The sequence below is a fragment of the Myotis daubentonii genome, chromosome 2 (assembly GCF_963259705.1).
Source record: "Myotis daubentonii chromosome 2, mMyoDau2.1, whole genome shotgun sequence".
NCBI lineage: Eukaryota > Metazoa > Chordata > Mammalia > Chiroptera > Vespertilionidae > Myotis > Myotis daubentonii.
In genome coordinates, this window is record NC_081841.1 from 107351502 (window position 1) to 107457736 (window position 106235).

At 41.5% G+C, this 106235-nt stretch overlaps 1 protein-coding gene and 4 pseudogenes across 11 annotated transcripts; 3 read left to right on the plus strand and 2 right to left on the minus strand.

The window, feature by feature from the left end:
• The first annotated feature begins 14533 nt into the window (after positions 1-14533).
• LOC132226279 (methylmalonic aciduria and homocystinuria type D homolog, mitochondrial-like) lies at positions 14534-16525 on the plus strand (annotated as a pseudogene).
• Positions 16526-27700: 11175 nt separating this feature from the next.
• On the plus strand, positions 27701-92812 carry ZMYM5 (zinc finger MYM-type containing 5). Of its 11 annotated transcripts, none has more exons than XM_059684139.1 (9): positions 27707-27974; positions 28813-28885; positions 28973-29078; positions 33835-34333; positions 34574-34667; positions 63899-64184; positions 64925-65090; positions 66514-66726; positions 91394-92812. In XM_059684139.1, the coding sequence occupies exons 4-9, from the start codon at positions 33926-33928 to the stop codon at positions 92147-92149; spliced, it is 1923 nt and encodes a 640-aa protein (XP_059540122.1). In that variant the 5' UTR covers positions 27707-27974; positions 28813-28885; positions 28973-29078; positions 33835-33925; the 3' UTR covers positions 92150-92812. The 11 variants fall into 11 exon arrangements, with proteins under 11 accessions (XP_059540125.1, XP_059540122.1, XP_059540120.1 ...); XM_059684140.1 differs by having other exon boundaries at positions 27904-27922; XM_059684141.1 differs by lacking the exon at positions 27707-27974 and adding an exon at positions 27999-28186.
• On the minus strand, positions 41914-43762 carry LOC132226280 (peptidyl-prolyl cis-trans isomerase D-like; annotated as a pseudogene).
• LOC132225859 (large ribosomal subunit protein uL22-like) lies at positions 48465-49564 on the minus strand (annotated as a pseudogene).
• On the plus strand, positions 78839-80327 carry LOC132226281 (5-formyltetrahydrofolate cyclo-ligase-like; annotated as a pseudogene).
• Positions 92813-106235: the final 13423 nt, after the last annotated feature.

Here is a 106235-nt window from a genome sequence, read left to right on the forward strand (position 1 = left end):
AGCTCATTCTATGAAGCCAGCATCACCCTAATACCAAAACCAGATAGGGACAACACAATGAATGAGAATTATAGGCCAATATCCCTCATGAATATAGATGCTAAAATACTCAACAAAATTCTACACTTGATCTTAGCCAAAAGGCCGAGAAGCGATCAACAAAATTCTAGCAAATCGCATACAGCAGTACATCAGAAAGATCATACACCATGAACAAGTAGGATGCATCCGAGGGATTCAAGGATGGTACAATATTCACAAATCAATAAATGTGATTCATCACATAAACAAATTGAGAGATAAAAACCACATGGTCATATCAATTGATGCAGAAAAAGCTTTCGACAAAATTCAACACACTTTCTTGATAAAAACTCTCAGCAAGGTAGGAATAGAAGGATCATACCTCAACATAATAAAAGCCATATATGACAAACTCACAGCCAACATCATAATCAATGGGCAAAAACTAAAACCATTTCCCCTGAGAACAGGAACAAGACAGAGATGCCCCCTCTCACCACTCCTGTTCAACATAGTACTGGAAGCACTAGCCATTGCAATCAGACAAGAAGAAGAAATAAAAGGCATCCAAATTGGAAAAGAAGAAGTAAAACTGTCCTTATTTGCAGATGACATGATACTGTACATAGAAAACCCTAAAGACTCCATCAAAAAAATTATTAGAGTTAATAAATGAATTCGGCAATGTAGCAGGATACAAAATTAATGCCAAGAAATCTAAGGCATTTCTTTACACCAATAGTGAACTTACAGAAAGGGAGACTAAAAAAGTAATCCCATTTACCATTGCACCAAAAAAATTAAGATACCTAGGAATAAACTTAACTAAGGAGGTAAAAGACTTATATGCGAAAAACTACAGGACACTGAAAAAAGAGATAGAGGAAGACATAAACAGATGGAAGAACATACCGTGTTCATGGATTGGTAGAATCAACATCATCAAAATGTCCATACTACCCAAAGCAATCTATAGATTCAATGCAATCCCCATTAAATTACCAACGGCATATTTCACAGATCTAGAATGAACGTTCCAAAAATTCATCTGGAATAAAAAAAAAGACCTCGAATAGCTGCTGGGATCCTGAGAAAGAAGAACAAAGTAGGTGGGATCTCAATACCAGATATCAAACTGTATTACAAAGCCACTGTTTTTAAAATAGCTTGGTACTGGCACAAGAACAGACATATAGATCAATGGAATAGAATAGAGAACCCAGAAATTGACCCAAAGCACTATGCCCAATTAATATTCGACAAAGGAGGCAAGAGCATACAATGGAGTCAAGACAGTCTCTTCAATAAATGGTGTGGGGAAAATTGGACAGATACATGCAAAAAGATGAAACTAGACCACCAATTCACACCATACACAAAAATAAACTCAAAATGTATAAAAGACTTAAACGTAAGACGGGAAACCATAAAAATACTAGAGGAATCCATAGGCAGCGAAATCGCAAACATATGTCGAAGGAATTTCTTCTCTGATAATCCTCCTAGGGCAATGGAAACTAAAGAGAAAATAAATAAATGGGACTACATTAAAATAAAAAGCTTTCGCGCAGAAAGGAAACCATCAGCAAAACAACAAGGAGACCCACAGCATGGGAGAACATATTTGCCAATGATATCACCAATAAGGGTTTAATCTCCAACATTTACAAGGAACTCATGAAACTTAATAGGAAGATAAACAATCCAATCAAAACATGGGCAATGGACCTAGATAGATACTTTTCGAAAGAGGACAGAGGGCCGAAAGACATATGAAAATATGCTCAAAGTCACTCATTATATGAGAGATTCAAATCAAAATGACAATTCAGTATCACCTCACACCTGTCAGAATGGCTATCATCAACAAATCAAAAAACAACAAGTGTTGAAGAGGATGTGGAGAAAAAGGAGCCCTTCTGCACTGCTGGTGGGAATGCAGACTATTGCAGCCACTGTGGAGAACAGTATGGAGCATCCTCAGAAAACTAAAAATGGAACTCCCATTTAACCCAGTGATCCCACTTCTAGGAATATATCCCAAGAAACCAGAAACACCAGTCAGAAAGGATATATGCACCCCTATGTTCATAGCAGCACAATTCACCATAGCTAAGATTTGGAAACAGCCTAAGTACCCATCAGCAGATGAGTGGATTAAAAAACTATGGTAAGGAGAACCAAGATGGCGGCATAGGTTAACGCCGGAGTTTGCTGCTTTGAACAACTACTTCAAAAGTGAAACTAGAACACGGAACGGACATCGCCCAGAACCACAGGAACGCTGGCTGAGTGGAAGTCCTACAACTAGGAGGAAAGAGAAACGCATACGGACACTCAGAGGAGGCGCAGTGCTGAAGTCAAATTCTGAGGTGCGGAGCACGCGGAGCGGGCTGGCGGCGGAGGGCACTGTTGTTTTCAATCGGGAGGGAGTCGCAGACTCTGAGCTCCAGATCCGGGCGAGTCTTTAGGGACCCAGACTCAAATGGGAGAAGTGGGACTGTCTGGCTTCGGTCAGAGCGAGTGCAGCTTTCTCTCCGAGCTTTGCAGCGGGTGCTGGGACTCAGAGAGGCAGAGCCCCTCGGGACAGGACTGAGAGCCGCCATAACTGCTCTCTCTGGCCCACCCTGTTGATCCTGTGCGACCCGCCCTGCCCACGCCCTGCACAGAGGCATTTGCCGGATAGCCTCAGGCAAAGGCTAGATTAGCACCTCCCTAGAGGACAGAAGTTCTCTCACTGCTGACACAGTTGATTCTCATTGCCACTTGGCCTGGAGGTCAAACCCTCCCTGGAATTAGCTACAACAATCAAGATTTATCTATAAGACTGATAACAAAGACCACTAGGGGGTGCACCAAGGAAGCATAACAAAATGCGGAGACAAAGAAACAGGACAAAATTGTCAATGGAAGAAATAGAGTTCAGAACCACACTTTTAAGGTCTCTCAAGAACTGTTTAGAAGCTGCCGATAAACTTAATGAGATCTACACGAAAACTAATAAGACCCTCGATCTTATATTGGGGAACCAACTAGAAATTAAGCACACACGGACTGAAATAACGAATATCATACAGACGCCCGACAGCAGACCAGAGGAGCGCAAGAATCAAGTCAATGATTTGAAATGCGAGGAAGCAAAAAACATCCAACCGGAAAAGCAAAATGAAAAAAGAATCCAAAAATGCGAGGATAGTGTAAGGAGCCTCTGGGACAGCTTCAAGCGTACCAACATCAGAATTATAGGGGTGCCAGAAGATGAGAGAGACCAAGATATTGAAAACCTATTTGAAGAAATAATGACAGAAAACTTCCCCCACCTGGTGAAAGAAATGGACTTACAGGTCCAAGAAGCGCAGAGAACCCCAAACAAAAGGAATCCAAAGAGGACCACACCAAGACACATCATCATTAAAATGCCAAGAGCAAAAGAGAGAATCTTAAAAACAGCAAGAGAAAGAAACTCAGTTACCTACAAGGGAATACCCATACGACTGTCAGCTGATTTCTCAACAGAAACTTTGCAGGCCAGAAGGGAGTGGCAAGAAATATTCAAAGTGATGAATACCAAGAACCTACAACCAAGATTACTTTATCCAGCAAAGCTATCATTCAGAATTGAAGGTCAGATAAAGAGCTTCACAGATAAGGAAAAGCTAAAGGAGTTCATCACCACCAAACCAGGATTATATGAAATGCTGAAAGGTATCCTTTAAGAAGAGGAAGAGGAAGAAAAAGGTAAAGATACAAATTATGAACAACAAATATGCATCTATCAACAAGTGAATCTAAGAATCAAGTGAATAAATAATCTGATGAACAGAATGAACTGTTGATTATAATAGAATCAGGGACATAGAAAGGGAATGGACTGACTATTCTTGGGGGGGAAAGGGGTGTGGGAGATGTGGGAAGAGACTGGACAAAAATCGTGCACCTATGGATGAGGACAGTGGGTGGGGAGTGAGGGCGGAGGGTGGGGCGGGAACTGGGAGGAGGGGAGTTATGGGGGGAAAAAAAAGGGAACAAATGTAATAATCTGAACAATAAAGATTTAATTTAAAAAAAAAAACTATGGTACATCTACACAATGGAATACTACGCTGCGGTAAAAAAGAAGGAACTCTTGCCTTTTGCAACAGCATGGATGGAACTGGAGAGCATTATGCTAAGTGAAATAAGGCTGTCAGAGAAAGATAAATACTACATGATCTCACTCATTTGTGGAATATAGAGAACAACATAGACTGATGAACAGGGACAGATCCAAAGACAGAGAAACAGCAATCAGACTATTAATCCCCAGAGGGAAAGAGGGAAAGTAGGGGAGGGTGGGGGTAAGGGGAAGAGATCAACCAAAGGACTTGTATGCATGCATATAAACCAAACCAATGGACATGGCCAACAGGGGAATGAGAGCATGAGTGGGGAGGGGGGGGTTAATTGGGGAGAATGTGGACACATTTGTAATTCCTTAACTAATAAAGAATTTAAAGATTTTAAAAAAAAAGGTAAAAAAAAAGAATAAAATATTTAAAGGTGAAATGTCAAAAAAATTATTATAGTCTCAGGATTGTGATGTATTTTCCATTTTCTACTATTTTTCAACAATTTAATAATTTTTGAAAATGTAACTTTTTAATCCATTAATATATACTGTATACTTTTAAAAAAATAGTTTCATGAAGAGAGAGAAGATAGTGGCTGAATAGGCAGATCTTTCTTGCACCTCCTCCCAGGGCCAGACTGGAAATAAAACTAAATTGGGGAACATTCATCCCGAATTACTGACTGAGCTCCAGCTGAGGAGGAGACATATCAAGGAAGGACAGCAAACATCTGGAGACTGGTAGGAAGGGTGAGGTTGAGAGGGGGCCGACCCAGCTTTCATGGGTGTAAAGCTGAGAGTGAGGAGGGATCTTTCAATTACAGGAGGGTTACTTCCCTAAGAAGATTGAGGGCCAGAACTCAGGCTGGTATCCACTGCCCAAGAGCAGTGGAGCCGAGACCAGCCACCAAGTAACATCCAGCTGTGAAAGTCTGCAGGGCTTCTGGCTGCCTGTGAGCCTGGAGTCAGTCAGAAAGAAAGAAACCCTCAGTTTCTGTTTTGTTTTTAAATATATTTTTATTGATTTCAGAGAGAAAGAGAGAGGGAGAGAGAGATAGAAACATCAATGATGAGAGAGAATCATTGATCAGCTGCCTCCTGCATGCCCCCTATGGGGACTGAATCCACAACCCAGGCATGCACCTCTGACCTGAATCAAACCCAGGACCCTCCAGTCCGGAGGCCAAGGCTCTATCCACTGAGGCAAACCAGTCAAGGCTTGTTTTGTTTTTTAAATCCAGAGCACAAGAGTTTTGTTAGCAGCTACTAACCCAAAGATTTGGTGTAAAGAGGTCAGTGAGGGCTTAAGGTGCCTAAGGAGAGGCTGGGGTGGAAAGCATTGGCGGGGGTGTGGGGGAGGGGCGGGGCGGCGCACAAAACAGCAGCCAGGAGTCCTACATTATGTCATACCCCCGCAAATGGAAACGGCATTTTTTTCTGAGAGGCACTAGGCCCTCCCAGAGTCACAACACAGGAAAAATAATAAAACCCTGCCCTAGGTGATACAGACCACCACACCCTGCCTGCTACACACCTGGCATCTCCACCTTTGCAGAAGAGACAGCAGCAAAAGCCAAACTTACGGGTTTGAACAGTTTCAGGACTTGTCTTTGACTGAATTGGGGGCGGAGCCATCCACCCCACTATTCCAGGAACCAAACTGGTGCTTTCTGTGAATGGGAGAGTTGAAAGAAACTCCTAGTTTCCAGCAGATTCCTTGCATACAAGGATCTCCACCCCCTTCACCCCTCAAAAAAGGATCTCCAGCCTAGACGTTTTGGCTCAGTGGGTAGAGCGTAGGCCTGTGGACTGAAGGGACCCTGGTTCGATTCCGGACAAAGGCATGTACCTTGGTTGCGGGCACATCCCAGTAGGGGGTGTGCAAGAGGCAGCTGATCAATGTTTCTCTCTCTTCGATGTTTCTAACTCTATTCCTCTCCCTTCCTCTCTGTAAAAAAAAATCAATAAATATATATATTTTTAAAAAGATCTCCACCCAGCTAAGGGCAGAATAATTCTGGGACATTCTCAGAGGAGTAGCTCTGGAGTGGGTAAAGATACCCACCACTTCCTGAAATAATCTAGAACAGCATCATCTCCACATGGGAGATCCAGAGGTCTATACTCCCAATTCAGCCTAAAGCCCTTTCAAAAACAGATATTTGAATGATTAAGCTTGACAGCTGGCTGGCAGGTGAAAGCAGGCAGAGGTGTGGCCCACGGAAACTGAGAAAGTTGGCTGACCCATCCCTAGGCCCCCTGCCGCTAACAAACCAGCCTTAGAGTGCAACTTGCCCCCTCCGGCTCAAAGCTAAGTCGTGTGGAGAAAGACACAAACTGTAGATCACTGGAGCTTCAAACAGATTGCTGAACCCCAAAGGAGGACAATTTCTGATATTGGACAGCACCTAAGAACCTCTTAGGGAGCCCAATGTTGTCAGACAGAACAGTCAGCTGCAGTCCTCAGAAGATCAGGAGGTCAGGATCCAAATGCAGCTCCGAGGTGCTCAACTCAGCTGAGAGAAATGCACCTTCATTTTTTTTTCTTCCCTTATTTTTCTTTTTAAAAATTCTTCAATTTGATCTTGTTTTTGTTTTTGTTTTTAAGTATATTTCCATTGTTTTCAGAGAGGAATGGAGAGGGAGAGGTAGAAACATCAATGGTGAGAGAGAATCATTGATCTGCTGCCCCCTGCAGGCCCCCTACTTGGGGGTGGAGCCTGCAAGGCAGGCATGTGCCCTGACCAGGGATCAAACCTTGACCTCCTGGTACATAGGTCGCATCTCAACCACTGAGCCATGCTGGCTGGGCTCTTTTTAAATTTATATTCTTTCTCTATCTGCATTATTGATTAGTTATTATTTTAGTCTCTACTGTTTCTTTCATATATCTAATTTTTCTCTTCCCTTCTATTCTATTTTTTCTTTTTCTCCTGTTTTCTCATCTTTTTTCCTTTTCTAATTTGTGTCTATCTACTTTCTCCTCTATTTTCCTTTTCAAATTGTTTCTTCCTCTTTTCTTTTCTTTTTTTGACATTTTCAGCTACCATTATTTATATTTATTTTTTAATTTTAATTATTGTTTTAATAATCCTTTATTGCTGAAAGTATTACATATGTCCCTCTCTTTCCCCCATTGACCCCTCCAGCCCACCCCAGACCCCTGCCCCAGGCCTTCAGCACCCTATTGTCTGTGTCCATGAGTTATGCATTTATGCCTACAAGGTCTTTGATTTATTACTTTCCACTCATGCACCCACCTCCACCTTCCCTCTGTGATTGCACACTCTGTTCCATGCTTCTTAGGGGAAATGGTTTTAGCTTTTGCCCATTGAGTATGATGTTTGCTGTAGGTTTTTCATATATAGCCTTCCCTCATCATGTTGAGATATGCTCCCTCTATTCCTACTTTGCTGAGAGTTTTTATCAAAAATTTAGGTTTGATTTTGTCAAATACTTTTTCCGCATCTATTGATATGATCATGTGATTTTTGTCTTTCAATTTGTTTATGTAATGCATCATGTTTTTTGATTTGCTAATATTGTACAAGCCTTGCAATCCTGGAATAAACTCCACTTGGTGATGGAGTATGATCTTTTAAATATATTCCTGGATCTGATTTGCTAATATTTTGTTGAGAATTTTAGCATCTATGTTCATCAGGGATATTGGCCTGAAATTCTCTTTCTTTGTAGTGTCTTTATCTGGTTTTAGAGTTAGGGTAATTTTGGCCTCATAAGAAAAGCTTGGAAGTGTTCTTTCCTCATGGATTTTTTGGAATAGTTTGAGGAGGATAGGTTTTAGTTCCCATTGAAGGTTTTGTAAAACTCCCTTGTGAAGCCATCTAGGCTTTTGTTTGTTGGAGTTTTTTGATTACTGCTTCTTTTTCACCAGTTGTTATTGGCCTATTCAGGTTTTCTATTTCTTCTTCATTCAGTTTTGGGAGATTTTATTTTTCTAGGAATTTGTCCATTTCATCCACATTGTCCAGCTTGTTGGCATATAGCTGTTCATAGTATGTCCTTATATTCCTTTGAATTTCTGCTGTGTCAGTGGTTACTTCTCTGCTTTCATTTCTGATTTTATTTATTTGTTTCCTCTCTCTTTGTTTCTTGATGAGTCTGGCTAATGGTTCATTAATTTTGTTAATCCTTTCAAAGTACCAGCTCTTGGTTTCATTGATTTTATTTGTATATATATTTTTTAGTTTCTATGTCATTTATTTCTGCTCTAATCTTTATTATTTCCTTCTTTTTACTTACTCTGGCCTTTTCTTATTGTTCTCTTTCTAGTTCTTTAAGTTGTAGGGTTAGTTTATTGTTGATATTTCTTATTTTTTGAGGAAGGCCTATGGAACTGTGACCTTACCTCTCAGGACTGCTTTTGTTGTGTCCCAGAGATTTGGGGTTGTTGTGTGTTCACTTTCATTGGGTTGCAGGAAATTTTTGATTTCTTTCTTGATCTCATTGGTAACCTACTCATCCTATATAATAAAGAGGTAATATGCAAATTAACCCTCATGCCCTCACAAGATGGCGGCCTACAACCAGGCCGGCAGGGGGGTTAGTGAGGGACAGCCAAACAATTGAACAAGCAGACTGCATGGGGCAACCAGGCCGGCAAGGGGGTTAGTGAGGGACGACAAAATAACTGAACAGCAGGCTATGTGGGGCGACCAGGCTGGCGGGTCGGGGGGCAGTTAGGGGCAATCAGGCTGGCATGCAGAGGCAGTGAGGGGTGGTCAGGCTGGCACAGGGGAGCAGTTAGGGGTGACCAGGCAGGCAGGCAGGTGAGCAATTAGGAGCCAGTGGTCCAGGATTGTGAGAAGGATGTCCCAGATTGGAGAGGGTGCAGGCTGGCCTGAGGGGGACCACCCCCCCACACATATGAATTTCATGCACTGGACCTCTAGTTGTTTAATAACATGTTATTTAGCCTTCATATATTTGAATGTTTTTGAGTGTTTTTACTGTAGTTGATTTCTAATTTCATTCCACTGTGATCTGAGAAGATGTTTGATATGATTTCAATATTCTTGAACTTGTCGAGACTTGTTTTGTGTCCTAACATGTGGTGTATCTTTGTGAATGATCCATGTGCACTTGAGAAGAATATGTATTCTGTAGCTTTGAGGTGTAATGTTCCATAAATGGCTATTAAACCCATCTGATACAGTGTGTCCTTTATAATCACTGTTTCCTTGTTAACTTTTTGTCTGGAAGATCTATCCAGTAAAGTTAGTGGGGTGTTACAGTCCCCTACTATGGCTGTGTTGTTGTCGATCTCTCCCTTAAAATCCTCTGGAAGTTTTTTTTATATATTTAGGTGCTCATATATTGGGTGCATGTGTTTACCAGGGTTATATCCTCTTGTTGGATTAATCCCTTTTGTATTATGTAGTGAACTTTGTTCTCTCTTGTGATGGCCTTTATTTTAAAGTCTATTTTGTCAAATATGAGTATTGCTATGCCAGCTTTTTTTTTCTTTTCCATTTGCATGCAACATTTTTTTTTTCTATCCCATCACTCTCATATGAGTCTTTTGTTCTGAGGTGGGTCTCTTGTACACAGCATATAGTTTTGTCATGTCTTTATATCCACTCAGCTACTCTATGTTTTTTTATTGGAGCATTTAATCCATTTACATTTAAGGTTATTATTGATAGTTACTTATTTATTGCCATTTTAATTATATATACCTAGGTTTCTCTCTCTATTTCTTTTTCTCATTACAGCAGTCCCTTTAGCATTTCTTGTAATGCTGGCTTGGTGGTGATGTACTCCTTTAGCCTTTTTTAGTCTGGGAAGCTCTTTATTTCCAGATCACCCTCATATCCTATTTACCATGTATATTGAATGATAGCTTTGCTGGATATAGTAATCTTGGTTTCAGATTCTTGCTTTTCATTACTTTGAGTATTTCATGCCATTCCTTTCTAGCCTGTAGAGTTTCTGATCAGAAAGCAGCCGTCAGCCTATGGGAGCTCCATTGTAAATAACAGTTCACATTTCTCACTGCCTTTAATATTCTCTTGTTTTTAATTTTTGGCATTTTAATTTTGATGTGTCTGGGTGTAAGCCTGTTTGGGTTCTTCTTGTTTGGGGTTCTCTGTGCCTCCTGAACTTGTGTGACATTTTCTGTTACAAAGTTAGGAAAGTTTTCTGCCATTGTTCCTTCAAACATATTCTCTATCCCTTTATCACTTTCTGCCTCTTCTGGAACATCTTTTATTTAAATATTGTTGTTTCCCCATTGTCTCACAGCCCTCTAAAGCTGTTCTCCTGTTTTTTAATTGTTTTTTCCTCTTTGGTTCTCTGATTGAATGGGTTTTTTTTCAACCCTGTATTCCACTTCACTGATTCGATCCTCAGCTTCCCCTAATCTGCTGTGTATTGCTTCGAATGTGTTCTTTATTTGTGCTATGTCATTCTTTATTTCTGTTTTCATAGTTACTACATCTTTTCTGATGCAGTTTAGCATCTTTACCATCATTATTCTGAACTATATATCAGATAAATTTCTTTTCTCCATTTTATTTATCTCTTCTTCTGAGGTATTCTCTTGTTCTTGTTGAGGGGGTTGTTTCTTTGTCTCTTCATCTTCCTCTTTTTTTGGTACCATTTTCCTTCCCCTACTATTAAATCTTGTTTTCTTTATTAGATCTCTTCCCCTTCATTTTCCCTTTTCTTCTCCTTATTTTCCTCCTCATATTGTTTCTTTTCTTCTTTTATCACTCTTGCCCTCTTTTCTCTTTCCCAATTCTTCCTTATTTTTGGTTGCTTTTGATAATTTGTTGGGGTCTTGTGTATGTTTCTGTTTTATTTATTTTGTTTCATATGTTGTTTTGTTCTATTTTGGTCTGTTCAGTCAGCACCTCCACAATGGCTCACACAACATGGTTGTGGGTGAGCCTCACAACCTGAGAAGAGTTTCCATCCACAAATGGGACAACAACATTCAAGAACCAATTACAACAGGAGAACCCAAATAACTCAAACAAGGGGCATTCCTAGAGCACCCAGTTTAGAAGATCTAAGAGAATGCACCACTGGGTCCCACAAAACACCTACTACATAAGACCACCCATGAAGACTGGGAGGCATAGCAGTTTGATCTAATACATAGAAATAAATACAAAGGGACAGCAAAAATGGGGACAAAAAGAAGCAACCCCAAAATGAAAGAAAATAAGGAATCACCTGGAAAGGAACTAAATGAATTAGAGGCAAGCCATTTGTCAGATTAAGAATTCCAAGTAGTGGTTTTAAGGGTGTTCAAACAACTTAGTGAGAACTACAAGTAACTTAATGAGAACTTTATGGAAGTTAATGAGAACCACACCAGCATAAAAAAAGAGGCAGAGAAGAACCAAGATGGCGGCTTAAGGTACAGACCTGTGCATGCTGTCTCCCACAACAACATCGAGACTACCAACTATAAAAGAAACAGCTGTCATTCAGAACCATGGGAAAGCTGGCCCAGTGGAAGCTCTACAACTGGAAGGAAAGAAAGAAGAGCATTGAGACTGAGTAGGTTGTGCAGAGACTCTAAGAACGGAGGTACGGAATCGCGCGCCAGGCTGGCTGCAACTGGATGTGTGGTTTTTTTCAACCAGAGGGGGATGCGGACTATCAAATCCACTGAGCGTGGTTGGGGCAGGATACTAAGCTCCCAAACCCCTACAGGGAGAAGCGGGAAGGCCTTGCAACGACCCCGGAGAGTGAGAGTGGCTGTCTCGCGGAACTGCTCGCCAGCACTCGGGGAGGCGAGTCGCTGAGTTGTGAAGAGGCGAATAGAAGGGGAGACACCATTGCCCTTGGCCCCGCCCTGGTGATTCCCGGGGACCCCGTCCTACTCAAATTACATCCTCAACCAAGCTGTGCTAGTGACACAAAGAGAACCACCGACCCTTTTGCAGCCCAGCCCAGCAGAATGCAGATTTCAACTCTTTGCATACATAAGGGACACAATAAAGAAGCAGAATCAGATTCGGAGGAAGCTGGAGCTGGACAAGGCTAGGCTGGCAACATGGAACCGCTGTACCAGCAAACGCACAGGCAAGCCCACCAGATCCAGTATCACATGGGACGCTGGGTGACAGCAGACAGGCAGTCTGTGCACTTGGTAGAAAACGAAATCCAAGCAAGCATACCAGATATTCAGCCACCAGGAATGCCTGGAGATTTTGTCCAGAAAGGAGCCGCCCAACAAAGGACAGAGTGCCAAACTTCGTGTTGCTGAGACGGCCCCGTGAGGCCGAGGCGGCCCCCGAGAGGCTGAGACAGCCTTGGTGAGGCTGAGGCAGCACCAACAATGCTGGGATGGCCCCAGTGGGGGACGGCCCCAGTGGGGTTGAGATGCCCCAGTGTGGTTGAAACAGCTCCCATGAGGTTGAAACGGGCCCGGTGAGGCTGAAATGGCCCCGGTGAGGCAGAAATGGCCCCAGTGAGGTTGAGACAGCCCCGGTGAGGGTGAGACAGCCCCGGTGAGGTTGAAACGGCCCTGGTGAGGTTGAAACGGCCCCAGTTAGGTTGCAGCAGCCCCGGTGAGGTCGAGATGGCCCCTGTGAGGTCAAGACGGCCCCGGTGAGGTCGAGACAGCACTGGTGAGGTTGAATTGGACCCAGTGAGGTTGAAACGGCCCCGTTGAGGCTGAGACGACCCCGGTGAGGTTGAAACGGCCAACTGCCCTGGTGAGGTTGAAACGGCCCCAGTGAGTTTGAAACAGCCCCTGTGAGGTCAAGACGGCCCCTGTGAGGTCGAGATGGCCCCGATGAGGTCGAGACAGCCCCGGTGAGGCCGAGATGGCCCTGGTGAGGTTGATTCGGCCCCAGTGAGGTTGAAACGGCCCCGGTGAGGCTGAAACGGCCCCGGTGAGGCTCAAATGGCCCCAGTGAGGTTGAGACGGCCCCAGTGAGGTTGAGACGGCCCATGTGAGGCTGAGACGGCCCATGTGAGGCTGGGACAGCCCAGCCCAGTGAGGCTGAGACGGCCCCGTTGAGGTTGAGACAGCCTGGTGGGGTCAAGATGGTCCTGGCGGGGTCGAAACAGCCCCAGTGAGGTTGAAATGGCCCCCGTGAGGCTGGGACGGCCCCCATGAGGCTGAAATGGCCCCCATGAGGCTGGGACGGCCCCTGTGAGGCTGAGATGGCCCCTGTGAGACTGAGATGGCCCCTGGGAAGTTGAGAAAAATACCACATGAACTCACTCATTTATGGATAATAAGAAACATTATAGACTGATGAACAAAAATGGATACAGAGGCAGAGCAGCATTAAGCAGAATATCAAACTATAGAGGGAACCCTGGGGAGGGTTGGGGGGAGTAGGAGATCAACCAAAAGACTTATATGCTTGCATACGAGAATAACTAATGGACACAAGACACTGGGGGGAGGAGGGTGCCGGGGGAATGTCAAGGGGGAGAAAAAAGGAGACATGTGTAATACTCTTTGTAATACTTTAAGAAATAAAATAAAATAAAATAAAATAAATAAAAGTGTTCCTACAAATCAATAAGGAAAAAAAAGGCAGAAGCCATGAATAAGGATAAAGCAGAAATGAAGAATGATATAGCTGAAATAAAAAATAACTTGGAAGGAATCAACAGTAGACTAGAAGAAACTGAGGACCAAATCTGTGAATGAGAAGACAAGGTTAGAAAAAACACCCATTCAGAGCAGGAATTGAGGGAAAAATTAAAAAGCAAGAGGAGAGTTTAAGAAAGCTTTGGTACAACATGAAAGAACAATAACTGCATAATAGGGATTCCAATATGATAAGAATCAAAGCAAGGAATAGAGATCCTGTTTGAATAAATAATGACAGAAAATTTCCCTACCCTGGTGAAGAAAAATGTCACTCAAGTTCAGGAAACACAGAGAATCCCAATCAAGATGAACCCTAAAATACCTACATTATAATTAAAATGGAAAACATTAAAGACAAAGAAAGAATCTTAAAGATTGCAAGAGAGAGACAGAAAGTTACCTACAAGGGAGCTCCCATTAGACTGTCAACTGATTTCTCAATAGAAACACTTCATCCTAGAAGGCAGTGGCATGAACTGTTCAATGTAATTAAATTAAGCGACTGAATCCAAGACTACTCTATCCAGCAAGGCTATCATTTAAAATTAAAGATGAAATAAAGAGCTTCACAGGGAAAAAAAAAAAAAGGCTAAAAGAGTTTATCACCACCAAACCAGCACTGTAAGAACTGCTAAAGGGACTGTTGTAAGAAGAAATATAGAAAGAGGGACACAGGTATAAAGAATTAAAATGCTGGAGTCAGGATCTTGGACAGCTGGAGGCAGCGGTGGTGACTGCTATGGATGGTTTCTGCCTGCGGTAGCCCTCCAAATTCGCCGGTTTTCAGGCCACAGCTCTCGAAGTAACTTTAAGGAAGGGAAGATATTTTGTGTCTGCTCTCTCTGCCAGAAATATCCAATGTGCTCTGTAACAGAGCCAGACTGGTTTCCTATCTCCCAGGATTTTACTCTTTAATTAAAAGGGTTGTCAATCCCAAAGCCTTTTCAACTGCAGGATCTTCAGGTTCTGATGAGTTTCATGTGGCCACTGCACCTCTTGAACAATATGGCTGGATGAAATAATGGGACCATTTGGGGCTTAGGACCAGAGATTCCAGCTTCCTAGGAACATAGGTTTTGATTGTCATCTCAATGAGACCATGTCACAGAAGAAAAGTCAGGTTCATAAAACTTCACCTGATGTTTCAGCAGAACCTTTATCAAATGAAAGACATGAATTTGTGATGGCACAATATGTGAATGAATTTCAGGGTAATGATGCATCTGTTGAGCAAGAAATTAACAATGCAGAAACAAAGTGGAGTGTGCAATCCAAATATGCCCAGAATTGCTACAAAGAGATTTTCAATCACTGTTTCCAGAAATGGTGCCGGGAGCCGGTCCATGCTTGCTGTTTCAAGGGACCTGGCATATATGGCATACTGTTCTTAATATGTTTGCTCACCTTCTTGGTGCTGTGTTTTAACCAAGGTCACCTCTCCGAGAAAGGTTGTTTCCCCAGGTAGGAATTTTTCCCTGAAGTCAGGGAGGGGATGAAACTCCTTAACTAAGTGGTAGGTGGGTAGTTGATCACTACAAACAATCATGCTTAAGCTACATAATCTTTACTCCCTGGGATGGAGATAAGAAACGCCCTAACCTTTGTAATAGAGATTGATAGGATTGAATCAACTGGTATAAATACAGATGTAACAAGACAGCAAGAGACAGAGCTTAGAAGAGAATTCAGAAGACAGAACCTACACGGAGCCTGGAGACAGAAGAACTTCACTGGAGAGAACATGGCAAAAGATCCTGGACTGAACCTGACTGCAGAGGTTGGCAAGAGAGCCTGACTAGAACCTGGTGACTGAACCTGGCTGGAGAACCTAGCAGGAGAACATGGACACAGAACCTCTCTGGAGATCCAGACCAGAACTTGGCTGGAGATCCTGGCTGGAGATCCTGGCTAGGCTGCTGATCAACTGAACACTGTCTCCGTGTCCTTCCTTCTTCGCCGACTCCGTCTATGCCTTTGGGAACCCCTGGACCTGCTGGGGCTGGACCCCGGCAAAATGGCCACCAATAAACTGATGATTCTGACCATAACACAGAAAATTAAGAATGATGTAACTATGTGGAGTGAGGAGGAAGAAAATGAAAGAGAAATGCTCTTAGAAAAGTTTATCAGTGGTGCTAAGGAAATATGCTATGCTCTTCGAGCTGAAGGCTATTGGGCTGCCTTCACTGACCCATCATCTGGTTTCGTGTTTTTTGGACCACATACAAACAACACTCTTTTAGAAACAGATGAACACTATCGTCATTTAGGATTCTTGTTGATGACCTTGGCTGCTGCAAAGTGATTCATCATAATCTCTGGGGTACCCATGTGGTTGTAGGAAGTATCTTCGCGAATGCAACATCAGATAGCCATATTATAAAGAAATTAAGTGGAAATTAGTAGTAATATCAATGTATTTACTGTACTATTTCTACTTAACATTTGAGTTGATCTATAAACACTGTCAAAGGCTTCAGTTTTTAAAATTTACTTATTTCTAGGTATTTATATTAACATTTATAAATTTACAGCATTGACAGGGATTTGTGATTTTTAAATCTCAAAAGTTCATATTGTCTATGAATACTGGTACATTTTAAGTACATCCACATTGTACAGAATGTGGTAAATAACATGTAACTATGGTATGATCTATTGTTACTGCTCCCCTTTAGTAGAAAAACCTTAGTTTCATTTTTTTAAATATATTTTATTGATTTTTTACAGAGAAGAAGGGAGAGGGATAGAGAGTTAGAAACATCGATGAGAGAGAAACACCGATCAGCTGCCTCCTGCACACTCCCTACTGGTATGTGCCCGCAACTAAGGTACATGCCCTCGACTGGAATCGAACCTGGGACCCTTGAGTCCGCAGACCGATGCTCTCTGTCCACTGAGCCAAACCGGCTAGGGCGAAAAACCTTAGTTTTAATTATTTTCTCCAAAAATAAATTATACATTTGCTATGGTATTTTTTTCATTGCAATATTTTTTAAATATGGCTCTTAAGAATCCTAAGAAATTGTATTAATCTTTATAAAGTACTTTTTTTAATGAATGTGATTGAAAAGTCTAGATTTAACTTTTCCTAATTTTCTTTTTTCTTATACCAGTCTTGAGTATTGCTTTGAAATAATGTACATATAGGAAAAGAAGAGTAAGAATAATACTACATGTTTAAAGGCATATGAATCTCATCCTTATACATACTAAAGGAATAATTCTTAACTTCTTGGTTGTAATAAATAAATGTGGATTATTTTGAGACAAAAGAAAAAGAATTAAAATGCCAATAAATAAGTACCTATCAATAATAACCTTAAGAGTAAATGGATTAAATGCTCCAATCAAAAGACATAAGGTTGCTGAATGGATAAGATAACATGGTCTATGTATATACTGTCTATTAGAGACCAACCTCAGAATAAGAACTCACACAGTATAAAAGTAAAGATATTGAAGAAACTTTTCCATGTAAATGGAAATGAATTTTTAAAAAAAGCAGGGGGCCCTAACCGGTTTGGCTCAGTGGATAGAGCATCGGCCTGCGGACTCAAGGGCCCCAGGTTCGATTCCGGTCAAGGGCATGTACCTTGGTTGCGGGCACATCCCCAGCGGGGAGTGTGCAAGAGGCAGCTGATCGATGTTTCTAACTCTCTATCCCTCTCCTTTCCTCTCTGTAAAAAATCAATAAAATATATTAAAAAAAAAAAAAAAAAAAGCAGGGGTAGAAATACTCATATCTGACAATATAGACTCCAAAATGAATCCCATTAGAAGAGACAATAAAGGCCACTTCATAATACTAAAGGGATTGATACAAAAAGTGGATAGAACCGTGGTAAACATATATAGACCCAATACAGGAGCACCCAAATATATAAAAAAATTTAAGGGTGAGATCAACAGCAATACAATCACAGTAGGGGACTTTGTAACCCTACTGACATCACTAGACAAGAAAATCAACAAGGAAACAGCGACCCTATACAACACACTAGATCAAATGGATATAATTGACATTTACAGAACATTGCACTCCAAAGCTGCAGAATTATATATTCTTCTCAAGTGCACATGGGTCATTCTCAAAGATAGACTACATGTTAGGACACAAAGTAAGCCTCTACAGTTCAAGAAGATTGAAATCATATCAAGCATGTTCTCAGATCACAATGGGATGAAACTAGAAATCAACTACAATAAAAACACCGAAAACATTTAAACACATGCAAGCTAAATAGCATGTTATTAAACAATGAATGGGTTACCAATGAGATAAAGGAAGAAATAATGAACTTTCTGAACCAAATGAAAATGAACACACAGCAATCAAAAATCGATGTGACACAGCAGAAGCAGTCCTGAGAGGGAAATTCATTGTGTTACAGGCTTACCTCAAAAATCAAGAAAACTTTCTAATAAACTGTCTAGCTAGCCCTACACCTTAAAGAACTAGAAAGAGAAGAACAAGAAAAGCCCCGAGTAAGTGAAGGAAGGAAATAATAAAGATCAGAGCAGAATGACACAGAGACTAAAAAACACTACAAAAGATCAATGAGTCCAAGAGCTGGTTCCTTGAAAAGATAAAGACTGAAAGAAGACTGATGACCTGGTCGGGTGTGGCTTAGCATTTGAGCATCAACCTAGGAACCAAGAAGTCAATGGTTCAATTCCCAGGCAAGGCATATGCCCTGGTTTCGGGCTTGATCCCTAGAGTGGGGCCTGCAGGCGATAGCAAATCAATGATTCTCTCTCATCATTGATGTTTCTATCCCTCCCTCCCCGTTTCTCTCTTAAATCAATAAAAATATATGTTTAAAAAAAAGAAATGAAAGAGGCAAACTAACAATTTACACCACAGAAATACAAAGGATTGTAAAAATATACTATGAACAACTATATGCCAACAAACTAGACAACCTGGGCAAAATGGACACATTCTAAATGAGCGGTTCTCAACCTGTGGGTCGCGATCCCTTTGGGGGTCAAACGACCTTTTCACAGGGGTCGCCTAAGACCATCGGAAAACACATATATATATAATTACATATCGTTTTTGTGATTAATCACTGTGCTTTCATTTGTAACAATGAAATTGGGGGTCACCACAACATGAGGAACTGTATTAAAGGGTCGCGGCATTAGGAAGGTTGAGAACCACTGTTCTAGATACATACAATCTTCCAAAACTCAATCAGAAAGAATCGGGAAACCTGAATAAACCAATATCAATTAATGAAATTGAAGCAGTACTAAAAAAACAAAACAAAAAACCTCCCAGTACACAAAAGCCCTGGACCGAATGACTTCACAGGCGAGTTTTACCAAATATTCAAAGAAGTAGTATCCATCCTTCTCAAACTACTCCAAAAAATTCAAGAGGAGAGAAGCTTTCCAAGCTTATTTTATGAGGCCAGCATTATCCTAATTCTAAAACCAGAAAAAGACACTACAAATAAAGAAAGTTACAGGCTAATATCCCTGATGAACATAGATGCTAAAATCCTCAATAAAATCTTAGTAAATCAGATTTAGCAATATATTAAAAAGATCATACACAATTATCAAGTGGGATTTATTCTAAGGATGTAAGGTTGGTACAATAATTGCAATTCAATAAATGTGATACAATTTGGCCCCTGTTGCTCAGCGGTAGAGCATCCACCCATGAACCAGGAGGTTGCAGTTCAATTTCCAATCAGGGCAAATGCTGGGGTTGCAAGCTCAATCCCCAGTGACAAGTGTGCAGGAGGCAGCTTATCAATGATTCTCTCTCATCATTGATGTTTCTACCTCTCCCTCCTCCCTTCCTCTCTGAAATTAAAATATATTTTAAAATAAAAATGAAAAATAAATGTGGTACATCATATAAAAAAATAAAGGATAAAAATTACATGATCATATCAATACAGACACCAAAAGGCATTGGACATAATCTAGCATCCATTTTTGATAAAAATTTTAGCACAATGGAAATAGATGGAACATACCACTTATAATAAAGGCCATATATGACAAACCTATAGCTAACATCATACTCAATGGGCAAAAATTAAAAGCATTTCCCTTAAGAACAGGAAAAGCACAAGGATATCCACTTTCACCACTCTTTTTAAAAATATATATATATTTCTTTATTGATTTCAGAAAGGAAGGGAGAAAGGAGAGAGAGATAGAAATATCAATGATGAGAGAGAATCATTGATCGGCTGCCTCCTGCATGCCCTCCACTGGGGATGGAGCCCGCAACCCAGGCATGTGCCCTTCCTTGGCTGGAATCAAACCTGGGACCCTTTAGTCCACAGGATGACGCTCTATCCACTGAGCCAAGCCAGCTAGGGCTCACCACTCTTTTTGTTTGTTTGTTTCTAAACCTCACCAGAGGATATTTTTTCTATTGATTTTTAGAGAGTGGAAGGGAGATTGGGAGGGGATGAGAGACAGAGGAGAGAGGAAGAGGGAGACATCGCTGTGAGAGAGACACATGGATTAGCTGTCTCCAGCGCGCAGCTAGACCAGGACTGGGGATCAACCCACAACCCAGGTATGACTCCTTGACAGGAAATCAAACCCATGATTCTTTGGTGCACGGGCAGTGTGTGGGCTGAATCTCTAACCACTGAAAAACACCAGCCAGGGCAATAAAGAGTATATTTTTTAATGTTCTCACTGATTTTATTTATTTATTTTATTTTAAGTCTTTCTTGTTGAAAGTATTACATATGTCCCTCTTTTCCCCCCATTGACTCCTACTGCCCCTTCACCTAGCTCCCCCCCACACCCAGTCCTTCACCACCTTATTGTCTGAGTCCATGGGTTATGTGTATATTTATATATGCACACAAGTTCTTTGGTTGATCACTTCCCACCCACCCACCCTCCCGGCCTTCCCTCTGAGATTACACACTCTGTTCCAAGCTTCCATGTCTCTGGATCTAGTTTGTTCATCAGCTTATTTTGTTCATTAGATTCCACATATGAGTGAGATCATGTGATACATGTCTTTCTCTGAATGGCTTATTTTGCTTAGCATAATACTCTCCACGTTCCTCCAGGTTCCTCCATGTTGCCTCAAAGTGTAAGAGGTCCTTCTTTTTTACTGCTGCATAGTATTCCATGGTATAAATGTACCACAGCTTTTTTTATTCACTCATCTACTGACGAGCGCTTAAGCTGTTTCTAAATCTTAGCTATTATAAATTGTGCTATTATGAACATAGGGGTGCATACATTCTTTCTGATTGGTGTTTCTGGTTTCTTAGGATATATTCCTAGAAGTGAGATCACTGGGTCAAATGTCAGTTTCATATTTAATTTTTTGAGGAAACTCCATACTGTTTTCTATAATGGCTGCACCAGTCTGTTTTCCCATCAGCAGTGTACTAGGGTTCCCTTTTCTCCACATCCTCGCCAGCACTTGTCATTTGTTGATTTGTTTGTTTTTTTTGTTTTGTTTTGTTTTTATTTATTTTTTTATTGCTTAAAGTATTACAAAGGGTATTACATATATATATTACAAAGGGTATTACATATATTACATATATTTTCCCCCCCTGGCCTCCCCTACCCCCCAGTGTCTTATGTCCATTGGTTATGCTTATATGCATGCATAGAAGTCCTTCAGTTAATCTCTTACCCCCCTCCCTCCTGCCCCCCAACCCTCCCCGGCCTTCCTGCTGCAGTTTGACAATCTGTTTGAGGCAGCTCTGCCTCTGTATCTATTATTGTTCAAAAGTTTATAATGGTCTCTATTATCCATGAATGAGTGAGATCATGTGGTATTTTTCCTTCATTGACTGGCTTATTTCACTTAGCATAATGCTCTCCAGTTCCATCCATGCCATTGCAAATGGTAAGAGTTCCTTCTTTTTTAGAGCAGCATAGTATTCCATCGTGTAGATGTACCACAGTTTTCTAATCCATTCATCTACTGATGGGCACTTAGGCTGTTTCCAGATCTTAGCTATGGTGAATTGTGCTGCTATGAACATAGGGGTGCATATATCCTTTCTGATTGGTGTTTCTGGTTTCTTGGGATATATTCCTAGAAGTGGGATCACAGGGTCAAATGGGAGTTCCATTTTCAGTTTTTTGAGGAAACTCCATACTGTCTTCCATAGTGGCTGCACCAGTCTGCATTCCCACCAGCAGTGCACGAGTGTTCCTTTTTCTCCACATCCTCTCCAGCACTTGTCGTTTATTGATTTGTTGATGATAGCAAGTCGGACAGGTGTGAGATGGTACCTCATTGCTGTTTTGATTTGCATCTCTCAGATGATTAGTGACTTTGAGCATGTTTTCATATGTCTCTTGGCTTTCTGAATGTCCTCTTTTGAAAGGTGTCTATTTAGGTCCTTTGCCCATTTTTTGATTGGATTGTTTATCTTTCTTTTGTTAAGTTGTATGAGTTCCCTATAAATTTTGGAGATTAGGCCCTTATCAGATATGACATTGGCAAATATGTTTTCCCACACAGTGGGTTTTCTCGTTGTTTTGTTGATGGTTTCTTTTGCTGTGCAGAAGCTTTTTATTTTGATGTAGTCCCATTTGTTCATTTTTTCTTTAGTTTCAAGTGCCCTAGGAGCTGTATCAGTGAAGAAATTGCTTCGGCATATGTCTGAGATTTTGTTGCCTTTGGATTCTTCTAGAATTTTTATGGTTTCCTGTCGTACATTTAAGTCCTTTATCCATTTTGAGTTTATTTTTGTGTATGGTGTAAGTTGGTGGTCTAGTTTCATTTTCTTGCATATATCTGTCCAATTTTCCCAACACCATTAATTGAAGAGACTGTCTTGGCTCCATTGTATGTTCTTGCCTCCTTTGTCAAATATTAATTGAGCATATTGGTTCGGGCCGATTTCTGTGCTCTCTATTCTATTCCATTGATCTATATGTCTGTTCTTGTGCCAGTACCAGGCAGTTTTGAGAACAGTGGCTTTGTAATACAGCTTGATATCTGGTATTGAGATCCCACCTACTTTGTTCTTTCTCAGGATTGCTGCAGCTATTCGAGGTCTTTTTTATTCCAGATGAATTTTTGGAACGTTAGTTCTAGATCTGTCAAGTATGCCGTTGGTGTTTTAATGGGAAGTGCATTGAATTCATAGATTGCTTTGGGTAGTATGGACATTTTAAAGATGTTGATTCTACCAATCCATGAACACGGTATGTTTTTCCATCTGTGTATGTCTTCCTCTATCTCTTTTTTCAGCATCCTGTAGTTTTCTGAGTAGAGGTCTTTTACCTCTTTAGTTAAGTTTATTCCTAGGTAGCTTAATCTTTTTAGTGCGATGGTAAATGGGATTGTTTTTATAATTTCTCTTTCTGAAAGTTCACTGTTGGTGTATAGAAATGCCTCAGATTTCTTGGGGTTCCTTTTTATCCTGCTACATTGCCAAATTCATGTATTAAGTCTACTAGTTTTTTGATGGAGTCTCTAGGGTTTTGTATGTATAATATCATGTCGTCTGCAAATAAGGACAGTTTTACTTCCTCTTTTCCAATTTGGATGCCTTTTATTTCTTCTTCTTGTCTAATTGCAATGGCTAATACTTCCAGTACTATGTTGAACAAGAGTGGTGAGAGTGGGCATCCCTGTCTTGTTCCTGTTCTTAGGGGAAATGGTGTTAGTTTTTGTCCATTGAGTATGATGTTGGCTGTGGGCCTATCATATATGGCTTTATTATGTTGAGGTATGATCCTTCTATTCCTACCTTGCTGAGAGTTTTTATCAAAAATGGGTGTTGGATTTTGTCAAATGCTTTTTCTGCATCAATTGATATGACCATGTGGTTTTTTTCTTTCAATTTGTTTATGTGATGTATCACATTTATTGATTTGCGGATATTGTACCCTCCTTGCATCCCTGGGATAAATCCTACTTGGTCATGGTGTATGATCTTTCTGATGTACTGCTAGATCCGATTTGCTAAGATTTTGTTGAGGATTTTGGCATCTATGTTCATGAGGGATATTGGCCTGTAATTCTCCTTCATTGTGTTGTCTTTACCTGGTTTTGGTATTAGGGTGATGCTGGCTTCATAGAATGAGCTTGGAAGTGTTCCTTCCTCTTGAATTTTTTGTAGTAGTCTGAGGAGGATAGGTTTTAGTTCTTCCTTGAATGTTTGGTAAAACTCCCCTGTGAAGCTGTCTGGCCCCAGGCTTTTGTTTGCTGGGAGCTTTTTGATGACTGCTTTAATTTCTTCCATCATTATTGGCTTGTTGAGATTTTTAAAATCCTCTGGATTGAGTTTTGGAAGATTGTATTTTCTAGGAATATGTCCATTTCCTCCAGGTTGTCTAGTTTGTTGGAGTAGAGCTGTCCATAGTATTTTTTAACAATCATTTGTATTTCTGTGGGGTCTGTTGTTATTTCGCCTCTATCGTTTCTGATTTTGTTCATTTGGGTCCTCTCTCTTTGCTTCTTGGTGAGCCTGGCTAGAGGTTTGTCAATCTTATTTATCCTTTCAAAGAACCAGCTCTTAGTTTCATTGATTTTCTGTATTGTTTTTTTGGTCTCTATGTCATTTATTTCTGCTCTAATCTTTATTATCTCCTTCCTTCTGCTCACTCTGGGGTTTTCTTGTTGCTCTCTTTCTAATTCTTTGAGTTGTAGAGTTTGATGATTTACTACCATTTTTTCTTGTAGAGCTATAAATTCAAGGCAGGGTCAATGGGGAGGTTGTGGCACCACCCCCTGTCACGCACAGAGCAGGGCCAATCAGGCGGTTGGGGAGCTCCCCACTGTCACACACAGAGCAGGGCCCATCAGGGGGTTGGGGAACTCGCCACTGTCACTCACAGAGTAGGGCCAATAGGGGAGTTGGGGCACCGCCCCCTGTCACACATAGAGCAGGGCCGATCAGGGGGTTGGGACGCTGCACCCTGTCACACTCAGGGCAGGGCCGATGGGGAGGTTATGGCTCTACCCCATCACACACAGAGCAGGGCCCATGGCGGGGGGGTTGGGGCGCCGCAACCTGTCACACACAGAGCCGCAGGGCGATCAGGGGGTTGGGGAACTCCCCCCTATCAAGCACAGAGCAGGGCTGATCAGGGGGTTGGGGCGCCTTCCCCTGTCACGAACAGAGCAGGGCAGATAGGGAGGTTGTGGCCCCGCCCCCTGTCACACACAGAGCCGCAGGGCGATCAGGGGGTTTGGGCGCTGCCCCCTGTCACGCTGATCCCAGCCGGGAGGCCTCGCGGCTCTGCTGATCCCAGTACTGGGAGGCCTTGCGGCTCCGCTGATCCCGGTGCTGGGAGGCATATTATCCTTTTACTATATAGGATAGAGGCCTGGTGCATGGGTGGGGCCGGCTGGTTTGCCCTGAAGGGTTTCCTGGATCAGGGTGGGGGTCCCCACTGGGGTGCCTGGCCAGCCTGGGTGAGGGGATGATAGCTGTTTGCAGCTGGTCACACACCCTTCAGGGTAGGGGTCCCCACTGGGGTGCCTGGTCAGTCTGGGTGAGGGGCTGAGGGCTGTTTTCAGGCTGGTGGGTGACTGAAGCTCCCAACTGCTCCTTTTTTTTCTTTTTATTCTGGGCCAGCTTTAGCTCTGGCTCCAGCTCTGAAGCCTCTGCTGCTGAAAGCAGGTATCTGGTTTGTTTGGGTTCTATAATCAAAACACTGTATCAACTCCAGCTCTAAGATCCCGGCGGGCTGAAAGCAGGTTTGTGGGGTTTTGTTTGGCTTCTATATTTGTAACAATGTTTCAAACTACAAGCTCAGAGGCCGGCAAGGCAGGCGGGGAATGTTGGTTTCCTCCGTCACTGAAGCAAGCAAGCCTCATGTTAGCTTCAACTGCCTGGCTGCCGGCTGCCATCTTGGCTGGCAGTTAATTTGCATATCTCCCTGATTAGCCAATGGGAAGGGTAATGGTTGTACGGCTAATTACCATGTTTCTCTTTTATTAGACAGGACTAGAGGCCTGGTGCACAAATTTGTGCACAGGTAGGGTCCCTGGGCCTGGCCAGTGATCAGGGCCGATCAGGGCCTGCTGGCTGGAAGGGATGGGGGAAGGACTGCGGGAGGTTGACTGGCCAGGGGGAGGGACCACAGGAAGTTGGCCCTGGTCCCCTCTCTTCCAGCAGTTTCATTCCCACTGCCGCCGCTCCCATGTGCTGACAGTGCCAGCCGCACTTGTACCCGCTGATGGTGTGGAACGATTGGGGCCGGCACCAGTAGTGGGTGTGAGTGGGGCCAGTGCTGTCCGTGGGTGCGAGCAGCAGCTGCTGCCCCGATCACCCCTCAGGAGCAGGGGAAGGTGAGAAGCCCTCAGGGTGGATGGCAGTGGGCGATTGGGATTGGGACCAGCAGCGGGTGCAAGCGTCTGCTCCAGCACTGGCTATGGGTGTGAGCTGGACTGGCGCTGGCAGCTGGTGCGAGCTGGGCCATCACTGGCAGCTGGTATGCAGGAGCAAAGAATTTTCAGTAACCACCAGAGTCTAGCTTAGCCGTGGGCAAACTACCAACCCGTCAGGCTTGGGTTGCAGAACATTGCAGGAGGCCTCGGCTCATGCCACCTTCTGCGGTCAACGTGGCTACTGCCCCTGTTTATCTTAATATAAGAAAATGTATTTAGGAAATGAATTTTGTGTGACATTCAATTTATTGAAGTATATATTACCACAGATGAACACTTTCTTTTCTAAAAATCTTTATTGTTGAAAGTATTACAGATGTCCCCCTTGTTTTCCCCACTGACCCCCTCCACCTCCAACCAACCCTCCTAGGTCTTCACCACACTGTTGTCATGTCCGTGGGTTATGCATATATGCATATAGATTCTTTGGTTAATCTCTCCTCACCCACCCGCCCACCCCTGCCTTCCCTCTGAGATTCGTCAGTCTGTTCCATGCTTCTGTCTCTGGATCTATTTTGTTCAACTGTTGTCTTAAAATTTCAACATTCTCTGATAATCACCATTATCAGGGAAAAGAAATGTTATCAATTTTTCATCTTTGAAGAGTATCAAATTCCAGAGAATAGTTAGCAAGGCAGTACTTCCGAAAATGCATGACATGTGGCTACTTAACCTAACAATTTAAAGTTTCTGACAGCCCTTACTTTAAATTATATCTACAGAGCTTTTCTCTACCAACTTAACTTACCTGTGGCTTTGCAATTACAGGTGCTTAACACAAGAAGGATGACTAGAATTTAAAACAGTTATGAAAATGTTGGAATTACGTTTTGTTGCTTCATTTATTTCTAACCAATAATTGAGGGCTGGTAATAAAATATTGGTGACATTAGCAATGTCCATGAAATAAAGCACTGTGTATACAAGAAACCTAGGACTCTCAACCTATGAACATGCTTTTGTCTTAGATGATTTGCGTCTGTTAACTCAATAAATCTATCTTTATCCTAAGTATTCAGAAGTAATCAACTGGGGCTCAATCTGTTTTTTACTTAAATGGTGTTATCTGTGTTTCAAGACATGATCAAATGGTGTTCGACCAACTTCCATTAAATCCCACTCCGCCGCTAGGGGGAGACGCAGGCGGGCGGCAGCGGCACCCAGAGACCCGCAGCGGGACCGGCTCCAGTGGCGCCCCCAGGGCCTCCATCTTGGCCTTGGGGAAGGGAGCGGTGTCTGGGTCTCCTTGCCGTCTCCAGTCTCTGGGCCCCACACGGACGCTGGGAGCAGGCTGTCCCTTGGGCGAACGGCACAGCGCGGCGCAGCGGAGTCAGCCCGGGGACACGTCGCCCAGCCCCACAGACCCGGTTCCGAGTGGTCCCGACAAGATGGAGGACGCCGTCTCCTCCCGCGGCGGACTGGACGCCCGGGCCCGAGCGAGGGCAAGCGGCCCGGCCTCAGTGTCTCGGACTCTCCGGACACAGCAACTTCCTGCCCATAGTCCAGGGATCGAGCTCTTGACCAGGAGGCGGCAAAACACGGTCCCTGACAGGCCCGACCGACCAGGTTGGGGCGGGGCAGGAGGAAGGAGGTGGCCGGGAGGGCTGGCGGGGAAGCGAAGCCGAGGGTGGGACCGATGCATGATGGACAGCCTCACGGGCCATCCCTTCTAGGGATCCCTGAAGGAAGGCAGATGTAGCCAATGGACGCGCCCCGGGCCGGACCTCCACTGCAGCCATTGGGAGCCTGGGAGGCAGGGCCTACCCCGGCCTGGCCGCGCTGTCGCCGCCTCCCGCTCACACAGCGGTAACCCCGCGACTGCCTGGAGTGGCTGGTGCGTTCGCCCTGGGGAGTGGGTCGGGGAGGGGGAGCCACAGCCAGAACCGGTGAGGCTCATCTCCGCGGTCTCTGCATTCCTGGCCCGCCGACAGCCTCCAGAGGCTGAGATGGGCGAGGGAGGCCTCCGGAGCCTCTCACCGGCCCGGAACTAACCGCTGCGGCGCGGCTGCTGTCGCCACTGGGCGTCGGGCCCAGGGGACTAGTCGGGTTCCGTGCGGCCTAAGGGCTGCGGGCTCGCGGGCGAGGCCAGGTGGGCCGGGTGAGGACGCCGGGCAGGGACGCCTCTGGCATTTTCCTTTCTGTCGGGGGAGCGGTTGGGGAGGGGCGCCCGGTCCTCCCTCTCTCCCTGGGCTGTGCCAGAGCTTGGTGTCCCCAGTTTTGTGGGCGACGTTCCGCGTCCGCTCCAGGGCCTGCTCTGCGCTCCCCTTAAGTTCTTAATGGGGCGCATTCTCGTGGCGGACGGGACGGGGATGGGTCACAAGTCTCGGGCCCAGGGCAAACGCTCACAGCCCTGGGAGATTTCAGCTCTGTGGCGACGTCTGCAGCCCCTACCCGGGCGCCCGGAGTGATGCGGGTGGGTCCTTTTGGGAGGTAATGCCATTATTCCATTTCCCTTGCTGGCGTCAAAGCAGCGTTTGCCCCGCTCGCGTCCTTTGAGCTGGCCGGGTGCCTCCGCCCCCCATTCTGTACTTTGAGGGAACAGACGCAGCTCTGTCTGGTGGTGCGATACCAGTTTTTAGATTCTGGTTTCCCTGCTTCACTGGGGGATGGGGAAGGCAAAAGAGCCCTGAACGCCTTTCTTCTATGTCCCCCTGCAGGGTAGGAATTGTACAGCGTCCAGGTTGGCTGTAACTAAACCGTTTTTCATCGTTTCTCTCCTTCTAGGACCAGGAATTACTTTCTGGCCAGTCTGGTGACGCTTTGGCAGAAATTAAGAAGGAAAATATCCCCCTTAAGAGTAATTTAACCCTGCTTTTCTGTTTCATACATTGAGTGCAGTAGTACAATGTTGTTCTGTGTGATTTATCTTTCTGTTATCTTGAAGGCAAAAAGCTAATTGCTTGGATGGACCCTGTCACCAGAGCCCTGCCAGGCAAACACCTGGGCAAGTACCACTGATATTCTCTAAAGTTCCAAAATAGGACTTAAAGGTAGTTCTATTTTACAGGTTTTGTATTTAATATTTTTTTCTTTCCAATGAATACAAACATTTCTTTTTGTTTACTGTTGGATTAACAAGATCTAGCTCTCCTATTTTGTTTTAAAGTTCATGTAAAGACTATTTTTTGTATGTGTCTGTCTTTCATTTGAGGAAAATTTATTTTTATGTACCCTTCTGGTTCCCAATCAGCATTACATCAGGAGGTAGATAGTCTAGTTGTCACAATTCATAGTTCCAAGCTCGACCACTGAATTGATAGTGACCACCAGATCCTTCCATTATGAAATGAATGTTTTTTCCTTGTTACCAGAAAGTAATCTACTTGGTGTTCATTTAAAAAAAAATACTTTTATTGATTTCAGAAAGGAAGGGAGAGGGAGAGTGGGAAAGGAAGGGAATGGAAAGGCACAGGTGTACTCCGAGGAGGTAGAATGCCTTTTTGCAACTTTTAAAAAGCACATTTTAAAAAACTATGACACCAAGATATACATTTAAAAATGATTAAAATGGCAAGTTTTATGTTTTACATATACATTTATATATAATTGTTATGTACATTTTTTAGACGTAATGCTGTTGCATACTTAATAGACTACTATACAGTGAAAGCATAACTTTTATTTGCACTGGGAAGCCAAAAATATTGTGATATTTGCTTTATTGCAGTGGTGTGGAACTGAACCCTCAATATCTCCAAGGCATGCCTATAAAAACAACTATGAGATGAGATGTTACTATAAGTAACTAAGTATAATTGGGCAAAGTATATATATATATATATATATATATATATATATGCTTGTGTTAGTTTTTATCTTTACCCCTAAGTAGACATCCTGTTAACTTTGCAAGGGGTTTATCCATTACTAGAGATTTGTATTTGAGTCCTGCTTCAGTTTCTTCCTTTTTGTATAGTGGTAGTAAAATTTTGTATCAACCTTCTCTGTGTAGATTTTTCTTTGATTTTACATTAATTTTCATTGTATCATACAAAACTAAATTCAATTAAACATTAATTTGTAGATGAATGAGATACCACAAGTTATGAAAATGTTTAAGATTAATTAGACAATTGTTGAAATCCTAGGATATAGGCCAAAGATTTGTCTAAATACTGTCTCATGCACAATGATATAACATTGTTTGCAGTCTTTCATACGGTCCAGGCATGTTCAATTATTTCAGTAAAAACCTTGGAGTCAGCCCTGACTGGTTTGGCTCAGTGGATAGAGCGTTGGCCTACGGACTGAAGGGTCCCAGGTCCGATTCCAGTCAGGGGCATGTGCCTTGGTTGCTGGCGCATCCCCAATAGGGGGGTTGGGGGGGTGCAGGAGACAGCTGATTGATGTTTCTAGCTCTATCCCTCTCCCTTCCTCTCTGTAAAAAATCAATAAAACATATTAAAAAACAAACAAACAAAAAACCCTTGGAGTCATATATTATCCCCATTTAGTTTACAGTTTAGAAAACTAAAACTCACTGTCACCGCTATTAAATCCATAATGTTTTCTCTGTTTTTGAATAATATTTTAGAAATAGTAGAAACTTTTCTGTAGTCTTATGTTTATGGAATTAAGAAACTGTTAGATGGTTAAATTAAATACACAATGGCTTTTAGTAGTGGTTAACTTTTATTATCTGGGATTTTGAAAATAGGTGAATACTTAAACTTTTTTCCTTTTTTAAAATATATTTTTATTGATTTCAGAGAGGAAAAGAGAGGGGAGAGGGAGATAGAAACATTAATGATGAAAGAGAATCATTGATCGGCTGCCTCCTGCACGCCCCCTACTGGGGATCGAGCTGGCACCCCCCCCCCGCCCCCCCCCGCCCCCCCCCGCCCCCCCCCCGCCCCCCCCCCCCCCCCCCCCCCCCCGCATGTCCCCTTGACCGGAATTGAACCTGGGACCTTTCAGTCCACAGGCTGACGCTCTATCCACTGAGCCAAACCAGCTAGGGCTTAAACTTTTTTCAGAGGTAGGTGACTGCAGTGAGCTGAACATAAAGAAAGAATGTCCTTTGTATTTTCATTGAGAAGATTGAGGTAGGTCCTAGGACATAGCAGCCACAAGAGTCTACTGTGCAATTGACTATAGCTCTTTTCCAGAAATTGTTCTTTTCTGTTTTACATTTATTCAAATGAAGAAAGGACTGAGAGTTCGTATATAACAGTTCTTATATTTCATAACTCAGTTGAGGCTAAATTATTGCCTCTTGTCTTTGAAAATTAACCACATACTAAGTTTACTGAGGAAGTGTTGACCATGATCCCAATTTTTGTGTTTATTTTGTAACCCTTCTATACTGGTCTCTTAGATTCATTATTTCTGCATCTTTGAAATAGACTTATTTGAATGTTAACTTTTTTTTAAATGAACTAGTTCATTGTAATAAAAGAGAAATGATTTTAAAAAATTTGTTTTATATATTAATTGTATATAACATAATGGTTGTGAGATAGATTCTGGAGTCAGATTTCTTGGATTTGAATCCTGACTCTATCCTTCTCAGCATTGGAGACTTGGACAGGCCATGTGGATTCCTTATCTTCTGAGTCTTAAGTTTCCTAATGGGTAAAGTGGGAAAAAAAGAATAGTTCCTACCTTATGTAAACATTAACTAAATATATTATTGACATAGCACCTATTACATAACTATAACTATTATCAATTAAATTACTTGGGAGAATTTTAGAATAGAAATGTTACTTAGCATTTCAATATGAGATGTTTAAACACCCATACAGTTCCCACCTCCTTCACTCTCGAGTTTCTAGCTAAGAAAATTGAAGCCACCATGGATAAACTTACCTAAGTTTTCCACCTATCATTTCTACACTAATATATATTCCAGTTATGCCTACTTTTTCCGCTCTGGCCTTTGAAATAGAGGTGATTTCTATTCAAGATCAATGTCACTGCCACCTGTGCACATATCCACATCTAACTTGCAAGAGCCTCGCTTTATTGATTATTCACTTCTCCAGATTCTTTTTTTAATCCTTACCCGAGAATTGAGGGTATTTTTTATTTTCTTTTTGTTTCTGAGAGTATTTTTTCCATTGACTTTTGGAGTGAGTAGAAGGGTGGGGAGTGGAGGAGAAAGAGAGAACCATCGAGGTAAAAGAGACACATTGATTATTTGCCATCCATGGCGCCCAGACAGGACCCGGGATCTAACCTGGGACTTTTTGGTCCTCTGGTCCACTGAGCAAAACCAGCTAAGGCCAGATTCTTTCCTTTGTCATACCCAAGTGCGTAGTAGGTACAAAGAAGTGTTTGTTGAATATAACAGAGTGGTTAAGAATTTCGAGTCTGGAATTTAAGTCCTATTTGAGCTTATCAAAAACAATTTAATTAGCTTATCTTTCCTGATCTGTAAAATTGATTAAATTATGTCTATACAGTGGGGCCTTGACTTACGAGTTTAATTCGTTGGAGACCAAGCTCGTTAAGGAGCTCGTTAACTCAAATTACTCTTATCAACTCAATGCAAAAAATCGGCTGAGAGACAGCTGGTATCTCAAAAAACTCGTTAGTCGGGACACTCCTAAGTCAAGGCCCCACTGTATCATGGGGCTTATAGAATTATACATAGAAAACACAGCATGATATTTGAAGATTACTGCACAAAAGGGCAAAAGTGATTCAGAAAGATTCAATCATATAGTTATATTGGAAGTTGAGAATTTGAAAAAATGACAAAAGACTAGGGAAATAGGGATTGGACAATGACAGTCATTTTAGCAGATAGTATACATAGTAGATTGATTATATTTGGAGTGTGGATTATTAGTACTTGATAAATTATTTTACTGCTGTTTTCTGTTCTTTTTAAAAAATATATATTTTTATTGATTTCAGAGAGGAACGGAGAGGGAGAGAGAGAAACATCAATGATGAGAGAGAATCATTGATCAGCTGCCTCCTGCATGCCCTACACTGGGGATCAAGCCTGTAACCCGGTCATGTGCCCTGAACAGCAATTGAACTGTGACCTCATGGTTCATAGAGCAACGCTCAATCATTGAGTCACGCTGGACAGGCATTACTGTTTTTTATTTCAAAGGAAGACAGGTATTTTTTTCCCTATAAAGGGTGAGTAGGTAATTGAGTACAGTAGGTCCTCAAAAATATTTCATTATGAGGTCAACGGGGTGAGGTGAGGGCAAGACTGGGGGCATGAGGGGATAATGGGGGGATAAAGACACATTTGTAATAGCTTAATAAAACATTAAAAAAATGTTTCATTATAAGATTGATGAGATGCTGTAGGAACCAGCTGTTGTTTATATCCTATGGTTATATCAATCAGCCTATGGTAAAATTGGTTTCCTTAAATGTTTTGCTTAAGGTAACAGAACCTATTGATGCTAAAGAAGGATTACTCTTAGTTGAGTAGATGTTCTTTTAAGATTTGACTTTGGTTGGTGGTCACACAGTACAATATACAGATCTTGTAGCATAAAACCCCACACCTGAAACCTATATGATCATGTTTACCAATGTCACCCCAGTAAATTTAATTAAAAACAACACTTTTGAGGGACTACCAAAAATTGTATAAATTTTATCGAACTGTGAAGAAGTAAGCATTAATGGAAGAGGATAAACAGAATGGTGACCAATTTTATCCCTAAATGTTAGATTAAAATCAATAAAGAATAGAATTAAAAATTTCATTTGTGCTAGTTCTTGCAATAATAATATACTATAACTTTTTTTTTCTTTTTCTGTCTCTTACAGGTTGTTGTTGTTGTTTTTTGTCATAGACACATGTTCAGTGGGAGAATTGGACTTGACTGAACAGACTTCTGTGTTATTAGGGAGTAAAGCCATGGCAACTAGTCTCACGGACGTAGGAAATTCATTTGGTCATCCAACTAGTACTTTAGTTAATAGATCGAGAAACTCATCGGTGCAAGACAATGATGATGATGTTGTGTTTATTGAATCTATACATCCTCCTTCAACTTCTTCAGCAATAGTTGATCAAAAAAATTTTATATTTGCTTCATCAAGAAATGAAAAACTACAAGGAAATGATTCCCTAATTCCTTCCTCAAGAGATTTGGCTTCTCAAAAGGGATATATAAGTGAGACTATTATTATTGATGATGAAGAGGACATAGAAACAAATGGAGGGGGAAAAAATTCTTTCAGTTTTATTGAATTGGGACTTCCAGGAACTAAAAACAGAACCAAAGATGTGGACTTCTCCACTTCCAGTCTTTCAAGAAGAAAGGTAAATGTAGGAATGGGTAATAGTGTTATCACTACAGAATTGACTCTGAAATTCAGATTGCTAGTGTTAACAGCCTTAGAAACAGGTATAAGCTCTCTGAATGATGGGCAAGATATGAACTTAATTATTACACTTGTAGCATCACTATAGAATACCAACTTGGGAGATGTCACTAAAGGACTTCAGCCAAGTAATTTTGGTGTTAATATACAAACATACACCCCATCTTTAACTTCACAGACCAAGACTGCAGTAGGACCTTTTAATCCTGGTAGGATGAATGTGGCAGGAAATGAATTTCAGAAAGGAGGATTTGCGACTCATCATAGTCCTGGTAAGCCATGAGTGATCTACCCCAAGTGAAAAAACTGTTGGCTGTTATTTTTACAACCCATTTCATTTATGTTCTATATGTGAAATATTTTCTTTCTCTCGACTTTCAGGTTATGATAGCATATTTTACTTAATAAAACTGTGCAGTCTACTTGGTCTGTGAATTTTCAGAAATTTAATCTATTATACCTATTGTAGTTTACATCTAAAGTGGTTTAATTGAAAACCTCCATAACCATTACCATTGACCTTGTTTACTAGTGTCTATTTTAATGTAAAAATCATAGAATAAAAAGGTGTGTTGGCCCTAGCCAGCTTGGCTTAGTGGATAGAGCATCAGCCCACAGACTGAAAGGTTTTGGGTTTGATTCTGGTCAAGGACATGTACCTAGATTGCAGACTCCATCCCTGGCCTGTAGGCAACCAAATGATGAGTCCCTCTCACATTGATGTTTCTCTCTCGCTCCCTCCCTCGCCCTCCCTTTTACTCTCTCTAAAAATCAATGGAAAAATATCCTTGGGTGAAGATTAACCACAACAAAAAGATGTATTGAACTGAAGGGGAATATAATGTAATATAATGTAGTAATTGACTTTTATTTGAGTTATAATTATGTAACTTGAAATTTCAATTTTTGCTTAATGTGTTTATTTTGAGACTGCTTGTCTCTGATTTTCATTTTTAAATCATCATTTTATTGCTTAATTTTAAAGGTTTCTTGCTTTAATTCAGAGATCTATACTTTTGAAAGTCTTGTTCTGAAAAAATTAAGATATAATGATAGTTATTTAAAACTTAGCAAATCCTTTTTGTGGCTTTTTCATGACACGTGGGGTTTTTCTTTTTCAAATATATTTTTATTGATGTCAGAGAGGAAGGGAGAGAGAGACAGACACCAATAATGAAAATCATTGATCAGCTGCCTCCTGCACTGGGAATTGAGCCCGCAATCTGGGCATGTGCACTGACCAGGAATCAAAGCATAACCTCCTTGTTCATAGGTTGAGGCTCACCCACTGATATTTGAGTGTTGATTTTGTTATCTGCTACATTGCTAAATTCATTTATTAAATCTAGTAGTTTTTTTGGTGGAGTCTTTAGGGTTTTCTATGTACAATATCCTGTAATCTGCAAATAATAATAGTTTTACTTTTCCTTTCCAATATGGATGCCTTTTATTTCTTCTTATCTGATCACTTTGGCTAGAATTTCCAGTACTATCTTGTAAAGGAGTTGTGAAAACAGACATCCCTGTTTTTAGGGGAAATGGTTTTAGTTTTTGCCCATTGAGGATGATGTTTGCTGTAGGTTTGTCATATATGGCCTTTATCATGTTGAGATATGCTCCCTCTATTTCTACTTTGCTGAGAGATTTAATTAAAAAAGGGTGTTTGATTTTGTCAAAAGCTTTTCCTGCATCTATTGATATGATCGTGTGATTTTTTTTTATTTTTATTTTTTTAAATTATATTTTTGATTTTAGAGAGGAAGAGAGAGAGAGAGAAACATCAATGATGAGAGAGAATCACTGATCAGTTGCCTCCTGCACTACTGGGGATCGAGCCCACAACCCAGGCATGTGTCCTTGGCTGGAATCGAACCTGGGACCCTTCTGTCCGCAGGTCGATTCCCCATCCACTGAGCCAAACCAGCTAGGGCTGATCGTGTGATTTTTGTATTTCAATTTGTTTATGTGATGTATCACATTTATTGATTTGCGAATATTGTACCAGCCTTGCAGACCTGGAAGAAATCCCATTTGGTCATGGTTTATGATCTTTTTAATATATTACTGGATCTGTTTTACTAATATTTTGTTGAGGATTTTAGCATCTAGGTCCATTATGGATATTGGCCTGTAAATCCCTTTATAGTCTCTTTATCTGGTTTTGGAATTAGGATAATGCTGGCCTCATAAAAAGAGCTTAGAAGTTTTCCTTCCTCATGGATTTTTTTGGAATAGTTTGAGGAGGATAGGTTTTAGTTCCCTTTGAAGGTTTGGTAAAACTCCCCTGTGAAGCAATCCGGACCAGGACTTTTGTTGGCTGGAATTCGTGCACCAGTGGAGTCCCTTGTCCTGGCCTGCGGGATTGGGCTGAAACCGGCTCTCTGACATCCCCTGAGGGGTCACGGGTTGTGAGAGGGCATAGGCCAGGCCAAGGAACCCCACCAATGCACAGTCGTGGCTGGAGGGACCACAGGAGGGCTCCAGGGCGTGTCCAGCCTGTCTCGCTCAGTCCTGATTGGCTGGCTGGACCCCAGCAGCAAGCTAACCTATTGGTCGAAGCGTCTGCCCCCTGGTGGTCAGTGCACATCATAGCGACTGGTGACAGGTTGACTGCCCCCTGGTGGTCAGTGCACGTCCTAGCAAGTGGTTGAGTGGCCTTAGTGTTGTGGCGAATGACCTAGGACCGTGGTCGGCAAACCGCAGCTTGCGAGCCATATGCGGCTCTTTGGCCCCTTGAGTGTGGCTCTTCCACAAAATACCACGTGCAGGCGCGCACATTAGTGCGATTGAAACTTCGTGGCCCATGCGCAGAAGTCGGTATTTTGTGGAAGAGCCGGTGTTTTGTGGAAGAGCCACACTCAAGGGGCCAAAGAGCCGCATGTGGCTCACGAGCCGCCGTTTGCCGACCACTGACCCAGGAGAATGACAGCCGGCACTCAGAGGAATTAGGAAAGTAAAACCTTTCTTACACAGCACTGCTAGTCCAGGGGACTTTGATCCAAAGCCTGAACTGCCAGTGTGGGGAGGTTTTTTGTTTTTTTGTTTTTAAATACTTCTATTGATTTCAGAGAGGAAGTGAGAGGGAGAGAGAGATAGAAACATTCATGATGAGAGAGAATCATTTGATCGGCTTCCTCTTGCATGCCCCCTCCTGGGGACCAAGCCCGCAACCTGGGCATGTGCCTTTGACCGGGATGGAACCTGGGACCCTTCAGTCCGCAGGCTGACGCTCTATCCCAGCCATGGGCAAACTACGGCCCGCGGGCTGATCCGGCCTGTTTGAAATGAATAAAACTATTGAAAAAAAAGACTGTACCCTTTTATGTAATGATGTTTACTTTGAATTTATATTAGTTCACACAAACACTCCATCCATGCTTTTGTTCCGGCCCTCCGGTCCAGTTTAAGAACCCATTGTGGCCCTCGAGTCAAAAAGTTTGCCCACCCCTGCTCTATCAACTGAGCCAAACTGGCTGGGCAAATGTGGGGAGGTTTTGATATATATCTTCTTGTGGTCCCCTCAGGGTGGGCTTTGTAGCTCCACCCAAGTCAGTTAGAATGGGGTTTGTGGCGGGCCCCTCAGGATGGGCTAAGGTCTCGAACTGCTTTAGCTATTTCCTGCTGAAGGGGGGGGGGGGCGATGAAAAGAAGGGTGTAGCATGACGAGTCTTCATCATCTTCCCCAAGGGGGTCATAATAGTAGTTTGGAGTAACAAGGGCAGAGAAGTTCTCCTCCCGGTATTAGTCTGGGGATCCGGCAACACTCTTATTCAGAAATACCAAAGTTAGGTCAGTCAGCCGGATCCTCTGCCGTCTTGAAGATGATCCACAGGGGCTTGTTCAGGTCAGAGGTCACCTTCCACTCTGGATGCTTGATTGTCCAGCTGGTGGGCTGCTTTCACACGGGAATGGTGGATCCAGGTATTCAGTCCTGCAACTTTAAGAGCTGAGAGGGTGATTAGTACAACTAGATAAGGTTCCTTCCAGGTTGGCGTATGGGTTCCTTTTTCCAATATTTTACCCAAACCTGGTCCCCAGGCTTGTGAGGGTACACAGCTGTTCCTAGAGAGATGGGCAATCAGTAAGTAACCCATCTGTGGACTTCAAGGATAGTTTTCCCAAGTCTTTGTAGCTGTTTCTGAATTTCTAAGTTCCCTACTTCCCCAACTCTCCCTTTGGCTGAATTAAGGGAGGGGGTCTGCCATATAGAATTTCAAATGGAGAGAACCCTCCCTGTGCTGCCATTTTTAATCTCCTTATCTTATTTTTTTTGAGGTAATTTTTTTTAATAGAATTGCTAAGTCAAAATGTCAGCATATTTTATAAAGCTTTAGATGGTTAATACAAAATTGCTCCCTCTGGAAACTATTACTTTTCTTATAACTGTTGTTTTCATATTGTAAGCTTCCCGCAGGGGTAGGAATATTATATAATGTTTTCTAAAGTGTGCTGTCTTTTTTTTTTTTTTTTCCCAAATACATTTTATTGATTTTTTACAGAGAGGAAGGGAGAGGAATAGAGAGTTAGAAACATCGATGAGAGAGAAACATCCATCGATCAGCTGCCTCCTGCATACCCCGTACTGGGGATGTGCCTGCAACCAAGGTACATGCCCTTGACCGGAATCGAACCTGGGAACCTTCAGTCTGCAAGCTGATGCTCTACCAACTGAGCCAAACCGGTTAGGGCTGTACTGTCTTTTTTTTTTTTTTTTTTTTTAACATATATATTTTTTTAAATATACTTTATTGATTTTTTACAGAGAGGAAGGGAGAGAGATAGAGAGTTAGAAACATCGATGAGAGAGAAACATCTATCAGCTGCCTCCTGCACATCCCCCACTGGGGATGTGCCCACAACCCAGGTACATGCCCTTGACCGGAATCGAACCTGGGACCTTTCAGTCCGCAGGCTGATGCTCTATCCACTGAGCCAAACCGGTTTCGGCCTGTACTGTCTTTTTTATTTAAATATGTTTTCATTGATTTCAGAGAAGAAGGGAGAGGGAGAGAGAGAGATAGAAACATCGATGATGAGAGAGAATCATACATAGATCAGCTGCCTCTTGCACATTCCACACAGGATAGAGCCTGCAATTTGGATATGTGCCCTGAACAGGAATTGAACTGTGACCTCCTGGTTCTAGGTTGATGCTCAATTATTGAGCCATGCCAGCTGGGCTAAAAATGTGGTATCTTGATTTAACTTAAATATCACTGAACTTTTGTGAAAGTATATTTGCAAACATTTTTATGAATTGTTCACTCATGTTTGTTATCCATTTACTACCATGTACACCTTTTGTTTTTTGTTTGATAGTTAAGCCTGTCAAATAATTTTATAAAAATTTGGGATTGCTATATTGAAAGATGTGTTAGCCCTAACCGGTTTGGCTCAGTGGATAGAGCGTCGGCCTGTGAACTGAAGGGTCCCAGGTTCAATTTTGGTCAAGGGCATGTACCTTGGTTGCGGGCGTATCCCCAGTAGGGGGTGTGCAGGAGGCAGCTGATCGATGTTTCTCTCTCATTGATGTTTCTGACTCTCTACCCCTTCCTCTCTGTAAAATCAATAAAATATATTTTTTTAAAAAGAAAGAAAGATGTGTTAAACTTGCAAGTAATTGCAGAAGATGTTGAAGATTGGAAATAATATCCAGACCTGGCCGGTGTGGCTCAGTTGGTTGAGTGTCATCCATGCACCAAAATGCCAATGGTTTGATTTCTGGTCAGGTGCAAATCTAGGTTGTGGCTTGGTTCCCATTGGGGTTTGTACGGGAGGCAAACAATTGATGTTTTTCTCTCACATTGATGTTTCTCTCCCCCTCTCTTCCTCTCTCTCTTGAAAATTAATAAAAACATTTTAAGAAACCAAAGTAGGGAAGAAATTTTATAATAAGAAAAGAAATAATATCCATTGAAAACTATTCTTTTGGTTCTGCTTATTTCTTTCATTGTTTAAAATATTTTTTGTTTTGTAATTATTCCCTAAATTTTAGATGTGTATTTATGTAAGCAAGAATTCCATCTTATGTACATACAAGCACTTATGTGGAGTTAAAACCACAAGACTTGCCATGTATTTCTTTGATATTTCAGTGTCCCCATTTTTCACCTTCTGGACTAACCTGTAGTTTTTTGTTTAATATTGAGGTGGATGAATAAGGTGCTTTTCAATGTAAAAGCATAGCATAATGGGATAATTAGCTATAAAAAAGCAGCCTATAGTTAAATACTGTACTATCATTTCACTCAAATTGTGAGCATAATTGAGAATTGGAAACATTGTTTGAATATAGTTGTTCTTTGTTTTTTTAAAATATTTATTGTTGAGAGTACTACAGATGTCCCTCTTTTCACCCTCTTCGCCCATTATGCCTCTCCACCCAGTTCCTGCCCCATCCCATGTCTTCGCCACTCTATTGTCTGTGTCTATAGTGAATGCATATAAGCATATCAGATCTTGTTTAATCTCTTCTCGTCCCTCCTGTTCCTCTTCCCTCTGAGAATCATGAGTCTGTTCCATTTCCATGCCTCTGATTCTCTTTTATTCACCAGTTTATTGTGTTCATTATGTTTCTTGTTCGTATATTCTGAATTTTAGATTCAGTTGTTGATAGATATGTATTTATTGCCTTTTATTGTTCATATTTTTGTTAATTTTCTTTTTCTTTTTCTCTTAACGAATACCCTTCAACATTTCATGTAATACTAGTTTGATGGTGATGAAATTTGTTAGCTTTTTCTTTTCTGTGAAGCTCTTTATCTGCCCTTCAATTCTAAATGATAGCTTTGCTGGGTAGAATAATCTTGGTTGTAGGTCCTTGCTAGCATTCACTTTGAATATTTCCTGCCACTCCCTTCTGGCCTGCATAGTTTCTATTGAGAAATCAGCTGACAGTCTTATGAGCGCTCCCTTGTGAGTAACTAATTGCTTTTCTCTTGCTGCTTTTAAGATTCTCTCTTTGTTTTTAATCCTTGGCATTGTAATTATGATGTGTCTTGGTGTGGTCCTCTTTGGATTCCTCTTATTTGGTTCTCTCTATGCTCCCCTGACTTGTAAGTAGGGGAAGTTTTCTGTCATTATTTCTTTTGTTTTTGTTAGAATTTTTTTAAAATATATTTTTTATTGATTTCAGAGAAGAAAGGAGTGGCAGAGAGAGTTAGAAACATTAATGATGAGAAAGAATCATTGATGGGCTGCCTCTTGCATGCCCCACAATGGAGATCGAGCCTGCACCCTAGGCATGTGCCCTTTACTGGAATTGAACCTGGGACCCATCAGTCCACAGGCCAACACTCTGTCTACTGAGTCCAACCAGCTAGGTCTGTCATTATTTCTTCAAATAGGTTTTGAATATCTTGCTCTCTTGCTTCTCCTTCTGTAACCTCCATAATGCAAATGTTGGTATGCTTGAAATTGTCCCTCAGGCTACTTGCACTATCTTCATATTTTTGGATGCTTCCTCCTTTTTTAAGCTTTCATCTGATTATTCACCAAGAGGTATCTTTAGTTTAAAAATAGGTTGAACACGATTATTCTTTGTGAATAATACAGATAGCCATGGGAGGGCAAAGTGTACATTGTATTACTTATATTAAGAGTGAACCAGTATCAGTATTCCTAAACTGTAAACAATGGGGAAGTGAAGTATCAAAGGAAATACATCAGGGACCATATTTAATAAACAAAATCCCTTAAGTTTTCTTATTGCCTTTATACATCAATGTGTAATATTTTAGCTTAAATGAATTCCTTATTAAGCAAACATTTTTGCATACACTGCTTTCTCTTTATCTTCCTGTGCCTTTATCTTTTTTTGACTTTCAGCAGTTCTGTCTCTATAACTTTATCTTCTAGCGCTATCTCCTGACCTTTCTTAAGATCAACCAATGGGCCGGAACCGGTTTGGCTCAGTGGATAGAGCGTCGGCCTGTGGACTGAGGGGTCCCAGGTTTGATTCCGGTCAAGGGCATGTACCTGGGTTGCGGGCACATCCCCAGTAGGAGGTGTGCAGGAGGCAACTGATCGATGTTTCTCTCTCATCGATGTTTCTAACTCTCTATCTCTCTCCCTTCCTCTCTGTAAAAAATCAATAAAATATATTTAAAAAAAAAAAAAAGATCAACCAATGGTTGGTCATATTCTTTCAATTCTTGCCATCCTTGAGCTCTACGATACACTGCTTTGATATTTGATGGATCTATTTCAAGAGCCTCCAAACAGCTGTCAGTTGCTCCTTGCTAATTTGACATCGTCAGTTTACAATCACCAATACTTGACATGCAACTTAAAGCTGTGGGTTGCAGCTTCAATCCGTCTGCTTTCTCAATAACAGCTTTTGAAACCCTTGAGTGTTTCAATAATATCTTAAAAACTTTTTGTATATATATGTGTGTGTATGTACATATATATACTTAAATATATTTTTGTTCAGAGAGGAAGGGAGAGGGAGAAAGAGAGAAACATCAATGATGAGAGAGAATCATTGATCGGCTGTCTCCTGCACACCCTCTACTGAGGATCGAGCCCACAACTCAGGCATGTGCCCTTGACCAGAATAGAACCTGGAACCCTTCAATCCGCAGGCTGAAGCTCTATCCACTGAGCCAGATCAGCTAGGGCAAAACCTTTGTATATTTTTTAATGGCCATCTCCCAGTTCTGGGATTTGAAAAAAGTATTTCCAGTGTTTTTTTAAGTCTTCTGTTATTAATAATACTTTATCTATGTCTTTTAAGTCTATATCTGCATCCTGGGGGAAATCTGGATGACTGTCACCAGAACCGTCTTTTGAGAATATTCCCTAGTCATCCCCTTCCTTCAGTTCTCCACATTCTGCAGTAACATACAATTTGGCAGGTTTTTCACCATTCACTTCTACATTTTCCAGAATTCTTGCCGTACCCATTCCTTTAATTACCTAGCCAAATATTACGTTTCCCATTCAAATGAGGATTGGAACTGTTGTGATGAAGAACAGAACCATTTGTATTGCAGCTTGTATTTGCCATGCTTAACAAACCCTCTTGGTTATGCTTATGAAGAAATTTTCATCTTCAAACTTTTCACCATAAATACTTTCTCCACCTGTCCCCTTCTGATTTGAGAAGTCTCCATCCTGAATCATAAATTTCTTAATAATTCAATGGAGAGATTTCTCAGTGGTGGATCCAATGACTTTTTCTCCTATACACAACGCATGCAAATTTTCTGCGGTTTTGTAAACAATTCTAAGACAATTCGACCAACGCTAGCCTCCGATGTCCCAGTCAAAGAAGACTCAGGGGTTACTGGAGTTGGAGGGCTTAGCCTGGGGGGAATGGGTTACTGGGGGTGGAGGGCTTAGCCTGGGGGGATGGGTGGGACATTTTGACTTGCAGACACATTTGAAAGCAGATTGGAGGCACCTTGTAGCTGCAGGGTCACTGAAACCTTTGAGTGTCTCTCAATAGAGACCTGGAGGCCCTTTTTGCTCTTCTGATTGGATGTTTTTTGCTTCCTCATATTTCAAATTGTTTATTTGATTCTCGGAATCCTCTACTTACTGTTGAATCCCTGTAAATTATTCTTTATTTCAGTTAGTGTATGCCTAATTTCTGACTGGTCCTTTTCCTTGTCTTTGGCATTCTCACTAAGATTCTTGAAAGTATCACTAAGTTTCTTAAAGATCACATGAAGATCCTTGAGTAACCGTAACCATGGTTTAGAACTATGTATTCAGTAATTTGCTTTCTTCCATTTCTTTCATTTGTGACATGTTTCTTTGTCTCTGCATTTTGGCTGCTTCCCTGTGTTTGTTTCTATGTATTGGGTAGAGCTGCTATGTCTCCTGGAGTTGGTAGAGTCACCTTGTGTAGTAGGTATCCTTTTGGGTCCAGTGCCTCAGCCACTTCAGTCACCTGAGCTGGGCGCTCACTGAGTCTACTACCCCTTGAGTGTTTCGCTTGTGGAAATGTTCCTTATCTGTGATTTAAAAATGTAACACAAGATCCCTAGCCAGTTTGGCTCTATCCAAGGTTCAGTGGATAGAGTGTCAGCCTGCATACTGAAGGGTCCTGGGTTTGAGTCTGTTCAAGGGCACATGCCTGGGTTGCAGGCTCAATCCCCATTGGGGGGTGTGCAAGAGGCAGCTGATCAATGATTCTCTCTCATCATTGATGTTTCTGTCTCTCTCTACCTCTCTGAAATCAATAAAAATATATTTCTTAAAAAAGATTCTCTCTTTAAAAAAATGTAACAGAATAAAAAGCACTAAATGACTCAGTTGGCATTCATTTTCATTAATGAAAAAGTTTTAGACTACATTTAAACTATTTTATTTATCATATGTGATACAAATTTCTATTATCGATGAAGTATGGATGAATTTACAGCGTTCCTGATTCCATCCGAAACTCAAGTTTTATTTTGGGGGACAAAAGTTACAGAACCAGATCCTTTGAATAATAACATTTAGTTTAGAAATATAAAAAGAATGTTCACCAAGTCCTCAGGTAAAGACTGATGGCAAAGATATGTTTACAACTTTCTTAAAGATTAGGTCACTTGTCGAAAGGACTGTTCCATTTGTCATTTTTGTTGCTATTTTTCATTCTTTGTTTAACTAAAAAGCTGTCTCATTTTAGTATTATGTAGATTTTGTTTTGCTTGCTGTCAGCATTAGGAAAATGAACCAATTTTGCCAGAACACTTATAGAATAAGATGGCAGCAATTACATTATTACTATTATTATTATTATTGTTATTGTTTAGAGTCAAAGCTCCCCCACAGGGTCTTACTGTAGTTGTTATGTGCTTCCTGCTTCTATTAATTGAAAGTTTTCTAGCACAGGAAAGAAAAATAGCCCTAGCTGGTTTAGCTCAGTAGCTAGGGTATTGTCCTGTGTACTGAAGTGTCTCAGGTTGTAGGCTCAATCCCTGTCCCTGTTTAGGGCATGTGTGGGATGCATCCAATCAATTTGTCTCTTCATATTGATGTTTCTCTCTCTGTTTCCATCTATTTCTTCCACTCTCTTTAAAAAAAAAAAAAAATCAATGGTAAAATATCCTCTGGTGAGGATTTTTAAAAAAGAGCGAGAGAAAGAAATATAATAGCAAGATAAGGATCTTTGGAGTTCAATCATATTTATAGGCTGAAATTTCATATAAAATTGTGGTGATGAATAAAGTACACATAACACTAGGTGTCCATCTTGTAAATATAGGCTTATGTATATTAGTGTCAACCTGTGTGTGAGTCATTTAATCCTTTCATTAGCCTTTTCTATCTTTTTAAAACATATATATTTTTTTTACATTTTTAAATTAAAGATTACATTTAATATTCTCTTGTATTAGTTTCAGGTTGACAGCATAGTGGTTAGACATTTGTATAATTTACAAAGTATTATCTTTCCCCCTCACCTCCCAATAATTCAGGTGTCCACCTGGCACCATACATAATTATTACAATGTTGTAGATTGTATTCCTTACACTCTACTTTATATCCCCATGACTGTTTTGTAACTACAGATTTTTACTTGTTAATCCCTTTACCTTTTCATCAGTCCCCGTCTCCCCTCCCCTCTGACAACCATCAGTCTATTCTCTGTATTTACGAGTCTATTTCTATCTTGTTTGTTCATCTATTTTATATTTTGTTCCTTGGAGTCTACATATAAGTGAAATCATATTTGTCTTTATCAGACTTTTTTCAATTAGCATAACACCCTATAGGTTCATCCATGCTTTCACAAATGTGTAGGTTTCATTCTTTTTTATGGCTGAATAATATTCCAATATATATATATATATATATATATATATATATATATATCATCACTTTTTCATCTACTTGTCTATTGAATGGCACTTGGGTTGCTTCCATATCTTGGCTATTTGTAAATAATGCTACAATGAACATAGGGTGCATATATTCTTTCGAATTAGTTTTTGGGTATTTTCCCCCGGATATATACCCAGAAATGGAATTGCTGGATATAAGGCAGTTACATTTTTAATATTTTGAGCACCCTCCATACTATTTTCCATGGTGGGTGCACCAATCTGCATTCCTACCAACAGTGCACAAGGTTCCCTTTTCTCCACATTTGCACCTGCCCTTGCTGTTTGTCAATTTATTGATGCGTTGTTTGTTGATTTATTGATGGTAGACATTTTGACAGGTGTGAAGTGATATCTCATATTGGTTTCTTTTTTCTTACTTTTTTTTAAAGGATATTTTTATTGATGTCAGAGAGGAAGGGAGAGGGAAAGAGAGATAGAAACATTAATGATGAGAGAATTGTTGATTGGCTGCCTCCTACACTCCCCCTACTTGGCAGTGAGCCCACCACCCAGGCATGTGTCCTTGACTGAAATTGAACCTGGGACCCTTCAGTTCATAGGCTGACGCTCTATCTACTGAGCCAAACCTGCTAGGGCTGTTTGTTCTTACTTTTATTAGCATTAGTTTTATGCAGAATTTACTCCCAGACTTTATATTTCTTCAGTTTCTTTTTTTTAAATCATTTTTTAATTTTTCAATTACAGTTCACACATAATATTATGTTAATTTCAGGTGTACACCCAGTGATTAGACATTACAAAACTTATTAGGTTATCATCCCCCAAAAATCTCATACCCACCTGACACCATGCATAGCTCTTAGAATATTATTCCCTATGCTGTAATTTCCATCCCCATTACTACTAGTATACTATAACTACTAATTTCTACTTCTAAATCCCTTCACCTTTTTACACATTCCCCAACCCACCCTCCCTTCTGGCAACCATTAAAATATTCTCTGTATCTTTGAGACTGTTTCTGTTCTGCTTGTTAGTTTATTTTGATTTTTAGATTCAATTGATGATACGTATTTATTGCCATTTTATTCATATTTTTTAATCTTTTTTTTCATATATATATATAATTGATTTCAGAGAGGAAGGGACAGGTAAAGAGAGATAGAAACATCAATGATGAGAGAGAATCATTAATTGGTTGCCTCCTGCACGCCCCCTTCTGGGAATCCAGGCTGTAACCTGGGCATGTGCCCTTAACCGGAATTGAACCTAGGACACTTCACTCCACAGGCCGACATTCTATCCACTGAGCCAGACCAGCCAGTGATCTTTTTCTTAAGGAAGACCCTTTAACATGTTATGTAATTCTGGTTTGGTGGTGATAAAGTTCTTTAATTTTTTTTTTTGTCTGGAAGCTTTTTAATCTGACCTTCAATTCTAAATGATAGCTTTGCTGGGTAAAGTAATCTTGGTTGTAGGTCCTTGCTTTGAATATTTCTTGCCACTCCCTCTGGCATGCAAAGTTTCTGTTGCGAAATAGACAGTCTTATAAGAGTTCCTGTGTAAGTAAGTAACTGCTTTTTTCTTGCTGCTTTTTAAAAAAATATATATATATATATTTTTATTGATTTCAGAGAGGAAGGGAGAGGGAGAGATATAGAAACATCAATGATGAGAGAGTATCATTGATTGGCTGCCTCCTGCTCACCCCCTACTGGGGATCAAGCCCACAACCCAGGTATATGCCCTTGACTGGAATCGAACCCAGGACCCTTCAGTCCACAGGCTGATGCTCTATCCACTGAGCCAAACCACCTAGGGCTTCTTGCTGCTTTTAAAATTTTCTCTTTGTCTTTAACCTTTGGCATTTTAATTATGATGTGTCTTGGTGTGGTCCTCTTTGGATTCATCTTTTTTGGGATTCTCTGCGCTTCCTGGACTCATGTGTCTATTTCTTTCTTCAGGTAAAGGAAGTGTTCTGTCTTTTTTTTTTTTTTTTTAATAGGTTTTCATTTTCTTCCTCCCTCTCTTCTTCTTCTGGCACCCCTAATGATGTGAATGTTGGTACGCTTGAAATTGTCCCAGAGGCTTCTTCTTTATGCTATCTTCTTCTTCTTTTTTTTTTTTTTTCTTTTTGATGTTTTGATTGGGTGTTTTTTGCTTCCTCATTTTCCCAAACACTGATTTGATTCTTGGCATCCTCTACTCTGCTGTTGAGTCCTTGTAAATTATTTTTATTTCAGTTAGTATATTCTTCAATCTGACTGGTCTTGTTTTATGGTTCATAAGTCTTTTTTAATGCTGTTGAAGTTCTCACTAATTTTCTTGAATTCCTCAGTAAGTTCCTTGATCATCCTTATAACCATTATTTTGAACTCTGGTAGTTTTCTTACTTCCATTTCATTTAGTTCTTTTTCTGGAGATTTCTGCTGTTGTTTCATTTGCGACTTTTCTTTGTGTCTGCATTTTAGCTGCTTCCCTAGGTATGTTTCTATGTGTTAGTTAGAGCTATTATGTCTCCCGGACTTGGTAGAGTGGCCTCTTGTAGTAGGTGTCCTGTGGGGCCCAGTGACATAGTCTCCTCAGTCACCTAAACTGGGTGCTCCACGTATGCCCCTGTGTCTTCAGTTTCTTTTCTTTTTTAAAAAAATATATTTTATTGATTTTTTACAGAAAGGAAGGGAGAGGGATAGAGAGTTAGAAACATCAATCAGCTGCTTCCTGCACACCCCCTACTGGGGATGTGCCCGCAACCAAGGTACATGCTCTTGACCGGAATCGAACCTGGGACCCTTTAGTCCACAGGCCAACACTCTATCCACTGAGCCAAACCAGTTAGGGCTCTTCAGTTTCTTATGGGATATATTTTTCTTCTGTGCAAACTCCTCTTCTGATTTAGGAATAATCTGCTCTTTTTCAGTAAGAATCATCTCAGTGTGTCAGGAAGAGCTTATGTATGGGTTAATCTGCCATGAGCTCTCTAAGTTCTGCACTATATCTTGGGGGTCTTTGTTCTCCTGGATGTGGTCACTGACCAGAGAATCTGCATCTAAATCCCCAAGTTCACCATTATGCCCCACATTTTTAACCATGTGCATCAAAAATTCAGCACTCTTTTTGGTCCGCCAATCCTGTGTCCAGCTCCTTTGTTTGTCCTGGGCACACTTACCAAATCCACCATTGTAATAGTGGAATGGCACAAATTGCTTTTATAAAATGACATCCTTCAGACACTTGGTGGGTTTTCTAAAATGCATACTCTTGATGGCCTGGGCACTTTCACAAGTGTTCTTAAAATGAACATGAAGATTTGAACCTCTTGATTTGCATGATTTTGTGGGGTTTTCTGGGTCAAGTGAATAGTAAACCATTTTCAGAGTTCATTGTGTGTAGTTTTAGTTAGCATTTCTCTGATGATTAGTAAGTTGAGCATTTTTTCATATGTCTATTGGCCATCTGTATGTCCTCTTTGGAGAAGTATCTATTCAGGTCCTCTGCCCCCTGCCCCCCTTTTAAATTAAATATACTTATTTTGTTTTAGAGAGAGAGAGAAACATTGATTTGTTCCAGTTATTTATGCATTCATTGGTTGCTTCTTGCATGTCCTCTGACCTGGGATCTAACCCACAACTCTGGCGTATCAGATGATGCTCTAAACCAGGGATGGGGAACAACTGGCCCACAGGCCATATAAAGTCCTCAAAATCATTTGCTCTGGTCCTGCCAAGGCATTAGGGGTGAGTTAAGTTAAATGCTTGACTGAATATAGCAGGCTAATTTTTAAGGTGATTTTGTATGGCCCATGAATGATGTCATAAAAATCCAAATGGTCCTTGGCAGAAAAAACATTCCCCACCTCTGCTCTAAACAACTGAGCTACCTACCTGTTCTGGAATGTTTTGTTGTTGTTGTTTTGGTGTTGAGTTGTATGAGTTCTTTATAAATTTAGAATATTAACCCCCTTATCGGAAGTGTCATTGGCAAATATCTTCCCCCATTCAGTAGGTTGTCTTTTTGTTTGTTGAGCGTTTCCTTTTCTGTGCAAAAACTTTAGTTTCATATAGTCCCTTTTCTTTCTTTTGTTTCCCTTGCTCAAGGAGATATATCAGAAAAAAATATTACTAAGAGTAGTATCAGAGATTTTATTTCCTATGTTTTCTTTTAGGAGTTATATGGTTTCAAATCTTACATTCAAGTTTTTAACCCATTTTGAGTTTATTCTTGTAAATGGTGTAAAAAGGTGGTCTGGTTTCACTTTTTTGCATATATCTGTCCAATTTTCCAACACCATTTATTGAATAGACTGTCTTTAACCCTTTGTATGTTCTTGCCTCCTTTGTCAAATATTAATTGACCATATAGGCGTGGGTTTATTTCTGGGCTCTTTATTCTATTGATCGATATGTCTTTATTTTATTTTCATATTCAAGCATTAAAAGTTTTATTTATAGGTATTTTAATGCCTATTCTATGCCAATTTCAAATTTGCGGTCTTGTTCTTTTGTCTTTTTAATTCTTTATTGTTGAAAGTATTACATATGTCCACTCCCATCCCCCAGCACATGACCTTGCCCCCCTAGGGTATATGTCTGTTTTTATTCCAGTATTATGCTGTTTTGATTACTATTGCCTAATAGTATAGGCTGCTATCATGTAGCATGATACTTCCAACTTTCTTCTTCATTCTTTTTTTAAATATATTTTATTGGTTTTTTACAGAAAGGAAGGGAGAGGGATAGAGAGTTAGAAACATCGATGAGAGAGAAACATCGATCAGCTGCTTCCTGCACACCCTCTACTGGGGATATGCCTGCAACCAAGGTACATGCCCTTGACCGGAATCGAACCTGGGACCCTTCAGTCCGCAGGCTGACGCTCTATCCACTGAGCCAAACCGGTTAGGGCTCTTCTTCATTCTTAAAATTGCTGTGGCTATTTGGGATCTCTTGTGGTTTTATATAAATTTTTGGATTATTCTAGTTCTGGGAAATACAACATTGGTATTTTTATACAAATTGCATTGAATCTGTAGATTGCTTTGGGTAGTATAGACATTTTATTTTTATTTTTTAAGTATATTTTTATTGGTTTCAGAGAGTAAGAGAGAGGGGGAGAGAGAAACATTAATGATCGGCTGCCTCCTGCATTCCCCCTACTGGGGATTGAGCCTGCAACCCGGCCATGTGCCCTTGACAGGAATTGAACCTGGGACCCTTCTGTCAACTGAGCCAAACCAACTAGGGGAGTATAGACATTTTAATGATGTTAGATTTTCCTATCCATGAGCATTTTTTAAAAATATGTTTGTTTGTTTGTTTGTTTCTTTGTTTGTTTGTTTTTAAGAGAGAGGGAGGGAGAGGGGGAGAGACAGAGAAACATCAATGCAAGATCAGCTGCTTCCTTAGTGCCCCCGACTGGGCATGTGCTTGGATGGGAATCGAACCCCAACCTCTTAGTACATGGCTCAGCCAACTGAGCCATACCAGCCAGGGTTCTAGAAGCATTTTATATGCTTCCATTTATTTGTATCTTCAGTTTCTTCAATGTTTTACAATTTTCTGAGTACAGGTCTTTTACCTCCTTGGTTAAAGTTATTTCTAGGCATTTTATTTTGTTTTGATGTAGTTATAAATGAGATTGTTTTCTGCGTTCTGCTGTCTGACTATTAATTATTGATGTATAAAAATGCAACCAATTTCTCAACATTTATTTTGTATCCCACTTTACTGAATTCATTTATTAGTTCTAGTAGTTTTTTGGTGAAATCTTTATTTAATTAATTTATTTATTTACTTTTATTTATTTATTTATTGTTAATCTTCACCTGAAGATATTTTTCCATTGATTTTAGGGAGAGTGGAGCAGAGAGGGAAAGACAGAGAGAAACATCAATGTGAGAGAAGCACATTGATTGGTTGCCTCTTGCACATGCTCAACCAGGGCCCGGGCTGGGGAGGAGCCTGCAACCAAAGTATGTGCCCTTGACCGGAATCGAACCCGGGACCCTTTGGTCTGCAGGCTGATGTTCTATACACTGAGCCAAATCAGCTAAGACTTGGTAGAATCTTTAGGTTCTTTATATACAGTATCTTGTCATCTACAAATAATAACAGTTTTACTTCTTTCCAATTTGGATTCCTTTTATTTCATCTTTTTTTCTGATTGCTGTAGCTTAGATATCCAATAATATATTGAATACGAGTGATGAAAGTAGTGGACATTCCTGTCTTGTTTCTGATCTTACGGAAAACTATTTTAGTTTTTTCCTGTTGAATATGATGTTAACTGTGGGTTTGTCATAAATGGCCTTTATTATGTTAAGGTATGTTTCTTCCGTTGCCACTTTGCTGAGAGTTTATCATAGATGGGTGCTGGATTTTGTCAAATGCTTTTTCTGCATCTATTGATATGATCATATGATTTTTATCTTTTATTGTGTTTATATAATATATCACATTAATTGATTTGCAGATATTGTACTAACCCTTGCATCCCAGGAATAAATCCTACTTGATGGTGGTGTATGATCTTTGTAATATACTGCTGAATTCAGTTTGCTAATATTTTGTTAAAGGACCTCGGTGCAGGTCAACGTCAGGCATGCTCATGACAGGCCTTGGACTACCTGTTTGTTATAAGCTACAAAGCAATCCACCATTTGTGGCTGCCTCTGCTGGGCCTGGGTGTTGTGGTAGGGACCAAGCTTGTACCAAGGCTGGCTTCCACTGATACCTAGCCTGTGGCAAGTCAGTAAAAGGCCCAAGGCACCTGGAGATTTTCCTCCGCCTATTGGCTGCCTGCTAGGTTCAGTCATTGAAAGAAGTTCTGGGGGGTACACTAGTTGAATGCAGTTGGTTCTCAGTGAGTCACCAGGTGGGATGAGTATTGTTCACCAGGCTGATGAGTTTCAAACTCAATGCTCTTGCAGGGTCTGAGGCCACTCAGCAAAAGTCTTAGTGTAGCCCTGGCCACTAAGGTTAGAGTGTCTGCCCATGGACGGAAGGGTCACAGGTTCAATTCCTGGTCAAGGACATGTACCTCGGTTGCAGGTTCCTCAGCTCCAGTTGGGGTGCGTGTGGGTGGCAAACAATTGCTGTCTCTCTCTTACATGGATGTTTCTCTCTCTCCCCCCTCCTCCCTTCTTTTCACTCTCTCTAGAAATTAATGGAAAAATATCCTGTGGTGAGGATTTAAATTAAAAAAGTTTTAGTGTATACTGAGGTCAGCTGCCCTGGGCCCTGGGGATCTTTGTGGTGGGGCAGGCAGGAAATTGTTAGGGTGAGGCCAGTAGAGTTCATCAGCTAAAAAATTAAAATTTGGCCATGTGGAGGAAGTGCTCTGCACAGGAATGGTAGCACCAAATGGAGGATTGCAGGGAGGTGGGGTGTTGGGGAGGGGTGTTGGTGGAGGGAATGACCTCCTTCAGAACCTTCCATGAAAGTCTGTTCTTCAGGGCTTCAGCTTAACAGAGCAGAGCTACAGGGAGTAGGGAGGGTAGAGCGGTAGGGATAATGCATCTTTCCAAGCTGAATCAGCATGGTGGGGTGTGATCCACCCAAGAAAGATTGTCTGTATGTATGTCTGTCAGGCGTGCAAGCCCACGCAGTGTGGGAGAGGGACTCAGCACAGGGACATTGGCAGCTGTCCCTCTTACTTTTTCGTAGAGGCCACACAACTCAATCCCTCCCTCTATGACTCTGGTCCACTCTGTGCCATTCTTCCTCTCCTAGAGCCCAGGGTGAGTGACCATTAACAAGATTTTGTGCATTGGCCCTTTTAGAGAGTACCTGGGTTTCTCTCAGACTCCTGTCTTCTGGCTGAGGGAATCCCCACTGATTTTCTCAGCAAGTATGCAGGCTTCTGTTTCTGGTACTGGTGTTCTGGGTCAGGGAATCTGCAATGGTGTTGAGACCCCTAGCTCCTGAGGGGGTCCTTTGCAGCAGAGATATCCCTCTGGATTCTCAACTGTCTCACATGGGTGTAGAGACAGTCCTTTTTGCATCTCCAACCTTCCTTCCTGCCAGCCTCAAGGTGACTGTTTCTGTAAATCCTTGGATATAAAATTTCTGTTCAGTTAGTCTTCAGTTAGTTATTCTGGTTGATTATTCTATAATTTAGTTGTAATTCAGATTTTTTCTGGTGAGGAGGTGAGTGTGATTTTCATCTACTCTGCTACCATCTTGGATCCTTCCCTTCCCTCATCAACCTTTAGGGCAGACTATTTTTCAGTGAAAATTTTCTGCTCATCACATTTTCATATCAACCGTAAAAAACTCCACATAGAAAATACTTAACCTTAGAAATTGTTCTTGTATCTATGTTGTATTTGTATTGCATTCTAAAAATTTCTATGGTGCTATGCTAGCGAGTTCTTCTGATAATAATAGACTAGATAATTCCTATCCCTCCTGCAGAGAATAATCAGGGGAAAGAAAAGACAAACTATATCTATTGAAAGCATCGTAGAACTAAAAATAAAATGAAAAAAAATAGGGTTTTAGGATCTGAGAGAAGGATTCTTAGAGAAGTAATCTGCTACTTGGGCCTGCTTTTCTCTTATGGGCATGTGTTCATTCCCAGTAATGGCTGCTGAGAAAGCTGAGAATCTAAAAGGAGCTTTTAGCAGAATCAAAGGGGCACACAAAGAAAGATACTGGTAAAAACAACAACAAAAAAACTTTGGATTGGGATGCTAAGATAAGCCAGAGTTGTTGTTGTTTTTAATCTTTTTTTTTTTTTTTTTTTATTGCTTAAAGTATTACAAAGGGTATTACATATGTATCCATTTTATCCCCCCGCCCTAGACAGTCCCCTAGCCTCCCCTATCCCCCAGTGTCTTATGTCCATTGGTTATGCTTATATGCATGCATACAAGTCCTTTAGTTGATCTCTTACCCCCCTACCTCCTGCCCCCCAACCCTCCCCGGCCTTCCCGCTGCAGTTTGACAATCTGTTTGAGGCAGCTCTGCCTCTGTATCTATTATTGTTCAAAAGTTTATAATGGTCTCTATTGACCATGAATGAGTGAGATCATGTGGTATTTTTCCTTTATTGACTGGCTTATTTCACTTAGCATAATGCTCTCCAGTTCCATCCATGACGTTGCAAATGGTAAGAGTTCCTTCCTTTTTACAGCAGCATAGTATTCCATCGTGTAGATGTACCACAGTTTTCTAATCCATTCATCTACTGATGGGCACTTAGGCTGTTTCCAGATCTTAGCTATGGTGAATTGTGCTGCTATGAACATAGGGGTGCATATATCCTTTCTGATTGGTGTTTCTGGTTTCTTGGGATATATTCCTAGAAGTGGGATCACAGGGTCAAATGGGAGTTCCATTTTCAGTTTTTTAAGGAAACTCCATACTGTCTTCCATAGTGGCTGCACCAGTCTGCATTCCCACCAGCAGTGCATAAGTGTTCCTTTTTCTCCACATCCTCTCCAGCACTTGTCGTTTGTTGATTTGTTGATGATAGCAAGTCTGACAGGTGTGAGATGGTACCTCATTGCTGTTTTGATTTGCATCTCTCGGATGATTAGTGACTTTGAGCATGTTTTCATATGTCTCTTGGCTTTCTGGATGTCCTCTTTTGAAAGGTGTCTATTTAGGTCCTTTGCCCATTTTTTGATTGGATTGTTTATCTTTCTTTTGTTAAGTTGTATGAGTTCCCTATAAATTTTGGAGATTAGGCCCTTATCAGATATGTCATTGGCAAATATGTTTTCCCACACAGTGGGTTTTCTCGTTGTTTTGTTGATGGTTTCTTTTGCTGTGCAGAAGCTTTTTATTTTGATGTAGTCCCATTTGTTCATTTTTTCTTTAGTTTCAAGTGCCCTAGGAGCTGTATCAGTGAAGAAATTGCTTCGGCATATGTCTGAGATTTTGTTGCCTTTGGATTCTTCTAGAATTTTTATGGTTTCCCGTCGTACATTTAAGTCCTTTATCCATTTTGAGTTTATTTTTGTGTATGGTGTAAGTTGGTGGTCTAGTTTCATTTTCTTGCATATATCTGTCCAGTTTTCCCAGCACCATTTATTGAAGAGACTATCTTGGCTCCATTGTATGTTCTTGCCTCCTTTGTCAAATATTAATTGAGCATATTGGTGTTTTTAATCTTTATTGTTCAGATTATTACAGATGTTCCTCTTCCCCCCATAGCTCCGCTCCACCCTATCCTCCCCCCCCCCCCACACCAGGCCGTCACCCCCCCCCCCCACTATCCTCATCCATAGGTGTAAGCTCTTAGTCCAATCTCTTTCCGTACCCTTCCCCCCAAGAATTGTCAGTCCACTCCCTTTCCATTCCCCTGATTCTATTACATGTCCCAGTTTGTTCTGTTCATCAGATTTTTTATTCATTTGATTTTTAGATTCACTTGATGATAGGTATGTATTTGTTGTCACTTTGTTGTCCATAATTTTTAATCTTTACCTTTTTCTTTTTCTTCTTCTTCCTCTTCTTTTTTTAAAAAATATATTTTTATTGATTTTAGAGAGGAAGGGAGAGGGATGGAGAGATAGAAACATCAATGATGAGAGAGAATCATTGATGGGGGGCCTCCTGCACGCCCCCTAGTGGGGATTGAGCCTGCAACCCAGGCATGTGCCCTTGGCTGGAATCGAACCTGGGACCCTTCAGTCTGCAGGCTGACGCTCTATCCACTGAGCCAAACCAGCTAGGGCTTCTTCCTCTTCTTAAAGAATACCCTTCAGCATTTCATATAATACTGGTTTGGTAGTGATGAACTCCTTTAGCTTTTTCTTGTCTGTGAAGCTCTTTATCTGACCTTCAATTCTGAATGATAGCTTTGCTGGGTAGAGTAATCTTGGTTGTAGGTTCTTGGTATTCATCACTTTGAATATTTCTTGCCACTCCCTTCTGGCCTGCAAAGTTTCTGTTGAGAAATCAGCTGACAGTCATATGGGTACTCCCTTGTAGGTAACTGACTGTTTTTCTCTTGCGGCTTTTAAGATTTTCTCTTTGTCTTTTGCCCTTGGCATTTTAATTATGATGTGTCTTGGTGTGGTCCTCTTTGGATTCCTTTTGTTTGGGATTCTCTGTGCTTCCTGGACTTGTAAGTCTATTTCTTTCACCAGGTGGGGGAAGTTTTCTGTCATTATTTCTTCAAATAGGTTTTCAATATCTTGCTCTCTCTTTTCTTCTGGCACCCCCATAATTCGGATGTTGGTGCGCTTGAAGTTTTCCCACAGGCTCCTTACACTATCTTCATATTTTTGGATTCTTTTTTTTTCTTTACTGGTTGGGTGTTTTTTGCTTCCTCGTACTTCAAATCTTTGACTTGATTCTTGGGACCCTCTAGTCTACTGTTGAATCTCTGTATATTATTTTTATTTCAGTCAGTATATGCTTAATTTCTGACTGGTCCTTTTCCACTTTTTTGGCATTCTCACTAAGATCCTGAAGGACTCACTAAGTTCCTTGGAGGTTTCTAGAAGATACTTGAGTAACCTTATAATTGTGGTTTTGAACTCTATATCCAGTATTTTGCTTTAATTCATTTCTTTCATTTGTGACTTGTTTCTTTGTCTCCGCATTTTGGCTGCTTCTCTGTGTTTGTTTCTATGTACTGGCTAGCTACTAAGTCTCCTTGAGTTGATAGAGTGGCCTTGTGTGGTAGGTGTCCTATAGGGCCCAGTGGCTCAGCCTCCTCAGTTACCTGAGGTGGACCCTCTTGGTGCACCTCTTCGTGGGCTGTGTGCACAGCCTTGTTTTAGTTAACCCTTGATTGCTGTTGGTATCACTGGGAGGAATTGACCTCCAGACCAATTGGCTGTGAGGACCAGCTATATCTACAATGGAAGGGCTGCTGTGCAGGAAACACCTTATGGGGCAGGACTTGCTTCATTGGGGCTTTGGTGCTCACTGAGTCTGCCCCTTGAATGTGTTGCTTATGGATGTGAAGAATTGTAATCTGGTATGGTCTCACACTGACCACTGGGTACACTGGCTCTTGGATCTCCAAGGAGGTGCAAGGTTAGCCACTGCCTGGGGCCACCCAGCAGGATCTACAGAGACATCTGCAGATTCCTCCTCTTTTTACGGGGTTTGGAAGTGCCCAGAGGAGGCCCAGCTGTGTAGCAAGGCAAGCTGCTGCTGCTTTTGCCTGTTTGACAGGTTTTAGGTTGAGAAAGGATAGGCCATTCATATGCAAAAGCCACTGCACACAGCTTGGGTGGGGATGTAAATTGGGGGGGCAGGGTCTTGGGGAATCTCCTGGGTGGAGCAAACAGCAATGGCTGCCAGTCAGCCCTGCACTGGAGAGGTCCCAGCTCAGGAAAAATGACAGCTGTAAGCACCACCGTCTGAAAGAAAGCCACCCTCCCATTCCTGTCACAATGCCAGGTAGTGCAGTATCTCCCTGTATGTTTCTGGGTCCCCCAGAGTCTTATCCGGAACTGGAGTTCAGAGCAAGCGGGAGCTTGTATCTCCTACCCAATTAAAAAAGCAGTGCACCCGGGTGCCAGCCCGTTCCACGTCTCCGCACCTCCTACCAGTCTCAATGCACCTTCTTCTTTACCTCTCGTTGTAGAACTTCCACTCAGCTAGCTTTCCCATGGTTCTGGATGACAGTTGTTTTGTCTTTTAGTTGTAATTTTGATATGGTTGTGAGAGACAGAAAGTACAGGTGTTTACCTATGCCGCCATCTTGATTCCTTGGGAGTCATAAGCCAAAGTCTTGATTTTTTTTTTTCCTTTACAGTTTTTCATACAAAGCTATGATAACCAATCAGGGATATCAGAAGATAAGACCAAATTACAGAATAACAAGATAAAAAAAGCAGACAATAGAGGTGAGCCCATAAGGGATCCAGATAATTTGATTATCAGGCACAGATTTTAAGAAACTGTGTTTGAACTTTATGATTGGGCACAGCTGAAGAGAGCATTAATGAACTAGAAGTTATGTCACATTATTATCCAAAATGAATCATAAAGAGCAAAAAGGTAGAAAAAAACAGAAAGGAATGTGAAAGAATGACACTTGATGAAAAGGACATGTAATTGATGTCCCAGAAAGAAGAGGAAGGAAATGAGGCAGAAGTAAAACTGAGAATTTTCTAAAATGAAGAAGAAATCTCAAGTAGGATAAATACCTAAGAAACCATTAAATGACAAGTACAGAAATCAGACAAAAATTGGAGGCATTCCAAATGTCTGTCAACAGTGGTATTAGCCACACATTGGATTACTCCAGCAATGAAAAAGAATGAACTACTCTGTGCAATTATTAGAATAAACCTGAGGGACAAGATGTTGACTTATGGAAACTAGACACAAAAGAGTACATATTATATGATTTCAAATGTGAAGATCAAAGTAAGACAAAACGAATTTGTGAAGTCAGTATAGAGATGGCTTATGGAAAATTAGGGAAGTTATTGAGTGGGAAAATACATAAGGAAAGCTACTGGGGTATTGGAAATTTTCTGTATGTTTATCTGGGTGGTAGTCATGCAAGTATAGTCACTGAAAAAAAATTTATTGAGCTCTGCAAATTTATAGGATTTATAAACTTTATATGTTATTCCTTTTTTAAAATTTTTTGAAATTGATTTCAGAGAGGAAGGGAGTGGTAGAGAAATAGAAACTTCAATGAGAGAATCATTGATTCTCTGCCTGCTGCATGCCCCACACTGGGGATCCAGCCTGCAACCTGGGCATGTGCCCTGACCGGGAATCAAATCATGACCTCCTAATTCAAAGGTCAACGTGCAACCACTGAGCCACGCTGGCCAGGCATACATGTTACTCTTCAACAACCAAAAAACAAACAAATAAACAAAAAACACCTAAATATTGAATGAACTTTACCAACAGCCCCAACACTAAAGAAATATGAAAAGGTTGTTTAGGCAGAAGAATTTAGATGCAGTAAGAAATGAAGAATACCTAAAAGTCAAATAGTGGACCCAGTACTTCCTGTACTTTTGGGAAAATCACATAACTTCTAGGTCTTACTTTTCCTTTCATGTAATGAGGGATTTGGATTAAATAATATATTAGGCCTCCTCTCTTAAAATGTATTCTGGAGATAGGACATGGAAGAATTTGAGAGTTTAAGTTTAACCCAGACATACTAATATCAAAAGTAAAACAAAGTATTTGATGAATCAAGAAATTTGAAATTAGGAGGAATTAAATAATGCAGTATTAAACAGAGGAAAGTTTGCTTTATTTATGTATGCACCAAAGCTAAAGTAAAAATAATTTCAGGACTGACTTACTGTCTTAAAGAGCAGTATAGTTGATGTCTCACTTTCTATAGTTATATACAAATATGCCCCTTTTAAGTATGGATAAGTCCACAAAATTAAAAAGCCCAATGTTTTTGTGTTAAAGATTCTTATTTCTCCCATTTAAAAAACATTTTTTAAATTGATTTCAGAGAGGCCGGGAGAGGTGGGAGTAAGATAGAAACACCAATGTGAGAGATTATTGATTGGCTGCCTCCCTCATGCCCTCCACTGAGGATCCAGCCCCCAGCCTGGTTCAAAGCCATGCGGGTTGGGCTTTTTCTCCCATATTAATTGTGATAAATCACCTAATGGTTGGATATCCTTTCTTTTATGGTTGGATATCTTTATTTCTGTTTATTAAATCTAGTTTGTTATTGAGATAATATTCAAGGAAGTTTGATTCTAGGATGCAACCTATGTTTATTTATTTATTATTTATTGATTTGAGAAGGAGAGAGAGAGAAACATTGATTTGTTGTTGCACTTATTTTGGACAAAAAATTTGTTTTGTCCATTCATTGGTTGCTTCTGGTATGTGCCGTGACTGGAGATCGAACCTGCAACCCTGGCGTATTAGGATAACATTCTATCCAACTAGCTACCTGGCCAGGGCAACCTATGTTTATTTTATAGATGAATATGTAATTTCTGTTTTCTTTGGAGTGGTTGAAAATAATTTGGTTTTCTAAAGGAATGACTTAGAAGTAGAAAACTTTAGCAGTAAAGAAACTTCCTTTCTGAGTACTTGGCGATAAAAACTTTATTGGCCTATACTTCATATTAACCAGATTTCAACATGTGGAATGAAATAATTCCTTTGTTACTTGTTCTATTTTGGTTTTGCCTGTGAAATAGGACAAAGAAAGTTAGAAGCAGCAGGTAGGAATTCAGAAATGAAAATAGAATTATTAACGTTGGTAGTATTATATGAGGCCTTTAGAGCTGTGATAGGTGGAGGGGGCAATAGGCCTTGTGCTGATCACACAAGCTATTTTATTTATTTTGTTTTACTTTATTTTATTATTTTTTTTTGTTAATCTTCACCCAGGGATATTTTTCCATTGATTTTTAGGAAGTGTGGAAGAGAGAGGGAAAGCCAGAGAGAAACATCGATTTGAGAGACATCGATTGGTTGCCTCCTGCATAAGCCCCTATCAGGACCCGGGGAGGAACCTGCACATACCATGATATGTGCCCTTGACTGGAATCGAATCCAGGACCCTTTGGTCTGCAGGCTGATGCTCTATCCACTGAGCCAAACTGGCTAGGGTCTAACAAGCCACTTCTGAATAGAGTCTCATTTCTCAAAGTTTCACATCCAATAAATGCAGGATCTCAGGCCCCTCCTAGGACCTAATGATTTAGAATTTATGTTTAATTCAAAGATTCCCAAATAATCTCACACATGTTAAAATTTGAGAAGCACTGTTACCTGTACATCACATTGTACGATTTTGAAGCAACAATAATATATTATTGGAGTCGGGCATATATAAAGGCATTTTATGTTAATGCATATGAAATAATATTTTAGAAGGCTAGGAAGTAATTGTGGAAGGACTTGCTTTAAAATGTTCTGTCTAGCCTGGCTTGTGTAACTCTGTTGGTTGAGTGATGTCCCGAGCACCTAAAGGTTGCTGATTTTATTCTCAGTCAAGGTACATGCCCGGGTTTCAGGTTTGATCCCCGGCAGCTGATCCATGTTTTATGTTGATGTTTCTCTGTTCTCCCTTCTCTCTCTAAAAATTAATTTTTAAATGTTAAAAAATAAATGTTATGCCCAGCATGGCCAGAATGGCTCAGTTGGTTGAATGTCACCCTGTGCATCAAAAGGTTGCTGGTTCAATTCCCAGTCAGGGTACATACCTGGTTTGTGGGTTTGATTCCCAGTCAGAGCACATATGGAAGGCAATCAACCGATGTTTCTCTGTCACATTGATGTTTCTCTCTCTCTCTCTCTCTCTCTCTCTCTCTCTCTCTCTCTCTCTCTCTCTCAGTATGTCCTCCGAGGAGGAAAGGCCCTAGCTGGTTTGGCTCAGTGGATAGGAGCTGTGGGCCAAAGGGTCCTAGGTTCGATTCCTATCAAGGGCATGTACCTTGGCTGCAAGCTCCTCCCCAGCCTGGGCCCTGTTGGGATGCATGCAAGAAGCAACCAATCAATGTGTTTCTCTCACATTGATGTTTCTCTCTTGTCTTTCCCTCTCTCTTCCACTTTCTCTAAAAATCAATAGAAAAATACCCTCAGGTGAGGATTAAAAAAGGGGGGGGTGGGCCTGATTGGTGTGCCTCAGTGGTTGAGCATCGACCTGTGAACCAGGAGGTCTAGGTTTGATTCCTGGTCAGGGCACATGACTGGGTTGTGGGCTCCATCTCCATTGGGGGGCATGTTGGAGGCAGCAATCAATGATTCTCTCTCATCATTGATATTTCTATCTCTCTCCTTGCCTCTCTGAAATCAATAGAAGTATTTAAAAAATAAAAATAAACTATATTAAAGTGTTACATCTCAATTACATGTATTTCAAAGTATTTTGAAAGGAAATGTATTGATGTCTACATATTACTTGAAATATATAAAATATTTCTAAGGATGTATAGATAGAAAGACGTGTTGAAGCAAAAGTAGTAAAGTAGTAATAGTAAAGTAGTGTGGAGGGAGGACAAAGAGGGTAAAGGGGGTCAAATATGTGATGACGAAAAGAGACTAGACTTTAGGTGATGAGCACCCAATGTAATATACATATGTATTTTCGAATTGTATACCTGAAATGTATATAATGTTATTAAACAATGTTACCCCAAAAAATTTAATTTTAAAAAATTATAAAATGCTGTGGAATCTATTTGGTGTGCATATAGGAGTTGACTGTACAATTCCTTCAACTTCTCTATATGCTTTCAATTTTTTCATAGTAAAATGTTAATGGGGAAACTGTTATGAAAATGGAAATCATATACCACACTCTGTAGTTATCTTTGTATTTTCATATTTGCTTTATTTTATAATTAATTGGTATTTTGTTCCTAAGGAAGAAAAAATGGCTAATATTTTTTGCAAGTGCTTGTACCAAACATAAGGCTTTACTATTACACTTACTATTACACTTTCATGAGTTAAATATGATTGTCAGTTTGTCGTTGAGAAAACCAAGACATAGTTTTATATACTTGCACAATTTAGTAAGCTCAGAGCATACCTTTTGAACCTGGGGAGTCTGACATAAGAGTTGATGGCTACCAAATTGAACAATTCCAGGGCCAGTTTTCATCATTAGCACAATAGAGTATCATTCACTTAGAATACAAAGTGGGTCGTTCCCCTGGGATTGTGTAACAAAACTGCCTGGCCTTAACCACTTGCTTATATGGCTACCTCACTATTCTTAGACTTTTAAATATTTTTCTGATGTGAATTTTGAATTGTTCCATGACTTTTTCTTGTTTTTTATTTTTAAGATTCTTGGATCTCCCAGTCAGCATCATTTCCGCGTAATCAGAAACAGCCAGGGGTGGATTCTTTATCACCAGTGGGCTCACTTCCTAAACAGATTTGCCAGTCTTCAGCCAAACAGCAACTTACTAAACCAGCTAAAATCACTTGTGCACACTGCAAAAAACCTTTACAGAAGGGACAAACAGCTTATCAACGAAAAGGATCTGCTCACCTCTTTTGTTCTACCACCTGCCTTTCCTCCTTCTCTCATAAGCATACTCCAAAGAAACACAATGTAATGTGTAAAAAGTAAGCTGTACTTTTTCCATATGGTTGATGCTGACATTGTAAATGTGTGTTCTGAATGTAATTGGAGAACTGCATAAATTCATGGGTAGAACTGTTGCAGAGGTGTCCTCAAGTTTATTGAGCTTGAGTTATCTTAGAGTTTGTCAGAGAGTTCAGAGTTGTCAGTGGGCTTATTTGAACTGCCCTTACTCTCAGCAGGAAAATGGAGTGTGGGTATGGAAATAAATTGACCCTCTCCCTGCCACCAACTCTGCCTCGTCAGCCCAACCCCCATCTTCTTCAGTTCTACCAAGTTGCTAACACCTGTTGTTGTTTTTAAATCCTCACCTGAGGATATGTTTTTATTAATTTTAAAGAGAGAGGAAGGGAAAAAAAGAAACATCAATGTGAGAGGGAAACATCGATTGCTTAGCTTTTGTAGGCACCCCTGCCAGGGATGGAATCCACAACTAACTGGGCCTTCCAGACAGGGTTTGCTACCACCTTTTTGATTGCTTCTAAAAGTCATCAGAATCTATGGCAAGGATCTTGTGATGCAAAATATTTTTATTTATAAGTCTTTTCTTTCTATTTTGTTTAGGAACTCTTGGTGATGAAACAAAATAGTGGATTTTTCTAGATCCCCAAGTTATAGTTGATTTGTAGTATTAAATTATGAGAAAATGAAACTGTCCATTATTTTTCATATATTTAAAAATAAAATACAGTGTTGTTAAATTGTGTTTCTCCCTGTGTTTCAGAGATGTACCTGCAAAAAGGGCTACTGTCGTTCCTCAAGTGCAGTCAAGCCAGCCCTTCCAGGAATTCTGCAGTACATACCGTGTGTCTCCCTACGAAGACAACCAGAGTCTCAGAAAAAGAATTTCAAATAAATCAAGATGTACAATCTGTAATAAACTAACAGAGGTCTGAGTTTTTCTATCTTAAGTTATTATCTATGATAACTTTAATATGTTTTTTTAAAAATTGATTTTAGAGAGAGAGGAAGGGAGAGAGAGAGGGAAAAAAACTTGAAAATGAGAGAGAAACATCAATTGACTGGCTCTTGCATGCTCCCCTACTGGGGATCGTGCCTGAAACCCAGACATGTGCCCTGACTGGGACTTGAACCAGTCACTTTTTGGTACATGGGACAACTCTCAACCAACTGAGCCACACTGGCCAGGGTTCTAGGATAATTTTAACTGTTAAGTGCTATTCTGTGCTCTGCCATCTACATAATGCACATGTCCTGAATCTGCACAGTGAAGTTACAGGAAGGACTAAGGATATGCCAGAACTATTTTATAAACAAATGTCTTATTTGCACACAGTATGAAAAATATACATCTGTTTCTATAGAATTGGATGTACTAATCCATAGAGTAACAGTTGTATAGTGGATTTTGTTCTTACCAGACACGGTAAATTAAAATGTAGGTTCAGGACACAAAGGAAGCAACCAGCCCTGGTGCAAGAACATATAGAACATGTGGACTGAAAGTATGTTGATAACTTCACATTTCTTAATTGGTATTGCCATCCTTCCAGTTCCTGAAAGAAGAAACATGCATGTAGGCAGTCCTGACTTAACACAGTGCTTGGTAACAGTTTGGTGTTGGTTTCTGCAGAGCCATGCAAATCCAGGACACAATTTTATCGCAGTTACCACAGAGCTGAGCAAAGCAAGAACCCCTTAGTCTTGTATATCCAGACAACATCCAAATATGGAATACTGATTAACTTAGTCCCTCCCACAAATTATCTAGATCAATGAAGCTTATATGACTAAGAATTCTCAGTACATTTCTTTTAAGTGGGTGGTATCAAAATCTTTTAAATCCATTCATTTTCTGGAATGCTTAAGTTTCTCTGGGGAAGTTATTACTGATTTTATTGTTTTTTGTTCTGTGTATCTTATTTTTATAAAAATCAAAGAATGATTTTACAAAGAAATCAAAGATAAAAATGAAAAAATAATGAAATGGGCTTTTTAGTCTTTTTCCTGAATATTTTTTCCACTGAGAAGTTACAAGAGTGTCTTTGTTTCTGTTGAAATTAGTTATCTCTTGCCGTAAGTGGTTTGGCTCAGTGGATAGAGCATCGGCCTGCGGACTGAAGGGTCCCAGGTTCGATTCCGGTCAAGGGCATGTGCCTTGGTTGCGGACACGTCTCCAGTGCGGGTGTGCAGGAGGCAGCTGATAGATGTTTCTAACTCTCTATCCCTCTCCCTCCCTCTCTGTAAAAAATCAATAAAAACATATTTAAGAAAGAAAAAGAAACTAGTTATCTCATTGCTTACTTTGCTAATCTGGCTTATTTATTTAGTAAATGCTCATTTTTCTTTTAGATTCGCCATGAAGTCAGCGTTAATAATGTGACACACAAACTGTGCAGTAACCACTGCTTTAACAAGTACAGGTTGACTAATGGTCTGATAATGAATTGCTGTGAACATTGTGGAGAGTACCTGCCTAGCAAAGGTTCTGGAAGCATTGTCCTGGTGATTGATGGCCAAGAGGTGACATTCTGCTGCCAAAGTTGTGCTAATGAATATAAACAGGTAATTCTTTTAATTAATTTTAGATGATCAGGTATACAAAACCTGTTAGCTTAAATTAATCAGATTGATCTTAGAATTTCATTTAGTTCCACTTTTGTCATTCTGTCATTGAGGTGTTACATCTGAAGTGAGTATTGAAATCAATTGTAAGTTTGTTTAAAATTTTTACTTTTTGCAGACATTACAAGTAGTTCTTTTCTCTACTGTTTTACACTCCCACTGATAACTCGATAGTTCCAGTTACTTCACATTCTCCACAAAACTTGGTGTCGTCTGTTTTTTTGTGTTGTTTTTTAAAATATTGAGAGATAAAGATAGAAACATCAGTGAGAGAGAAACATAAACTGGCTGCCTCCTACATGCTCCCTACTGAGGACTGAGCCCAAAACCTGGGCATGTGCCCTGACCATAGCATGTGCTATGACCTCTTGGTACATGGGATGATGCTCAATCACTGGCTGGGTGGTGTTATCTGGTTTGATTTAAGGTATTCTAGTGGACATAAAATTTGCATTTTCTCAATAACTAATGTCCCCCTTTCATCATTCATATATCGTCTTTTGTTAAATGTCTAGTCAAGTCATGTGCTCATTTTTAAAATTAGGTTTTTGTATTATTGAGTTACAGGAATTCTTTATATATTCTGGATGCATATCTTTTATAAAATAATGTATTGAGAAGATGTTCTTCTGGGCAGTGTTTTGTTTTTTCATTTTCTTAGTGTTAAAGAAAAGTCTAAGTGTTTAATTTTGTTGAAATCCATTTTACTATTTGCTTTTCTGATTAATACTTTTTGCATTTTGGTTTTTTGTTTTGTTTTGTTTTAAATATATTTTATTGATTTTTTTTACAGAGAGGAAGGGAGAGGGATAGACAGTTAGAAACAGCGATGAGAGAGAAACACCTATCAGCTGCCTCCTGCACACCCCCTCTTGGGATGTGCCCGCAACCAAGGTACATGCCCTTGACCGGAATCGAACCTGGGACCCTTCAGTCCGCAGGCTGACGCTCTACCCACTGAGCCAAACTGGTTAGGGCTGCATTTTGTTTTAAGGCATATTTGCCTACCAAAGTTATGAAGCTATTTACCGTTATTTTCATCCTGGTCAGGGCACATCCCCAGGTTGTAGGTTCAATTCCCAGTTGGGGGTACATACCGAAGACAACTGATTGATGTTTCTCCTCCCTCTCCCTTCCTCTCTCTTTCTAAAATCAAAAATTAAGTCAAGATGGATGATAAATATAAAACCAGGAACATTCTTCATCCTCATTGAATAAAGGTTTAAGTGGATACTTTTTAAAGAAAACTAACTCAAGTGCAAGGCTATTAAATAATAGAGGAAACAATAGATACCCATAGTTGACTGTCGGTTTTTGCAAAGAAAGCTAGTTTATGTAATCTTCATTCTTAATATATACTGCATCTTGCATATAGCTAAACTGTTGGATGTGGCTGCTAGAAAAGCACAATGAACAATTAAAAAATAGCAAAAAGACAGTATATATTATCTTTTCAAAAGAGTACATGGCAAAAATAACCTAATGAACCTCAGATTGGTAATAAACAACTATTTTAGATCTTAATATTTTTACAAGTCTTTTTTTAGTGGATGATTTACCTGTATCTGCATACATTATGAGTTTGTCTTTTTAAATTAAGTCTTTATTATTCAGATTATTACAGTTGTTCCTCTTTCCCCCCCCTCCCCCCATAGCTCCCCTCCACCCGGTTCCCACCCCACCCTCCGCCCTCACCCCCTACTGTCCTGATCCATAAGTGCACGATTTTTGTCCAGTCTCTTCCCGCATCCCCCACACCCCTTTTCCCCCCAAGAATAGTCAGTCCACTCCCTTTCTATGCCCCTGATTCTATTATAATCACCAGTTCATTCTGTTCATCAGATTATTTATTCACTTGATTTTTAGATTCACTTGTTGATAGATGTGTATTTGTTGTTCATAATTTGTATCTTTACCTTCTTCTTCTTCCTCTTAAAGGATACCTTTCAGCATCCTATCTAATAAAAGAGAAACATGGTAATTGGCGTACGACTTCTACCCTTCCCATTGGCTAATCAGGGTGATATGCAAATTAACTGCCAGCCAAGATGGCGGCCAGCAGCCAGGCAGCTTGAAACTAACATGAGGCTTGCTTGCTTCAGTGAGGGAGGACTTCAACGTTCCCCACCTGCTGCTGCAGGCCTCTGAGCTACAACTCTAAGCAACTATGTAACAAATATTGAAGCTAAACAAAACCCCAGAAACCTGCCGGGCTTCAGCCAGCAGGATCGCAACATTGTAAGCAAAGGCCAGAAACCTACATTCAGCAGTGGAGGTCTAAGAGCTGGAGCCAAGCCTCAAAGATAAAGCTGGCCCAGAATAAAAAAAAAGAAAGAAAGAAAAAAAGGAGCTGTTGGGAGCTTCAGTCACCCCCAGCCTGAAAACAGCCCTCAGCCCCTCACCCAGACTGGCCAGGCACCCCAGTGGGGACCCCCACCCTGAAGGGTGTGTGACCAGCTGCAAACAGCCATCATCCCCTCACCCAGGCTGGCCAGGCACCCCAGTGGGGACCCCCACCCTGATCCAGGACACCCTTCAGTGCAAACCAGCTGGCACCCACCTGTGCACCAGGCCTCTACCCTGTATAGTAAAAGGGTAATATGCCTCCCAGCACCAGGATCAGCGGAGCCACGAGGCCTCCCAGCACCGGGATCAGTGTGACAGGGGGCAGCGCCCAAACCCCCTGATCGCCCTGCGACTCTGTGTGTGACAGGGGGCAGGGCCACAACCTCCCTATCCACCCTGCTCTGTTCGTGACAGGGGAAGGCGCCCCAACCCCCTGATCAGCCCTGCTCTGTGCCTGATAGGGGGGAACTCCCCAACCCCCTGATCGCCCTGCAGCTCTGTGTGTGACAGGGTGCGGCGCCCCAACCCCCTGATTGGCCCTGCTCTGTATGTGACCGGGTGCGGCGCCCCGACCCTCTCCCCCCCCACATGGGCCCTGCTCTGTGTGTGATGGGGTAGAGCCATAACCTCCCCATCGGCCCTGCCCTGAGTGTGACAGTGGCGGCGCCCCAACCCCCTGATCAGCCCTTCTCTGTGGGTGATAGAGGGTGGCACCCCAACCCCCTGATGGGCCCTGCTCTGTGCGTGACAGAGGGCAGCGCCCCAAACCCCTGATGGCCCTGCTCTGGGCATGACAAGGTACAGAGCCCCAACCCCCCTGATGGGCCCTGCTCTGTGAGTGACAGGGGGAAGTGCCCCAACGCCCTGATTAGCCCTGCTCTGTGGGTGACAGGGAGTGGCGCCGCAACCTCCCCATCGACCCTGCCTTGAGTGTGACAGGGGCGGTGCCCCAACCCCCCAATCGGCCCTACCCTGAGCATGACTGAGGGTGGCATCACAACCTCCCGATCGCCCTGCTTTGTGTATGACAGGGGGCAACGCCCCAATTCCCCAATCGGCCCTGCTCTGAGCCCGACCAGGGGCTGCACCTAGGGATTGGGCCTGGCTTCTGCCACCCGGGAGCAGGCCTAAGCCAGCAGGTCGTTATCTCCCGAGGGGTCCCAGACTGCGAGAGGGCATAGGCCTGGCTGAGGGACCCCCCTCCCCCCCGAGTGCACAAATTTTTGTCCACCGGGCCTCTAGTTTCATATAATACTGGTTTGGTGGTGATGAACTCCTTTAGCTTTTTCTTTTTCTTATCTGTGAAGCTCTTTATCTGACTTCAATTCTGAATGATAGCTTTGCTGGATAAAGTAATCTTGGTTGTAGGTTCTTGCTATTCATCACTTTGAATATTTCTTGCCACTCCCTTCTGACCTGCAAAGTTTCTGTTGAGAAATCAGCTGACAGTCGTATGGGTACTCCCTTGTAGGTAACTGACTGTCCCTCTCTTGCTGCTTTTAAGATTCCCTCTTTGTCTTTTGCTCCTGGCATTTTAATTATGATGTGTCTTGGTGTGGTCCTCTTTGGATTCCTTTTGTTTGGGGTTCTCTGCGCTTCCTGGACTTGTAAGTCTATTTCTTTCACCAGGTAGGGGAAGTTTTCTGTCATTATTTCTTTAAATAGGTTTTCAATATCTTGCTCTCTCTCATCTTCTGGCACCCCTATAATTCTGATGTTCGTATGATTAAAGCTGTCCCAGAGGCTCCTTACACTATCTTCATATTTTTGGATTCTTTTTTCATTTTGCTTTTCCGGTTGGGTGTTTTTTGCTTCTTTGTATTTCAAATCTTTGACTTGATTCTTGTGATCCTCTAGTCTGCTGTTGGCACTCTGCATAATATCCTTTATTTCAGTCAGTGTATGCTTACTTTCTAGTTGGTCCTTTTTCATAACCTCAAGGGTCTGACTAGATTTCTTGAGGATCTCACTACATTTATCGGCAGTCTCACCAGTCTTTTTGAGGGTCTTATTAAATTTATCGGCGGTTTCTAGAAAGTTCTTGAAAAACCTTAAAAGTGTGGTTTTCAACTCTATATCCAGTAGTTTGCTTTCCTCCATTTCTGTCATTTGTGACCTGTTTCTTTGTCTCCTCATTTTTTATGCTTCCCTGTGTTGGTAGAGTGGCTTTGTGTGCTAGGTGTCCTATAGGGCCCAGTGGCTCAGCCTCCCCAATTACCTGAGGTGGACACTCTTGGTGCACCCCTTTGTGGGCTTTGTGCACAGTCTTGTTGTAGTTAAGCCTTGATTGTTGTAGGTATCCCTGGGAGGAATTGGCCTCCTGGCCAATTGGCTATGAGTGTCAGCTGTGTCTACTGTGGGAGAACTTCTGTGCTGAAGACAACCTTATGCCCCCTGAGTGTGTCCTTTATGGATCTGAGGAGTTGTGATTGGATGGTCCCACTCTGACCACTGGGTACACTGGCTCTTGGATCTAAGGAGGTGCTAATTTAGTCTCTCCCTGAGGCTACCCAGCTGGAGCTACGAAGAGATCTGCAGATTCCCCTTCCTTGTTTGGGGTTCGGAGGTGCCCAAATGAGGCCCAGCTGTGAAGCAATGCAAGCTGCTGTGGGGCCTTGGGCCTTCTCTTGGAAGTTCTGAGTCTGTCTGGCGCAGCTGCAGTTTGTTAGGTAATTTTCAGATTGTAAAGGGCCAGGGCATTCATCTGCAAAAGCCTCTGCTGCAGCTTGGGTGGGGCAGGGTCTCAGAGAATCAATAGGGTGGAGCAAGCAACTATGGCTGATCCTCAGCCCTGCCCTAAGGAGCCCCGTGTCTCAGTGTCCTGGTAATTGCTGCAGCACCTTTGAGAGAAAGCCGCCCTCGAGTTCCGAGTTCTGCCCGCTGCCAGACAGTCCAGTTTCTCCCTGTATGAGTCTGGGTCCCCAGAGACTCACCCGGAACTAGAGTTCAGAGCAGTCGGGGGCTTGTGACTCCCTCCCAATTCAAAAAGACAGCTGCGTCCTCAGTTGCCAGCCCTTGCCGCATGCGCCTCCGTTCCTCTGCACTTCTGCACCTCCTCTGAGTCTCAGTGTGCTTTTCTCTTTCCTTCTAGTTGTAGAATTTCCACTCAGCCGGCCTTCCTGTGGTTCTGAATGATGTCCGTTTTGTCTTTTAGTTGTATTGTTTTTGTTTTTATTATTAGTTAAGGTATTACAGATGTGTCCTCATCCCCGCCATTAACCCCCAACCTTCCTTCCCCCCCGCCCCGTTAGTTGTATTTTTGAATTTGTTGTGGGAGGCAGAAATTTCTGTTGTTTACCTATGCCGCCATCTTGGTTTCTCTCCATTATGAGTTTTTGCAATGAGCTCATAATTTTTTTTTTTTTTTAGGACAAATCTATTTATCGGAATGTATGTTTTAGAAGCAATGTGCCAAAGTCTTGGGGATTGATTACAGAAATCACAGTTTATACAATTATATGTAATTTCTAAATAATACTTAATCACTAAAAAGTATGTTATAGAATACTTCCTGACATGAGAGTATTTTATTTAGGGAAATTAAGCAGGTTACAAAGCAGGAGGTTTAACATGATTATATTTTAGTTTGGAGAAAAAAATAGATTTGAATAATTATAGTTAATTTTTAAATTAAAACAGATTTGGAAGGACACAAAACAATAACTCCTTCTGAGTACTGTGATAGTGGGTGTATTTTCCTTCTTCTCCTCCTCGCCTTCCTCTTCCTCCTCCTCCCTTCCCCCTCCTCCTCCTCCACCTCCTCCTCCCTCCTCCTTCTTCTTTTCCCCTGTTTTATAGTTTTTTAAAAAATGTTCTACTATACGCAGTAAATTTTAAACAGTCTCTATACTGTCTCCACTTTTGGTTCTCGGGTGTCAGGGTTCTCTCCTGCGAGTTTTCTGTTGATTATACAGGAAGTTTTTCTATATTTTAGTTGTAATACCAGTTTGTTCCTGGGAGCATGTCTGTGCAGCATGCACTCACTCTGCCGCCATTTTTAATCTCTGAGCTCATAATCTTCACACAGATATAAAGTTGATCCTGTGAATAGCATAAGGCTTACTAGTACACAAAGATTATAAATTTTTTACTCCTGAACAAACACCAGACATGAAAGCGGGAAAACAGAGAGAGTCAAAATAAGCAGCAACCATATACCTAGACTTTCTTGAATAACTGTATTGCCAGGCACTCTGATCCTACTATGGGTGTATTAGTAGTGCACAATAGCTCATTAACAGTTTACAAATGCAGGAATGTCATTTCTATAGAATGCAGAAGTTTTATAAATGTGCTCTCACCACCACATTGGGGGTGTTTTTGTTTTTCTTAATCCTCACCCAAGGGTATGTTTTTATCAATTTTAGAGAGAGAAAGAGAGACAGAGAAACATCAATCGGCTGCCTCCCTTACGTACCCCAACCAGGGATGGAACTGGCAATCTAGGTATGTTATGTGTCCTGAATGGGAATTGAACACTCCAACTGAGCAACCCAGGCAGGGCCACTTTGGTAATTTTTGTTTGTTTGTTTTTTAATATTTTTTATTGCTTTTTTTAGAGAAAAGGAGAAGGAGAGGAGAAACATTGTTTGGTTGCCTCCCGTATGTACCCCACCTGGGGATGGAATCTCCATCTTGGGCATGTACCCTGACAGAAATTGAATTGGCGATCTTTTGGTGCATGGGACTTCCCTCAACGAACTAAGCCACACCTGCCAGGGCTGGCACATTGTTTTTGTTTGTTTGTTTGTTTGTTTTTTAAATATTTTTTATTGATTTCAGTGAGGAAGAGGGAGGGAAAGAGATAAAAACATCAATGATGAGAGAGAATCATTGATCAGCTGCCTCCTGCATGTCCCCTACTGGGGATTGAACCCAAAACCCTGACCAGGAATCAAATCCTAACCTCCTGGTTCATGGGTTGATACTCAACCATTGAGCCACACTGGCCAGGCCCACATTGGTGTTTTTAAGTGATTAGTGGCAGGCCTTATCACATTAGAAAGCCTTTATGATCTATGAAGACCTTAAGAAAAAACTGAAGTTTTGCTGTTATAAAATGGATAATCCTAATCTTGATCTTACCCAGTGACCTAATTGGGATTGATTTTGTCTGTTTGGGGACATTTGGCAGTGTTTTAAATAATGTTGATTACCACAACTGGATTGTTGCTGTTGGCATCTAGTGGGTAGGGGCCAGGGATGTTGTTAAATATCCTGCAGTGCACAGTACAGTCCCTACAACAGAGTTATCTGGCCTAAGACATAGTGCCAAAGTTGAGGAAATCCTGTAACCAAAGGATAAGTATGTGCTAGAATGTGTGTGTGTGGTAAGTATAGTGAAAGGAAGATCTAAATTCCCATCCTCCTCATTGAGAATTCAATTGATGATGCCTAAAACTAGGAAGAAAAATCAATAGTCACGTAGACATGTTACTTTGATATTTCAAAATAAACACCAAAAGAATCAGCTGAATGTGTTCAAAATAACTAACTTTTGGGAAAGTGGACTACAGGGTGTCCCCCAAAAATGTATACACATCTCAAATGATTTTAAAGTCATTGTTTTTTAACATACAGTTCATTTTCAAAATTTAAAAGAACCTACAGAAATGAGTAATTATTGTTGTCATAATAATTACTGGTACAGGTACTGCTGATAACTCGGAGCAATGGAATCACAAACATCAAGAATAATTTCAGCCCTAACCGGTTTGGCTCAGTGGATAGAGCGTTGGCCTGCGGACTGAAGGGTCCCAGGTTTGATTCTAGTCAAGGGCATGTACCTTGGTTGCGGGCATATCCCCAGTAGGGGATGTGCAGGAGGCAGCTAATCAATGTTTCTCTCTCATCAATGTTTCTAACTCTCTATCCCTCTCCCTTCCTCTCTGTAAAAAGTCAATAAAATATATTTGAAAAAAAAAAGAATAATTTCAGCCAAAACCGGTTTGGCTCAGTGGATAGAGCGTCGGCCTGCGGACTGAAAGGTCCCAGGTTCGATTCTGGTCAGGGGCATGTACCTGGGTTGCGGGCACATCCCCAGTGGGGGATGCGCAGGAGGCGGCTGATCGATGTTTCTCTCTCATCGATGTTTCTGACTCTCTATCTCTCTCCCTTCCTCTCTGTAAAAATCAATAAAATATATTTAAAAAAAAAAAAGAATAATTTCAATTGAGCCCTAGCCAATTTGGCCCAGTGGATACAGCGTCGGCCCTCAGACTGAAGGGTCACAGGTTCGATTCCGGTCAAGGCAACCAATCCATGTGCTTCTCTCACATTGATGTTTCTCTTTTTTTTTTTTTTTTTTTTTATATATATATTTTATTGATTTTTTACAGAGAGGAAGGGAGAGAGACAGAGAGCTAGAAACATCGATCAGCTGCCTCCTGCACATCTCCCACTGGGGATGTGCCCGCAACCCAGGTAACATGCCCCTGACCGGAATCGAACCTGGGACCTTTCAGTCCGAAGGCCGACGCTCTATCCACTGAGCCAAACCGGCCTCGGCTGATGTTTCTCTTTCTGTATCTCTCCCCTTCTCCACTCTAAAAATCAATGAAAAATATCCTTGGATGAGGATTAACAACAACAAAAAAGAAAATCATTTTGTTCGGTATTTATGCGCCCTCAATTCGTCAACAGTTGCCGTTTTTGTACCGTAAATTTTACCTTTTATATATCCTCATAAAAAAGTCTAGTGGCACTTTAAGATAAGTTTTATTAGTTCAAAGCTTAGTCTGGCTTTACCCATTATTTCAAATCAATTAAATTGGAAAAAGTGAAAATTAACTTAGTTATCAGCTGTTAAAGTGTGTATATATATTATTGGGTACACCCTATATTTGTTGTAATTAACCAGGTTTAACTATTTGATGCTTTATACTAAATGTATATTCAGTTTCGATTAAGTAAAACCCTATAATACGTTAAAGATAATAAAGTTCAGAGAAAACAACTTAGCCAGAATCACAGCTAGATTTGACTACACATTGGAAACCTTAATTAGTGCATGAAACAAACATTTGATTATACGTGTGCCTCATTTTCCCAAATAAGCCATAAGTTCCCTGAGGCCAGGATGTATATCTGATTCAATTCAGAAACCTCCAGAATAACTAGCCTTATATGTGGGGTGACCAAGCCACTGGGACACTTCTAAGAGTGAAATGATCTGTATTAATAAGCATAGTGCTCTCCATCTTGGTACCTTCCCCCTGACCCCCTCCTCTTTTTAGATGCTTTAGTTAATTGATGCCTATTGCCTACCTTTTATTTGGCTTTAGTTTTCATCCATGTCATTAGTAAAAATATTTATGTGACAGAAGAATGTAGTATTGCACTGAAGTATTTTTATTTATTTTATTTTTTTATATATATATTTTAATTGATTTCAGAGGGGAAGGGAGAGGGAGAGAGAGATAGAAACATCAATGATGAGAGAGAATCATTGATTGACTGCCTCCTGCACACCCCACACTGGGGATCGAGCCGGCATCCCGGGTATATGCCCTTACCGGGAATCGAACCAGTGACCTCTTGGTTCCTGGGTCAATGCTCAACTGCTGAGCCACACCCGGCTGGGCACACTGAAGTATTTTTAAATGTGATTTTCAAGGAATTTCAGATGTGTTTCCCTGGAGAGAGAGCCTGAGTATCATGGATGAGGAGAGATATTTTAACCTTCAGCGTAGAGTATACAGCAGAAAATTTACTAGCCTTTACAAAGAGTGGCTGACTCAATTACCTTTATCTTTTTTTTTAGTTTTTTTAAATATATTTTATTGATTTTTTACAGAGAGGAAGGGAGAGGGATAGACAGTTAGAAACATCGATGAGAGAGAAACACCGATCAGCTGCCTCCTGCACACCCCGTACTGGGGATGTGCCCGCAACCAAGGTACACGCCCTTGACCGGAATCGAACCAGGGATCTTTCAGTCCACAGGCTGACGCTCTGTCTACTGAGCCAAACCGGTTAGGGCTGGCCTTTATCTGTATCATTAGTTCTTTGCTATCAGACCCTATTCAGTAATTGTCACATAATTATGAGTCTCCTTGTATGTGTGTATGCCAATAAGGTCAACTAACATGAGTTTACTCTGATGCCAGATACAGCTTTTCATGCATTTTCACATTTAATCATAAGTCTCCCCTTGTTAAGTACAATTGAGATCCTCATTTTATTGGGAGGAAACTGAAGCTTGGGTGATTAAGTGACTTGCCCAAAGTCATATGCCTTTGAAGTGTCCCACCCATTGAGAATTATAACAAGTTGACTACCTATTCATTACCAAGAACCTTAGGAAGATAAAAGATAAGATCAGAGTTTGGGTTGGGTTGTGTAAAATTTAATATTGCAATCCTTGGCTTTCTGTTTTATTCTTTTTAAAAATATATTTTTACTGATTTCAGCAAGGAAGGGAAAAGGAGGGAGAGAGAGAGAGAAACATCAATGGTGAGAGAGAATCATTGATCAGCTGCCTTCTGCACGCCTCCCAATGGGAATTGAACTTGCAACCCAGGCATGTACCCTGACCGAGAATCAAAACCTGACTTTCTGGTTCATAGGTCGACGCTCAACCACTGAGCCATGCCTGCTGGGCTGTTTATTTTTCTATGTGCTCTTTTAGTATAGCCTTCTCCACTCCCATAGTTTTAATTAGTATATATTTTGGTGACTTCCAAAATATCTGTAGATCATAATTCTTCAGTTTCAGACCACCTGTAATCTCCATTTAACTGTTTTATATCTCAAACTCTATCGAAAACTGAAACTCCAAACTTTTTTTTTTATTTGTTTCCCTTGTTAGTAAATTATCCCATAATCTAGTCAGACACCTGAGGGGAGAGGGAGTCATTATTTATGACAAATATTACACATTCATGATCCTCTCTGGCCAGAAGTTCTTTGAAACCATGTCATGGGGTCATGTTACTAACCCATCTTAGGGCCATTCTCTACACCTCCCTCTTCTCTGTCTCCAGATTCACTCAGTTACCAACTAATACAGATTTTGCTTCCTAAATCTCTCTCCACTCTATCCTACCTCTACGCCTATCATCCTAGACATAGCCTCCATCCTCTTGCCAGCATTACCACAGCTTTCTGTCTCTTTATGCTTGGCGTTCCTTACAGTTGCAAATCCATATTATAATCAGAGTGATCTCTCTAAAGTACAGATTTGATCATGATGCACTTCTGCTTTTTTTACTTTAGTGCTGTCACATTGCTTTCAGGATTATATGAGAACAAAGCTCTTCCTGTTTTTTGTTTGTTTTAACTTTTTAAAAAGATTTTAAAATTAATTTTTAGAGAAAGAGTAAGAGAGAGGGAGAGAGAAATATTGATGTGAGAGCAAAACATCTATTAGGGAAGGGGTGTTGAGCCCACAACCCTGGCTTGTGACCTGACCTGGAATTGAACTGGCAACCTTTTGGTACATGGGATGTTGCCCAACCAACTAAGCCACTCTGGCCAGGATTTGTTTTTTGAGCGAGTATGTTTATTAAAGCTGGGGATATTGGCCTGGCCAGTGTGGCCTGTTAGTGCCAACCTCTGGACCAAGTGGTCATGGATCAATTCCCGGTCAGGCACATGCCTGCGTTAGGGGCTCGATCCTCAGTGCGGGGGTTGGAGGGGTGGGGGTGAAGGAGGCAGCCAATCAATGATTCTCTCATCATTGATGTTTCTGCCTCTCACTCTCCCTTCCTCTCTCAAATCAACATAAATATATTAAAAAACAACAACTGGGGACAGTGAAATAACAAAGGGCTTAGGACTGAAGAAGCAAGAGGAGAGAGCCTGGCTTGAATGCGCGAGGTCCCTGAGGGAGGGCTCCCGGCTGTGAGGATGACAGTGAGAGGGTGGAGTGGTGATGCCCTATTCCCACGGAGGCCTTTGCGGATGAGATCGCCTCTGTGGGGCTAATGCAGGTGCTGAGACGGAAGCAGGTGAATGCCCGCAGTCAGTATCAGAAGTCCAAGAGAATTTCCATCTTCGTGAGCATGCTAGATGAAATCAAGACAGATGAGATCATCAAGGACATTTTCCACCGTGGCAAAACCTGCTTTATCCCACGGTACGAGTTCCAGAGCAATCACATGGACATGGTGAAGTTAGCATCACCCGAGGAAATTGCTTCACTTCCCAAAACATCCTGGAATATTCATCAGCCCGGTGAGGATGAGGTTCGGGAGGAGGCCTTGTCAGCAGGCAACCTGGACCTCATCTTCATGCCAGGTCTCGGGTTCCATGAGCAAGGCAACCTGCTGGGGCAGGCCAGGGCTACTATGACGCCTACCTGAGGCGCTGTGAACAGCACCAGCAGGCGAAGCCCTACAACATGGCCTTAGCGTTCAAGGAGCAGATTTGCGTCCAGGTCCCAGTGGACGAACATGACGTGAAGGGAGATGAAGTCCTCTAGAAAGACACCTTCTAAGTCCCGCTGCTGCAGCCAGATGCTTGGGGTCCGTGCCTGAGAGAGATGCACACAAATGATGTGCATGTCCCTTCAGGGCTTAGTCAAAATTGCACACCAGTGGGAACATGGGGTACATTGTTGTAATAATTATAAGATACATAACCAAAAACCACCATTAAAAATTAATAAAACTGCCCTAGCCGGTTTGCCCTAGTGCAGTGGTTGGCAAACTGAGGCTCGGCAAACCGCGGCTCGCAAGCCACATGCGGCTCTTTGGCCCCTTGAGTGTGGCTCTTCCACAAAATACTGGCTCTTCCACAAAATACCGACTTCTGTGCACGGGCCATGAAGTTTCAATCGCACTGTACATGCACGCCTGCACGTGGTATTTTGTGAAAGAGCCACACTGAAGGGGCCAAAGAGCTGCACGTGGCTCATGAGCTGCAGTTTGCCAACCACACCCTAGTGTATAGAGCATCGGCCTGTGGACTGAAGGGTCCCAGGATCGATTCCTGCTCAGGGCACATGCCTGGGTTGCAGGCTTGATCCTCAGTGTGGGGCCTGCAGGAGGCATCCGATCCATGATTCTCTCTCATCATTGATGTTTTTATCTCTCTCGCCCTCTCCCTTCCTCTCTGAAATCAATAAAAAATATTTTTTTAAAAATTATAAAACAAAAAATGAAAGGCTGAGAGGCTGCTTTGTCCTCTAGAAATGTTATAGTAAAGAAGTGAGGGAAAACTCACATGAGAACCCTGATAGCCAAGGACCCCAGGTGGAGACCGCATAGATTCGTAGGAAGGGCAGAGGCATGAAAGGGTTATCTGGACACCCAGATACAGCAACTGAACTCCTGGAGAGATATCTCAGGTGGGGGCGGGGGGGGGGAGTCACTGAGAACTCTGGGATCTAATCCCGAAGCTGGGCTCCCCAGCAGAGAGCACCAAACTGAGGAGGGTACCCACATAACATCTAACTGAAGAGCAGTGGGGTGCTGTCTGCCAGGGAGTGGCAGCTGAAACTTTGGGCACCCTTGTAAAGGGCCAACCCACAAAAATTCCCAGTGGAGCCACCCACCTTATCCTCTGGCAGAGGGAGGGTGAAGTGGACTGGAGCTGTGAGAGCAGAATCCTGGACTGAGGGTTTGGGGGATAGAACTGAGAAGGCAGACACCCCAGGTTTCCTTGGCTGAGTCATTCCCTCACATAGTGAAAGACATTTTTCCCACACAGACACTTGCCTTGCCTGGAGGGGAAAACAGTCGACATACCCTATTGAAAAATACCTTGCCCTGAGACCTCTTAAGAGATTAAAAGTAACAGTTAGCCCAAACTGCTTTGGCTCAGTGGATAGAGCGTCGGCCTGCGGACTGAAGGGTACCAGGTTAGATTCCAGTCAAGGGCATGTACTTTGGTTATGGGCACATCCCCAGTAGGGGGTGTGCAGGAGGCAGCTGGTCGATGTTTCTCTCTCATCGATGTTTCTAACTCTCCCTCTCCCTTCTTCTCTGTAAAAAAACAATAAAATATATATATATATTTTTAAAAAGTAACAGCCTCCAGGCAGAAGCAACTCTCCCACCCTGTTGAAAAAACTCTCCCCACACCTGAGGACAATTAACTGGGGACATTTCAAGTCAGAATCCTATTAGTCTGTAGACAGAGGCAGTCTCTGGAGGCTTGCAGGCTTTGCCTGATCCAATTAGTCAGAAACAGCCTTTAACACTGTCCTGCACTAGAGATTGAGAGGTGTAGAGGATCTACCTAAAACATAGTCACAAAAACAAACAGACAACCAAATGAGGAGACAAAGAAACAACCCTCATATGAAAGAACTAGGGAATTCTCCCAAAGAGAGAAATGAAGCAGAGACAAGAAATTTTTTTTTTCATTGTTCCTGATTTTATTTTATTTTATTTTTTAATATATTTTTATTGATTAAGATATTACATATGTGTCCTTGTCCCCACGTTACCCTCTACCCCCCCCCCCCCCCCGTTGTCCGTGTCCATTGGTTAGGCCTATATGCCTGCATGTAAGTCCTTTGGTTGATCTTTCCCCCTTTCCCCCACCCTCCCCTACCCTCCCTCCAAAGCCCGACAGTCCAATCAATGCCTCTCCGTCTCTGGATCAGTCCTTGTTCATCAGTTTATGTTGTTCATTATATTCCACAAATGAGTGAGATCATGTGGTATTTATCCGCTCTCCAGTTCCCCATGCTGTGGCAAATGGTAAGAGTTCCTTTTTCTTCTTCCTCTTCTTAAAGAATACCTTTCAGCATTTCATATAATGCTGGTTTGGTGGTGATGAACTCCTTTAGCTTTTTCTTATCCGTGAAGCTCTTTATCTGACCTTCTATTCTGAATGATAGCTTTGCTGGATAAAGTAATCTTGGTTGCAGGTTCTTGCTATTCATCACTTTGAATATTTCTTGCCACTCTCTTCTGGCCTGCATGGTTTCTGTTGAGAAATCAGCTGACAGTCGTATGGGTACTCCCTTGTAGGTAACTGACTGTCTTTCTCTTGCTGCTTTTAAGATTCTCTCTTTGTCTTTTGCTCTTGGCATTTTAATTATGATGTGTCTTGGTGTGGTCCTCTTTGGATTCCTTTTGTTTGGGGTTCTCTGCGCTTCCTGGACTTGTAAGTCTATTTCTTTCACCAGGTGGGGGAAGTTTTCTGTCATTATTTCTTCAAATAGGTTTTCAATATCTTGCCCTCTCTCTTCTTCTGGTACCCCTATAATTCTGATGTTGGTACGCTTAAAGTTGTCCCAGAGGCTCCTTACACTATCTTCATATTTTTGGAATCTCTTTTCTTTTTTCTTTTTCAGTTGGGTATTTTTTGTTTCTTTGTATTTCAAATCTTTGACTTGATTCTTGGGATCCTCTTGTCTGCTGTTGGATCTCTGTAAATTATTCTTTATTTCAGTCAGTGTATGCTTAATTTCTAGTTGGTCCTTTTTCATGTCCTCCATGGTCTCACTATACTTATTGAGGGACTCATTAAATTTATCGGCGGTTTCCATAAAATTCTTGAAAAACCTTATAAACGTGGCCTTGAACTCTATATCCAGTCGTTTGCTTTCCTCCATTTCTGCCATTTGTGACCTGTTTCTTTGTCTCCGCATTTTGGCTGCTTCCCTGTGTTGATAGAGTGGCTTTGTGTGCTAGGTGTCCTGTAGGGCCCAGTGGCTCAGCCTCCCCAGTTACCTGAGGTGGACACTCTTGGTGCACCCCCTTATGGGCTTTGTGCACAGTCTTGTTGTAGCTATGCCTTGGTTGTTGTAGGCTCACTGGGAGGAATTGACCTCCAGGCCAATTGTCAGTGAGAATCAGCTTTGTCTATGGTGGGAGAACTTCTGTGCTGAAGACACCCTTCTGGGGCAAGACTTGCTTCAGTGGGGCTTTGGTGCTCACTGAGACTGCACCCTGAGTGTGTCCCTTATGGATCTGAGGAGTTGTGATCTGGGTGGTCCCCCTCTGACCACTGGGTACAGTGGCTCTTGGATCTAAGGATGTGCTAATTTAGCCTCTGCCTGAGGTTACACAGCAGGAACTATGAAGAGAACTGCAGATTCCCCTTCCTTTTTTAGGAGTTTGGAAGTGCCCTGATGATGCTCAGCTGTGTAGCAATGCAAGCCGCTGTGGGGCCTTGGGCCTTCTCTTGGAAGCTCTGGGTCTATCTGGCCCGGCTGCGGTTAGGTAATTACAGGTTGCAAATGGCTGGGGCATTCATATGCAAAAGCCTCTGCTGCAGCCTGGGCGGGGTTGGGTCTCAAGGAATCAAAGGGCGGAGGAAGCAGCTATGGTGGAGCCTCAGCCCCGCCCTAAGGAGTCGCGAGTCCCAGTGTCCCGGCAATGGCTGCAAGCACCTCTGAGGGAAAGCTGCCCTCAAGCTCGCCCGCTGCCAGAGAGACCAGTTTCTCCCCGTATGAGTCCTGGGTCCCCAGAGACTTCCCGGAGCCGGATTTCAGAGCCGTGGGGAGCTTGTGTCTCCCTCCGGATTCAAAAAGACAGCCGCGTCCTCAGGTTCCAGACCCTTTCCACGCGTGCGAGCCCCCGTACCTCTGCACTCCACCTCCGCAGCTCCTCTGGCTCTCAGTGTGCTTTTCATTCCTTCTAGTTGTAGAATTTACACTCAGCCAGCTCTCCTGTAGTTCTGAATGAGTCCGGCTTGTGTTTTTGATGCATTTATCAATTGTTGTGGGAAGCAGCAATTTCCCGGTGTTTATCTATGCCGCCATCTTAGTTTCTCAGAGATAAGAAATTTATCTGAAACAGAGTTCAGAGTAATGATGTTAAAAATGCTCAACAGTATAAAAAAAAAGGAGACAGAACTCAGAACAAGACAACAAGAGACAGAACTCAGACAGGGCTTGGAAGACAGGACCAAGAGAGACAGAGCCTAGGCACAGAACCTACACAGAACGTTCTCTAGAGACAGAAGAACTTCGCTGGAGAGAGCATGCCGGAGGATCCTGGACAGGGACTGGCCTCGGAGCCTGGAGGCGGAGCCTGGCGAGAGAGCATGGCAGGGGATCCTGGACTGAACCTGACTGCGGAGTTTGGCAGGAGCGCCTGACTAGAACCTGGTGACTGGACCTGCCTGGAGAACCTGGACAGAACCTGGCTGGAGATCCTAAGCAGAACCTCTCTGGAGATCGAGACCAGAACTTGGCTGGAGATCCTGGCTAGGCTGCTGATCAACTGAACGCTGTCTCCGTGTCCTTCCTTCTTCGCCGACTCCATCCACGCCTTTGGGGACCCCTGGACCCGCTGGGGTTGGACCCCGGCACTTCCCTCTGAATTTGGATGGTCTGTTTGATGCTTTTATGTCTCTGGCTCTATTTTGGTTCATCAGTTTATGGTGTTAATTAAATTACACAAATGAGTGAGATCATATGATTAAAAAAAAAAACAGTATAAAAAAAAGATATAACAACTATGAAAAAAGAACTGTCTGAGATAATGACATAACACAAATAAAGAACACATTGGAAGGAATACACGGCATTAGGGGCAGCTGAGGATCGAATCAGTGAATTAGAAGAAAGAGTTGAAAATATCACTCAGTTACAGAACCCTTTAGAAAAAACAATTAAAAAACAGGAGGACAGTTTCAGGGAGCTGTGGGACAATGTGAAACGTAACAATATTAGAATAGTAGGTGTGCCCGAAGAGGAAGAAAGGGAGAAAGGAATAGAGAAGGTGTTTGAATAAATAATGGTAGAAAACTTCCCTAACCTGGTAAAGGAAAAAGTCACACAAGTTCAGGAGGCACAGAGAACACCAAACAAGAAGAACCTAAACAGACCCATGCCCAGACACATCATAATTAAAATGCCAGAAATTAAAGGAAGAATCTTAAAGGCAGCAAGAGAAAAGAAAACTGTTAACTACGAAGGAGTTCCCATAAGGCTGACACCTGATTTCTCATCAGAAACTCTATAGGACAGAAGGGAATGGCATGAAGTACTCAAGGTAATGGAAAGCAAGGATCTGAGACCAAGGTTACCATATCCAGCAAGTCTATCATTCAAAATAGACAGTCAAATAAAGAGCTTCCCAAACAAACAAAAAAAAAGCTAATGGAGTTCATCATCATCCAACCAGCATTACAAGAAATGCTAAAGGGACTGCTGTAAGGGATTGCTGAGAAGAAGAAACAGAGAAACCTAGCCATATAGAATTAAAATGGCTACAAATAAGTACCTCTCAATAATAACCCTAAATGTAAATAGATTAAATGCTCCAATCAAAAGATGTAGGGTAGATGAATGGATACAAAAACAAGGCCCAACTATATGCTGTCTACAAGAGACCCACCTCAAAACAAAAGACACACACAGGATGCAAGTGAAAGGATGGAAAAAATTTTCCATGCAAATGGAAAAGAAAAAAAACTGGAGTAGCAATACTCATATCCAAAAAAATAGACTTTAAAAGCATCATGCTAAGTGAAATAAGCCAGTCGGAGAAAGATAAATATGTGATCTCACTCATTTGTGGAATATAATGAACAACATAAACTGATGAACAAAAATAGAGCCAGAGGGGGAAAAATATCCTAGAATATAATAGAAGTAATCCTGTTACTTGCAGATTTTTAATATTTCCTACAACCTTTGTGGTATCATACTATGTTAGTACAGTTCTGGTAATATTATTATACTTAAAATCCTTTTATTTTTGAAATATTAATGTTTATTGCATGTAATATGATATGTAAGATCATTTTTCTTGAATAATTGGTGTTTATTGCAGGTAACATTGTCATATTTAAAATTGTTTTTCTTTTTTTTTTAATTAAATCTTTATTGTTCAGATTATTACATTTGTTCCTCTTTTTTCCTCCCATAACTCCCCTCCTCCCAGTTCCCACGCCACCCTCCGCCCTCACTCCCCACCCACTGTCCTCATCCATAGGTGCACGATTTTTGTCCAGTCTCTTCCCGCATCCCCCACACCCTTCTCCCCCCCCCCCCAAGAATAGTCAGTCCACTCCCTTTCTATGTCCCTGATTCTATTATAATCACCAGTTCATTCTGTTCATCAGATTATTTTTTCACTTGATTCTTAGATTCACTTGTTGAAAGATGCGTATTTGTTGTTCATTTTTTGTATCTTTACCTTTTTCTTCTTCCTCTTCTTAAAGGATACCTTTCAGCATTTCATATAATACTGGTTTGATGATGATGAACTCCTTTAGCTTTTTCTTTTTCTTATCTGTGAAGCTCTTTATCTGACCTTCAATTCTGAATGATAGCTTTGCTGGATAAAGTAATCTTGGTTGTAGGTTCTTGGTATTCATGACTTTGAATATTTCTTGCCACTCTCTTCTGGCCTGCAAAGTTTCTGTTGAGAAATCAGCTGACAGTCGTATGGGTATTCCCTTGTAGATAACTGAGTTTTTCTCTCTTGCTGCTTTCAAGACTCTCTCTTTGTCTTTTGCTCTTGGCATTTTAATTATGATGTGTCTTGGTGTGGTCCTCTTTGGATTCCTTTTGTTTGGGGTTCTCTGCACTTCCTGGACTTGTAAGTCTATTTTTTTGACCAGGTAGGGGAAGTTTTCTGTCATTATTTCTTCAAATAGGTTTTCAATATCTTGCTCTCTCTCTTCTTCTGGCACCCCTATAATTCGGATGTTGGTACGCTTAAAGCTGTCCCAGAGGCTCCTTACACTATCTTCGTATTTTCAGATTCTTTTTCCATTTTGCTTTTCCGGTTGGGTGTTTTTTGCTTCTTAGCATTTAAAATCTTTGACTTGATTCTTGCGCTCCTCTGGTCTGCTGTTGGGAGTCTGTATAATATTCTCTATTTCAGTCAGTGTATGCTTAATTTATAGTTGGTCCTTTATCACAACATCAAGGGTCTCATTAGATTTCTTGTACATCTCATTAAGTTTATCGGCAGTCTCTAGAAGACTCTTGAAATTCCTCAAAAGTGTGGTTTTGAATTTCTATATCCAGCAGCCTGCTTTCCAGTTTTGTCATTTGTGTCCTGTTTCTTTGTCTCTGCATTTTTTATGCTTTGCTGTGTCGATAGAGTGGCTTTCTGTGCTAAGTGTCCCAATTACCTGAGGTAGACACTCTTGGTGCACCCCCTTGTGGTCTTTGTGTGCAGTCTTGTTGGAGCTAAGCCTTGATTGTTGTAGATAACACTGGGAGGGATTTGACCTCCAGGCTAACTGGCTGTGAGAATTAGCTGTGTCTGCAGTGGGAGAACTTCTGTCCTCTAGGGAGGTGCTAATCTAGCCTTTGCCTGAGGCTATCCCGCAAATGCCTCTTTGCAAGCCGTGGGCGGGGCAGGTCCCAGGGGATCAACAGGGCGGGCGGAGCGAGCAGTTGTGGCTGCTCTCAGTCCCGTCCCCAGAGGCTCTGCCTCTCAGTGTCCCAGCAACTGCTGCAATCCTCGGAGAGAAAGCTGTCCTGGAGTTCCGACCAATGCCAGACAGTCCCGCTTCTACCGTATGAGTCTAGGTCCCTAGAGACTCTCCCGGAACTGGAGCTCAGAGCCTGAGACTCCCTCCCGATTGAAAACAACAACCGCGCCCTCCGCCACCAGCCCGCTCTGCGGGCACCTCCACACCTTAGTATTTCACTTCCGCACTGCACCTCCTCTGAGTCTCGGTATGCTTTTCTCTTTCCTTCTAGTTGTGGAATTTACACTCAGCCAGCCTTCCTGTGGTTCTGGGTGATGTCCGTTCCGTCTTTTAGTTGTATTTTTGAAGTGGTTGTGCGAGGCAGCAATCTCCGGTGTTTACCTATGCCGTCATCTTGGTTTCTCCTAAAATTGTTTTTCTTTTTTTTTTTTAATATATTTTATTGATTTTTTAGAGAGAGGAAGGGAGAGAGATAGAGAGTTAGAAACATCGATGGGAGAGAAACATCGATCAGCTGCCTCCTGCACATCTCCTCCTGGGGATGTGCCCGCAACCCAGGTACATGCCCTCGACCGGAATCGAACCTGGGACCTTTCAGTCCGCAGGCCGACGCTCTATCCACTGAGCCAAACCGGTTTTGGCAAATTGTTTTTCTTTTTCTTTTTTTAAAAATATATTTTATTAATTTTTTACAGAGAGAAAGGGAGAGAGATAGAGAGTTAGAAACATCGATGAGAGAGAAACATGGATCAGCTGCCTCTTGCACATCTCCTACTGGGGATGTGCCCGCAACCCAGGTACATGCCCTTGACCGGAATCGAACCTGAGACCCTTCAGTCCGCAGGCCGACGCTCTATCCACTGAGCCAAACCGGTTTCGGCCAAATTGTTTTTCTTGAGATATTAATGTTTATTGCATGTAACATTTAAGATAATTTTCTTGAAATATTAAGGTTTATTGCATGTAACATTATTATATTTAAAATCATTTTACTGGAAATTAAAAAGAAGAACTTCATCAGCAAACTGAAAGAAAAGGCATGTTAATATAGCAACAGGTTTAATGTCTTTTAAGTACATAAAATTAATTTTAAATAAATGGAGAGATATACCATATTCATGGATTGGAAAATGTCAATACTGTGAAGATGTCAGTTTTCCCCAAATGAGCAGTAGACTCAATGTAATTACAATCAAAAGCCCAGGAGAGCCCAGGGCAGCCAGTTCAGTTGTTAGTGTCAGCCTGCACATGGGAGGATTGTAGGTCCAATCCCTACCCCCCCACACTCACCCTCTGGAGTGCTTGTGGGAGGCAACCAATAGATGTCATATGAATGTTTCTTTCTCTCTCTCTCTCTCTCTCTCTCTCCTCCCTTCCTTTCATTCTGTCTAAAAGCAATGGAAAAAATATCCTCACTCCTTGGGTGAAGATTTTTTTAAAAAGCCCAGTCCTAACCGGTTTGCTCAGTGGATAGAGCATTGGCCTGTGGACTGAAGGGTCCCAGGTTCGATTTCTGTCAAGGACAGGTACCTTGGTTGTGGGCACATGCCCAGTAGGGGGTGTACAGGAAGCAACTCATTGATGTTTCTCTCTCATCGATGTTTCTAACTCTCTATCCATTTCCCTTCCTGTAAAAAAAAAAAAAAAAAAAATCAATAAAATATATTTTTTTAAAAAGCCCAGTAGGATGTTTAATTGAGAAACTGATTTTTTTTACATATATATTTTTTATTTCAGAGAGGAAGGGAGAGGGAGATAGAAATGTCAATGATAAGAGAGAATCATTGATCGGCTGCCTCCCGCTCACCCCCGCACTGGGGATCAAGCTTGCCACCAGAGCATGTGCCCTTCACCGGAATCGAACCTGGGACGCTTCAGTCTGCAGGCCATTGCTCTATCCACTGAGAAAAACCAGTTAGAGTGATAAATTGATTTTAAAATACAGTAAGGTTATAAAAAGAAAAATGATAACAAGAAAAAAATTGAAAAAAGAAGAAAGTTGGGTGAAACTATCCGATTTCAAAGCTTAGGGTAAAGAAAGTACAGTATAGGTCAAGGAAAGAGAAAAGAGTGCAGGTTTTCTTTTCCAGACTTTTGATAAAGGCAGAAGGTAACAAAGAAGTAGTACTCTTTCCAATTAATGATGTTGGAACAAATACATATCTTCTATATGAAAAAAAAAAAAGTGAGCCAAGGTGGGGCTAATGTCAGCTCACTCGAAAAGTCAGGGAAAAGGGAGCCTTGGGGACAGGTTTAAGGGTTTTGCCCAGGACAAACTGCCACTTCCCATTGCTCCTCTTGTTTTCAGTCTCATCAGATTTCTTAGAGTTTAGGAGATACATGCCTGTGAGGGAATAAGAGACAGAAGGGGCAGGTTTGGGCCTGCTCTGGGGAGGGAGAACACACCAACTCTTAATTTCTTAAGCTCCATTGTATAAATTGTTCAAGTTATGACATATATAAACTATTATAGCTATCAAGCCTTTAATTCCCATTGTATACATCTTTGTTCTTTTTCTTCTTTATTTTGGATTTTTATTTTATTGACTCCAAAGTAGGTAATGTGTCTTTTTATTAAATGGAATCATACAATATGTGGTACTTTGTGACTGGCTTTCACATACTTATCATCTGTTTCCAAGGTTCAGCCATGTTGTAGTACGTATCTTGGCTTCACTTTTTATTGTCAAAACAGAGGCCCGGTGCACAAATTCATGCATGGGTGGGATCTGGCTGGCCCCAATCGGCCCCATTTGGGCTGGGCTGGCCTGGAGGTTGGCTGGCTGGCCCCACCCTCTAGTCGAATTCCCAGTCAAACTCCTGGTGAAGGGGACAATTTGCATATTAGCCTTTTATTATATAGGATAATGTTCCATTGTATGGATAATACCACATTTTAATTTATCCATCAGTAATGGACATTTGAATTATTCCTACTTTTTGGCTATTATGAATAATACTAGGGCCCCGGTGCACGAAATTCGTGCACTGGGTGTGTGTGGGGGGGGGGGTGTCCCTCAGCCCAGTCTGCCCCCTGTCACATACTGGGAGCCCTCAGGCGTTGACCCCCATCACCCTCCAATTGCAGGATCGGCCCCTTGCCCAGGCCTGACACCTCTGGCTGAGGCGTCCGGCCCGGGCAGCGGGGACCCGCAGCTGCAGCGGCCCCACGATCGTGGGCTCCGCTTTAGGCCCAGGCAAGGGACCCCTAGCTCCTGGGACTGCCAGCTTCGACCGATCCCAGCTCCCATCGCTGGCTCCACCCCTACTTCCTGCTATCACTGGCCAGGGTGGAAAAGGCGCCTGATTCTCCGATCATGGCTGGGGGGCAGGGCAAAGGCGGCCCCAGGGCCGCCTTTGCCCTGCCCCCCAGCTCTTAGCTCCCCCCTGGGTTTCTGATCACTGTCAGTGGCAGGGGGCTTCTTCCTGCTTTCCCTTTTGCCTCCCTGCATTGTGCCTACATATGCAAATTAACCGCCATCTTGTTGGCAGTTAACTGCCAATCTTAGTTGGCAGTTAATTTGCATATAGCCCTGATTAGCCAATGAAAAGGGTAGCTCGTACGCCAATTACCATTTTTCTCTTTTATTAGTGTTGATTGCTATGAACATTTTGTGTAAGTCTTTGTGTGGGCATATATTTTCTTTTTGGCATTGCTGGGTTATATGATAACTCTAACTTTTGAGTAATTTCCAGACTGTTTTTCCAAGCAGATACACCATTTTACATTCCCTCCATCACTATAGGAAGATTCCAGTTTTTCAACATCTTGCCAGCACCTGTCTTTTCATTGTAGTCATCCTAGTTGGTGTGAAGTAGAATGTAGTGGTTTTTATTTGTATTTCTTCTTCAATGACTAATGATGAACATCTTTTGGTTGCTTACTGGACATTTGTATATACATTATTTTTTTTTTAGTGTTAATAATTCTAAGATAAAAATATAATCTGTTTCTCCTTAGATGTTGGAAGCAAAATCAAAGAAAATATCCATATCAGAAAACAGAAAAAGAAATGCTATTAGAGAAGAAAATGAAGGGAAATTATATGGATCATTGAATACACTTTTGAAAAAAATAGAGGGAATACCAAGAAAAAAGGAAAAGACCTCAGAGCCACAGGTATCAGCAGAGTGCAAGATAGATGCATCACTAACCAAACCGGATATGAATTTACCTGCTTCTGTGTCCATCATAGATGATACATTTCAAGAGCAACTGGAAGATAAAAAATCTGAAGACTCCACTCAAGCAGTTGTGCTTTCTGCAGATCCAGGCACATGGCCCCGATTTTTAAATATTAAACAACGGGACTTTCTTATAGAAAATGATCCCCCTCAAGTAAGAAATTTTAACTTTCCAAAAGACAATACAGGGAGGAAGTTTTCAGAAACTTATTATACACGAATTCTTCCAAATGGTGAAAAAACCCCTAGATCCTGGTTGCTTTATTCAACCTCAAAAGATTCTGTGTTTTGTCTACATTGCAAAGTCTTTGAGGGAGGAAAAAATCAATTGAAGAATGAGAATGGGTGCAAAGATTGGCAGCACTTATCACACATTCTTAGTAAACACGAAGAAAGTGAAACACACATCAACAATAGTTTTAAGTATTCAAAATTAAAATCTGATATGAAAAAAAACAAAACTATTGAAACTGTAGAACACAGAGAACATGAGAATGAGACCAATGAGAGTGTGCTGTTGCTGTACACATGATATACCTGATAGGATCTTATGTTCACTCACAGGAGATCTGTACCTCACAGTCAATACTATTGTGTTCTAAGGCTCCTACAGAGAGTAACTCAATAGTCCATTTGCAATAAGCATAATGGCAAAGAAATAGTAAAGAATGTTTGTTTTCCAAATTCTAAAGGTATTTTGATTCAATAGGAATTAATGCAGGTTTCAGTAAACGCAGTTGTTAATTTTTTCAATCTATCCACACGTTTTTAAAATGGCATTTGATAGGTTTGGTTAATTTTCTATTCTAAGTAGAAAGCACAGAAAGAGGTAGAAAATAACTTTATCAATACCAGTTTGAACAACATACTTATGTGAACAAGTGTTCTCATCATTATTATTAAAGTAAAAACATTCAGCAGCAGTCTAAAAATAGAGTCGGATATGAAACTACAGAGTTTTGCTATTAAACCAAATACTTGTGATTTATTTCTTTTGTGTAAAACATCCTTTTATTTTAGGAAAATAGCATTTTTCGTTAAATAAATGTTTAAGGTGGTTAATTTGCATTTTTTTGGTTTTTTAATTTGTAAATATTTTAGCTTTTATTGTTTTGTGAGAACTATAAGCATAAAGTTCCTATTTTTATGTTGGTATACATATAAGAAATATGCAAATAAAAATATATTAAGTTAACCTTTAGGTAATGTGGCATTTTTTTCCTCTGAAGGAGATTTTCTTCTTGAAATCTGAGAAGTACTCATGAAAAGTAAGGATCTCATTTTCCCAGATGGTCAATCAATGTTCCCATCACTGTATATTTAGTAATTCTCTATTGTTTCTGATACCAATTTTTATCTGATATTAAATTCTTTTTAAAAAGTATATATTTTTATTGATTTCAGAGAGGAAGGAAGAGGGAGAGAGAAATAGAAACATCAAGGATGAGAGAGAATCATTGATCGGCTTCCTCCTGCACACCCCACACTGGGGATAGAGCCCACAACCCATGCATATCCCCTGACCAGGAATCGAACCATGACCTCCTGGTTCATATGTTGATGCTCAACCACTGAGCCATGCCAGCTGGGCTAAATTCTTATGTATACTTCAGCTTCTCTCAAGGTTTTTCCTAGGAAACAAAATGACATATGAGCAGAACAAGGTATGTTCTTGTTGGTGGGGCTGACAGTCAGAGTACTTGACTATAAGTGAGGCCTGTGTTGGATCTTCCAGGGAAATCATTCTCATTAATTTATAACCCTTTTTTTGCTTGTTTTTTTTTTGTTTGTTTGTTTGTTTTGCAGTGATCATTTCAATCTCTTAGACTTAGATCTGAATGAGCCTTTGGGATATTTCCAAAAATCCAATTTGCTCTCAGAGGCCTATGAGGATATTCTAGAAAATATAGCAGGTTGTTCTGAAGTTCCTTTGCAAAAGGTTAATGGTCTTGTTATTTCATTAAAGCTTAGAGTTAATTGAATGACACATTTGTTACATGATTATATTAGACTAGGGGTCCAGTGCACAAATTAATGCACTTTAAAAGGAACTGTGGGCCGCAGGCTGCAGTGGGCACATGGGCAGGTCTCAGCCCATCCTCCATGCCCCTGCCCGGCCCCTTCCACTGCGTCCCCTGGTCCCCTGTCTGCTGGCAGTCCTGCTTCCACTGCCACTGCTCCCACCCACTGAAGGTGCTGGCACCCACTGATGGTGTAGAGCGATTGGGGCCAGCACCAGCAGCAGGTGCAAGCGGGGCTGGCGCTGTCAGTGGATGCGAGGGACGGCTGCTGGCCCGATCGCCCCTTGGGAGTAGGGGGAGGTGGAGAAGCCCTCATGGGCGATCGGGGCCGGGAGCTGCCACTTGTACCTGCTGATGGCGCTGAGCAGTCGGGACCCTCGCTGGGTGCTGGAAGTGGGTGTGAACGGCAGCTCTAGCGCCAGCTCCGGGTGCGAGCAGCGCCGGCGCTGGCAGCAGGTGCAACCGCTGGGCGGGACTGTGGCGTGGAGGAGCAAAGAATTTTCAGTAACCACAGAGGCTTGCCTCGATGACAGCGACCAGTACCCCGCATTAGTCTGGCGCCCCTGCTCACCTCTACCATCCCGCTGTGGCCAACGCCCACCATGATCTGTACTCTGCCCGACTGCTGCCAATGCCTGCCATTTTCCACACGCATGTGTCAGCACATATCACAGTGACCGGTTGTTCGGTTGTTCCACATTTTGGTCTATTTGCATATTAGCCCTTTATTATATAGGATAGACTGTTGAGTGTCTGAGCAAAGTAATGAAGTAAACCAGTGACTACTTAAATAATTTGGTAAGACCATCAAAAATAAAATTAGGTCCTCAAATTCTTTCATTTCTTCAGCATAACGCACATCTATCAGGCACCATAAACCCTTCATATAGTAATGAGTTAAATGTGGAAAATTCAAAATTTAGGTGCTTGGTTTATCAGTGTTCACTGTAAATTTCAACTTTTGGTATGTCTGAAGTTTTTGATAATGAAATATTGAGGGGAAAAACCAACTGTAAATTCAGGAGATGATAAAAGTAAATATTTCTTGGCAGGGGAATAACTTAGGTGTTTGTTTTTTTCTTAACTAGATCTTTTCTTTACATTGTAAAATTAGAATGTACTCGCTATAAAGAAGGAAGGCAGTACACAGAATGAGAAAGGCAAGTCCTGTTTTCTGTCCCCCACTCTCCTGCTATGGGATTGGTCACTAATGATGTGAACTGTACTCAGTGTTTGTTTCCCATCCTTTTAATTTCACTGAGTAAAGGCATTAGGAAAAATGAGAAAGGACAATTCAAAGTAACAGTCCTTAAGAAATGGCAACTTATTGTTTTCCTCATTGAGAACAAGTGAAATTTTTTTCATAAATTTTTCATAAAAAAATATTTTTTTCAAATATTACATCTTTAAAATTCTTACATTGAGACATTTTTTTTTTCCCTTTGATCCCCTGGTTCACCTCTGCTCAGTGCTGGAAGCTAGTAAGAGTTGCTATTAGCCACTTTACATGTACAATGTACAATTTGCTACATAAGATATAAAAGTGAATAAGAGGTTGAAATAAAGAGTTCAGTCAAGTTTGGTAGAAAGAATAGTGCTATATTACTTCAGGTCTTATCTATTCTGTTTCAAAGCTTTGAAGTTCCCCACTGCTTCTAGTTTAGAACTCCCAATTTCTTAGCATAATGTAAGTAAGATAGCTATCAGTGTAAGGTAATAGGGGGACACTGTAGACAGAACACGAAATACAAAATTTTGGAAATGGAATAGTCTTCTATAGTGTTGAATTATATAGTGTGTTTATATTAGGATGAAATTAGGAATTTGAGAATTTAACTGAAGCTGAAAGGAAAATCTGAATCATGTGCCTACATCTGTTTCTGAGACAGTAAGAAGTTTGAGGAGATAGTAGCATAATATTGAGGACTAGAGATGATTTTCAAAAGCTTATAGTTATCATTACTGTGAAAATTTGCCAATGAGGCCCTGGTCAGGTGACTCTGTTGGTTGTGTTACCAGACTGCCTCCTGAATCTGGGGACAATGGGCTCTCCCCTCCTCAGCTCTTTCTAATCTTGTGAGAAGGAATACAGACAAGAAGCAGAAGCAAAGCAAGCTCATTTAATAAGAATACACTTGGCGCTCTAGCCGACTTGGCTCAGTCAATCAGTGGATAGAGTGTCGACCTGTGGACTGAAGGGTCATGGGTTTGATTCCGGTCAGGGGCGTATGCCTGGGTTTCGGGCTCTATCTCCAGTAGGGGGCATGCAGGAGGCAGCCAATCAATGATTCTTTCTCATCATTGATGTTTCTATTTCTCTCCCTGTCTCCCTCTCTGAAATAAATAAAAAAATATATATTTTTTAATTAAATCTTTATTGTTCGGATGATTACATTTGTTCCTCTTTTTTCCCCCCATAACTCCCCTCCACCCAGTTCCCACCCCACCCTCCAGCCTCACTCCCCACCCACTGTCCTCACTTCCCATAGGTGCACGATTTTTGTCCAGTCTCTTCCCGCATCCCCCTCACCCCTTCCCCCCCCAAGAATAGTCATTCCACTCCCTTTCTATCCCCCTTATTCTATTATAATCACCAGTTCATTCTGTTCATCAGATTATTCACTTGATTTTTAGATTCACTTGTTGATAGATGCATATTTGTTGTTCATAATTTCTATCTTTACCTTCTTCTTCTTCCTCTTCTTAAAGGATACCTTTCAGCATTTCATATAATACTGGTTTGGTGGTGATGAACTCCTTTAGCTTTTTCTTATCTGTGAAGCTCTTTATCTGACCTTCAATTCTGAATGACAGCTTTGCTGGATAAAGTAATCTTGGTTGTAGGTTCTTGGCATTCATCACTTTGAATATATCTTGTCACTCTCTTCTGGCCTGCAAAGTTTCTGTTGAGAAATCAGCTGACAGTCATATGGGTATTCCCTTGTAGATAACTGACTTTTTCTCTCTTGCTGCTTTCAAGACTCTCTCTTTGTCTTTTGCTCTTGGCATTTTAATTGTGATGTGTCTTGGTGTGGTCCTCTTTGGATTCCTTTTGCTTGGGGTTCTCTGTGCTTCCTGGACTTGTAAGTCTATTTCTTTCACCAGGTAGGGGAAGTTTTCTGTCATTATTTCTTCAAATAGGTTTTCAATATCTTGCTCTCTCTCATCTTCTGGCACCCCTATAATTCTGATGTTCGTATGATTAAAGCTGTCCCAGAGGCTCCTTACACTATCTTCGTATTTTCAGATTGCTTTTCCGGTTGGGTGTTTTTTGCTTCTTTGCATTTCAAATCTTTGACTTGATTCTTGCGCTCCTCTGGTCTGCTGTTGGGAGTCTGTATAATATTCTTTATTTCAGTCAGTTGTATGCTTAATTTCCAGTTGGTCCTGTATCATAACATTGAGGGTCTGACTAGATTTCTTGAGGATCTCACTACATTTATCGGCAGTCTCACCAGTCTTTTCGAGGGTCTCACTAAATTTATCGGTGGCTTCTAGAAAGTTCTTGAAAAACCTTAAAAGTGTGGTTTTGAACTCTATATCCAGTAGTTTGCTTTCATCCATTTCTGTCATTTGTGTCCTATTTCTTTGTCTCCACATTTTTTTATGCTTCTCTGTGTTGATGGAGTGGCTTTCTGTGCTAGGTATCCTATAGGGCCCAGTGGTTCAGCCTCCCCAATTACCTGAGGTGGACACTCTTGGTGCACCCCTTTGTGGGCTTTGTGCACAGTCTTGTTGTAGTTAAGCCTTGATTGTTGTAGGTATCACTGGGAGGAATTGACCTCCAGGCCAATTGGCTGTGAGAATCAGTTGTGTCTACAGTGGGAGAACTTCTGTGCTGGAGACACCCCTCCAGGGCAAGACTTGCTTCAGTGGGGCTTTGGTGCTCACTGAGTCTGCCCCCTGAGTGTGTCCCTTATGGGTCCAAGGGGTTGCAATCTGGATGGTCCCACTCTGACCACTGGGTATACTGGCTCCTGGATCTTTCAGGAGGTGCAAATCTAGCCTTTGCCTGAGGCTACTCAGCAGGAGCTCAGCTGTGAAGGAATGCAAGTTGCCCTGGGGCCTTGGGCCAGCTGCAGGTTTGTTAGCTAATTTTCAGATTGCAAAAGCCTCTGTGCACAGCTTGGGCAGGGCTGGGTCCCAGGGGATCAATAGGGCGTAGCAAACAGCTATGGCTGATCATCAGTCCTTCCCTAAGAGGCCCCGAGTCTCAGTGTCCGGGTAATCGCTGCAAGCACCTCTGAGAGAAAGCCGCCCTCTAGATGCGAACGATGCCAGACAGTCTGGCCTCTCCCAGTATCAGTCAGGGTTCCCAGAGACTCGCCCGGAACTGGAGTTCAGCACAGTTGGGAGTTTGAGACTCCCTCCCGATGGAAAAAGCCAACTGTGTCCTTAGCCGCCAGCCCTTTCCGCGTCCGACTCCATACCTGTGCACTTAACTTCCGCACCGTAGTTCCTCTGAGTCTCGGTATGCTTTTCTCTTTCCTTCTAGTTGTAGTATTTCCACTCAGCCAGCCTTCTTGTGGTTCTGGATGATGCCCGTTCTGTCTTTTAGTTGTATTCTTGAAGTGGTTGTGCGAGGCAGCAATCTCCAGTGTTTACCTATGCCGCCATCTTGGTTTCTGAAATAAATAAAAATATATTTTAAAAAAATACACTTGGCATAAAGCACAAGTGGGCAACTCAGGTAGTCTGAGCGTACTGCCCCCTGGAGGTTCAGAGGGTTTTATACCATTCCCCCTATAGGTTTCAAAGCTCCCCTGCCAGATATCTTGGGTAGCAGACTAGGTTTTAAAGTCCCCTTGTTGTGGCTAATCTTGGAATGTTTGTACATACATCTGTTCATCTTGTTGTGCAAGTCCTAAAGTGGCTGATTTCTTTTTAAATATATTTTATTGATTTTTTGCAGAGAGGAAGGGAGAGGGATAGAGAGTTAGAAACATTGATCAGCTGCCTCCTGCACACCCCCTACTGGGGATGTGCCCACAATCAAGGTACATGCCCTTGACCGGAATTGAACCTGGGACCTTTTCAGTCCGCAGGCGGACGCTCTGTCCACTGAGCCAAACTGGTTATGGCTGATTTCTTTTTTAATAGGTGAGTTTTAAAAACTCCCCCTTTTATCCCCCTTCCCCTCCTCCTGCCCTAGCAGCTATCTTTCCTGCATAACATCCCCCAAACGGTATCTGTTCTTGGGTATAGCTGGCAGAAATTGCATTAATTTGATCTTCTCTATTTTCCCAGGCCAGGGGGATTTAAGCTATATGTTCTCTGGTTATGGTGGAGAGGTAAATATCATTTACTCTCAATATCCTTGGTTGGGGAAGATAAGGTCTTGCAATTCACAAGCTGAGTACTTGCTGCCCAAACTGTTTCACCTTGTTTAATTTTCTTGTCTCAGTTTCCCCATTCCATTTGCCCAGGAATTTTCCTAGCTTCTTACTGTCCTACCATAGTTGGTACGTCATCCAGTATATCAAAAGGTTACAGGTTTGATTCTGGGTCTGGGTACATACTTAGGTTGCAGGTTACATCCGTTGTTGGGGTGCATACCGGAGACAACATCTATGTTTGTCTCTCTCTCCCTCTCTCTCTCCCTTCCCCCCTCTCTAAATTCAATAAAAACATTTTCTTTATTGAGGATTTAAAATAAAAAAAAAAAGAGCCTTCCATTTTATGAAAAGTTTAAGGACAAACACTCTATCTATCATCCAGTGTAAAGAATGGTCGAGGTTGCCCTGGCCTGATAGCTCAGTTGGTTAGTGTCATCCTGATACACCAAGGTTACAGGTTTGATTCTGGTCTGGGCACATACAAGAATCAACCAATTAATGCATAAATAAGTGGAACAACAAATCAGTGTTTTTCTCTCTTCCCTCTCCCTTCTATCCCTAGAAAATCTATAATAATAAAAGGGTAATGCTAATTAGACCGGATGGCCTTCTGGAGGTCCTTCCTTCTGGACAAAGCTGCAGTGGGCAGGGTCTGCCACGGAGGCTGCAGAGGCCCCCAGCTGCATTGGCAGGCGGGTCAGGGCCAAGGACCTTGCACGAATTTCCTGCATCAGGCCTCTAGTGGGAGGGAGGGAGGGAGGGAGGGAGGGAGAGAGAGAGAGAGAGAGAGAGAGAGAGAGAGAGAGAAAGAAGAAGAAGAAGAAGGAGGGGGAGGGGGAGGGAGGGAGGGAGGGAGGGAAGGAAAGGAAGGAAGGAAGGAAGGAAGGAAGGAAGGAAGGAAGGGACGGAGGGAGGGAGGGAGGAAGGAAGGGAGGGAGGGAAGGAAAGAAGGAAGGAAAAGGGAAGGAAGGAAGGAAGTGTTAGGTCGGAGAGAGCCCAGGATCAGATACCTGCAGACATGTGATGAGATAATGGACTTCCCCTGGGATTTCTCACAGATCAACGTGCCAGACACAGATACCAGCTTCTTCTCCCTGAATCCACATACCCCCACACAGATAGGGACTTCTTCTGAATACCCCCGCCCATTCCCTGCAGCAGAGAATTCCTCAGCTCATGTCCCCGCCCCTCACCCAACTGCAGTATAAAAAAAGTGCCCCCCTCCCTGTTGGCGTGAATCCACGTGCCCTGTCCTGGGGGTACGTGGGTCTCCCGGGACGCAGAATAAACCTTTTCCTTTCCTTTCTTTTCTGATTCACTGGACTCTATTTCTTGCGCCGCCTCCTGAGCCACCTAACCTAACATTTCGTGCCGAGATCTATGGGAGCCTGTAAGACATAGACCATATTTGGAGGGCTGAGAACATGAAAAATACAGACATTAAGAAGCAACAGTGTGATAAGTGTTCATTATTCCCACCTTTATTCCACAATTTAGAATGGTCCTGTGAAGAAATTTACTTGATTTAGAAGAAGAATACTAGAATGAGAAATAAATTTGTTATATTTTTGTCCTCTTTTCTTACATGTTTTGGGGAGAAGAAATATTTCATTCCAGGAAAGACATTTTCTTTGCTATTTAGTAACTGAATTTAAATCTTTAATATTCCTTCCTTAAAGCTACAAACATTAAACTCAAAAACGTTGCCCTGGCCAGGTGGTTCAGTTGGTTTGAGCGTTATCCCATACACCAAAAGGTTGTGGGTATGATTCTTGGTTGGGTCGCATATGGGAGGCAACTGATTGATGTTCCTCACATTGATGTTTTCTTTCTTCTAAACATTATATATATATATATATATATACACACACACACGCACACACACACACACACACACATATTCTCAGGTGAGGATTGGAAAAAAAGGCAATTACTTTCTTAGACTCTATCATCTCAACATTCAAATACCAGTATAAATTCCTTGTGGATTTTGATCCTTATTTGCTGCTCTTACAGACAAAAATATTTCCTGTGGCTTTCTCAGAAAGTTAAATGCTGTTTTCAGAGATTTGGAGAAGTGTTCTTCTATTTAGAGAACATAAGACAAACCTGAAAATCTTCTTTAAACTATGGATTTCTGATGTATGGCCCTGGAATCTGTACTTCTCACATACTGGAGAGGATTCTGATGCTATTACCAGGTCACACTTTGAGAAACACTGGCCCAGAGGAATGGATTCCTTACAACTGAATTCTGCATATGTGTTGGTCCTCTTTTCTATGACTACACACATATTAGAATGGCCAAAATCCAGAACACCGACAACACCAAAGTCTAGCAGGGATGTGGAGCAACAGGAATCCTCATTCATTACTGGTGGGAATACAAAATGGTGCAGCCACACTTGGGAGTATATTGTGGGACTTTATCAAACACTAAACACACTCTACGATGTTATCCATCAATCTTACTGGTAGGTATTTCACCCAAACAAGTTGAAAACTTGGGTCCACCCAAAAATCTGTACCCAGATGTTTATAGCAGCTTCATTTATAATTGCCAAACTTGGAAACAACCAAGATGTCCTCCAGGTGAATGGTTAGGTAAACTGTGGTCATCCAGACAATGAAAAAAAAATGAACACTAAAAAGAGATGAGCTCTGGCCAGTGTTGCTCAGTGTCTTGCACGGAAGGGTTGCAGGTTCGATCCCCGGCCCTGGTCAGGGCACATGTGGTAGGCAATCAAACCATCTGTCTTTCTCACATAGATAGTTTCTCTCCTCTCTCTCTCTCTCTCTCTCTCTCTCTCTCTCTCTCTCTCTCTCTCTCCCCCTCCCTCCCTCTTCTCTTTTTCTCTAAAATAAAATATATTTTTAAAAAGGGGTGAACCAATATTTTTCAAATGACTAGTGCATGATGTTACAAAATCATACATGGGTAAAAGAATCATTCAAAGTGAAGACCAATGGATTTTAATGTAACAGCATGAAAAGTACATTGATATGGATTCAAAATCCAAATTGCAACTAATCTTGTTTCTTAAAAAAATATTTTTATTGATTTCAGAGAGGAAGGGAGAGGGAGAGATAGAAACATCCATGATGAGATAGAATCATTGATTGGCAGCCTCCTGCACGCCCTACACTGGGGATCAAGCCCACAATCTGGGCATATGCCCTCTACCGTAATTGAACCTGGAACCCTTCAGTCCGCAGACCGACGCTCTATCCACTGAACCAAACCAGCTAGGGTACAACTAATCTTTTTTTTTTTTAAATATATTTTATTGATTTTTTACAGAGAGGAAGGGAGAGGGATAGGGAGTTAGAAACATCGATGAGAGAGAAACACCGATCAGCTGCCTCCTGCACACTCCCCACTGGGGATGTGCCTGCAACCAAGGTACATGCCCTTGACCGGAATCGAACCTGGGACCCTTGAGTCCGCAGGCCGACGCTCTATTCACTGAGCCAAACTGGTTAGGGCTACAACTAATCTTTAAGAAACTACCACTTGTTCAATTTTGGTGACCAACCAAGAAGACTGTCCACAATTATCTGAAAAGGTTAGAATAATCCTCCCTTTTCCAACTACATATGTATATGAGGCTGCATTTTTTTTTTTAACACATTTGCGGGAATGTGAGGCAATGCTAGTCTTCTCACTAAATTATGTTTTGCTATAGTTCCCTTTCATAGAAATTATGTGACTTATGTAAACATGTAATGAGTTTCTTATTGCAACTTTAAATAAATTATTAGGTACATTTAAATGTGTGTGTGTGGGGGGGCTGACCATGAAGCTCAGTTAGTTAGAACATCATCCCAATACACCAAGGTTGTGGGTTCAATCTCTAGTCAGGGCACATACAAGAATTAACCAATTAATGCATAAATAATTAGAACAACAAATCAATCTCTCCCCACTTCCTTCATCTAAAAGTCAGTAAAATTAAAAATAAATTGTAATGAGCTATTCAGCCCAGCTGGCATTGCTCAGTGATTGAGCATTGACCTATGAACCAGGAGGTTTTGTTTCGATTCCTGGTGAGGGCACATCCTGGGTTGTGGGCTCCATCCCCAGTGTGGGGCATGCAGGAGGCAGCTGATCAATGATTCATCATTGGTGTTTCTATCCCTTTCCCTTCCTCTCTGAAATCAATAAAAATGTATTTAAAAAAAATAAGGTAGAAGGAAAATGATCAATAATAATAATTTTATGGTGCCAGAATATTTTCCAAAGACTAATGAACTCAGTTAACATGCACAATAAGTTTACAAAGTAGGTATTATTCCCATATTATACATGATGAAACTCAGGCACAGATCTACCATGTAAAATGCTGTTGAGCCGAAACCGGTTTGGCTCAGTGGATAGAGTGTCAGCCTGCGGACTGAAGGGTCCCAGGTTCGATTCCGGTCAAGGGCATGTACCTGGGTTGCGGGCACATCCCCAGTGGGAGATGTGCAGGAGGCAGCTGATCGATGTTTCTCTCTCATCGATGTTTCTGACTCTCTCTCTCTCTCCCCCTTCCTCTCTGTAAAAAAATCAATAAAATGTATTTAAAAAAATAAAATAAAATGCTGTTGAATGATCTGAGGTTTGACTGTTGTATCTGGTAAAGTGGAGGCTGTTGCCCACTGTAATGAGAGAGGTTTCAAAGGAATGGAATGTGGGGATAGGTATCTAATTAGTGGGGCTTAAGGAGAAATCAAGAGATGAGCAATTTGAGACAGAAAATATTGATAACTCTTTTCTTTTGTAAAAAAATAGTAGCTAAAGTACATGTGGTCTAGGAAGGTTCGCCCCACCCCACCTTTTTGAGATAAAAGTTTTATCAGCAGTTTGTTTTGCAGATGAGAGTAGTTCAGTATTGATCAAATAACTGATCACTTGGAGAGGTGATAGATAAAAGCAACGTACTTGGAAAGAGGATGCTATCCGGTGGGTTGGCATTAGAGAAGATCAGTGGCAATTAATGTAACAGGAGGGAAGGCAATATATAAGGCTACATATGGAGTTGAGTTGGTAGATTTGGTGTTGATAGAAGTAGGCAATTTTGTCTTTTTCTTCAATGAAATTAGTAAAAGTTGACAATATCAGCTATGAGTGAGGTGGGGAGGAGTGTTGGTTTGAGGAGAAAGAAAATGTGTGAAATTAAATAGGAAATTAGGTAAGAGAAATAACTAGGGGCCTACCAGATATTTGTGGTTATAAATTTAAAGAGGGGTCAGAAAGAAGGGGATAAAGGAGAGGGGGAGAGATGGAGTTTATGCTGTCATGTGCTTTTTGGAGCTGGGATTTTTGATGAAGGAGAGAGGGGACATGTCCAAGTTGCAAGGTCTGAGCAACCAAGAATCCCTATACAACCAAGAATCCCTGCTATTGTAGGGGTTTGGGCAACTGCATTTGTGGGACCTACAAGGAATCTTGGAATGGGAAACTGGTACTGCTGTGCACAGGCCCATGTTAGCTCAAGTGCGTTGGTGTCAAGAATATTCTATTTTTTATTGTGTAGTATATTATATTACATGAATGTACCACTGTTTATCCATATGTTGGACGTTTGAGTTGTTTCCAGTTTTTTACTGATTGTAACAAAAGTCCCTATGAACATTTGCATATAGTTGTTTGTTTGTTTGTTTTGTTTTGTTTTGTTTTTAAAATATATTTTATTGATTTTTTACAGAGAGGAAGGGAGAGAGATAGAGAGTTAGAAACATCGATGAGAGAGAAACATCGATCAGCTGCCTTCTGCACATCTCCTATTGGGGATGTGCCTGCAACCCAGGTACATGCCCTTGACCGGAATCGAACCCGGGACCCTTCAGTCCGCAGGCTGACGCTCTATCCACTGAGCTAAACCGGTTTCGGCTGTTTGTTTGTTTTTTGTGAATACAAGTGTTTATTTCTCTTGGCTAAATAGGAGTTGAGCTGCTGTTCTAAAGTCATCCTATGTTTAACTTCGTGAAAAATTATCTGTTTTGCAGAGTGACTGTGAATTCATTTATTAACATTCATTGAATACTTACCATTTACCTAGAGCAATACTGGGCAGAACTGACTAGTTTGGTAGACACTGTATGGCTCTCAGATCTTAAAATATTTGCAGTTAGGTCTTTTACAGAAAACATTTGTGGACCATTGTCAAAGTAGGTTGATAGGAGTTCTGGGTCTGGCTGTACTACTTTCATAGGCACACTTATTTTATAGAATTGTAGTGTCTCATTAGGAAATATAATAAAAACCTTGCTCTTGATAGACAGAAATGTATTTTCACCTGTTTCAATTACTGGGAAATATCCTGTTATTCAAAGGTGTGTATAAAATGGGCAGGTTTTTATTTTCCCATTTTCCCTGAAAATTGGGCTGGATATTTATAATAATATCATATTTTCACACACTGCTGCACACATCGCACAATTTTGAACACTTATCACACTGTTGTTTGTTTGGACCTGGGAGTTTTGAAGGGATTCTTTACATTGTAAAGAATTCTGTGTTTTGTCTTTATGAAGGAATGACTGGGATGAGGCCACTGAAGCATCTTAAAAAAAGTGTAACAGTGGAAGTGCCACGTAAGAAACATTTAAACCTATAGAGAATTTTTTTTAAAAATATATTTTATTGATTTTTTACAGAGATGAAGGGAGAGAGATAGAGAGCTAGAAACATCGATGGGAGAGAAACATCAATCAGCTGCCTCCTGCACATCTCCCACTGGGGATGTGCCCGCAACCCAGGCACGTGCCCTTGACCCTTCAGTCCGCAGGCCGACGCTCCATCCACTGAGCCAAACTGGTTTTGGCGTAAACCTATAGAGAATTTTTGTGAGTTTATCTTAGCCAAACTGTCAATAATTGCCGGGCAGCAAAATCTCAACAGATTGAGATAATGTTCTGGAGCAGCAGTCACCAACCTTTCGGACCTCATGGACCACCAGTTGGTGACCGCTGCTCTGGAGAATGGCAGTTTTGTATCTTATTTTATACATTACAATCAAAAGAGGAGATCCATTTGGGTTACATGAAATCCATTGGCGATAGATTAGAGAGGCGGGAAAAAGCAAAATAGAGCAACTTCTGGGATTGGATCAAAAGTAAAACGAAGACACATACTTCTTTTTCATAGGTGGGTATAGGATAGTTAACAAACAATGATTAACTCAATAACAATGAGAGGATTTGTGATTTTCGCAAAGTGGTGCCTGTGCTTTGAGGGGTCAGAACAAGGATAATTACTTTGACCTTCCAAAGATGC

Bases quoted from the DNA above. Each gene is read 5' to 3' on its own strand.
- ZMYM5 (XM_059684137.1), top strand. From the start codon at position 33,926: ATGGCAACTAGTCTCACGGACGTAGGAAATTCATTTGGTCATCCAACT. The intron at 34,334-34,573 runs GTAAATGTAGGA...TTAACTTCACAG, and splicing joins CCAGTCTTTCAAGAAGAAAG to ACCAAGACTGCAGTAGGACC. The intron at 64,185-64,924 runs GTAAGCTGTACT...CCTGTGTTTCAG, and splicing joins CACAATGTAATGTGTAAAAA to AGATGTACCTGCAAAAAGGG.